The sequence below is a fragment of the Eutrema salsugineum genome, unplaced genomic scaffold, assembly GCF_000478725.1.
Source record: "Eutrema salsugineum unplaced genomic scaffold, Eutsalg1_0 scaffold_1, whole genome shotgun sequence".
In the NCBI taxonomy this organism is placed as follows: domain Eukaryota; kingdom Viridiplantae; phylum Streptophyta; class Magnoliopsida; order Brassicales; family Brassicaceae; genus Eutrema; species Eutrema salsugineum.
Window position 1 is genome coordinate 11,401,204 of NW_006256909.1, and position 138,872 is coordinate 11,540,075.

General features: G+C 34.8%; 13 protein-coding genes, 2 non-coding genes and 2 pseudogenes across 15 annotated transcripts in view; 4 read left to right on the top strand and 13 right to left on the bottom strand.

Moving 5' to 3' along the window:
• The window catches only part of LOC18028448, a 2,455-nt gene extending 543 nt beyond the window's left edge, over window positions 1–1,912 (bottom strand). Inside the window, exons 1-7 of the mRNA XM_024149025.1 lie at window positions 1,778–1,912; window positions 1,412–1,679; window positions 1,226–1,322; window positions 646–781; window positions 359–561; window positions 146–266; window positions 1–58 (exon numbers count right to left, since the gene is read on the bottom strand). The exon at window positions 1–58 is cut by the window's left edge and continues 119 nt beyond it. Coding sequence (XP_024004793.1) covers window positions 1–58; window positions 146–266; window positions 359–561; window positions 646–781; window positions 1,226–1,322; window positions 1,412–1,679; window positions 1,778–1,912 — 1,018 coding nt within the window. The remainder of the gene's footprint in view (window positions 59–145; window positions 267–358; window positions 562–645; window positions 782–1,225; window positions 1,323–1,411; window positions 1,680–1,777) is intronic.
• A 15,991-nt stretch (window positions 1,913–17,903) lies between these two features.
• LOC112081953 (ATP-dependent DNA helicase PIF6-like) lies at window positions 17,904–18,299 on the bottom strand. Its single transcript, XM_024149026.1, has one exon. The coding sequence runs from the start codon at window positions 18,297–18,299 to the stop codon at window positions 17,904–17,906; it is 396 nt and encodes a 131-aa protein (XP_024004794.1).
• Window positions 18,300–31,809: 13,510 nt separating this feature from the next.
• LOC112082496 lies at window positions 31,810–31,916 on the bottom strand. The gene has a single exon (XR_002897169.1). It is a non-coding gene; the product is annotated as a small nucleolar RNA R71 (small nucleolar RNA).
• Window positions 31,917–32,258: 342 nt separating this feature from the next.
• Window positions 32,259–33,671, top strand: LOC112081954. The gene is made up of 2 exons (XM_024149027.1): window positions 32,259–32,675; window positions 32,784–33,671. The coding sequence occupies exons 1-2, from the start codon at window positions 32,259–32,261 to the stop codon at window positions 33,669–33,671; spliced, it is 1,305 nt and encodes a 434-aa protein (XP_024004795.1).
• An 8,455-nt stretch (window positions 33,672–42,126) lies between these two features.
• LOC112081955 (ATP-dependent DNA helicase PIF1-like) lies at window positions 42,127–43,802 on the bottom strand. Its single transcript, XM_024149028.1, has 3 exons — window positions 43,208–43,802; window positions 42,792–43,025; window positions 42,127–42,674 (listed from the first exon to the last, which is right to left on the bottom strand). The coding sequence occupies exons 1-3, from the start codon at window positions 43,800–43,802 to the stop codon at window positions 42,127–42,129; spliced, it is 1,377 nt and encodes a 458-aa protein (XP_024004796.1).
• Window positions 43,803–51,911: 8,109 nt separating this feature from the next.
• On the top strand, window positions 51,912–52,018 carry LOC112082569. Its single transcript, XR_002897237.1, has one exon. It is a non-coding gene; the product is annotated as a small nucleolar RNA R71 (small nucleolar RNA).
• Window positions 52,019–66,015: 13,997 nt separating this feature from the next.
• On the bottom strand, window positions 66,016–66,804 carry LOC18028450. The gene is made up of 3 exons (XM_006414406.2): window positions 66,578–66,804; window positions 66,321–66,467; window positions 66,016–66,231 (listed from the first exon to the last, which is right to left on the bottom strand). Exons 1-3 carry the CDS (start codon window positions 66,779–66,781, stop codon window positions 66,016–66,018), a joined length of 567 nt encoding a protein of 188 aa, XP_006414469.2. The 5' UTR covers window positions 66,782–66,804.
• Window positions 66,805–72,410: 5,606 nt separating this feature from the next.
• Window positions 72,411–73,115, bottom strand: LOC112082206 (monothiol glutaredoxin-S4-like). Its single transcript, XM_024149567.1, has one exon. The coding sequence runs from the start codon at window positions 72,942–72,944 to the stop codon at window positions 72,636–72,638; it is 309 nt and encodes a 102-aa protein (XP_024005335.1). The 5' UTR covers window positions 72,945–73,115; the 3' UTR covers window positions 72,411–72,635.
• A 3,423-nt stretch (window positions 73,116–76,538) lies between these two features.
• On the bottom strand, window positions 76,539–77,190 carry LOC18028452 (monothiol glutaredoxin-S4). Its single transcript, XM_006414408.2, has one exon. The coding sequence runs from the start codon at window positions 77,018–77,020 to the stop codon at window positions 76,712–76,714; it is 309 nt and encodes a 102-aa protein (XP_006414471.1). The 5' UTR covers window positions 77,021–77,190; the 3' UTR covers window positions 76,539–76,711.
• A 7,332-nt stretch (window positions 77,191–84,522) lies between these two features.
• Window positions 84,523–85,114, bottom strand: LOC18028453 (monothiol glutaredoxin-S4). Its single transcript, XM_006414409.2, has one exon. It carries the CDS (start codon window positions 84,971–84,973, stop codon window positions 84,665–84,667), a length of 309 nt encoding a protein of 102 aa, XP_006414472.1. The 5' UTR covers window positions 84,974–85,114; the 3' UTR covers window positions 84,523–84,664.
• A 1,990-nt stretch (window positions 85,115–87,104) lies between these two features.
• LOC18028454 lies at window positions 87,105–87,599 on the bottom strand (annotated as a pseudogene).
• A 13,777-nt stretch (window positions 87,600–101,376) lies between these two features.
• On the bottom strand, window positions 101,377–102,056 carry LOC18028457 (monothiol glutaredoxin-S4). The gene has a single exon (XM_006414413.2). It carries the CDS (start codon window positions 101,885–101,887, stop codon window positions 101,579–101,581), a length of 309 nt encoding a protein of 102 aa, XP_006414476.1. The 5' UTR covers window positions 101,888–102,056; the 3' UTR covers window positions 101,377–101,578.
• An 8,385-nt stretch (window positions 102,057–110,441) lies between these two features.
• On the top strand, window positions 110,442–112,550 carry LOC112082236 (annotated as a pseudogene).
• A 1,156-nt stretch (window positions 112,551–113,706) lies between these two features.
• LOC18028458 (phosphatidylinositol transfer protein sfh5) lies at window positions 113,707–114,838 on the bottom strand. The gene is made up of 3 exons (XM_006414414.1): window positions 114,481–114,838; window positions 114,024–114,280; window positions 113,707–113,748 (listed from the first exon to the last, which is right to left on the bottom strand). The coding sequence occupies exons 1-3, from the start codon at window positions 114,836–114,838 to the stop codon at window positions 113,707–113,709; spliced, it is 657 nt and encodes a 218-aa protein (XP_006414477.1).
• Window positions 114,839–115,828: 990 nt separating this feature from the next.
• On the top strand, window positions 115,829–118,718 carry LOC18028459. The gene is made up of 11 exons (XM_006414415.2): window positions 115,829–116,067; window positions 116,420–116,527; window positions 116,609–116,763; window positions 116,861–116,954; window positions 117,044–117,114; window positions 117,197–117,303; window positions 117,433–117,554; window positions 117,789–117,877; window positions 117,961–118,020; window positions 118,133–118,237; window positions 118,322–118,718. Exons 1-11 carry the CDS (start codon window positions 115,911–115,913, stop codon window positions 118,439–118,441), a joined length of 1,188 nt encoding a protein of 395 aa, XP_006414478.1. The 5' UTR covers window positions 115,829–115,910; the 3' UTR covers window positions 118,442–118,718.
• Window positions 118,719–118,809: 91 nt separating this feature from the next.
• Window positions 118,810–120,905, bottom strand: LOC18028122 (CASP-like protein 1E1). Its single transcript, XM_006414416.2, has 2 exons — window positions 120,566–120,905; window positions 118,810–119,261 (listed from the first exon to the last, which is right to left on the bottom strand). Exons 1-2 carry the CDS (start codon window positions 120,781–120,783, stop codon window positions 118,931–118,933), a joined length of 549 nt encoding a protein of 182 aa, XP_006414479.1. The 5' UTR covers window positions 120,784–120,905; the 3' UTR covers window positions 118,810–118,930.
• Window positions 120,906–127,861: 6,956 nt separating this feature from the next.
• Window positions 127,862–129,786, bottom strand: LOC18028123 (CASP-like protein 1D1). Its single transcript, XM_006414417.2, has 3 exons — window positions 129,485–129,786; window positions 128,662–128,791; window positions 127,862–128,334 (listed from the first exon to the last, which is right to left on the bottom strand). The coding sequence occupies exons 1-3, from the start codon at window positions 129,715–129,717 to the stop codon at window positions 128,113–128,115; spliced, it is 585 nt and encodes a 194-aa protein (XP_006414480.1). The 5' UTR covers window positions 129,718–129,786; the 3' UTR covers window positions 127,862–128,112.
• Between the last annotated feature and the right edge of the window lie 9,086 nt (window positions 129,787–138,872).

The following is a 138,872-nucleotide window of genomic DNA, read 5'->3' on the forward strand; positions in this document are numbered from 1 at the left end:
GATAAGTTTTCCCACAAATGTTACTAATTGGAAGAGGTAGTACATCAGGATCTTGGATCTGCAAGCAGTTTAGCAAACATATAAGTTTTCTAATATATATAGTAAGATTGACTATAATAGAGTTGATAGTAAACTGCATAACTACCTCTTCCACAGATTCAGTCAATTGTGCAGCTGTTTGATTTACAACTTTCATGGCAAGCTTATCAAAGATTAAGAACTTTGTTTCGCCAGTGTTGTCCATTACACGGAAAGTCAGCATAAACCTATGTTAGCATAGAACAATATATGAATATAAATATTATAAATAAAAATTACTAATATTATTTTTGCTCTAAAAATTGCATCCAAGACTTACGCTGGTACGACACTTTCAACATCATCCTTACATTTGCCACATTTCCATAACTGTTTACGAAATGGCCTACCAGGATATTGCTCCTTCAACAAATCCATATCAAGAGGAAGCACCTTTTTAGAGCACACTTTGCATGACATATAGTACCATCCAAACTCAGTGTCAATAGACATGATGGTAGCCATAGTCACACATTTTTCAACCTAATAATTGAAGCATTACTTTCTTTTAAAAACCCAATCGCCATATATTGTTTAAGAAATATGTGTACCACGCAAACTAAATACCTCAGATGCACCAAGTATTTCACTTATTGTCCGGCGAGGGGTATGTAAGAAGAAACCATCTCTTACAGAAACAGAATTGACAATGGTCAATTGGTTAGGGTGTGTGTATGACAAAGTCACATCATCTTTTGGTAAGCTGTAAAGGAAAAAAAAATCGGTTATTTTAGTGACATGAAAGTTAACTAAATGGAAAATTGATAAAAGTTATAGATATAAATATACCGGTTTCTAAAAGATTTTATTTCAGGGAGATCAGGATCTGTCATCACAATGGAAGAACTGTAACAATTGCCAATGCTCCATACACCTAAATAATGAAATGTCTTGAAAGTTATATATATTTTTTAAAAACGATATTTTGTTTTTTATCAAAAAACATTTGTTTCGTACCTTGATACAATTTTAACTTTCCAAATCTTAACACGAAGCAAATGGTAGCATTGGTTGCATGTGTAGCAACACTCTCCAAACTTTCGGCGTAATTCCCCCATAGAACACAATTCAGGCGCACATCACTAAAAAACAAAATACATTAGACGTCTTATTAACAATATTTAGGTGTCAAAGGGAATTAAAAAACCTTGTGTCACGAAGTGTCATTGTTAGACGTTTGGTCTGTTTTTTGTTAACGTTGAGAATCTCAACCTCACCAATACTAACAATTTGTCCAACAATATCTGCAAAATAAAAACATAAACCAATAATTAGATGTAATATGCTTTGGTTCATATTAATAATGTATGCGAAATATAAATATACCATTTACCTATTAGAAAATAAGGATTCAACTTGCCATCGTGAATATCAGTGAAGTTCACAAACTTCAACCCAAGAATTGTGGCATCCAGATCTTCAGAAGGTCTGACAGACGTTGTGGCAGCAAACTGGATCTTGTAAACATGAGAGGTAGTTCTGAACTTACCACCGTTGTGAGTGACTTGAAAATTAGTGATGATCTTAGTAGTTCCTTCCTCTAGAAGATTTTCAAATTTTTTGATGAATTGCTTCTTCATACTAACATGCATAGTTTGATTCTGCATGGCAATATAATAATAAGCAAAACGTTAAAAAATATATATATGATGAAAATGGATCAGTATGAATAACGAACAAACAAAGTACAAAACAATACCAGTTCATCGACAACGACCATCTCCATCGTCTCGATCCCATTCAAATACTGTTTCCACAACTTCAGTATCTTGACACGGATCCTCGATTGGGTTTTGAATGGCTTTAGGGCAGTGAGGGATGTGAAGGTCGACATCGCAAACTTTGCAAGAGGGAGTATGTAAGCTAAATATTGGTTAGCTGGAGTGATGAATTCGATATCAACAGTGGTAACTATATATAGCGAAATAACGAATGTGGTGAGTCCAGGGTAAATCTTCGATGCAATCTTTAGAAGAGGGAAAATATTGTAGGCGGTAAATTATGAATTTGAATTTGAAATGACTTTGGAATATGATAGATTTAGGCAATTTTGATATATTTAATTTGCAATATTGTTCGTTGTCCATAAAGGGTCTATTTTTTTTAATTACTCCTACAAATACGGAATACGGAATATTTTGATTTAGGTAGGTAAAGTGCATCTAAAATATATCAAAAATATAGGAATTGTTTAGACTATCCAAACAATGATTTAAAATTCGGTTATATAATTTCAGATTGATACGGTTACGATAATATAGGAAGGTAATATAATCATTAACTGATAAATTTGGAATATGCATACATTGATTCCATTTATGCTTAATCATTTAATTGTGTCGAGAAATTCGGAGGAAAGTTTAAGGTGGAGTTATGATTTCTTGAATATTACGGTAATTAAATTTTAAAACTAAATGAACCGAGATTATGGGATCACGTATATTGACACATTAATGTAAACAATATTGTAGCTAAGATTTGAAACTTATGAAGCGGGAATATGGAATCATATATATTGGACTGAATATAATTATAATTATAAATTGTATAAATACATACCTCATTTTTATAATAGTAATTATGTAGAATAATAAAATTTGTACTTCTCAGAATGTTGATTTATGATAGGAATTATCAATTGTATAAATACATACCTCATTTTTATAATAGCAATTATGTAGAATAATAAAATTTGTACTTCTCAGAATGTTGATTTATGATAGGAATAAAGAAAATAAAGAAAATAAAGATAGTAATAATTTGACTGATTTTTTTTTTAATCAATCGATTGCTTTGACAATTTAAATTAGTATATACTTATTTTGTGTTGAAAATAAGGTAGATGAGATGAAAATGATGCTTGTATAAATAATTTTTTTTAAAAGAAGTCAGTTGAACTAAATAAGGAAAACGAATAAAAAATTAGTAAATAATAAATTAAATTCTAATTGGCGGAGGGAGGTAAATAAGGAAATAATAATAGGTGAAATATAATAAATTATTTAAATGAAAAATGCTGAGAAAAATTGTGGGAGCGACACCTCAGCAAAATGACCTCCAAATTCTTCCTGTTTAATGTATAGAGGATGAGAGTCGGGAGAGTTTTCTCTCCTCTTAGGGTATCCACATCAACACCATTAAAAATAAACATATATTAAATGTTTATTTATTTAATACGTAATTATATTTATTACTATATTTTAAGTTTAAATAAAGTAAAATTTAATACTAATCCCATAAATTTAGAATATAATGTGATTGAATTAATGAATATAATAAATGTTTTGATGTAAACAAGATTAAAAATTATATTTTTTTATTGACGATATATTATTGAAAAATGATAAATATAAAAAGAAGTTAGAAAAACAACAATGACAAAAAATCAAAAAATAATGAAAAATAAAAAATAGGAGGAATAAGAAAAATTAAAATATATATAAAGATGAAAATAGATAAAGAAGATAAAGAAAAATTGAAAAAAAGAAGAAGAAAAAGGAGAAGTCGAAGACGATAAAAAAGAAGATGAAAAAAGGGATAAAAACAAAAAAAAAAAGTACACAAAACTATTAAATAAAAATTTTAGAAAATACAAAGACTAAGATATTGAAGATGAAAAAAGAGAGGAAGATGAAGATAACAAACTATGAGAATATGAAAATGAATTAAGAGAATAGAAAATTAATCAAAAAAGATAAATAGTTGTTCAACAATTCATAATAATAGCTGTTACTTCATTTTTTTTTGTTAGATTTAACATCAACATATAACTCCGCGCGAAAAGCGGAATAAATACCTAGTTTAATTAATAATTAAGAGAAACAAAAAATGCAAGAGTCAAATCTTAGTTTGTCAACAAAAGAGACTTAAATCGTCGTATTCCAAAGTTTCCATATTTCATGATTTTCATATTTTGTTAATGACCAAAAAGTCCCCATCGTCAAGTTGATAATGAAAGCCACGTCCCATAAATAGATAGAATAATAGAAGATATCGAACAATTAAATTCTAAGAAGCAAGAAAAGATGGAAGAGGGTGTTATTCTTTATTTCTTTAACGAATTGGTTTGGAAATCTATAAAAGGTTTATATATTCTTGTAAAATTTACTGATTTTAAAATTTACTATTCTCTACAGAAACACAAATGGATCGGTTCGAAAAAATCTCAAATGTACAACTTACAGCTTACAAGCCTACAAGGCTACAACATAACCATTTTGAATATATATTTTCTTTTGAAAAGCATAGAGTTGTTACAAGTAATAGAGCCGGTCTATCCAGTTATATCTATCACTACAACGGACTGCAATCATACTTTTTAGGTAGTTTACTCCTTAAGTTTATAGACATCGCTTCAAGCACTACTTTTCAAATGCATGGGTTTAACAATCCACCGTGATACAAATCACCAAATACAAATAAGCTCCGATCCAATGTTTATTGTTTTATATACTAAGAAAAGAAATTATGATGAACGATTTGAATAATTTTAAAAGTTGCCGGAGAGCATCATAGAGACAAGTGGCAAGCCATCTTTGTCATCAAACGAGCCAGAAATCTACAGACCAGGACCAATAAGGTTTGTACGGGCTTTGATATAGTTACACGGACCACGGTTTTAATGGTTGGCCCATTGCGGTCTAAAAAGTTATATATGTCACTATCTGGGCCAAATGGACGCGGGCTAAGGAGTTACCGGATCAACGTCTTTTATTTTTTGGTCGACTTTTGCATTATAAGCCCAAAAGAGCAATTACAAGGAGTGGAGTTAAACCCAAGAGATACAAACTTAAGCCCATAAAGATAACTACGTGTTATAAGCAAGGCAATAAAGAGACACGTGTATAAACACGTGTTTGCAAACAAGTTGGGTTGGAAATACATCCGACTCAAGCACAGCAAGCTTCACCGGAATCTGGGAAATTCATTATCCGCCGGCAACAACATCCAGCAAAGACAGCGCTTGATTCACGATCACACCACCTCATCCTTCTGCGTAAATTACCAAGTGTTTAGAACAAAGACTCGCAAGCTATCCGATTTTTGAAGTACGAGAAGTCACGGCAAGGCTAGAGATTAGAGCAGTCGCAGAACTTTGCTCTCCTGTTCTGTTCTAAACCCATCAACGATCTTCATAAATACGATTCTTTTGCATGCGAAGAAACCTTCATCCAAAGCCGATTTTACGGCCCTAATAGGGGGTATGAAGGAATTTACTCTCCTGATACTAAGAATCGAGCAGATCGGCGAAAGCAGAGTCTCCGAGCAACACATGGCGTTTATCTCCTCCGATGGAAGAAGATGAAAGAGCTGCAAAAGGATTGATACAAACTAAACTAAACTAACTAGAAAAAATCCGAACACAGTCGGAGATGAAATCCAAAAGGACCAACGTCTACTCTAAAATTTTCATAAAATAACAAATATGAAATGAAATTTTCTTATTTTATTCGACAAAATTAACCAGGTGAAATTTTTTATTTATTTCATATTTGTTATACTTATAAGTTGAGAGATATATGCATAAAAAACTTATAAGTTGAGAGATATATGCATAACAAATATGAAATGAAATTTTCTTCGACAAAATTAAACATGAACTAAAAAAAATTTCTTTTTTTTCTTCTTCTTGAGGCCTTCTCCAAGCTTTGAACAAAAAACCAAATTTCAAATTCTAAAATTTATATTGTATCATATATTCATATGTATATTTCATGTTTTTTTTTATATATATTGAAATACAATACTTTTTATAATCCTATATATTAAATGAGAATATAGTTTAATGAAAAAAATTGATTTGTTATAATTTGATTGGCTTAGAAAAGCTTCCTTGCCAACGTCAATGATGACATTTATTCCACGTCAAATGTGACATGGCAAAAGAGCTAGCTCTGTGCAATTTCATTGGATGTTGATGCTGATGTATAATTTCTGTCCAAGTTTTCTGATTTAATAAAAAAAACAAAAAAAAAATCATAAACGGATAAACACGTGGATCTTTATACCCGATCCGGCCCAATTATCTGTATTTTAAAAACACCATTTGGCCCTATACGTCATACAAGCCCATTTATAAAATTTTTGATATTGTGGTTTTAAAAAACTATTTATCGCTTATATAGAATATTTCGATATTAAATTCAATTGATTCAGTAAGATTTTGTGGATAAATTACCGCTCATCTATGGCAATTCATTTCATTTGAATATTTGAATTTAAAAACATTCCCCGAAATATAGGTACTTCTTCTAACTACAATACGAATATTCTCTAATTTGAATTTAATAGTTTAGGGTTTCTTCAGCTCAATTGTTTTCCATATATATAGCATCATACCAAAAGGCCGAAACAATACTATCCTCTTCTCAAAATGTCTATAGTACGCCTATATGGAGCTCCTACTGTTCCTTTTGCTAAATTAGATCCTACTACCATTCAGCAAGTTAGGGCTAAGATATGTTACATTTGGAAAGTGATTAACAAACATTCACGTTTTAGAGTCGAAATGATTTTAATTGATGAGGAGGTATGTCATTTATTAACTCTTGAATTTTTATGTCATCTTGATTTTATATTTGAACTACATAGTGATAAAAACTTCGACATAACATGGATCAAGGATTCACGCTGTCAGCGATGAAGAAATGTTCGAAAAACACAAGGGCCTTCTTATTGAAGGGAAAACTATTTCTTTTACTTGCTTTTTATTAAGAAAGTACCACGGTGTTTTTAGGACTACTTTTTTGCCATTGAAGATTTATTTCTGCCGGACAATCGTTGCATGCGTATGAGATTTATGATTTGTCAGCAATAGTGCCTGAAAAATATTTGACTGATTTCAAGCGTATCAAGGACGGCAAGGTGGACATAAATCTTCTTTTCGATATGTTTTTTTATTGGTTAATTCTGTTAAACGTTCATGTTTTACTTTATTATTAATTTCTTGATGTTGTTATTGAAGATGTTATTGGACAAATTGTCACGGTGGGGAGTATTGAATTTGTTCAAATTAAAGGCAAAAGAACCGGCAAATTGTGGATTACACTACGTGATACCAAGTAAGTTTTAATATTTTTCTTATATTTTAAAAATTTTTTTAACATGCGTCACTGATTTTCTTAATGCTCAAGCGATGTTCACCTTAAGTGTACACTATGGGGAGAATATGCATTGATGACCGTTGAGTACATTAAACAGCATATGGAGTCTGTCGTTGTCTGTCTGATGCGCTTTGTCCGTATTCAAGAGTTCAAACGTGAGTTCTCAATATCTTATAGTCCACAAAGTTGTCAGTAACTCTTAACAAGTTATGCGAAATCTTTTAATTTGATTGTTTTTAGGTGTTATTTCAATATCAAACTCTTTCAACTCCACAAAAATTATGTTTGATACTGACAACAAGAACGTCAAAGACTTCAAAGATAAGTATGTTTTCGGTAATATATACACTTATCAAATCGTGAAACAATATTGTATTAACCATATATTTTTTTTAATTATAGGTTGCCTAAAAACAACCAAGTAGTTGTTCACGCTGATCAGAGTTATTCGGATTTAACCATTACCGAGTGGGATTCTAGATCAGAGGTAATATGTCCTCCGTAATTGTACGGCTTCGTTAACAACAATTTTGAAGTTGTGCTAAATTTAAAATTGTTTTTCAATTAATCTTTGATGTTTTCAGAACATTTGTAATACTTCCTTTGGATCGTCACACCATGCAAACAATCAGCTGAATAGTCACGGCATTTGTGAAGACGCCTCCGAGAAATGCATGAATAACAAGCGTCCTAGGAAGTAATTCCATTAGAACTTAAAATTTCTGAAAGATCGAACAACATGTCTCTGCCTGTAGTTTGGTTTAGAAATATCTTATTATCTTCTACATGATGTTCATGAATATTTGTATTTCTGCTTCAAATAATTATCCTCATATGTTATCTTCTACATGATGCTCAAAGTTGCAACTTTTCTTGATAATCCCCTTTTATTGCCAATACGAACCTAACAATGTAATGTAGATTTTGAATCAACAAATCATGTACAGCGAAACGCAGAGCTATTAATATTAAATGTAAATTTATAAGTTTCGTAACTATTGGAGAAAAGTATGTCAAATGGAAATTTAATCTGGCTCAGTCATATTCATTAATATATTTGAATAAGGAAATATATGTATTTTATTAAGATATGTACGTCTGTATGAGATATCTCATATTATTAGCAAATAAGTATTTATTATACCAAGGTAGTAAAATGGGGATAACAATAAATATTTTGATTTAATGACTTTTTCTAGAAATATACATTTATTCCTAAATTCACAGAATATTTTATTTTTCTCCATAAAAGGAAGGTAGATTCGTTTTGAAATATTAAATAATTTTACACAACCGTAATTTGAATTAACAATACATAATCTTAGGAAACCAATTAATGTAAACAAGATCTTTTTTATTGAAAAATAATTACATAGATTTCTAGGTGACTGTTTTCAAAATTCAAATAGTCATACGCAGGTGAAGTTTAAAAATGGCTTCTGGACATAATTCATCTAATAAGGAGAACTAACCTCCACTCTTGAAACGTTAGTTAACATTTAATCATATGGCTGTTTATATGATCGTTAGATCTTAACTATTGCATGTCCAATCAGGTGGGAGACGTAGGTGTTCAAGTATTGGACAATTTCCTAATGAAACGCAAAGTGACAATGGAAAAAGTCAATGCGTTCAACATGAAAATGATTTCCCACCCCTCCGAAAACGTAAGTACTATGCCTGGTACTAAACTTTTTGTATACATATTAACAAAACCTCTAATGTTTAATACTTAATCATTTTTTGGAAAATAAATATACTTATTACGTATCTTGTTCTGTAGGTGGCCGACCTAAGATTTCTCAAACCTCACCACCCTTACAAAAGTGTAATGTGTTATCAAGCTGAGTAGTTTTCTACATATATAACCAATATTTACTCATTTCTAAAATTATTTTGAACATATTAAAACCATGATTTACCGTATATATTGTTCAGGCGGTAGACGAAGGCAATTTCAAGACTCATCATCTGCTGATAACTCATCTACGATCACCCACACAAATCAACAAAATACCGATACATTATTCGATATAACAAACCAATCAGGTAGATGTCGTAATGGTTTTTTGTTAATTTGTATGTGTGATCTCATATGAATATCAATTTCTAAGCGTGTGTTCATAATTTCTGTTGTTTTAGATAACTTAGATGATTCTAGAAATCCTTTGTCTGACGTCACAAATTCTCAAGGTTTATTATCAACTCTATGTACATTACAAAAGCTTTCAGCACAAGTTAGCTAATATTATACTTTTCTTATCTTTTTCATTAACAGTTACAAGAAGCCGAACAAGACCTCAAACAACAACTCAAAAAAATAAGGGTTTACAAACGTATGGAAATGAGCCTAATAATTCCAGATTACGACCACATAACTTTAGATCGAATGTTATTTAAGAGCATCCTCAAGGTATTAGTATGATGTTGTGTACTTTTTAGAAATTCTTGAACATATCCACTACATAAAACTGACCGTTATTGTTTCTATCTTATAGCTTATCAAAATAGATATGAGGCTCACAGCGATGATGAAAATGATGACTATGATGAAAATATTAATCCTAATTATGACGAAGGCGAAACTTCAGGAATTGGAATGGAAGTTGATAACGTTGGATCAACCTCAAGATTTCAATTTGGAGATAAACCAAATAGTAAGTACCAATAATGTATATTTTCTTATTAACTTATTTTCATATATAACACTATAATGTGAATTATTTGTTGGTAGAATATTATGATGATGGAGATCCCTCATTCGAATGTGGACACTGTGGAGCTTATTTTTGGTATGGAGAGCGGATTTGTAAATCCAGAAGACAATTGATACCCATATTCACGCTTTACTGTAAGCAGGGGAAAATTGTCCTTCCTAAACTTAGAAATCCTTCGATGGAGTTAATAGAATTGTTATGCAAAGGGGATACATTGAGTAAACATTTTTGTGAGTTTATTAGAGCATACAATATGATGTTTTCTTTCACGTCATTAGGCGGAATAATAGATTACCATTAACAATGGTCGTGGTCCGTATGTCTTCAAAATGAATGGGGAGAATTATCATCAAATTGGTGATATGGTGCCAGACGTCGGCGAGATGCCCAAATTTTTGCAACTTTACATCCATGACACTCTTAATGAGCTATACAATAGAACAGCTGCTTATGGGTACGTCTTATATTCATTTCCCAATACTTTTTTATTATCTAATTAAAGACATAATAAGTGCATACACTTTTTTTTTACATATATTTGTAATATTCTTAGGACTATGGGCGCGGAGACAGATAATTTCAAGTATACTGTCTTGGAAATATTGAAGAAGATGCTTGACAAAGTCAATCCATACGTCAGGGTATTTAGACAAGCTAGAGATAGATATTAGGCTGATGGAGGGGTGACATTAAAATTGAGGTTGATAGAAGGAAGATCTGCTGATGGAAGAACTCATAATATTCCTACTTCGGAGGAAGTTGCAGCTTTGATACCAGGTGACTTTGTTTTTAATATGGAAACTAGAGACATCATTATTGAGTCCAGTACTGACGGAGGATTTCAAAGAATTAGTGAATTACATCCTGCATACCTTCCTTTCCAATATCTGTTATTGTTCTTATATGGAGAGGATGGTTTCCACCTAAAGATTCCAATTGCGTATGACGAATCCAAGGCTAGGAAACATAAATCAGTAACAATGCGAGAGTTTTTTGCATTCCGAATTTGTGAGAGACGTGGTGAGGCTCCTACAATCAATCGATCAGGTAGAATTTTTCAACAGTTTCTTGTGGATGCGTATACCATGATAGAATCCAGTAGACTACGTTATCTGTGGCTCAACCAGAAAAAGATTCGTTGTAACAACTATACAACTATAAAGAACGCATTTGAAGCGGGTGCAGAAAATCTTAGTTCAGAAGATCCAAGAATTTATATGCCGGCGAGTTTTATCAATGGACCACGGTATATGAATCAGCACTTCCTAGACGCTATGGCCATATGCAAATATTTTTGGTTTTCCGGATTTGTTCATAACATTTACGTGCAATCCAAAATGGCCCGATATTACACGGTATCTACAGAAATATAATCTAATAACAGAGGATAGGCCAGACATTATGTGCCGTGTTTTCAAGATGAAGCTGGATAATCTGATGACTGATCTAACGAAGAAAAAATGCGCTATATTTGGTCCAACAGCTGCCAGCATGTTTTATTGTTATAGTAATCCATTGGTGAAATTATGTTATTTAATGTCTTCAAACAGTATTACCATGTTTTAACTTTACTATAATGTCTTTCAGCTATGTACACGATAGAGTTCCAGAATAGGGGTTTGCCACACGCTCATATTTTGTTATTCTTGAAAGATAAGAATAAATTACGAACTACCGATGATATTGACAAGTACATCAGCGCTGAGATTCCTGACAAGACAACAGATTTAGACCTTTATAATATTGTTGGGGAAAATATGATGCATGGACCATGTGGAGCCGCTAAACCTGACAATGTTTGCATGGTGAGTGGGAAGTGTTCAAAGAGTTTTCCAAGACCTTTCAATGATGAAACTTTGATGGATCCCTACGGCTTTCCATCATACCGACGGCGCAGGGATAATAGGTTTTTCACCAAAAATGGTATAAATCTTGACAATGGATATGTTGTGCCATACAACAGGGATCTTATGCTACGTTATCGTGCACATATAAATGTTGAGTGGTGCACTCAAATGCGAGCTGTGAAATATATTCATAAGGGTCCTGACTATGTCTCTACGGCTTTAGACAAAGATGAGGATGGAGTTGTGGATGAATTTAAGAATTATTATAACTGCAGGTATATTTGAAATAATTTTATATATTATATGTCCTATATGATTATAATATTTTTGAGACATTTTAAACTTTTTTCTCCCTAAAATGTAGATACGTCTCTGCTTGCGAAGCAACATGGAGAATTTTAGGTTTTCCAATTCATTATAGGAGTGTTTCGGTGGAAAAACTTTGCTTCCATCTCCCGAACCGTGAAGTTTATGTCCATGATGAAGATGAACCTCTTGAATCTATTCTGAAACGGGTTGGTGTTAGTGTTTCAATGTTTCTAGGTTGGTTTGAAGCATGTAAAAAATATCCAGATGAGTGTAAGCTAACTTATGCAGAGCTACCAACACAATTTGTTTGGCATCTAAAAGATAAAGAGTGGAAACCTTGAAAACGAAGCTTTGCTATATTGGAAGGATTGCTCATATCCATCCAAACGGCGACGAGACGTATTATCTCAGAATGTTAATTAATATAGTCAAAGGTCCAACATGTTATGATGATATTAAAACAGTTGACGGCGTTGTCTTTAAAAATTTCAAAGAAGCGTGTGATGCGTTAGGATTGTTGGATGATGACAAAGAATATATTGAAGGCATCAAAGAAGCTAGCATCTGGGCTTCAGGATGGTATCTCAGGATTTTTTCAGTATAATGTTCTAGGTGATTGTTTAACACAACTTGGCGTAGTTTGGGAAGCAACTTGGGAGCATTTGACGGATGATATACTTTACAGACATCGTCTTAAAAGCGGATATGAAGGTATTCAACAGTTGTAATTATTGAATACATGAAACTTGCTATACAAGATACAATTGCCAACTTGGTCATCATGCTTAACTATATATTTGTGTGTTGTTATTGTTTTAGGTTTGAATCTATTGACCGAGTAGATTAAAAATATAGCATTGCAAGAGATTCATGATTTCATTTGGAAATTGTGATAAATCAGTCAAATGTTATTTAATATGTTTTAATTATAAACAACTTTTGGGGAATATGAAACACAGGAAATAAAAATAAGGAGTCACTCTCTAAGAATTCTATAAATACACACCATAAGAGAATTTTGATCAATTAACCAAGCAAATAATTACTCACTCAAACACAAGCCATACTACAATTATTCTTCTGATGTGATCCTCAGACAGACGTACAAAAAATATGTTTACATGAAAGAAAAATACACGTTTTCCAATATAATATTTCTTGTGCATATGTGGAGAATCACATCAGAATAAGTTGTTTTATTCATTGTGTCGACATAGAGTTATTGTAATTATATTACTTATGAATGCTCACTTTCGACAGGAAGTATACTGTTAGTACTTTATACCAAATTCTGGATAGAGTATTGATAGTATACTTCTTGTAGAGTGAGATACAAGTAATTTTGCTCAGTAGGTAATGAGAAATGTATATCGTTTTCCATAAGTTTTTGCTATTGTTGATTTTGTATTATTCACTGGAATTTTTAGAAAAAAGTCTAATTATGTAGATATTTGTTATTTACCTCGAATGAGATCGAAAATTGTGTAAAAAATACAAACCTTTTAATTGGGATTTTTTAATTTCAACTATAAAGATTTTCCAAATTTGTAGGATTGTTAGATTTATTATTTCTCATCGCAGCAATTATCTAAAATAACCAAAAATCGCAGATAAATATAAGATGTACTTTAGTTAAATTTGAAATTTAAAAAGTTGTTCAATTTTATCAGAGCTCCAAAATTTGAGATATAATTTATCATATTAACAACTAAGTTACGATTAATCCGCATCAACAATACTTTACACTTACAATGATAATAGTTTATTCACTAAATTATAAATTATAAGTTACAGTATATTTAATGAAATATTAATTGGTTGACTGTTGTATTAATTATGTAATATGTAACGGTTGCAAATGTAGTATTTAGTAGATGATTTACCTTAGTATTTCATATATTCAACATAAAAAGTATTGTAAAAAATGAAGACGATTAAAAACAACAAAATAAAAATAAGTTATTGAAATAAAGATTCAGCATGCATTTGCGGGCTTGAACGTTTTATAAAATTTTAATGTTATTGGATATAGTGTTAATTGTATTGGGTTGAATTGTACAATATTGATAGTTTATAGTGTGTGGTATGATGGGCCTAAATTTTATGCTCAGTGTTGTATATATCCTATTTCTGTTTTATACAGAAAGAAAAAATGAAGATCGCATATACTACCGAAAGAACCCATAATTGTGACGATGTATCTTGTTTGAGAAATTGTGATAATTCGGTATAAAGAACATGTCGTAGTTCTTGTAATCATTAAGTCAATTAACTGAGAATCGAGAAATGACATTAATAAAGAAATTTATTGTTGGTTTAGAAAGGAAAAATCAAAGATGCAAATAAATTTAAAACACGAAATTATTATGTATAATAACATGAATTATTCGTATGAGCATCGTAATCCATTAATTGCTGTTCTGGTAACTGCAAAAAAATGTATAATAAAATTTAATACCAAATATGTATTTCTTTATAATCGATATAAATAATACAAATAACAAACCTTCAACAGATGGAATTTTCTTGACGGATGTGGATATTATAAATTGGATTAAAAAAACATTTTGAATCTCTGCTTTCATTTCTGCATAACCTCTTGACAACAAAATCTTCAATATCAAACCATGAACCTTCGGTTAGCAGAGGTTCAAATAAATCATGATATTGTCGTCTAACCCGAGCATGTATTGTATGGTCCTTTACAAATGAAAGAATTTGAATATTTTGGTAGACGTCAGAATATATGTGAATTAATGTAGTTTATTAGTGATACCATAAAAGATAAATTTTACCTTCGCATCAGCAAGAACCAATTCTAATGTTACGCCCTGATGTGGTATATATTCAAACCACTTTCTCACGAGTTTCACACGGATGCACCATTCAGTTGAGCTGTTCTTCAAGTCTTCAATGTAATCAAATGGTTCCATTTTCCGATAAAATGTGAAAACTAAATAAGTTGTTAGTGTTTGTATATATATTGGAAACATATCAAGAGGGCAATAATTTAGGGTTTCAAAGATTTCCAGCCATAAATACTAAATAAAACGTCTGCCGCTTTTTGGTGTTGCCTGGTGTTTACCTGGTGATTACAATGGGCATAATATATACAATATATCAACTTCTATAATTGCATTTCTGTTCATGGTAACAATAGGTTTGATATAAGATATAGTAATCTTCCTTTAACACTCATTATAATTTATACTATTATTATCTTTCTAAACCAAAAATTAAGAACCTAAATTAAAAGTACATGTTTACACAAATTTTAGAAATTGATATAACACCATTAATAGCAAATAGTCAGCGTATGTTAATAAATATTAGGAGAAGTTTAAAAAGCATAATTATAAGTAATGTTCACAAAAATAAGATAAAAACCATAAACCGACCAAACCTCTGAAGATTCAGCAAAAAAAAAGTAAAAGGTTCAACATTATCCCCAAATATATGAGAATTGAAACAGATATAGTAGAGTTTAAGATGAAATAAAATCGGAGTTGATGTAGGATTTCACGGCCAGCTTGGATCTCTATGGATATCAGTAAATTGTAACCTGAAAAATTGAACCAATACAATTAACTAAACCACAAATACAATGTAAAATGAATAGAGGTATACTGAGAATAGTGTTATACTAATCTAGAAAATCGGAAAACTTCTTTAATATGTGGATTAAAAAGTACTTCAGACTGGTCACCAGCATTTCTGATGAAGAAGCCGCCTATAACAAAATATAATCCTATATATTAATCATTTTTTCATATGAGGATCATTAAAACATTAGGTATCATTGATGTTAATTCAGCAAAGTAAATATGACTAACCTTGAGAATCATAGAAAACGCAAAACATACTAAGAGTCAACACCGTTTCATATGTTCCAATTTCTTCCCACTTTCTCCAAAACTCCACTGCTGTTTTTCCAGTCAGCTCAACTGTAAGTTCCGTAAAGCTGTTTGAAAATATAATATACATATCATCAGTGACTGATATTCCTTAGGTCATATTGCTAATAACTTAACTACTTACTTCACGTCCCTTATTTCAATTTCCAAATTGCTCCATGGTCCATGTACCAAAGCATCAGGATCATCTTCTAAACTCTTCAAGTCACCAACAAAGATAATAACACCTATCAAGTCTGCAATAATACGTTCTATTACATAAAGTACATGGGATAACATTATACTCTAACAAATCATGATGGTTCAGAATACAAACCGACAGAGTACAGAGAGTATATCTTCTGGTTGATGATATTTTCGAAGGGGATGAAATCCATCATATGCTTAGGGTTGCGGGCCGAGATTTTGGTTACAACGGTGTGTTCATGCATGATGATGAAATGGTTGTTGATAGTATTCCTGAATGAGCCAGACGCATGGACGATTTGAAATAAGGAAACACAATTCCACTCTCCTTCCTTAAAATTTTGAGTGAGGACGGGCATGAGATCCAAATCGATTGCCGCCTCAACCTTATAACCCTAACAATAGATACCAACGATATCATAATTTTAAAAGTATAAACCTAGACTGACTAAAATAATTTGTATTAATAAAAGTTATGGTAAACTATACTTACATTCTCATCGCCAAGAATCAAGTGTGTTTCAAAGCGGCCTTTGACGACGTTGAATTCCTGCCATCGTCGAATAAATTTAACTATGATCATTGGGAGAGGAGCATTGAGGGAAAGTTTATAAATTTTGAGAAAGGCTGCCATTAATTTTTTGAAACAGGGATTTGTTTTCGCAGTTGTTGCTTTGTAGTTTAGTGTTCGACAAAAAGAGGAGATCTCTGTTGTTGGATAGAAAGAGTGGAATAAACTTAGAGTTGTTAATTTGAAAGATTGCGATTTTTGGTAATTAGTAAAGGGTAAATAACTGTTGCGTTAGTTGGGTAAGTGAGAAATAAATGCTGATTGGAAAAGCAAAGAGGTAAGTCGTATAAATGAGAATAAAGTTTTACGGTGCAGTATTTAATAGAGGATATATATGTCAACTCAAGAACTCCCAGTTTTGAGAAAGGCAATCAGAGTTATGAGCATGGAAATATATTTATATTGAGTGAAAAATTCTACATAAACAAATTCACATTATCATATTTAATATTACCCAAATAGATGAAAATTATATAAACTTCTCACTGCGAAATATATTGTTATCAGTCTTGTTTATACGATTCCAACCCTTGAACGTTATAAATGGGAAACAAAATAAAGGGAGGATCAATAAATATATACTTATTGACATTTGTTCTTCATTACAGAGTTCAAATATACATAATAAATAAGGCAAATGTAACATGACAAAGAAAATAGAATCATAAACAATACATATCAATGAAAAATTGACATAATAATTAAATTCATGTATTTGTAGCTTTAACATTGAATAAGATATAAGTCAACCATCATATTCATACCCATCGTGAAAATAGGGAAGTTCTTTGCAGAAGAAAGTCTAACACCGAAACATAAAACAGGGAAAAAAATATGTTAATTAATAACTGACGTAAATTCCCTAATAAGAACAGTATAATAGATGAAGGAAATAATTACATAAACTGAACTATCTCCGCTTCTAGCAATAGACGTGGTCCTCGAGAATGTCGGATATATAACTTTCAAATTCCACTATCCATTATAACCTCTTAATTATCTCAAAGCATGCTTGACTATATCTCAAAAAATCACATTACAAAAATACTGTATAAAACAATAGAAAGCGTTAAGGCTGGTTCAGAATGACATTGGGCCACAATAAACATGCTAATTTGATAATGTTTAGATATTGCATAAAAACCTAAAGCGTCTAAAAATCTTACTGAACACATCTCTTACACAACATTAGTTGTCTTCTTCTGCACGTTATCACTCTTATCAACAATCAAAATCTTCAAATCAGACCTAGACTTCACCCTTGATAATGCAACATATAGCTGTCCATGTGAGAATACTGGTCTAGGTAGGAATAAATCAACATTTTGAAGGGATTGAGCTTGACTTTTGTTGATTGCAAAAGCCAATGTCACAAGAAATTGTCTTCGACGCATTCTAAAAGGAAAACTCGTTTCCGGAGGTGTAACGAACATTCTAGGAATGAGAACCTTATCTCCAACCTTATCGGTTCCTGTTATGATTCTACCCTCTATAACATGGCGAGCTAAATGTGTAGGAATAGACCTAGTGCCGTTACATAGACCTCCCTTAGGATCAATGTTACGCAAACACATAACTGGTGCACCTATCTTAAGTTTCAAACAATGTTTGGGCAATCCATAAACTTTGATTCCATTCAAAAACTCTGTAGGATATGTTACCTTATTAGATGGGTCTTTGTCGCTGGGTGCAATGCTGTCAGCGCTCAGGTAGGTATGTAATTCACCTGTAAATATACATTATAGGAAAATAAGTACTTTGAGCAATGTAGTGGGATTCAATAATATATAAATAAATAAATATATATATATTAAAACCATAATTTGTATAAATAATGTGTTACATGGCAGCAATGACAACATATAATCGTTAATTTGATCAACATCTTCGTTTGTAGGACTCAAAATAGCACGATGTTGATAAAAGTCTTCAGCATGTTGACTACTTATTAAGTTTCTATACACTTCTTTAACTATAGTTTTCGTTGGATCGCCACAATCTTTGATCAATAAATCTTCTGGAATGTCAATATCCACAACGCCATTATTTGAAGTATTGACTTTACCATCACCAACATCTAATATCCATTAGAGAATGCCTTAAGTTCAGCGGCAGCGACATCACTTAGTCCAGCAAGCAACCTCATATTCTTTGTAAGTTGTAAAACTTTGCAATCATCCCATAGTGCTGAAGAATTGGTTGTTTCCATAACTGTTTCTGATCGGCCAGCATAAGAAGTTACCGGAAGTATCTGACGGAAGTCACCTCCAAAAACAACCACATTCCCACCAAATGGTTTTCTCACAGGTAATCTGATGATATCATTTAGACTTCTATCTAAGTTTTCGAAACAATACTTGCTCATCATCGGAGCCTCTTCCCAAACAATAAGGCCAGCCCTTTTCATCAAATTGGCAAGATCTGATCCAGGAGGCATATTGCATTGTGTAAAATCATCTGGATTTATTGGGATTCCGAACCTCGAATGTGCTGTTCTACCACCTTCTAACAACAGAGCAGCAATCTCACTCGATGCAGTGTTGATTACTATCTTACCTCTAGATCAAATAGCGATTGAAAGGCAACTCCAAAGAAATGTTTTACTAGTACCTCCAAAACCATATACAAAGAAAACACCACCTTTTTAGTTCATAACAGCATCCAAAATCTCTTCATAAACACATTTCTGCTCATCTTTTATCATGGCTAAAAGTCTCTCATTCTCTTTTCTTTGCTCCTCAGCATTGTAATTGAGTTCATCATGAATCAATCGGTTGCCGTTTTACTCCATGAAATTATCTGGTTTTGGCATACAGTTCCATTTCTTTAGGGAACGTCCTCTGCTTTCTATAAGATACATTTCAAAATAAATGAATACATTTTCGCATATAATCTATAAAATATGTTCATATATGTCACATTTCGATGAATAACTTACGAACATAAAATTAATGTATGTATTCATAATTACATGTATTCTTTATCTACACTTTCTTCATTATACATACCTAATTATAATTACTTAGAATTTATAACTGCAAATATGAGCCAATTGTAAGACACAATCTAATTCTTATACTAATAGCATATCATTCGGCCCAAATTTAGTAACACTGTATCCATACACTCTGTCAATCACTACAAGAAAAACATCATTTTACAACGGGCAAAATGGTCGTTATTTCGTCGTAATAGCCCTATTACGACGGACTACCGACGATTTCAAAATTATCGTAAACTCATCTTCGTAATAGACAAATCGTCGTAAAATCGTCGTATAATTTACGACGGTTACGTTTCGTCGTAACATCGAGGGAAAAATATCGTCGTAAATGCGTCGTACAATTTACGACGATTTTATATCGAATTGCGTCGACTTGGTCTTCGCCTGGACCGTCGTTAAGTGGTCGTTAATAATCGACGTAAGATCGTCGTAAAATATACGACGCAAAAATCGTCGTAAATCAATCGTAAATTATTTAATCATTTCGTCGTAAAAACGTCGTAAAACACGGACGTATAATCGTCGTATTTGTGGTCATACATTTTGGTCGTAACTTCGTCGTACTATTTACGACAAATGTACGACGCTTTTATAAAATAATAATAATTATATTACGACGATTATACGACGTTTAATATAATTGAAAATTAAAAAAAAAAATTAATTCGAATTAAAATTTAAATTAAAAAAATAATTTACAATTTAAAATTTAATTAAAATTAAAATTAAAATTAATTGTAGTATTTACAAAAAAACCCTACAGCTCTAAATCTAAATCTACATCAATATCGTCGATCCCGTCACCGGCCTGCTCCCCATCGTCCTCAACGTGTTCTTTGCCGGGTCTTCGGTTAAATGCTTCCGCCGGCGCAAGATCTCCGGTTCTAGGAGGATCAACCCCGAGAGACCGGAACATCTCCTAGTCCGTCTGCACCGGTGGTTGCCTCCTAGAAGATGACCCGATAGACGATCCGACAACCCCATCATCCCGCAGCCTGTCCAACTGCGCCATCAACACCGGGTTGTCGGCTCCCATGATCTCGAAGAGACCGTACAGCTGGTCGATCTTCGTCTCGTAGTGGGTCCGCATCTGGTCGATCTCCTGGCGGATAACCGGATCCGGGGCCCGGACGTGACCTGTCGCCGTAGCTCTCGGGGTATCACGGATGGATCCCATCCCTAATACCCGCCCCTTTTTCTTTGGGGCAACCTAAAAATTATTAAAAACATTAAGGTTAGAAATTCAATTTAAAATTAAAATTACATTAATTAAATATATTAATTGAAATTACCTCTTCGAAAATCTGGTCCATCTCCGCCACCGTCAGCGCCGGGGTCGATTGGACCGAAGATCTCCGGGAGACGTTGGACGCGCCTGCTGAGTCAGTTGCGTCTGCCGCTCCTCGATCGCCGCACAGGCGGCGTTGTAGATTTCCTCCGCCCGAGGATCCGTGAATTCGCCGTTCCGCTTCTTATGCGTCTCGGCGAAAACCTTCGTCATCGGAGGAAGTTCTCCTCCGTTTTCTTCGACCTACAAAATCAAAATGAGCAAATTTATAAGACAAATAAGGGTTAATTATTTAAAAACAAAAAAAATCAATAATTTTAATTTACTTACCATCATAAGGCGTCTTCCGGCAAAAGGAATCTGGCCGGAAGTGTGCAGGACGTTCTTCCGATTTCCCGCATCGTCAGTAGCGTTCCTGAAAAATATTTTCATTAGAATATATTATAAGAATGAAAACAGATAATGTAATTATTAAGGGAATTAACTTACCTAGATCCGGAACACTTGGCGGCAGTAGTCTGGTTGTGCGGATCCAACCAGTACTGGACAAGGACCCCCAGACTGAATTGGCCATAGGCGCCGGCTTGGCCTTGTCGCCGTCAACCTCCCACTTCCGTTTCCAGTCGGAAACGGTGTTGTTGAGGCGAAATTTGACCTTCTCCTTGAAGGCCGTCTCTACACGTCCGCGTGCGGATGTTTCCCAATGCCAGTTTTGCTAGGAACAAAAATGTTAGTAATTATTGTAAAAAGTTAAAAATTAAAATTAAAATAAAACGAAATTGTAAATTACTTACCGCAAAACACTTGAACCAAGTGTCAAGTGTGGCCTGATCCAGCTTCTTCCAGCTGGTATGGGGTTGTACGAAAAACCCCTTGATGATATCCGCAACGTTACGACCGACTGCATTGTCGTTATACAAAGAGAAAAGTAAATTAATTTCAAATAAGAATAAATATTAATTATTTTAAAAATATTTTAGAAAAAAATTTTCGTACCAAAATGTTGGGCTCGATCCGGATCGAGTTTGTTCATACTCTCACGACCCGGCTGTGCCAGAAGATCCTGTACCGTAAACTGGGCATACGGTACAGGCTGGATCGGATCAGCTGCAGGATCGGCCGGTGCGGGAGCCGCTGGTTCGGCTGGTGGTGGTGGAGGCGGTGCCGGCTGTGGAACAACGACCGGTTGGGAAACCGTCCGTTGTGTTCCCAAGGACTCCGAGATGACTGATCCGGTCGCCGTGATAGATGGGGCCGTAACCGTCAGAATCTACCAGCTGTCGGTAGTGAAACCTCTTAGCCCGAGGAGCCATACCAACGTAATCTACAAAATTTAAAAACATTTGTTACTAATTTTTCAAATATTTATTTATAAAATCTGAGCCTATCTAAATTCCGAAACCTAAATCTAAATTTCGTACCTAAATCTAAATTCCGAACCTAAATCTAAAAGAATATGTAATGAAATTATTTTTTTAAAAAAAACTTACAAGAGTATTTGGCTGGGATGGAGGGAGAGGTTTAGGAGAGTAGGGAGTTAGAGAGAGAAAGTTTACTAGAGAGAGAAGGGAGAAGAGAGGAATGAGCGACGAAAGGGAGAAAACACGCGTCCCTTATATAGATTTTGTGATCGTCGTAAAATCGTTGTAAAGTTACGACGATTTTACGACGATTCGGTTGTATATCAGTCGGTCCACTGCATGACATGACACGTGTCATGATGAGAGCGTTTGACCGTTACGACGGTTTTACGATGATTTTACCCAAAACCGTCGTAAACCCGTCGTAACGTCTAAACATTTATAACCTCGTACCTCAGATCAAGAGCCTATCCGGTGCAAACGTTACGACGGTTCCACGACGGTTTTAGAGAACTTAGTCGTAAAACCGTCGTAAAGTTACGATTATATTACGACGGTTTTACGATGTGTTTTTAAAAAGTTATTAAACCCTAAATCTTAGAAAAGGGATATTGCATAAAGAACAATGCAAAGGTTATTGTATCCTAACATATAACAAAAGGTTTACAACTTTGCATGTATGATGGATTTATGACATGAGATAGTAAATATTGAAATTCCATAATCTAATATATAACCTTTCACTTAACATTTACGAAAACATGCATGAACTTGTAAATATGTATGTTTTTTTCAAATTTTTGATTTTGATCAGATTGATAGCATTTCATATAAAATAAGATAACCAATCAAAAACATTTGTGAATACCTTACAACCAATAAGATATAAAAGATTCAAATTCTTGGATTTCAACATTACGACGATTTTACAACGAAATAGTGTACTCGTCGTAAAATCGTCGTAATATTACGACGATATTACGACTGATCGTCGTAAAGACGTCGTAATGCTTAAACCCTATTCATTCAGGGCTTAAAAGCTAGACTTAGGGTTTAGGGTTTAGAAAAACCGCCGTAAAATTCAAACAAACAAAGTTACAAATTACATAATAACAAACATTCACTAAATACAATGCATGAAACTCAATCAGATTCATCTTCCTCTATTACTTCATCACCATCACCGTCGTCTTCCGCCAAATCGTTATCATCGGTTTCAGCAAACTCATCATCACCTTCTTCTTCTGTATCATCGGGAAGATCTTCAACTTGCCTGTTCCGAGGGTCTATTAAGAAAATCTCCTCATCAACATCTGGTTCAGACAGATCCTACGCAAGTGTCCTGTTGAAGTGGAACATCCTCAACCCCTACAATCTTGCCCCTCGGAGCCACTTTAACTACAGCTAACTATGAAATTCCTGTTGATCGAACTCGAGGGTATGTCAGAAACGTTATGTGTTCTGCTTGAGAAGCTAATGTAAATGGCTCAAACCTGTTGTACCGTCGTGATTTGTTCACGTCAACAACTCCAAACTTGTTTAGACGTACCCCTTTCCAATAGTTGGATCAAACCAATCACATTTGAAGAGAACAGTTTTCAGCCTTAACAATCCAGGATACTCTACTTCAATTATTTCTTGCAGAACTCCATAAAAATCTATTTCACCCCTCACACAAACTCCATAGTTAGTTGTCGCCCGCTTTGCACCGTGACGGTATGTGGGAAGAACATAGCCCCGAGTGAAATATATGGAGGCTGTAGTTATTTTTGCCATCGGACCTAGTAGTAACTCATGGAACCATGTTGGAAATTCATCCGGATCATTCGGGTCCACCTAATAAGAAAAAAATTCCGTTTTAATTTCTTGATTTGGATATATAGCAAATTAAAGTAGTCTTTTAATTAAAATTTTATACGTACTTGCCCTTTTAACCACTGGGCATAGTGTTGATCTTTACGATTATTGATTTCAGTTTCAGAAACTCCAGATATGCATTCTTTAACCTCATCAACAAATGTGCTGAGAAAAACAACAAATAGTTATTAATACTGACAACTCATATAAAGATATTATTAATTAAAAAATACCTTTCATACGATGACATCTCTTCATAATTTAACAGGATATACGTATGTGCACTGTGATAATCTTTTTCATTGAACCACCAAACTTCTTTTAGTTTTCCACTATGACGTCCGATCGCCGAGAATATGTCAGGTACACCTTCAACGGCATATGTATGGCCAACTCCTCCATCATCATATCGACGAGTAGCTCTTTTGCGTGTTCGTACTTTCGGTGCAAAATAGTATGAAGTGAAGTGTGAAGTCTCTTGCGATAAGCTTCCCGCCACAATTGAGCCTTCCACTTTAGCTAGGTTTTTGGCTTTACCCTTAAGATGCTTCATGAAACGCTCGAACGGATACATCCACCTGTACTGAACGGGTCCACCGAGCTCTGCTTCGTGTGGGAGATGAACAGGAAGATGTTCCATAACATCAAAATATGATGGTGGGAAGATCTTTTCCAAATTGCACAACAAGATTGGAATATTCAATGCCAGTTGTGATATTACATCAACTGATAATGTTCGTGTACTAAGATCCCGAAAAAAAGCACCAATGCCTCCAATAGCTTCATGGACATTTTTGGGCAAGAGTTCAGCAAATGCAAATGGAAATAATCGTTGCATAAACACATGGCAGTCATGGCTTTTCATCCCAGCAAAGTTTACCCCCTTCTCAACAGATTTGGAAAGATAAGAGACATACCCATCAAGAAATTTAACGTCAGAAGAAACCCATCGGAACAATGCTGACTTTTGATCTGCACTCAACCGAAATACAGGAACTGGTGCTTTCCCGTTTCTCAGTAGATGCAACTCACTTCTGTTGCATAAATCAGGCAAGTATAATCTTGACTTACCATTGTCTTTTGTTCTTCCCGCTACGTTCATAACAGTATGCATGATGTTATCAAAAAAGTTTTTTTCAATGTGCATGACATCAAGATTGTGTCTGAGCAGATGATCTTTCCAATAAGATAGTTGCCAAAAAGATACTTTTCTTGTGCCAATTATGATGAACTCCATAACCTTCAGGCATATTTGCAGGAGTGTGCCAGTTTCTCCCACGCATTACTGTTTCCTCTACCCTCCAATGATCGATTTGCGCCTGTATATCAGCTCCTATTAAATTAACGGGTGGAGGGACATGTACACTTTTGTTCTTCATAAATAACCTCTTGTTCCTCCGATATGGATGGTTATCTGGTAAAAACCTCCGGTGACAATCAAACTAACAAGTTTTTCTTCCATGTTTTAGCTGAAACGCATCAGTTCGATGAAGACAATAAGGACAAGATAGCCTCCCATGTGTAGTCCATCCTGATAGCATACCATAAGCGGGGAAATCGCTTATTGTCCACATAAGCACAGCCCGCATAGTAAAATTTTTCCTCGTAGAACAGTCATATGTACGAACGCCAGTATACCATAACTGATTCAACTCATGTATGAGTGGCTGCAGAAATACATCGAGAGCTCGCTTCGGATGATTTGGACCTGGAACCAAAATACTTAGGAAAAGAAATTCCCTTTGCATGCACAAATATGGAAGAAGGTTATAAGGAGTTAGGATTACTGGCCATAATGAATATTGTCTACCAGACATACCAAATGGACTGAAACTATCAGTGCACAGACCAAGATAGACATTCCGTTTGAACTTAGCAAAATCTGGGTATACCATATTGAAGTGTTTCCATGCCTTTGCATCTGATGGATGAACAACTTCTCCATCTACTTGTGTATGTTCCGCATGCCATCTCATTGATGCAGCTGTCCTTTCAGATTGATAAAGCCGTTTTAACCTATCAGTTATAGGGAGATACCACATACGTTGGTACGGTATCCTTTTACGCCCACCAGTTTGCGGCCTGTATCTTGGTTTTTGGCAAAATCGACATTCCTCCAGCTGATTATCATCTTTCCAAAAAATCATACAGTTGTCAACACATACATCTATCATCTCAGAAGGTAGACCAAGACTAAAAATCAACTTCTGAATTTCATAGTATGTTCCCGCTGCCAAGTTATCCTTTGGTAGATACTCTTTCAGAAGATCAGCCCAATCATCCATGCAAACCTCAGCCAGGTTATGATCTGTTTTAATTGACATCATCCTAGCTGCCAACGATAATTTAGACAAGCCTTCTCTACATCCTTCGTAGATTGGCTGATTAGCATTGTCTAACAAATCATAAAATCGTTTGGCATCTACATTAGGTTCCTCAACAGCATTACCAGTATACGTTTCATGAAATGCATCAGTCACCATTTCGTGCATCCTATCATGATCTACACTTTGATCATATTGATACTGATTAGGCTGATGACCATAATTCGATTCATCAATATCAACATGAATTTGATAATTACTACTACTACCAGCATTCCCATGAGTATTACTGCCATATCCTTCTTCATGTAGATACCAAACAAAATATTGCGGCATAAACCCTCTATTTAATAAATGCGTCCACACGGTTTTGGTTAGTGTATACCTCGTATTCTTGCATTTCAAACAAGGACAAAACATCTTCCCACTATCTTTCGTTCTCTCCATATTTGTAGCCTGAAACATAAATATTTCTAACCCGTTCTTGAACTCTTCAGTTAACGCCCCATCTGAATCTTTACGCATATACATTCAACTTCTTAGCTCGTATATAGACATCTTGAAAATAAACTCAAAATACTATCTCTTTTTATTGATTATACAATAAAAGAGGTGGTCTCTTGTGTCACGTCTAGCCACGTGAATGGTAACCTTATAATATTATTACTTCTTTTTTTCAAAGTAATATAACTCCTAATTCGGGTTTCCAGCAATGGACAACCCAATATATAAAGATTTACAACACTATACTAAAATTTAAGAGACCTACAATGGGTCTCCAAGATGAAGATGCTCTTATGTATGAATGATGATGTGTTGTGATTGAAAGAAGGAATGAAGATCTGTTTATAGGAAAATTTCAGGCTTTACAACGCTTTTACGATGACTTTTTACGACGGTTTTACATTCAACAATAATATTACGACGAGTTTACGACGATTATGCGATAAAATCTTTCATCTACAATTGTTAGGTAAACATGTTTTAAATGTTTTTCACCTAACTTCTTTTTCGACGTAAGATCGTCGTAATATGTACATCGAAATGCAGTCGTCGTATATTCGTCGTAATTTTGCATCGAACTTACGACGATTTTACATTTACTAGCAAATCTCTCGTTATCGATGTATATTCGTCGTAAATTGTACGTCGAGTTTACGACGATTTTATTATACGACGGTGTTACGACGGTTTTTAAATTAGACGTAACATCGTCGTAAAATCGTTATAAGTTTGCGATGATTTTAAAACCGTCGTAATGGACCGTTGGAAAACGATTGTTTTCTTGTAGTGAATTATCAATATTATAAAATTCGACCCAATAAACTTAACAATATACCCAATAAAATTAAAATTTTAAAAAATATTCAAAGCCTACATATGCGTGTAGGGCCAGTATCCTAGTTACAATTATAATTCGATACTACCACACTCAATTTTGGCTATTCTCTTTCTTTCTCTCGATGACAAATTTACTCAGCGTTTACAATATACCTGTTAAATTTTTCTAAGTTTTTTTTTCCATTTTCATTTCTTTTTCTTCTTCAAATCTTCTATATACATGAGAATTATAAATAACATACTCGAACAAGGAGACAAGTTTATGTTCTATATTGATTAATTTATATATACTATTATTTTTTTGTTTAATAATGTTATTCTTTGAGCAGCACGTTACGATGTTCATTACCAATCGGATCCTGATGTACCAATAGGTACCAGAAGAGATCACTATGTATAGTGATTTTTTGGGCAATTGCTTTTATAAGAGTTATTACAGCACTTTTAACATTAATGAAAGACTGGAACAATAACACTAAAAAAACACCACTGTTGATGAGGTAAGACTTGCAAAGCTTGTCTGGAATTTAAGTTCATAGTGACATGTGAATGCATTTAAGTACAATTCATTGAGATATCTACAATTTTAAGTACAGTTTTGTCGATGTAAATATCATAGTGTGAAGTTTTAGAGCAGCTTTGTTAAAATCGGTTCCTTGATTATTGTTTGACAAGCACTGTATTTATCATCTATCCAGCTCAAAATGAACAATCCCTATACCATGCTATTCTCATTTTGGGTTTTGGAATGGATGATTGTGGAATGTATTATTGGATAATCCAAAATAGTTTTGAAATAAGTTTAGACAAATAAGGATTTGGTCGACTTCACCGAGAAATACTTTAGGGTGACACTTATTGTTTATCAAACTATATTATGGAAAGAAGATTGAGTATTCTGAGAAGACAAAACTAAAAGATTGAATTTTTATTTTTATGAAACAAAAGGTACACCTATATGTTTATGGCTCTTGGTTTTAGATTTTATCATTGGAATATACTATTATGATCATCATAATTGTTCATGCTTTGAAAAGATTACATAGATATTGCAAATTAAATGGAAAGCAAGTAAATCATGTTGAGAATTTTGCAACTAAAATCGGAATGGAAATGTTTGTGGATTGTTGTCTGTCGAAAATTTTTATATGTAATGTTGTACAAATTTGATATTGTTTTAACGATTTTGATTTCACTGTGCTGTCTACTTTGCATATCTAAGATTCTAAACTGAAGTTTTAAAATGACATATTTGTGTTTCTTTTCTTAATTTTAAAAGTATAAAAAATGCATTTTATGTTTATCAAACAAAAATTTCATTTTTTTGTTTATGGTTATTTAATGCTTCGATTAAATCAAAAATTATTGTTGACAAATCACAAAATTTGGAATTGACAATTCTAATGTTACGCCCTGATGTGGTATATATTCAAACCACTTTCTCACGAGTTTCACACGGATGCACCATTCAGTTGAGCTGTTTTTCAAGTCTTCAATGTAATCAAATGGTTCCATTTTCCGATAAGATGTGAAAACTAAATAAGTTGTTAGTGTTTGTATATATATTGGAAACTTATCAAGAGGGCAATAATTTAGGGTTTCAAAGATTTCCAGCCATAAATACTAAATAAAACATATATTGGGTTATTATATCATCAAATATCGGGTTCGGTAAATTACAATGGGCATAATATATACAATATATCAACTTCTATAATTGCATTTCTGTTCATGATAACAATAGGTTTGATATAAGATATAGTAATCTTCCATTTAACACTCATTATAATTTATACTATTATTATCTTTCTAAACCAAAAATTAAGAACCTAAATTAAAAGTACATGTTTACACAAATTTTAGAAATTGATATAACACCATTAATAACAAATAGTCAGCGTATGTTAATAAATATTAGGAGAAGTTTAAAAAGCATAATTATAAGCAATGTTCATAAAAATAAGATAAAAACCATAAACCGACCAAACCTCTGAAGATTCAGCAAAAAAAAGTAAAAGGTTCAACATTATCCCCAAATATATGGGAATTGAAACAGTGATGAGTAGATATTTTGACTCCTTCTAACCTGTGTTTACTAATTGTTTTAGGAGTTTTTGGAGTCTTTTCAGGAAGTTTCAGGTGACTTAGGGTCTTATCAGAGGATTGGAGTGTTTAGGAGGCATTGGAACAAAAAGAGATGAATTTGAGCAATAAGGAGCTATTTCATTCGCTTTTGGAGAAATCATCCGCGGAGCACCTGCTCCCGGTTTGGACCCTTCGTGGAGCACCTGCTCCAGCCGGGAGAAAAATAAGGAAAACACCTTTACCTAATTCCAAGTCACGTGAAATGAATAAAAAGAGTCCAGAGCCGCCTATCTTTGCTTCTACGCTTTCTTTTTACAATTTCCTGAACCATAGAGTTTTTACTTGTAAGCTTTTGGGAGAAGAAATCTGCTACACTTTGAGAAGAATTTTGAACCCTATTATCTCTTCTGCGATTTTAATCCATGAATTTCTTTTCATCTGTTGCTGTGTTTCTTTTCTCCATGTCTGAGTAGATCTCTTAGCTAGATTAAAGGGTTTTTAAGGATTTCATGAGTTAAAGAATTAGATGCAAATAGGGCTTGATATCTATTGTCTTCACCATTGTTAGACTTAATGCTTAGGTTGAATTGATCACTCAATCTGCGATTTTAGGTTAATCTATTCATCAAAAGTGTAATAGGTTGCTAGAATAAACATTGGTGAGCGATTTGTCCTTAGCCAACGACAGTTGAAGTTAAGGCAAATCGTGAACAGATCGAACCTGCAAGCTAATGCTTGTCTGCAATTTTCTAGATTCAAACGACAGTTTAGGATTTAGGTTGTTAGACAAAGTTATCGAGATCACGACAGTGGATCGATAAGCTTTTCTGTTTTAGTTCGAAACTTTCTTTACACTTGTGCCCTGAATAGTCATATGGTTCTTATCTCTGAAATTCCTGCGAATTGCTTTGGTCTAGTGCTTGTTTTAATTTGAATTTAAATCGTTGTTTGCCATTCTGTTTACTTTTTAGTTTTCGCAACAAACCATCTTTCGTCTTAGCTTTAATTCAATCCTCGCAAAGTCATAGAGTAACACTGGTCCTCTGGATTCCGAATCCATTATATTACAACTACATCATTGTTCTATTGCAGTAGAAACTAGGAGTACATCCAGTGTGAATCAAAATTTTGGCGCCGTTGCCGGGGGACCAATTCGTTACCTTTGATTTTTGGTTTGAAATTCAGACTAAGAATTTACTAATCTTTCTCTCTTGTTCTCTTGTTTGCGTGTGTTTCAGGTGTATGTCAAACATATCCACAAAGAGCAACTGCACCGATCTTGTTTCTTTGTCGAACACCGAGCTAGCAAGAGTCGAACGAGAAAACAGACGTCAAAGGCCTATTCAAGCCAACATGGGCGATCAAGGCAACAATGACAACATGGCTGTCGAGCTACAACAGTTTCGACAGCAATTGGAGCAGCTGCAAAAGGCGCAGCAAGACAGGGAGCAGCCACAACCTGCTATTGGAGACAAGGACAGTCCGCATGCTTACTATCACAACAGGGCTGCGATTGCTCCTCCAACCATTCAAAGGCAAGACTTTGAGATCAAACCTTAGCTGATCTCATTGGTGAAGCAGCACCTCTTTCATGGGCTTCCTGCTGAGATTCCGATGGACCACATCGAGAATTTTGAGGAGATTTGCAGCACGACTGGATCAAATGGGATACCAGCCGATTTCTTGAAGTGCAAGCTTTTTCCATTCTCACTTGCGGACAAAGCTTTGCGCTGGCTGAAGTCATTACCACCTGGGTCATTGACTACATGGGAAGAGTGCAGATCAGCATTTTTGGACCATTTCTACACTAAGGCCAAAACTGCAGCTCTGAAGAACAAGATCTCGTCGTTTAAACAGCAACCTGGTGAAGCTTTCTGCGAAGCTTGGGAGAGGTACAAGGAGTACCAAAGAGAGTGCCCTCACCATGGGTTCTCTGATGAGCAGATTCTGTCAACCTTATATGATGGTGTCAACTGGGATTACAGGAATGCTTTGAATGCAGCTAGCAATGGTGATTTCATGACTAAGTCCAAAGAAGCTGCTTATGAGTTGATTGAGAACTTAGCTGCAAGCTCCAGCAACAAATCCCAAGAGTATGACAGATCTAGCAAAGCAGTTCATAGTCTGGATAGATGAGCTTACAGCAAAGGTGAATCTGCTGTTGAGAGAGAACCAGAGATCTGTGCATTTTGCTGATGAGGTTGGTGATGCACCTCTTGCTCGATAGTTTGTAGATGCAGAGAATGATGATCAGATGGAGGTAAATTTCGTGAATGGACAAGGGTATGTGCAGAATCGAAGCTTCAACAACTTCCAAAAACCACCCAAATTTATCCTACAGAAGCAACAATGTTGAGAACCCTCAAGATCAGGTCTATCCGCAGCAAGGAGTGCAGAATCAGTCAGGATTTCAGAAGAACTTCTCCAGCAACTTCCAAGGAAAGCAGTTCATCACCAATCAAAATCGATTTCATGGTGGAAATCAGCAGAAGTTGCCTTTCACAAGTCTACAGCCTTCTTCGAGTTCCTTAAATAACTCGCAGGATGAGCTGAAAAACTTGATGCAACAGCTGCTGGTTAATCAGCAAAAGTCTTCCATGGAGATGAATGCCAAAATGGACACCATGTACAACGACTTGAATGGCAAGTATGAAGCAGTGTGGACTCATGTGAAGAAGCTGGATGTTCAGGTAGCTCAGACTGCATAAGCTGTGAAGAGATCACCTGGAACTCTCCCTGGAAAAGGTGAAAACCCCAGGAATGAGTTTGTGAATGCTATTGAGCTTAGAAGTGGGCAGACTCTACATTCTGCACCAACAAGCTCTGTCTCAGAAAAGAGGATGGAAAAGGACGTGGAGCACCTGCTCCAAGAAAAGGAACCAGCTCATGACGTAAAAAAGACAAAGGAGCACTCTTCCCCCATCGGAGCACCTGCTCCAAATTTGGGAGCACCTGCTCCAGACGTAGATTTGACGATGGAGCACCCTGAGCCAACGAGGGAGCACCTGCTTCAGCCACCTGCTCCAGCAAACATTCCTGCAAGAGTTTACACGCCTAAGGTACCTTACCCAGTACCACCAAAGAAGTCTCGCAAGGATTTAAAGGAGGCAAAGTGCAGGGAGATGCTGAAGGACTTGACTGTAAAACTCCCTCTAGCTGATGCTGTTCAGATGATACCAGCCCTTAAAAGATACATGAAGGGGTTAGTGTCTGGGAAAGCTGTTGAGGAAGAAAGTGTCATGATGGTTTCGAAGGAGTGCAGTGCTGTGCTTCAGAACAAAGTGCTGAAGAAGAGAAGTGATCCAGGAAGGTTTGTTTTCTCAGTCAGGATTGGGAATGTGCTGTTTGCAAGGTCTCTATGCGATCTGGGTTCAAGTGTGAATCTGATGCCTTATTCTGTAGGCAAGCGATTGGGTTACACCAGATTCAAATCGACGAAAATCTCATTGGTGCTCGCTGATAGATCAACCAAATTCTCTGTTGGTATACTTGAGGATCTGCATGTTCAGATAGGCGATACACTCATTCCAGCAGATTTTGTGGTTCTGGAGGTCGATGAAGAACCCAAGGATCCTTTGATATTGGGTCGATCCTTCTTATGCACAGCTGGTGCAATCATAGATGTGAAAGGAGGAGTGATAGATCTCCAGCTGGGAGATATGTCGGTGCGATTTGAGATGAATTAGCTCCTTAAGAAACCAATGCTGGACGGACAGACATTTGTCATAGATGATGGTTCAGGCATTGCTGAAGAGGTTGCTGAAGAGGTTTTGGCCATCGATCCTTTGGAAGTTGCACTCACAAAAGCCGAAGGAGAACATGGGTATTTGAGTGAGGAAGCTGATGGGTTTGCAAGGATGTTGAATGCAAGCACAAGGATGCAAAGGCTGGTGGTGTACATGAGCTTAGAAGGCAAGGAGAGCTCACCTGCAGAAAAAGCCGACGGAGCACCTGCTCCGAACCCTGGAGCACCTGCTCCCAACGGCTTGATTGATGGACCTTGGAGCGAATTGAGAGCTCCAAAGCTTGAGCTCAAACCCCTTCCTGTGGGGCTCAGGTACGCGTTTCTAGGACCCAATTCGACATACCCTATGATAGTGAACTCTGAATTGAACAATGTAGAGATTGCCTTGCTTCTTTGTGAACTTAGAAAGTATAGGAAAGCTTTAGGATATTCACTAGATGACATTCCAGGGATTTCCCCTGATCTTTGCATGCATAGAATACATCTAGAAGATGAATCGATGACTTCTGTAGAACATCAGAGGAGGTTAAACCCGAATCTACAAGATGTTGTTAAGAAAGAGATAATGAAACTTCTAGAAGCTGGTGTAATCTATGCGATTTCAGACAGTAATTGGGTTAGTCCGGTTCATGTAGTTCCTAAGAAAGGTGACATCACTGTGATAAAAAATGATAGGAATGAATTGATACCAACTAGAACTGTTACTGGGCATCGAATGTGCATAGATTACAGGAAATTGAATGCTGCAACTCGCAAAGATCATTTTCCTTTACCATTTATCGATCAGATGCTTGAACGTTTGGCTAACCATCCTTACTACTGTTTCTTAGATGGTTATTCAGGTTTCTTTCAGATCCCAATCCACTCGGACGACCAGGAGAAGACGACATTCACATGTCCTTATGGCACCTTTGCGTATCGCAGAATGCCATTCGGCTTGTGTAATGCTCCAGGAACATTCCAACGCTGCATGATGTCGATTTTCACTGACCTGATTGAAGACATAATGGAAGTTTTCATGGACGATTTTTCTGTCTATGGAAGCTCATTTTCTGTCTGTTTGTCTAATCTGTGCAGGGTCTTGCAGCGGTGTGAGGAGAAGCATCTGGTGCTTAACTGGAAGAAATGCCATTTCATGGTGAGAGATGGGATCGTGCTGGGACACAAAATCTCAGAGAAAGAGATCGAGGTGGACAGGGCAAAGATCGAGGTGATGATGAGTCTGCAGCCACCAACATCAGTCAAGGGGCTTCGCAGTTTTCTGGATCATGCAGGTTTTTACAGACGCTTCATCAAAGATTTCTCGAAGATTGCCAGACCTCTGACGCAGCTGCTGTGCAAGGATGTGAAATTTGAGTTTGATGATGCATGTTTGGAGGCATTTCATACTATCAAAGGAGCTCTAGTCAGCGCTCCTATTGTCCAGCCACCAGATTGGGAACTTCCTTTTGAGGTGATGACCGATGCTAGTGATTATGCAGTGGGAGCAGTGCTGGGACAGAGGAAAGAAAAGAGGCTCCATGTCATCTATTATGCCAGCCAAACACTCGACGAAGCTCAGTGCATATATGCCACAACTGAAAAGGAGCTTCTTGCAGTGGTTTATGCCTTTGAGAAGTTCAGGTCTTACCTTGTTGGGTCGAAAGTTGTTGTTCACACAGACCATGCAGCGCTGAAATACCTGTTGACGAAGAAGGATGCCAAGCCAAGGCTCCTTAGATGGATCCTTTTGCTGCAGGAGTTTGATTTGGAGATTAAAGACAAAAAGGGATTGATAATGGTGTTGCAGACCACTTGTCGAGGCTGAAGATTGATGATGACATTCCACTAGATGACAGCCTTCCTGATGAACAAGTTTATGCCATAGATGTTTCTGGGTTCGACGAGCACCTGCTCCCCACCGGAGCACCTGCTCCGACGAGTTTTTGCAACCAAGTTGACATAGATCGGCATTCTGGTTTCCCATGGTTTGGAGAGATTGCAAATTACCTTGCTGCAGAGCAGGAACCTGCAGGTTTTATGGGAAACAAAAAGAAGAAGTTTCTGAAGGATGTGAGACACTACTTTTGGGATGAGCCTTATTTATACAGGCATTGCTCTGATGGAATCTTCAGAAGATGTCTAGCTGATGAGGAGATACCAGGAGTGTTGTTTCATTGCCATGGATCCTCTTATGCAGGCCACTTCGCCACTTTCAAGACTGTGTCGAAAATTCTCCAAGCTGGATATTGGTGGCCAACGATGTTCCGAAATGCAGCGAGTTTTATCTCCAGATGTGACACATGTCAGAGACAGCGAAACATTAGCAGGAGGAATGAGATGCCTCAGAATTTCATCTTGGAAGTGGAGATTTTCGATGTGTGGGGTATAGACTTCATGGGACCTTTTCCATCATCTTATGGGAATAAGTATATCCTGGTGGCAGTTGACTATGTGTCAAAGTGGGTGGAAGCTCTGGCTAGTCCCACGAATGACGCAAAGGTGGTTGTAAAAATGTTCAAATCTGTCATTTTTCCTAAGTTTGGTGTGCCGCGAGTGGTGATTAGCGATGGAGGCTCTCACTTCATCAACAAAGTCTTTGAAAACTTGTTGAAGAAGAATGGTGTAAAGCATAAGGTGGCGACCCCATACCATCCTCAGACCAGTGGGCAAGTTGAGGTTTCCAACAGGGAAATCAAGAACATTCTGCAGAAGACTGTGAGCACCACAAGGAAGGATTGGACAATGAAGATTGATGATGCTCTTTGGGCATACATAACAGCTTACAAAACACCTTTGGGGACTACACCATTCCACTTGGTGTATGGAAAAACATGTCATCTTCCAGTTGAACTTGAGTACAAAGCTGCTTGGGCAGTGAAGCTGCTGAATTTCGATGCAAAGAGTGTTCAGGAGAGGGGAGTAATGCAGTTGCATGAGCTGGAGGAACTTAGGCACCTGGCCTATGAAAACTCGAGGATTTACAAAGAGAGGACAAAAGCTTTCCATGACAAGAGGATCCTCAACAGAAGCTTTGCACCAAATGATCAGGTATTGCTCTTTAACTCTAGATTGAAATTGTTTCCAGGGAAGCTGAGATCGAGATGGTCTGGACCATTCACCATCAAGGAGATTTGACCATATGGAGCTGTAGTGTTGCTGGACACTAAAGGAGGCGAGTTTGTTGTCAATGGACAAAGGTTGAAACCATACCTTGCTGGTCCAAATATCGCAGAGGGTGAATCAGTCACCTTAAGTGATCTTCCTCAACCCTAAATGGCTTTCCAAGTTAAGCTAATGACTTAAAACAAGCGCTTGGTGGGAGGCAACCCACCGGTAAGAGTCTCTAACTTTGTGTCTTTCAATTCTTAGCTACTAACTTTGTTTTTAGGTTCTTTGTTTTCAAAAAAAAAAAAAAAAACAGGTAAGAAGTTGTTCAACGTGGAAGAGAAGATGTGAGGAAAAAGAAGGAAGAGCACCCAACCGGAGCACCTGCTCCATCTGCTGGGTTGGTTGCTCAAAGCGTAAAAACTGACGAAAGAGCACCCCTTCCCCAGTCGGAGCACCTGCTCCACAGGGTGCTCACCACATAAAAAGTGACAAAGGAGCAACCCAAGGGAAACCGGAGCACCTGCTCCGGCACCTGCTCCAGACGAACAAAAGACGAGGGAGCACCCAGCTCTGTTCCGGAGCATCTGCTCCGCCAGGGTGCTCTACATGTGCAAACCAGGTAAGTTTTCTGGACACTTCTCTAGCTTATTTTTACACCGGGGACGGTGTGAAGTAAGTCCGAGGGAGGGTCGTGTCCCTTGTACTTCTTTCTTTTGCTTTCTTCCTTTTAGTACTTTCTTTGAGTCAGTTTTTAGTTTGTTTGTTTGAGTCATTTAGTTTCTTTGAGTCAGTTGGTTATATGAGTCAAGTCAAAGCTTGTGGGAATGAGGACCAATTCTATGATGATTTCAGACCATTTGTGAATCTTGACCATCTTCTTTTAGTGATTGTTGCTGCAGAATCATCTAGATCGACTAATGGAAAATCCAAAGACAAAGCAGTAGACTAGAGGAGCCCAAAATTCTTGACTAGTCCATTGAACCTGAGATAATTTCTCAGCTCTTCATTTTTCCTCATCGATCAGGTTAGTGCTCATAGGGCTTGACTCCTCATTCTTACCTGACAAATAAAGACCTGTGTGATAGATTTGATATTCTTCTCTCATGTTCTAAGCATTGCTTTAGGCTGTTTCTTAAAAAAAAAATGATAAAAGGCAGAAAAGATTGAAATGATTTTCTTTTAGAAGTAAAGGGTTAGGAAAATTTCCAAGGATCCCATTATTTTACTTCTAAAGTGGAATGATCACACAAGGGATGGAAGCGAGGGGTAGGAAAATTTCCTGTGACCCCATTATTCGCCTACACCTTTGATATATAATGAGGGGACAAACCGGGGATTCGGTGGCAATCACCATCAATACTCGCGTCTTTGAACCTTGTTATATGTGCCGAAAAATTAAAAAAAAAAACGAAACAGCTTGAAAAGTGAATAAGTTCGGGGGAGAGGAAAGGTACTTTTGTGTAGTATGGTCAATTTGTTAAGGTATAAGTATGGGAACGAGTCTAGAAGGTCCTTAGCACTGGTTTTATCGATGAGACTCAGCGATGATGGGACATGGATGATGTTATGAAATTGAGGGACTAATCTGGAAAGCTGCAGCGTCTACGGAGAAGTACATGGAGGTTAGATTTTTGATTCATTTTGCAGCAGATTGACACATGCCTTGGTCAGGTTTACGGTCTTTTGAGTTTTGCGAGTTCCCAACTTTATCCAGTCATTGTTTTGGAATTGAATTTGAGTTTGTTTGAGGACAAAGAAGGATCCAAGTTCGGGGGAGTTGATGAGTGGATATTTTGACTCATTCTAACCTGTGTTTACTAATTGTTTTAGGAGTTTTTGGAGTCTTTTCAGAAAGTTTCAGGTGACTTAGAGGCCTTATCAGAGGATTGGAGTGTTTAGGAGGCATTGGAACAAAGGAGATGAATTTGAGCAATAAGGAGCTATTTCATTCGCTTTTGGAGAAATCATCCGCGGAGCACCTGCTCCCGGTTTGGACCCTTCGTGGAGCACCTGCTCTAGCCGGGAGAAAAATAAGGAAAACATCTTTATCTAATTCCAAGTCACGTGAAATGAATAAAAAGAGTCCAGAGCCGCCTATCTTTGCTTCTACGCTTTCTTTTTACAATTTCCTGAACCATAGAGTTTTTACTTGTAAGCTTTTGGGAGAAGAAATCTGCTACACTTTGAGAAGAATTCTGAACCCTATTATCTCTTCTGCGATTTTAATCCATGAATTTCTTTTCATCTGTTGCTGTGTTTCTTTTCTCCATGTCTGAGTAGATCTCTTAGCTAGATTAAAGCGTTCAAAAGATTTCATGAGTTAAAGAATTAGATGCAAATAGGGCTTGATATCTATTGTCTTCACCATTGTTAGACTTAATGCTTAGGTTGAATTGATCACTCAATCTGCGATTTTAGGTTAATCTATTCATCAAAAGTGTAATAGGTTGCTAGAATAAACATTGGTGAGCGATTTGTCCTTAGCCAACGACAGTTGAAGTTAAGGCAAATCGTGAACAGATCGAACTTGCTAGTTAATGCTTGTCTGCAATTTTCTAGGTTCAAACGACAGTTTAGGATTTAGGTTGTTAGACAAAGTTATCGAGATCACGACAGTGGATCGATAAGCTTTTCTGTTTGAGTTCGAGACTTGCTTTACACTTGTGCCCTGAATAGTCATCTGGTTCTTATCTCTGAAATTCCTGCGAATTGCTTTGGTCTAGTGCTTGTTTTAATTTGAATTTAAATCGTTGTTTGCCATTCTGTTTACTTTTTAGTTTTCGCAACAAACCATCTTTCGTCTTAGCTTTAATTCAATCCTCGCAAAGTCATAGAGTAACACTGGTCCTCTGGATTCCGAATCATTTATATTACAACTACATCACTGTTCTATTGCAGTAGAAACTAGGAGTACATCCAGTGTGAATCAAACAGATATAGTAGAGTTTAAGATGAAATAAAATCGGAGTTGATGTAGGATTTCACGGCCAGCTTGGATCTCTATGGATATCAGTAAATGGTAACCTGAAAAATTGAACCAATACAATTACCTAAACCACAAATACAATGTAAAATGAATAGAGGTATACTGAGAATAGTGTTATACTAATCTAGAAAATCGGAAACTTCTTTAATATGTGGATTTAAAAGTACTTCAGATTGGTCACCAGCATTTCTGATGAAGAAGCCGCTTATAACAAAATATAATCCTATATATTAATCATTTTTTCATATGAGGATCATTAAAACATTAGGTATCACTGATGTTAATTCAGCAAAGTAAATATGACTAACCTTGAGAATCATAGAAAACGCAAAACATCCTAAGAGTCAACACCGTTTCATATGTTCCAATTTCTTCCCACTTTCTCCAAAACTCCACTGCTGTTATTCCAGTCAGCTCAACTGTAAGTTCCCTGAAGCTGTTTGAAAATATAATATACATATCATCAGTGACTGATATTCCTTAGGTCATATTGCTAATAACTTAACTACTTCATGTCCCTTATTTCAATTTCCAAATTGCTCCATGGTCCATGTACCAAAGCATCAGGATCATCTTCTAAACTCTTCAAGTCACCAACAAAGATAATAACACCTATCAAGTCTGCAATAATACGTTCTATTAAATAAAGTATACGGGATAACATTATACTCTAACAAATCATGATGGTTCAGAATACAAACCGACAGAGTACAGAGAGTATATCTTCTGGTTGATGATATTTTCGAAGGGGATGAAATCCATCATATGCTTAGGGTTGCGGGCCGAGATTTTGGTTACAACAGTGTGTTCATGCATGATGATGAAATGGTTGTTGATAGTATTCCTGAATGAGCCAGACGCATGGACGATTTGAAATAAAGAAACACAATTCCACTCTCCTTCCTTAAAATTTTGAGTGAGGACGGGCATGAGATCCAAATCGATTGCCGCCTCAACCTTATAACCCTAACAATAGATACCAACGATATCATAATTTTAAAAGTATAAACCTAGACTGACTAAAATAATTTGTATTAATAAAAGTTATGGTAAACTATACTTACATTCTCATCGCCAAGAATCAAGAGTGTTTCAAAGCGGCCTTTGACGACGTTGAATTCCTGCCATTGTCGAATAACTTTAACGATGATCATTGGGAGAGGAGCATTGAGGGAAAGTTTATAAAGTTTGAGAAAGGCTGCCATTAATTTTTTGAAACAGGGATTTGTTTTCGCAGTTGTTGCTTTGTAGTTTAGTGTTCGACAAAAAGAGGAGATCTCTGTTGTTGGATAGAAAGAGTGGAATAAACTTAGAGTTGTTAATTTGAAAGATTGCGATTTTTGGTAATTAGGAAAGGGTAAATAACTGTTGCGTTAGTTGGGTAAGTGAGAAATAAATGCTGATTGGAAAAGCAAAGAGGTAAGTCGTATAAATGAGAATAAAGTTTTACGGTGCAGTATTTAATAGAGGAGATATATGTCAACTCAAGAACTCCCAGTATTTGAGAAAGGCAATCAGAGTTATGAGCATGGAAATATATTTATATTGAGTGAAAAATTCTACATAAACAAATTCACATTATCATATTTAATATTACCAAAATAGATGAAAATTATATAAACTTCTCACTGCGAAATATACTGTTATCAGTCTTGTTTATACGATTCCAACCCTTGAACGTTATAAATGGGAAACAAAATAAAGGGAGGATCAATAAATATATACTTATTGACATTTGTTCTTCATTACAGAGTTCAAGTATACATAATAAATAAGGCAAATGTAACATGACAAAGAAAATAGAATCATAAACAATACATATCAATGAAAAATTGACATAATAATTAAATTCATATATTTGTAGCTTTAACATTGAATAAGATATAAGTCAACCATCATATTCATACCCATCGTGACAATAGGGAAGTTCTTTGCAGAAGAAAATCTAACACCAAAACATAAAATAAGGAAAAAAATATGTTAATTAATAACTGACGTAAATTTCCTGACAAGATCAGTATAATAGATGAAGGAAATAATTACATAAACTGAACTATCTCCGCTTCTAGCAATAGACGTGGTCCTCGAGAATGTCGGATATATAACTTTCAAATTCCATTATCCATTATAACCTCTTAATTATCTCAAGCATGCTTGACTATATCTCAAAAAATCACATTACAAAAATACTGTATAAAACAATAGAAAGCGTTAAGGCTGGTTCAGAATGACATTGAGCCACAATAAACAGGCTAATTTGATAATGTTTAGATATCGCATAAAAACCTAAAGCGTCTAAAAATCTTACTGAACACATCTTTTACACAACATTATTTATCTTCTTCTGCACGTTATCACTCTTATCAGCAATCAAAATCTTCAAATCAGACCTAGACTTCACCCTTGATAATGCAACATATAGCTGTCCATGTGAGAATACTGGTCTAGGTAGGAATAAACCAACATTTTGAAGGGATTGACCTTGACTTTTGTTGATTGCAAAAGCCAATGTCACAAGAAATTGTCTTCGACGCATTCTAAAAGGAAAACTCGTTTCCGGAGGTGTAACAAACATTCTAGGAATGAGAACCTTATCTCCAACCTTATCGGTTCCTGTTATGATTCTACCCTCTATAACATGGCGAGCTAAATGTGTAGGAATCAACCTAGTGCCGTTACATAGACCTCCCTTAGGATCAATGTTACGCAAACACATAACTGGTGCACCTATCTTAAGTTTCAAACAATGTTTGGGCAATCCATAAACTTTGATTCCATTCAAAAACTCTGTAGGATATGTTACCTTATTAGATGGGTCTTTGTCGCTGGGTGCAATGCTGTCAGCGCTCAGGTAGGTATGTAATTCACCTGTAAATATACATTATAGGAAAATAAGTACTTTGAGCAATGTAGTGGGATTCAATAATATATAAATAAATAAATATATATATATTAAAACCATAATTTGTATAAATAATGTGTTACATGGCAGCAATGACAACATATAATCGTTAATTTGATCAACATCTTCGTTTGTAGGACTCAAAATAGCACGATGTTGATAAAAGTCTTCAGCATGTTGACTACTTATTAAGTTTCTATACACTTCTTTAACTATAGTTTTCGTTGGATCGCCACAATCTTTGATCAATAAATCTTCTGGAATGTCAATATCCACAACACCATTATTTGGAGTATTGACTTTACCATCACCAACAGCTAATATCCATTAGAGAATGCCTTAAGTTCAGCGGCATCACTTAGTCCAGCAAGCAACCTCATATTCTTAGTAACTTGTAAAACTTTGCAATCATCTCATAGTGCTGAAGAATTGATTGTTGCCATAACTGTTTCTGATCGGCCAGCATAAGAAGTTACCGGAAGTATCTAACGGAAGTCACCTCCAAAAACAACCACCTTCCCACCAAATGGTTTTCTCACAGGTAATCTGATGATATCATTTAGACTTCTATCTAAGTTTTCGAAACAATACTTGCTCATCATCGGAGCCTCTTCCCAAACAATAAGGCCAGCCCTTTTCATCAAATTGGCAAGATCTGATCCAGGAGGCATATTGCATTGTGTAAAATCATCTGGATTTATTGGGATTCCAAACCTCGAATGTGCTGTTCTACCACCTTCTAACAACAGAGCAGCAATTCCACTCGATGCAGTGTTGATTACTATCTTACCTCTAGATCGAATAGCGATTGAAAGGCAACTCCAAAGAAATGTTTTACCAGTACCTCCAAAACTATATACAAAGAAAACACCACCTTTGTAGTTCATAACAGCATCCAAAATCTCTTCATAAACACCTTTCTGCTCATCTTTTATCATGGCTAAAAGTCTCTCATTCTCTTTTCTTTGCTCCTCAGCATTGTAATTGAGTTCATCATGAATCAATCGGTTGCCGTTATACTCCATGAAATTATCTGGTTTTGGCATACAGTTCCATTTCTTTAGGGAACGTCCTCTGCTTTCTATAAGATACATTTCAAAATAAATGAATACATTTTCGCATATAATCTATAAAATATGTTCATATATGTCACATTTCGATGAATAACTTACGAACATAAAAATAATGTATGTATTCATAATTACATGTATTCTTTATCTACAATGTCTTCATTATTCATAGCTAATTATAATTACTTAGAATTTATAACTGCAAATATGAACCAATTGTAAGACACAATCCAATTCTTATACTAATAGCATATCATTCGGCCCAAATTTAGTAACACTGTATCCATACACTCTGTGAATTGTCAATATTATAAAATTCGACTCAATAAACTTAACAATATACCCAATAAAATTAAAATTTTAAAAAAATATTCAAAGCCTGCATATGCGTACGGGGCCAGTATTCTAGTTACAATTATAATTCGATACTACCACACTCAATTTTGGCTATTCTCTTTCTTTCTCTCGATGACAAATTTACTCAGCGTTTACAATATACCTGTTAAATTTTTCTAAGTTTTTTTTTCCATTTTCATTTCTTTTTCTTCTTCAAATCTTCTATATACATGAGAATTATAAATAACATACTCGAACAAGGAGACAAGTTTATGTTCTATATTGATTAATTTATATATACTATTATTTTTGTGTTTAATAATGTTATTCTTTGAGAAGCACGTTACGATGTTCATTACCAATCGGATCCTGATGTACCAATAGGTACCAGAAGAGATCACTATGTATAGTGATTTGTTGGGCAATTGCTTTTATAAGAGTTATTACAGCACTTTTAACATTAATGAAAGACTGGAACAATAACACTAAAAAAACACCACTGTTGATGAGGTAAGACTTGCAAAGCTTGTATGGAATTTAAGTTCATAGTGACATGTGAATGCATTTAAGTACAATTCATTGAGATATCTACAATTTTAAGTACAGTTTTGTCGATGTAAATATCATAGTGTGAAGTTTTAGAGCAGCTTTGTCAAAATCGGTTCCTTGATTATTGTTTGACAAGCACTGTATTTATCATCTATCCAGCTCAAAATGAACAATCCCTATACCATGCTATTCTCATTTTGGGTTTTGGAATGGATGATTGTGGAATGTATTATTGGATAATCCAAAATAGTTTTGAAATAAGTTTAGACAAATAAGGATTTGGTCGACTTCACCGAGAAATACTTTAGGGTGACACTTATTGTTTATCAAACTATATTATGGAAAGAAGATTGAGTATTTTGAGAAGACAAAACTAGAAGATTGAATTTTTATTTTTATGAAACAAAAGGTACACCTATATATTTATGGCTCTTGGTTTTAGATTTTATCATTGGAATATACTATTATGATCATCATAATTGTTCATGCTTTGAAAAGATTACATAGATATTGCAAATTAAATGGAAAGCAAGTAAATCATGTTGAGAATTTTGCAACTAAAATCGGAATGGAAATGTTTTTGTGGATTGATGTCTGTCGAAAATTTTTATATGTAATGTTGTACAAATTTGATATTGTTTTAACGATTTTGATTTCACTGTGCTGTCTACTTTGCATATCTAAGATTCTAAACTGAAGTTTTAAAATGACATATTTGTGTTTCTTTTCTTAATTTTAAAAGTATAAAAAATGCATTTTATGTTTATCAAACAAAAATTTCATTTTTTTTGTTTATGGTTATTTAATGCTTCGATTAAATCAAAAATTATTGTTGACAAGTCACAAAATTTGGAATTGACAATAATTATTTTACATTTGCAGTCTTTTATTCGGGTGGTAAACGATGAGTATATCAATCATTCATGTCGAGAATTCCTATGCAACTCAAAAAGGAGTTGATAATATATTTAATGATTATAATTTATTTGGTTATTTTTATAAAAAACATTTATCTAAATTTTGCGTACTGTAATATTTTGACATTTTTTAGTTCAAATATATATCATGCTTAGCTTTTTCTGCCTTGTTTGATACGCTTGATTTAACCATATTTTTATAATTAAACCATATAAATTTGCTGTTTGATCCGTTTGATCTGCATTTATATCATTTAATCTACATTTATTATGTCTGATCTGATTAATCTGCAATCATAAACCGTTTTCACAATTGGAGGTACGTATTATTACATGTGGTTTTTATTTTAATTCATATATTTGTTCTACTAATTAAATAATCACCTTTTAATATTTTTTTTTATGAAATATATATTTTTATATTATTATTTGAGTAGACATTTACATAAATGAAATTTTCTTTGTAAGATATTTCAAAATATTTTAAATAAATAAACATTTATTTATAAGATATTCCATAAATAAACATTTACTTAGAAGATATTACATAAATAAACTTTACAAATATAAAAAACTCAATTAAATATTACTCCGTAAGAGATAGTTCAATATAGAGCTCACAGATTTGTTTTGAATATGTATAAATATAAATTAAAAGTGTATTTAGTTTTATTACCTATTAAAATATTAAAATATATTCTAATTATTTTAAATAATAATCAATCTATTTGTATTTTCATAATTAATTAGTATCATTTTCGAAAATTAGTTCAATTATTTTTATTAAAAAAACTGAAATATGTTTTCAAATCTTAAATTATATTTTTTACGGATTGGCCAAAAACTTATTTTAGTAAATTACAAAATAGATTAAATAGACGGGTGTCTCCACTTTGATAATCGTATATATAATCATTATTAACATATATTATATAATTCATTAACTAAAAATGATAGTTTGATCTTTAATAAAATATTTATAATTAAATTCTTATTTTATGGATATATGTAGATATAGATTCTAATCCATGTTGGTATGTATATAAGTATATATAAATATTATATCACTTTCACATTGAAAAACTACGAATAATTAAACCGCATAACAAAACTAGTTTAAAGTCCTATTCGATGATATATATAGTATATAAGTAAATATCAGATTATCAGTTGTGTGATATTTATATATATATATATATATATGTATATATATATATTGTTATCTAATTGCCATCAATTTTATTTATTTACATATTTTTTAAAGGATTTTGGCCACTAATTTTAATTTAACAAAAAATATTAAATTTAAAAATTATTTAAAAAACATTACTCTCCACAATGTGCGGGTTAATTCCTAGTATATTATTATTTTTCTAACACATTAACAGACTGTCTGCTATTCCTTCGTTCTTCCGTTTAAACCCATATAATTGTAAGATCAGTGTAAAGAGAATGAACTAAACTCTTCTAAACATAACAGCAAAGTAAAAAGATCATGTAGACATCAGCATATCTTGAAAACTTAGAATTAAACACAATAACTTTGTAAAATTTCAACTTCACGTAGTTACTTATTGTCATTAAATAAAGTAGATATCAATATGGCTATAGAGAGTAAAACAAAGACACCCAAATTAAGTGTAAGGAAACATGAAGTTTGTTAACTTTAATTTACTACTACTTTTTTTTCTAATATGATTTTTGTAAACATTGAAGCTTGTTTTTTTTTTACTAGATCTATGATCCGCTGATCTGCTCAAAGTTTAATCCCTAGAGCTACTCTGCAAGAGCACAGATGTGTAGTTGTAGTATGCAGGGGTCGAACCACAGAGACGAGAGATTCACTCAATAAACCTATTATGAATTGAATTACGCTAAGCAGATTAATGAGAATCAAATAGCGATGCAAATAAAGATAAACGAATGCAGTAAAAACGTTTGTAAAGTTTAGATGGGTGGAGATTAGGTCTAGGGTGTTTCTCAGGAAATCAATGAATGCAGAACAATCGATTAATCAGGGCTCAGGTTTAAGCACGGTTCTTAAACTCAAATCACGAAATTATAACTAACCAACTTCCGTTGCGAGAATTATCTAAGTCTAAATCTCAAATTCCAAATTCCTTTGCAAATCCTAAAGACATAAACCAGCTTTAACCACAAGTTTGATATGTTCACAAAGCAGCTAAACCAAATTCCTTTGCGAATAGCTACTTTGCTCACTCTAGGTTCTTTCCAGTTATTCAATTACACTTCCGTATCAATCAATTAACCTAAGATCTAAGTTCTAGGTGGTCAGTCCAGAATTAGCTTTAAGAACAACCTATGGTGAAGAACTAAATAGATTATGAACCCTAACTAAATCAATTAATCAAACATCCAGAGAAAATCTTTATGAGAACCCTAAACCTAACAAGCAAACTACTCAGACATGGAGATTGAAGCAATAAACATGAATGAATAGATTGCAGTAAGCAGTAAATAGATTAATAAACAGGGGTTCGAAATCTTCTCTCTCCGGAACAGAGTTTCAGACTTGTCTCCCCAAAAGCTCTCAAAAACAAAAGTTCTCTCTCAGAAAATCTAAGGTATCGATATAAGGTGGCTAAAAACCCTATTTATAACTTAAAAACACGTTTTGGGCTTCCTTGTAACTATTGGAGACTTTTGGGTCCAACTCCTTCTTCAAACAGGAAACAAAATCACGTTTTCCTTATTTCTGCAACAAGTGTCGAGCGTCACTCTCCATGGTGTCAAGCGACACTAAAGCACATGATTCATCCTTGACGAATTTGATCCTGATTAAGCTCCAAAGTGCTCCAAAGTCTCCAGTTAAGCTCCAAACGTACTTATGACCTGTAAAGACTCCAAAAGACTCGAGAAACACTAGAAAGACTCTATAAATAAGACATATACCATGGTTAAAAACCATAAAAACCATGATATATCAACTCCCCCAGACTTAGCATTTGCTTGCCCTCAAGCAAACAGAACACCAAATAAGAGAAAGAGGTTTGAAAACACAAAGACTCAACCTTTCATTGGAACATCGCTTTTGACCAATCATCCTGCAACTCAACTACTGCTTCATCACTCCAAATCGAACCACCATGTACTTCTCCGCAGACATTCACTGCTTCCCAGATTGAGTCCAAAATTTCACAACATTGTCCATAAACCCTCATCGCTGGGTCTCACTGATGATTCAGATGCCAAGAACCTTCTAGATTCTTTCCCGTACTATACTCAAACAAATCAGCCATACACCCGTTGGTACTTTTCTCTCCCCCAGACTTATTCTTTTCACACACTCATCATCTTTTTTTTAATGGCATATACTCGATAAGGGTAAAGCTGCGAGTACTGATGGTGTTTGCCATCGAGTCCCCGAGTTGTCCCCTTATCTTGTATCAAAGGTTTTCAGCGAATAGTGGGGTCATGAGAAACTTTCCTACCCCTCACTTCCTTCCTTTGTGTGATCATTCCAACTTAGAAGTGAAATAATGAGATCATTGGAAACATTCCTAACCCTTCACTCCTAAGCGAAAATCATCTCAATCTTTTCGCCCTTTTCTTTTTTCCTTTCTTCTTCTTAGCTCATTACAGGGAGAGAAACACCAACATTAAATTTCACACAGGCTTTCATTGATCAAGTACGAACGAGGAATCAAGCTCTAAGGCATCAGTCACATCAACGAGGTAAAAGAAAGAGTTCAGAAATTAGCTCAGGTTAATGGATTCTGTTGGAAACATGGACGCCTCTAGTCAACTGGTCAGCCTTTGGATTTTTCATTAGTCGGATCTAAACTGAATCTGCAGCAGTGGTCACTTAGATGAAAGGTCAGCACAATGATTCCAAGAAAAACATCATAATCTCCAACAGGTTTTGACTCAAAAACGTTTTGACACGACTGACTCTTAAGAAAAACAAACACAATGTCAGCAACTACCTCCCCCAGACTTAAACAACACTGTCCCCAGTGTTATCTAGTCCGAAGTTGGTGAAACAAAAGAAATGAAACAGAGAAACGCAGGAAAAACAGAGAATTTACCTGGCCGCAATGATGGTGTCGAGCGACACTGATGATAGTGTCGTGCGACACTTGTTCTCTTCGTACCAAATTGCAGCAGATTCATCCGAATTTCTGGTTTGACTCCGGTTTCCTGATTTCCTAATTTTTGTTTTTTTTGACTGGTGTCGACTGACACTGATGGTGGTGTCGCTCGACACCAACCACTTCGTATCTATTACACCTAAAACACAAAACCAAAAAACGAAAATCAAAAGAAACAAAAAGACTTATGTACAGACTTACCAGTGGATTTCCTTCCACCAAGCGCTTGTTTTAAGTCATTAGTTTGACTATGGATAGACTATGCATCTGGTGGTTCAGACAGTGGCAAAGAATGCCTCTGTGAAAGTCGTCTCATCCATGGTGGTGTGTAAGCATTGTGCGCATGAGGTCGTCCAAGGAATACGGGAATAACAACAAGGTGGGATCTGTGTTTGTGTGGCCTTGACCTTTGCTTTGGTGGAGATGAATAGAGTGAGATGTTTTGAACTCCCTGATCAACAGCAGTCACTGGTTCTGTAGACGTTTTCTTCAACTCAGGTTGATCTCTCACCTTCTCAGCATCAAACACGTTCTGATCTCCAACTATCACTTCAGGTATTGCACTGACTTGGAATGTCTGACCATCTATGGTTGAATCCTTCAGCCTCTCCATCTTGAAAGTCATGATGGTATCTCCCAAGTGGAGATCAAGGTTACCATGCTTGACATCAATTACCGCTCCAGCTGTAGCTAAAAACGATCTTCCCAGGATAAGAAGATCTTTGGGTTCCTCTCCATATTCCAGAACCACGAAATCTGTAGAATTTATGCAATCACCAACTTTAATCGGAACATCTTCCAAGACACCTTTTGGGATTCTTTTAGATCGATCTGCTAGGATCAAAGAGATCTTAGTTGGCTTGAAATCAGTCATTCCAAGGTTAACAGCTACTGAATAAGGCATGAGGTTAACACTTGAACCAAGATCACACAGCGATCTCTTGAACCTCTCTGAGAAGATAGAGCAGTCCAAAACAAAGCTTCATGGGTCTGAGAGCTTCTCTGGAATCTTATTCTGAATTACAGCACTGACCTGTTCAGAGATCATCATCACTCCTTCCTCATGACTCAGATTATTAGTCACCATCTTCTTCACATAGTGTCTGAGAGTGGGAGCAATCTTCACAGCATCAACCAAAGGAATCTCAATCACAAGTTTCTCCATCAAAGCCTTGCATCTGGCATCATCTATCTCCTACTTGGACTTCCTAGGAATCCTTGGGTAAGGAACCTTAGGTTTGTAAACCTTTTCCTCAGCAGATTTCGGACTTTGAGCAATATCAGCTTCGCTCTGCAATTGGTGACGCGCGACACTGGTTATGGTGTCGCTCGACACCGGCTCTGCAACTTCGAAATTTTCTGCAGATTCGTCCAACTCCACGATTTCATCCTTAGAAACACCCTTTTTAAGCACATGAGTCAACTTTTTATCACTCCTTGACGAGATGGCACTGCAGTAATGCCTAGGATTGGTGTCAGTCTTCCCAGGAAGGAATCCTTCTTGCCTTTTTACAGATTCTGCAGTTTGAGCAACCTGAGTATCAAGCTTCTTGACATGAGTGTTCAGAACTTCAATTTTTCCATTCAGATCAAGGTAGAGAGCATCCATCTTTCCATTAAAGTCCACGGTGAGCTTCTGCTGACCTTCCAAAATTTGTTCCAGCATAGACTTCATCTCATTGTCAGGATTTTGAGGTTGAGATGAAGGAGTGCTGTAATTTCTAGAGAAACTGTTGTTGGAAAAGGGTGTCTGGTACTGAGGTTTGGAGCTGTAACCAAAAGAGTTCTGATTACCTGTGAAGGTACTCCTCTGATTATTTCCACTGTAATTCGTGTTTCCTGGCTGAGTACCAAATCTCTGACCCTGAAATCCAGCTCCATTGATGAAGTTAACATCCTCTTCCTCAAGTGCTTCATCTGGTTCGAAATTCTTAACCTCTGCAGCATATCGGACGGACTTCTTACCCACTAGAAGGCTATGCACAGAGTCAAGCTTAGCCTTCACCTCAGCAATCTGCGATCCATCCATGTTTCCACCCTGCTTCTTTCACTGATAGTCTGCATTCTTGGTACTATTGCTAGATGCCAAGTTCTCAATAAGCACAACAGCGTCTTCAGGGTATCTGGTGTTGAAGTTCCCATTGCTTGCTGCATCAACACCCATCTGATATCTCCAATCAACACCTCTGAAGAAAATACCCAACAGCTGAACATCACTGAAACCATGATGTGGACAATCTCTTTGATATGACTTGAATCTCACCCAAGCAGCCTTGAATGCTTCAGTTAGTCCTTGAGAAAACGTTGAGATTTTGAGTCTCAGTTCCTCAGACCTCGCATCATCATAGAAATTGTGCAGAAAGGCGTTCCTGGTCTTCTCCCAAGTAGTTAGTGATCCTGGCTCCAACTGCTTCAACTAGTTAGCTGCTTCTCCAGCAAAAGAGTAAGGAAACAGCTTGCAGAAGGGGAAATCATTGGACACTCCATTGTACTTGATGCTGGTGACTAAGTCCTCAAACCTCTCAATATGATCCATCGGGTGATCATGAGAAAGACCATGGAAAGGATGCTGACCCACAAGAGTGTAGTACACAGGCTTCAGCTCAAAGTCATTCGTCTGAAACGCAGGGGCGCGAATCGCGGACCGATTTGCATAGAATTGCTCAGGCCTGTTGTAGTCACCCAGCGTCCTGATGATGTTACCCTCTCCATCAAGTCGCTGGCCTCTCTCATTACACACATGACCATCTTGGTCTCTCCAGACTCCAGCATCATCACGAACCAATACCAATCTGTTCTCCATCTTTGCTAATTTCTGAGACAAAGAGAAAGAGCAATGTAAGTAACAAAGTAATAATAAAATTAAACGAAAACGACTGGTGTCGCTCGACACTAAGAAAAACTTAGTCGAAACTCAAGAACTAAAGTTTAATGGCGAAAATCAAGTCCCCGGCAACGGCGCCAAAACTTGATCTGCTCAAAGTTTAATCCCTAGATCTACTCTGCAAGAGCACAGACGTGCAGTTGTAGTATGTAGGGGTCGAACCACAGAGACGAGAGATTCACTCAATAAACATATTAGGAATTGAATTACGCTAAGCAGATTAATGAGAATCAAATAGCGATGCAAATAAAGATAAACGAATGCAGTAAAAACGTTTGTAAAGTTCAGATGGGTGGAGATTAGGTCTAGGATGTTTCTCAGGAAATCAATGAATGCAGAACAATCGATTAATCAGGGCTCAGGTTTAAGCACGGTTCTTAAACTCAAATCACGAAATTATAACTAACAAACTTCCATTACGAGAATTATCTAAGTTTAAATATCAGAATTCCAAATTTCTTTGCAAATCCTAAAGACATAAACTATCTTTAAGCACAAGTTTGATATGTTCACAAAGCAGCTAAACCAAATTCCTTTGCGAATAGCTACTTTGCTCACCCTAGGTTCTTTCCAGTTATTCAATTACACTTCCGTGTCATTCAATTAACCTAAGATCTAAGTTCTAGGTGGCCAGTCCATAATTAGCTTTAAGAACAACCTATGGTGAAGAACTAAATAGATTATGAACCCTAACTAAATCAATTAATCAAACATCCAGAGAAAACTTTTATGAGAACCCTAAACCTAACAAGCAAACTACTCAGACATAGAGATTGAAGCAATAAACATGAATTAATAGATTGCAGTAAGCAGTAAATAGATTAATAAACAGGGGTTCGAAATCTTCTCTCTCCGGAACAGAGTTTCAGACTTGTCTCCCCAAAAGCTCTCAAAAACAAAAGTTCTCTCTCAGAAAATCTAAGGTATCGATATAAGGTGGCTAAAAACCCTATTTATAACTTAAAAACACGTTTTGGCTTCCTTCTAATTATTGGAGACTTTTGGGCCCAACTCCTTCTTCAAACAGGAAACAAAATCACGTTTTCCTTATTTCTGCAACAAGTGTCGAGCGTCACTCTTCATGGTGTCGAGCGACACTAAAGCACATGATTCATCCTTGACGAATTTGATCCTGATTAAGCTCCAAAGTGCTCCAAAGTCTCCAGTTAAGCTCCAAACGTACCTATGACCTGTAAAGACCCCAAAAGACTCGAGAAACACTAGAAAGACTCTATAAATAAGACATATACCATGGTTAAAAACCATAAAAACCATGATATATCATCCGCGCGTTGCGCAGAATTTATTTTTTAACCACCTAATTCATCATATTCATTTTCTTATTTTCTTGATTTTATTAAACTCATTTTCCATCTTCTTTTTTTTTTTGAATATGATGTTAAATTATACTCAAAAGAAACACAACTGGTTTTTTTACATCTTTTGACTTTTTAGGGTCGAAACAGAAAACTTTGAAACTTTGGTTTTTATGTTGAGCGAGTTGCGAACCAAGTTGTCAAACCTTCTTCATACTTTCGTCTCCCCAGCTCTCTTAGCGAGCTGGTTCTGTTCTTCACCATCACTTCAATCGACTTTTCCAGTCTCCAATACTTCTTCGGTATTTCGTTGTGCCTCCTACAGTTTCTCTCTTGCCAAATGTGGTAGATCGCTGCTTGGAGAGCGTATCAGACCAAGAATGCCATGATCCTGTTGTGTGGAGGTTATATCACCATGGCCATAATCTCCTCCCAAACAACAGTAAAATCTCTGTTTCAGTATTTCTCCCATCAGTTTCTTCCATATTTTGCTCGAAAATGGACATGAGAAAAAAAGATGGTCTCGGGTCTCTCTTGGCTCATTACAGAAGGAACAGCCAGCGTGTGCATTGGTGTTCCAACATTCTGTCACCTGTAGAAAGACGGTTTCGGGCTGCAAGCCAAGTAACAAAGGTTAACTTTGGAGTATACCAAATCCTTGGGTGATAGTCCCATATCGTATTTTGGATTCTGATTTTCTCCATAGTTTCCTTTGAGCTGAATTCTGCTTTGTATTCCCCATTTTTACCTATCCATAGCTGGATATCCCTTTCCTCTTGGACTCTGTTTTGCCTCTTTTCTGCTATTTCCTCTGCAACCTGAGTGAGGAGCTGATTTCTGTGTCTTCTCCTTCGTTCTTTGCTTATAACTTCAGCTAGAGACGCATTCTTCTTGACACCAAAGTCGATAAAACCCCAAGCTCTGAACACATCATATAGGCACCCTAGATTGCTCCAATTATCAAACCAGAAGGAGACCAATTTACCATTCTTAACTTCAAGTCTGCAGTAGCGTTTAGCGATCTCTCTATATTTCAACATCTTCTTCCAAATCCAAAAACCCAAAGAAGAAGTATCACAAACAGCCCAGAAAGAACTTTTCTTGATTAAATATCTCTGAATCCAGCTTACCCACAGCAAATCTCTTGCGGATAGCAGTCTCCATATCAGCTTTAATACGCAGACTTTGTTCACCTCCTCCAAACATTTCAGTCCAAGACCTCCTTCTTTCTTGGGAGTACAAACAACTTTCCATGAAAATTTTGCCTTTTTTGAGTTCAGATCTGGTCCAGACCATAAAAAGCTGCACATAGTTTATCTATTTCTTGGATGCAAGCTTTTGGAAGTCAGAAGACCGCCATCCAGAAATTTGTCAAGCTGAAAATAACCGATTGAAGCAATTGCAGCCGACCTGCAAAAGAGATATGTCGAGTGGTCCATGAAGTAATTTTCTTACGAATCTGCTCGAGGAGCATAGTCTGATGCTGTCATCTTCCTGGTTAGAAGAGGTAGACCCAAATATCTTACAAGGGGAGTTCCGTAATCGAAATGAAATTGGTTCATCATCTCCATCCTTCTGTCTTCAGTTACTCCGGCCATGTAAATAGTAGATTTTTCTATACTTACATGGAGCCCAGAATGGATTCCAAAATCATCAAAAACCTCCAGCACTCCTTCAATAGATCGTTTGTTTCCCTCAACAAATACCATAAGGTCGTCTGCGAAACATAAATGGGTAAGGTTCAGATCCTTACACTTCCGGTGGAAACCAATTTTTCCTTCCTTCGTTGTTTTGTCCAAGTTCTTTGATAAAATGTTCATACAGATAACGAACAAATAAGGAGAGAGAGAGAGCATCCCTGCCTTAAACCTCTAGCGCTTCCAAAATAACCTGCCAGCTCTCCATTTACTTGTACCGAGAAAGAAGCAGAGGATATGCATAGAGAGATCCAATGTACATAAATTTCCGGGAACTTCATAGCTTTCAGAGTGTTTATCAAGGACTCCCACTGGAATGAGTCAAATTCTTTGAAGATATCTATCTTCATAGCACACCTAGGCTTTGTGTTATCTTTGTGGTAGTCATTTACTAGCGTAGTAGCTAAAAGGAGGTTCTCCATCAGCAATCTGTCTTTAACAAAAGCAGATTGGTTGGGAGCAATGAACTTGGGAAGGATTATTTTCAGTCGGTTTGCAAGGATCTTAGATATGATATTGTAGATCACATTGCAACATGATATTGGCCTGTAATTCTTCATTGTTTGTGCCTCTGTTTTCTTTGGAATCAGCGCGAGAATAGTCGAATTAATCCCCTTCGGGAGGAAACCAAATCTGAAGAAGGATGTGATCGACTCGACGAGGTCCTTACCCACTATCTCCCATGTGTCTCTATAAAACTCCACTGTAAACCCATGTGGTCCTGAGAATTTTTCCTTGGGCATGGAAAATAGGACCCGTCTTATTTCTGCTTCGGTAACTTCGTGTGCCAGAAATTGAGCATCAGCTTGGTCACACCGATAATCAATGATGTGCTCCAGCTCCTCAACTGACCAAGCTTCGTAGTCATTTGGTTTCTGGTTTAGAAATTCACTAAAATAACAGCTTCAGTTTTGATTCCCATAGCATCTACTACTTTCGAACCATCTGGGCATGTTATTTTACTGATACTGTTTCTGCTTGCTCTCAATTTCACTCGCATTGAAAAAGCTTTTTTATTCTGATCCCCAGATTTTAGCCAAAACATTTTAGCTTTTTGTCTCAAGTATCTTTCTTCTATTTGTGCAAGTCTGTTCCACTGATCATATGCCGCTTATTCTGCTTCAGTTGCCTGGGTATTTGGGGTGATCATTGTTATATTCTGCTTCTCACAAAGCGTACTATATGCATCAGCTGTTCTCTTGGTGAGGTTGCTCATCATCTCTCTCCCCATGCTTCGTAAAATTGGCTTTAATCCTTTTAACTTCTTTGATAAGCGAAACAAGGCTGAAGTGGATTGAAAAATATCATCTGAGAGATTCCAATACTCCTTGATCTTGTCTTTGAAATTCCAACTTGCAGCTATGGTATTTGTGTATTTGAAAGGCCCCTTTTTCTTTGGCTCCTCTTCCTTGATGTAAAACTTGCATCTCAAGTGATCAGAACATCCCCCGGCGTCAAAACTGCAATAAGATTGGCCATCCTGAATTATCCATTCTCAGTTAACAAGAACTCTGTTCAGTTTCTTGTTAATTAGCCCCTCCTTCCTTTTATTACACCAATTGTACTTGGGACCATGATAACTTAAATCAGTTAACTCACAATAGTTAACCACCTCTTGGAAATCTTTCATACCCGCTGGGACAGTTGGGTTTGTAGCATGCTCTGAATGTTCATCTAACTCCAATATTTCATTAAAATCACCACATATCAACCATGCCTTCCCATGAAACATGCGAGCTTCATGATGATTTCTCAAATCTTCCCACAAGTCTTTTCTATCCTCCAGAAAATTTGATGCGTATATAAACGAGTACAGAAGCTCCTCTGTTTTTCCTTCAACCAAGACCGAACAAGTAATCATCTGCGATGATTTATACATCGGTGTGACTTTGACATTCTGATTCCAGATAACTCACAATCTTCCGAGCCGATGATGTTCATAGTTGGATAAACATGACCAGCCTGGGAGAAATCTCGATAATGTCTTATCTGCCTTCCTTTCTTTAACTTTTGTCTCAATAATGCAACCAAAATCCAAACCACATTTCTGATTCCAACTCCTGACAACTTTATGCTTGCTGTTTTTGTTAAATCCTCTAATATTTCAGAAAAAACCTGACATATTATAGATTTTTTCGAGGAGGGATTCGGTGCTGTGTTCCAATGAAGTCAACCTTAGAAGTCGTTCTCATTTTCCATCTTCATATTATCATAGTTTATTATTTTAAATTTCAATCTCCTTTTTCATCTTTAACATTTTGTCCTCGTATTTTTTAAAATTCATCTTCATCAGCTTTGTATCTTTCTTCCTCTTCTTCTTCCTCTTTCTTTTTCTTCATCTTTCTCTGATCTTTTTTTACTTCTATTTCTTTGTTTTGTTTTTTGGTTTTTCTTCGTCTTCTTTTTCTGATTTTGTTTGTCTCTTATTTTTAATTATCTTGTGTATATATTATTTCTCTTCTATTTAATCTTATATTTCATCTTCATCTGCATGCTTTTCTTTATATTTTGATTTTTTTCTTTTACCTCCTATTTTTTTATTCTTTTTTATCGTCTTGATTTTTATTTTCATCATCGTTGTTTTCTTTAAATACTTCTTCTTATTATTTTTCCCGTTTTTACTTGTCTTTTTTTTTATAAAAAATAATGACTATCTATTTTTTTGAATGAATGTTAAATTTATTCAAACCAAAAAAATCGTTTCTACATCAAAGATGCGAGCTTTTTTAGTGAACTACATCAAAAAATTTCTTTAAAAACAGCAGATACCATAATAATCAAATCCTGGTTGTTAACCAGGTTTGTAGCCCATCTTCATACTTGGTGTCACCTAGCAATCGGATTGAGCTGAAGCAGTTTTTCATTCCTTTATCGATGAGCTTGATCATTGCCGCTGCTGTTTTTGGAATCGATCCATGTCTTCTGTCATTTCGTTCTCGCCATAGTGCATGAATACTCATCTGGAATAAAATATCGCAGAGCAAAGGTGGTTATGCGATTGCTCCTTGGACTTGAGATGATCAAAACCAGGTCTGTCCAGACAGTTGTGTAGTCACGAGCTAGGAGTCCTTTAGCCAAATTTTCCCAAATCTGCGACGAAAATGGGCAGGAGAAGAAAAGATGGGCACATGTTTCGTATGGGTCCTGGCACAACACACAGGCTGTTGATGCGTTCGGTGCCCATCGCTGAACTCAGTCAGCAGTCGATAGCCGGTCATGAATAGCAAGCCACGTTATAAAAGCATACCGTGGGCAATTATGTGTGAACCAAATAGTTTTCGACCAATGAACCTTCGGATATTTTTGCCTGATCTGTTCTCTGGTAGACTTTGTATCAAAACATGATCGAAAATTATTTGCCTTCCTCCTCCAAAGAAATTTATCCGGCTCGGTTACTCTGTGATGAAGCTTAGCAGATTCAATAGCTTCTTCAATAGTGTTGAGGCTTTGAACTCTATGCCGACGACGCCTATGAGAACTCAAAACCTCACTGACTGTTGCCTCCTCTCTGATGCCCATATCCACTATACCCCTAGCACCAGTTAGTTTGAGAAGTTGCCCCTGAGCTGACCAGTTTTCATACCAGAACAAAGTCGACCGTCCATTCCCTATCTCAACGCGAAGAAACTCGGAAGCTTTTTCACGCATTTGCAGAATCTGTTTCCACATCCATGATCCCGGCGAGCTAGATGTGGGATCTGGTGTTGTCCATAGCTAGATGTGTTAATAATGACTATTAACAATGTGTAAATTAATGAAGTCATTAACTTTAGTGTTAATATTTTTCTTTTATTTTTAAATAAAAAATAATATTATTTTAAAGTGTGTGAATTACTTGAATCATTAATTTTAATTTTTTCATATGCTGATGTCGACATCTTGAGAAAACTCTCCTATTATATAATAGATTCTGATAGACATATTATTTAATAAAAAATTCCAAATCCAACCGACAATGAAAAATGCATGTTTTGGTAGGTCTTTTAATGCTAAAGAATACATGGATCCTTTATAAATTCCCTGCAGTTAAAAAAACAACAGAATTAAGTAGTTATCTTTTATTATGAATATGTTATGATTTGATATCAGTTGTTATTTTTGGTTTATGTTCCCTGAAAGAATCACTGGATGCTAAAATCTATCATTGGTTTTCTTCTTCAAACCATTTTCGCAAGCATTGTATAATCAATGTTAGAATGACAAACAAGTTCATCTATCATTACTCTCTCTATCTAAAAAATAGAATAAATTTCATATTTGGTAATTGTAAATATAAAAATACATGTATAAAAATATTTGCATTATCTAATAAACAACCTACATTATCATTGTGTTGTCATGTAATTTTGCTACGAGCATAAGAGCTCTGTGCCTCATCTAGCACTCCATTGTTTTTTATTTTGTCTGTGTAGAAAGCATGAGCTGCTCTATCATCTAATAATCTATTGTTCTCATGTGATTCTTGATTTCTCAAGTGTTGTCTTGACAATGTCTCAAAAAGACCAGACCTGATCCTAAGTAGTGGGTCTCTTAAAGAAATTTATTATGTGATCCATTAGCATAAAAAATGACTAATTAAATTGCTTGAGAATTTAAATTATTGACATATTATCCAATTAAATCTATAAATATCACAGCACTACAACATATACTTGCACAAATAATGTTCTAATGTTTTTTATATAAAGATGATCCTGCAAAAGACTCAAATCAAGTGTAAGAAAACATGAAGTTCATGTTAGCCTTACTTTAACACTACCTTTTCTTTGCTTTATTCTATTTTGGATAGCTCTTCTAGTATGAAATATGTTCTTTGTGAATATTGAACATTGTTCTTTCTTTGGATTTTGATAAACATATACAAATTCTCCCTCTTCTATTTTTTTTCCAACTACTATGTACAATTCAATAAACATTTCCATATTTATCAATTCTGAAGCCGACAATGAGATCTGAATGTGTTGGTATGTATTTTAATGCCCATTTATAGAGGGGGAAAAAAGGTTGAAGGAGATGTAAAGATAAAGGATATGGGTGGTGGTATTTTGAATTTGGAGAGAAAAGAAAAATATAGTTACGGTTAATAGGATTTTGTTTGTTTATTACGTCACGTATAAAAAATGAAAAAAGGTAAAATATTATTATACATGTTATCGTATGCGGAAAAAAATATATTCATAACTATGTATAATATACAGTTACCATAGGCAGAAAAAATACACTTCAGTATATCATCCAATGTGTTTTTTATTTAATTTTTTTTTCTGTAACTTGAAAGTATTAAGTATTGAAAGCATGAAGGAAAAAAAAAACATAAGTGTATTTATGAACAATTCTTTGGATTATATAAATTGTGAGTAAAATGTTGACAATGTAAATGATTGTTTGACAAAACAATGGGGGATATCTTATCCAGTTGCATGTGGTTCTTATTGTAGGATCATCCAAAACAACGACTCTATTGAGAATATAGACGAAGAAACAGTCATTGTTTGTGGAAGCTTATTATGGAGAGAAGATAAAGAAGAACTGAAACAGAAAACAACACAATATGATGAACTTTTAAGATGTTGATAGTTGCTGATTTTCAGATCATTCATTAATCATATATAAATATCCACAAAGATAATTGATCACTTTTAGGTTTGTTTTCGTTCGATTTACTTCTTTATCTTCCCAGGATATTATGTAAATCGAGAGAAACACACGGCTGAAGCTCCCTACATCCAAGCAATATTTTTAAAATTAGACCGGATTGGTGGTTGGACCGACTTAAACTCTAGAATGTATGTTTTGCTTTTGCTTTTGCTTTTGGAATCTTAGGATAGTAATTTATTTGTTTTTTCTTCATTCATCAGTCTTAGGCCTCTAATTTTGGTATACATGTTGATTTAACAATCTCACAAGTATGTGAACAACAAATATCATTATCCATATCTTACTGCAACGAAAACATTACAAGGGACACAAAAGCAAATATAACAATACGATTATTAAGTAGAATTTGATTGGCCTTCAAAATAAAAATTTAAAAAAATATAGCATTTTGTATATCATTTTATATTGCCAAACAAGGTTGATTTGGTTCTAGAGCAAATGTTCTCTATGGACTATGGTGCAACATAAATATGTGTTAATCATTACTCAAATTCTTTTGGAATAAAAAGAGGAAAATGCTTTATATTTTATGGGCTTATATTAATGTCAAATGAATGCAACAACAAGAAAACAAATGGATTAACTCTAGAATAGAATCCATTTAATTATATGATGATGTTAAACAGAAAAATATGTTTTAAAAAAAAGTGTACCTCAGTCAGCACTTCAAAAAGTGTTTCCACAAAGAGAGTGCATGTTTATATATGATATAGATGAGGATGATGATATATTAAACTGACCAAAAATCTTTGTGAAGTGGAACATGTATTTTTTCTCCTCTTCCTCTTGTTCAATACTTTCCATGATCATCCTCTCTAATATCCACAATGAGAACAGCATGGTATAAGGATTGTTCATATATTGATAAATATTATGTATGTTCAAAGACATTAACTTTGACAAAACTGCACTAACATAGCCCCAAAAATCATAGTAAAATATCATTAAAGTCTATATGAACTTAAACTGTAAAAAATAACAGAATTACAATTTCAAAACATGAAAATATGAGCAATTGCTGTACCATTCATCCCCAGTATCTTTCAGATTGTTGTTAATTGTTGTTGATTAAAAATCTAAGAACCAAGCTTTTGAAAAATTGTGGTTTGGACGAGAATGGTTTTGTGGGACAACTTGGAAGCTTACAATCGAGATATACTTCATCTTTCCTTTGCAAGACTTTCTTTAAGCGACATTAATTTGCAGTCTATATTTTTCTTATTTGAAACAAAGCATACTTAAAATGAATTGCATTCAGCTGTTTATACTATTTGTCCGAGAGTTTTTTTTATTATTATCAGAATTTTAACATCCAGTTCACGAGGTTTCTCAAACGAACTTATTTCAGGTTTCACAAACGAACTTAGACTAAAATCGTTTGCTAAGTCAGATCTGAATGGCCACCTAACATGTTTAACTCTTTCTTGGAACCGTTTCTAACAATTATATAAAAACAAATATTTGATATTAATGACGGTAACCATTACAAGACCTCTGACACTAGAATCATTCCCTATTATAGAATCGCTCCCTATTATAAATAGAGATCTCACATTTTGGACCAACTCTGAAAATGAGCATAGAGAGGAATCAGCGATATATTATTGAAAGACAGAGTTCATACCAAGTATCTTTAACTCAATTGGGATTGTATCAATGACAAAACCTAAAGATCACATGACTGAGTGAGGCTTGGTATGGGACCATGTAAAATGCTCTAGTCCCAAGATTGGAGGATGTATGGGTCCTAAAATCTCTTAGTTATTGAAAAGATAAAAAAAAAAAAAGTTCATGATGGTCTGTTGCCGATAACTTCATTAAAAAAATAGCAAAATGAGTTCACAATTTTTAGAAGAGAAAGCATACAACATCGGGACTCTTATAACATGACTCTTTGCTCTGCCCTTTGTTATCGTTATTGATCTCCATTGATCTCGTCACCCAAGCTAGCTAGTCGTTGATCGATATCCTGAAGATATTTTCTTTCGTACGTGTTTAATTATAACTTTCGCTCATCATTAGCTGATATAAGAGAAAACACATTCCTGTGAAAACAAGACAGCACCAAAGCGCATCTAAAAACCTCCTGCAACCGAAATATTATCATCATTCACCAACTTCAGTTGTTTAGTTGGTGATAATCTTTAGAGATGAGATGCAAAGCTTTTTCAGGCCGTATTTGCACACAAACGACCGCAGCCTCGGTTTTTGTTCGGGTGATCTATGGTCTAGTTCTTTGGCTCAGTAATCTCCACCTTCGTAGCGGTATTAATTACAGGATCTTTTGGTCATTATGAGATTTTTGTGGTCAATAGCAATACTGACCTTTGCAGATATTTTTTTCGTGGCAAATAATAGTCTTTTTAAAAACGATTTTGCGGTAAATAGTAATTTTGTTTTCATGTTTTGATTAATTATTATAGTTATCAAAGTACACTTCTTTTGGAATTTGATTTTTAGTTTTAGTATTTTATGTTTTCATGTTTTGATTAGTATAAGTATACTGATTTTGAAATTTGTTCAAGTAATGGTCCAAGTACATACAAGTCTAAAATACGTTATTGGACAAGGGCAATAGATTAGGTTACTTAAGGACTAAAATGTTTCCAGATAAAAAATATGTGCACAGGAAGCTCAAAAAGTTGAAGACTTCAAGATTAAAAGTGTACTCAGGTGCTGAATCGTCGGATAACATTATGATTTAACTCAAGAAGAAGAAGAACAAATTAGAAGAAGATGAAGCCGTTTATGTTTAGGATAAAAAAAAAAATATATGTAGTATCTCATACAAATGGTTCTTGTTTAGCCTGAACTCACGAACCAAGATCTCATCCATAAACGTCCTCACCTTTGCTTGGTAGAGTTTTGGCTCCAGATTTGGTGAGGACACATCTTTGGCCCAAAATGTTATATAAAACAGAAAACCTTGTACTCCCAGTACACTTGCACTCACATACTTGACAAACTCAAGATTTGTTCCCTACGAGAAGCAAAAGTAGGATTAAGAAAAGAAGAACCACTAAAATAGAAAGCAGAGAGAAATACGGAAGATCAAAGCTCTCACAGATTCTTCGTTCTCTTCTTCGATGGCAGTCTCTATGAGCAGTTTCATGAATTCCTTATTGCTAACTTCATCATGGAAACGTGTTGCATATTCGAATCTGAGGGCAGGAAAGTATTAGTCCAAATTATCCCAGCACACATTGTAACCCTAAAACCATAAAAAGAGGATGCATGTAAACACATGAGATATACAATACATAAACACTAAATGAAAAAGAATAGATATTACCTCGCTCTTTTCATACTGCTCCTCATACATCTTTCGCTGTCTCACATATTCTGGATCTTTCGACTCTCCTATGCGGAGAATTCGTAATTCTGAATAGACCTCTGCTTCCGGTTCCGTACCTGTTCTAGGCATCTTTAGCGGAGGAGAAAACTCCATCGAATCTCCAGACTTGGTGAAATCGGCATCAGCGGTCTTTGTTGGAACCCTAGACAGATTCTCTCGTGTAGCTTTTTTTTTTTTCCAGGAAGATCCAAAAAGACGAGAGAAAGTTGTGATGTTGTCAGGCCGTATTGGCACACAACCTTGCCTATATCCGCAGCCTCGGTTTTTGTTTAGGTGATCTATGGTCTGGTTCTTTGCGTCCCGTACTTGGATGCATCACGCTGTGATTAGTGTAATGACTCACTTACATGCACCGTCGTGACGATATTACAGGATCTTTTTGGTCATTATGAAAATGTTGGTGGTGACTCTATGGGACCTTTCTGGTCAATAGGGAACTTTGGTGGTCAATATGAGATCTTTGTGGCAATTAGTAATTTTATCTTTTAAACTTTTGTGGTAATTTTTAACATTTAACCAAAAAAACAATTGCGGTAAATAGTTGTTATGTTTTGTGTTTTTATTAGTATAGTTATCAAAGTACACTTATCATAAAATTTGGTTTTACTTTTTTTAGATGAAAACACTTAATAGACCATATTATGATATGGTTCACTGCTAATTTCAATTCAGATTCTGCATTCTTTTGGTTTATATGGATAAAATACCATTATATAAAATTCTATAACAATTATCTATATATCAAAATTAAAGAGAAGTATAAATTCAATTCAAGCTGATTTTATTAATTATCGATACCCTCATGTTACGAAAATAGGTACTCACATAATCTACCCCCTAAAAACTGAGATAGACTAGCTTAGAAAATATGTGTAGATGATCTATTTTTTCTGTAGTTTCATCTTGTTCTTAAAAAGCATACGTACTTGCACTACGTACGAAACTTGATGGTATTTTTGTTTGTTTAGTTTTTAATTTAATTTAATAATCAAACCTATAACGCTCCAACGTGCTTAAGAATTGGGACGAGGTTGACAAAAAAAAAAAAAAAAAAAAGAATTGGGACGATTGAGATGAAGATTCATGACTTGACTGTCTCCACCTACGAGCTGACCTCCTATGAACATGATTTTAAACGAACAAGAGATAACTCTAAAAGAGAATCAAATTAAGATGAAGATGATGTTAAACAAACAAGAGATAACAAAGTGTACCTCAGTGAGGCCGATCAGAAATTTTTTATAGATGAGGACATATAATATTAGAAATATGGGAAAAACTTATAAATAGGACACCTTTTTTTTTCTACCACTACTATGAACATGATGTTAAACAAACAAGAGATAACTTTAAAAAAGAATGAAATTAAGATGAAGATAGATGTTAAACAAACAAGAGATAACAAAGTGTACCTCAGTCATCAGTTAATAGTACATCATATTGTGTTGGCCTTAGCTTGAATTCGACAACATGGAACTCACCACGAAACTTGCGCACCAATGTCCAGTATAGTTTTGGCTCAGGATCTGATGACGAAAGATCTCTTGCCCAAAGTGTTATGTAGAAACAAAAACCTTGTGCACCTCTTACATTTGCACACACATACTTGACAAACTCTAGATTTGTTCCCTGCAAGAAAAGAAGAGTAGAATTAGAAACAGAGGAAGCCAATTAATCAGATTGATGAGGGAAGAGCAAGCTATATCTCTGGGACATACATTGTCTTCGTTTTCTGCGTCGATGGCTGCCTTTATGAGCAGTTTCATCAATTCGTCTTTGCTAAGTTCCGGATCGAATTTGAGTCCCCATTCGAATTTGGCTGGAGCGAAGCAGTAGTCATATTTATCCAAATCCAGATCGTAAAACTAAAAACCATACATAACACACAGGATAGAGAGATACAGATTAAACACCAAACACATGAAGGGAATTCTATACTATACATAAACCCTAAATCAAAAGGGAAATTACTTACGTCGTTCTTTTCACATTCCTCCAAAAACATATCTCGCTGTCTCCAATATTCCGGATCCTCCCAATCCACTTTGCGGAAAGTTCGTAGTGGTGGAAGGACCTCTTTCTCCGCCTTTTGATCTGTCTTCGCCTTCTTCAGCGGCGGAGATAACATCGTCGAATCTGTGATTTCGGCATCAGCGGCGGAGGAGTTAGCCCTAGACATATCCTTTCGATTAGCTTTTTTTTCTTCCCAGAGAACGAAGAGTCTGTAAACCACAGGGTGTTAAAATAAATTAACATAAAATAAAAAGGGATAATTATTAAAAAAAAATCCAAAAATTCTGAATTAATAAAAACAAAACAAAAAAACTAATTTACAAAAAGTGTAAATAAGTCAGAATAACCATACTTTAATTATCTTAACATAAAATAAAAAGGGATAATTATTAAAAAAAATCCAAAAGTTTTTTGTTTTCACTTTAAAGAGAAAATTATATAGAACTTTATTAAATTTAATGAAAAAAATTATTCAAACAAAAAAACGTTTTTATAATAAATGCTTTGTTTCTTAAATTGAGAAAAAACATCGTCAATCATATTTTTCTTCAAGACTTCAATGATAGAGATTTTGATGGTGATATATATACGCTACAGAGCGTAGATCTTAAGGCAAACGACATGGTGAGACTCATGGTACGTCGCTTGTTCTTAATACATTCTACTTGCATTACATGGTGAGACTCATGGTAATGTTTAGGTTACAGTATAAGACATACACAATGACAACCGCTTCTTCTATTTGCTGTTTCAGATTCTTTTATGAGCTTGTTGCCTCCATCAGTATAACATGACCAGAGGCTTAAAATTAAACAGCTTTGAATGAAGGAAAAAGGTAATAATGAACCAAAAAAAATACTGAATTTAAGCAACCTGAATTTTATTTAGTTGAAGCTTGTTGTATTACTCGTCGTAGTTGCTTTATTTGTTTTTTTTTTTTGTCACAAACACACTTCAACTATCGATTAAATAAATACATTTTCTGTATCATTAAACCAATAAGGAACTGAAGTGCCGATATAAGAGAAGACAGTCTTTCGAGCCCTAGCATTCTTTGCTAGCATATCAGTTTTTATGTTCTTATCTTTTGAACGATGACGCAAGACAAACTCTGGGAAGTCTTGTCGAATTGTTGCGAGCTCGCTTAACTCTGATGAAAAGGCTGGCCATGCTTCTGGGCTAGCTACCATCTTAATCAAATCTGTGGAATCTGTCACAAACAAAGAGCAGTATCCATTCTTCGTCTTCAGACTAGTCATGGCCCATACTAGGCTCCGTAGCTCCATATGTAAGAGGGATATGCCTCGGCAGCTGCCCTGAAGCCCCAGAAGGTCTACCGTACCATCCTGAAGTTCCAGAATCCAGCCGACACCACTAGTTACATCATCTGATTTCCATGATCCATCCACAGAACATATAAATGGTGTTGAAGTCATTAACCCTGGGTCCACAGATTCTGCCAAAATATTGGCCTTAGACCAAGCTACAACTTCTCTATTATCACTATCCATTATCTCTAATGGTGGACGGTCTATTCCATTGAAAAGTTTGTCATTACGAGCCTTCCAAATAAACCACAGAATCCAGGGATAAGCATCAGCTGAATCATTATGGATATTCTGATGTGGCCTTCTCGAGAAAAAATAATCAAAGTTTCCCAACAGATTTTCAGTTGGAAAAATATTTGGCGCTGATGGTAAATTTGAAATGGCCCAGCACTGAAGAGCAGGCGGGCACATGAAAAGTGCATGGTTAATTGTTTCCTCTGAAGACCCGCATCGTGGACAACAAGGATCCACTCGCAAATGTCTATGTGGTAGGCGTTCATTTACTGCTAACGCACCCGAGAGGCGAGAGGGCTTGCCATATGAAATGACGGAGTTTACTTGGCACCTGCACTTTCCAAACATACTCTTTGAGGGAATTAAAAGATGGATTCTGTAGTTGGAAACGTATGTCCTCGTCCAACTTCCAACAAGATACCTCATAACCAGATTTGACTGTGTAATTACCAGATTTAGTGTAATGCCAACAATATCCGTCACTTCTGAACTTAGAAGAGGGTTTTAGACTTAAGATTAACGGTATATCTGGAGGTGCGACAACTGCTTTAAGCAGAGGTATATTCCAGGAGTTGGAATTTGTAATAAGCTTTGAGACTGTCATCGATGGATTAAACGTTGGAGAGATGCTTGTAGCCGGTTTTGCATTAACTCCAGGTAACCAATTGCCAGACCAGACAAGGGTTTCGTGTCCAGAACCTATAGTACGACGAACTCCTTTTTTTTTTTTTGCTAAACTGTAAATATCATTAAAATGAAAGTTATAATTTACAAAAAGCAAACCTAGGATCTGTGCTACCTTGGCAAAAAAGAATAAAAAACAAGGGAGCAACACATTTTGAACTTATAAGAATCTTTTGCCGACCAAATACTTCTCCATCCGTATGAGGGTCGATTAGGCTTTTTTGCATGGAAAGGGTGTGAGTTACGGAAGTACCGTCCTTTAAACACTCTTGAAAAAAGAGAGTTTGGGAACTGATTTAACCGCCAGAGTTGTTTAGACAAAAAAGCCTGATTAAACTCTTCAAACAACTTAAATCCGAGACCTCCATCTTTTTTAGGTAAACATAGTTTTTTCCATGCCACCCAATGCATCCCCCTTGAATGCGGCCCTGAACTCCACCAAAAGTTGGCCACCGCATTTGACACAAATTTTTAGGGAGAAGGAAACATGACATCACAAATGTCGGTATTGCTTGGGCGACGGATTTAATCATAACTTCCTTTCCACCTTTGGATAGTAATTTAGCCGACCAGCCTTTTACACGATTATTTAGCCTATCACGAACATATGTAAAAATCTCCGCTTTTGATCCTTGTAGTTGCTCTGGTATACCCAGGTATTTTCCTGTTCCTCCATCTTTGGAGATTCCTAAAAGTTGTTTAACTTCTGCCCGAACACTATCGGAGATACGCTTACCAAATGTAATTGCAGACTTCTCAAAATTAATCCTCTGGCCTGATGCATTTCCGTACAAGGTAAGAATACGAAGAATCTCGTCACATTATTCTTTTGAGGCTTTACAAAAGAAAAGACTGTCGTCCGCAAACAAAAGATGCGAGATAGCCGGACTTGCCTGAGCCACTTTAAGTCCAGTTATTCGATTTATCTCCTCAGCTACTCTGATATTGGAAATCAGTACTTCCGTAAACAGGATGAATAATTATGGTGATAACGGGTCCCCTTGTCTTAAGCCTCTAGATGGAAAGATATTACCTTTCGGGGTGCCATTGATCAGGACCCTATAAGACACAAAATTCACACATCTCATAATCCATGAGATCCATGAATCCGCGAAAGCCATTTTTGTCATGAGAGCCTCCAAAAAATTCCATTCAACTCGATCATAAGATTTACTCATGTCAGTCTTGATCGTAAACTCTGTTTTATCTGATATTACTCTCCCTGCTACGAATGCAGATTGAGTCTCAGAGACCAAGGAGGGAAGGATTCGTTTTAGTCTTTGACAAAGCACTTTTGATATAATTTTATAGCACACATTACAAAGACTAATTGGACGAAATTCCTTCATTTCTCTGGAACGTTCCGTTTTTGGAATCAGACAGATATTTACTTCATTGATTCTAGGGTCAATAGTTCCCGACCGCAGAAAGTCTTGGACCATATCTACCACTTGAGGGCCAATAATGTTCCAGAACTTCTGATAAAAAAGAACTGACATACCATCTGGTCCTGGGGCCTTTTCAGGATTTATCATAAACAGAGCTTCCTTTACCTCCGACGGAGATATGTCCCTAGTCAGTAGGTCATTTATCTCTGGAGTCATTTTCCTAGGCAAATGCTCAAGGGAAAATTCAAGATCAGAGACGTTCGAGGAGGCGAACACATCTTGGAAGTATGAAATAGCTTTATGTTCTATTTCTGCTTCCTTTTCTGTCCAAATGCCAGTGGCGGTAAGAATCCCTACAATCCGATTACGAGCCCTCCATTGCCTCGTCGTTGCATGATAGAATTTTGTATTCTGATCACCCTCCTGATACCAAAGCGTTCTGCTTCAAGCTTTATTTGCACAAAACTAGTCATGCTTCAAGCAATAACTATGCATCGATAATTTCCTAAACATATCCATCATATCACAAGAACATAATGTAAACCACTCATCTGTCAGTGCCGGACCGATCAATTTGGATGCTCGCGTCTAATTTTTTAAAATATGTCCTTTTATATTTTTTTTCAAAATTAAAATAATAAAAAATGAAATAAAAATTCATAAAACAATCAAACTCCATAAACGGTTTATAAGAAAAGAAAAAAATCCAATAAAACATATAGTGTTTTGCTGAAAGATAGATCTTCTTGCATTTTTTTCGTGTAAAATTGTTTATTAAACTGTCGTAATCGAATTTTTCAAATAGCTATCTCAATTGATAATAAGCTAACCCATTTTGTTGTTTCGGTGACAAAGATAACTAAAGATACCCTGCTACAGCGAACTGAAGAATGTAACGGACCATAGATGGACGTGGATTCACTTGGGGGGGGGTGTGATGGGCGAAGCCCCCCACGGTACGGTTTCCGTATTGGGCTAGATTTATGTTTTCTTTTATCTAGTGAGTTTGGAAGTCGGGTTTTTGGGACTATAAATACAATACATCTTATGGATCAAAAGTTTGTTTATAAAGGGGCATAGATAAAAAATATGCCCATTTATAATAGATGCCACAAAAAATATGCCCCTTTTAGAATGGATGCCTGCGGCAGTCGCCACCTTCACCTGCCCTCGAGGCCGGGCATACATTAAGTATTCATTGTTAAGTTGATCATCATCAAGATCTCATGCCCAGTTGAATTTGACGGAGCAAAGTCGTACTCCACATTAATATTCCTGTCCATATCAAACCCCGATATTATAATTATACATAGATGCACATATATAAATACAAGGGAATACGATTAACGACCAAACAATAAATCGGAGGTCATGGAATAATTAATACGTATAAGAGAAAGCACGTTCCTACAAAAACAAGATGACACCAACAGGAGCGCATCTAAAAACCTCTAGTAACCGAAAAATTATCATCAAAACATCTTAGTTGGTGATAACCTTTAGAGACTAAGAGTTGTGATGCAAAAAGCTTTGTCTGGCCAAATTCGCACACAACCTTGTCTATATATAACCGCAGCCTTGGTTTTTGTTCGTGTGATCTATGGTCTGGTTCTTCGCGGCCCGTACTTGGATGCATCACGCTATGAGCCTGTGACTAGTTGAATGACTCACTTACATGCACCGTATTACATGACCTTTTTGATCATTATGAGAATTTTGGTGGTCCATATCGTAACTACGGACCTTTGCAGTCAATATAGGACCTTCTGTTTTAACATGGGATCCCTCGTGAATTGTGATTGTCTATATGACTATATGGGACTTTTCTGGTCAATAGGGGACTTTGGTGGTAGTAATTTTATTTTTTACACTTTAATTTTGTGGTACTTTTTAACATTTAACCACAAAGAAAATTGTGGTAAATAGTATTTATGTTTAATGTTTTCATGTTTTTATTAGTATAGTTATCAAAGTACACTTATCATAAAATTTAGATGAAAAGAGTTAATATAGTTAGTCCATATATGATATGGTTCACTGCTAATTTCAATACAGATTCTGCATTCTTTTAGTTTATATGGATTAAATACCATTATATAAAATTCTTAAAAAAAAAATTATATCAAAATTTAAGAGAAGGATAAATTCAATTCAAGCTGATTTTATTAATTACGATACCCTCATGTTACAAAAATAGGTACACTCTCATAATCTATCCCCTAAAAACTGAGATAGACTTGCTTACAAAGTATGTATAGATGATATTTTTTTTCTTAAGTTTCATCTTATTCTTAAAAAGCATTAGAATAATTAGTACGGTACGTACTTACGCTACGTACGGAAATGGGTTTTTTTGGGTTTAGTTTTTAATTTATTTAAATAATAATCAAACCCATAACGCTCCAACGTGCTTAAGCATTGGGACAAGAGAGCGATTGAGATGGAGACTCATGACTTGATTCGCTCCACCAATGAGCTGACCTCCTATGAACACCACCGGCACGGTAGGGCTGCAGCCAAGCTGAGCCAATGCTTGCTCTATCTCCTTTCCTCTGTTGATCTCGTCGAGCTCGTAGATCGTTGGGTTCACACCAAAGTCGATGAAGAGAGTCTTGATCGTGTGAGACATGCAGCACGAGTTCTTGCTGAATATCACGACAGGCTTCTCGGAGATCATCTTTTGTATCTTCTCCATATTGAGGGTTCTAAAAGAATTTATCTTTTGTGATATTTAGAGTTTTCAACTTAGGGGAAATGATGTGGATTCTTTATATTGGAGTGAGAGATCAGGAGAGTAAATTGGAAAGGTTTTGGAATTTTGGGAACAAGACGACTTAGACGAGAAGTGACTTTGAGTTCTAGTGTTTGATGTGTTAAGATCGACTATAAGGGTTCCTATATATAGCTTCTTCACGAATGCATGTAGACAAATGATAGTGAAGATTCTAGATGCTATTGTCGAATTCTTGGTTCTATCATCTTGTGGCCTTATAATATTATACGTGTCTAGTTTTTAAGACTAACCATTTAATTTTGACCCAAAAAAGACTAACTATCTAATATAATAAAAAATAGAAAAAATGGTTATGTATGTATTTATATATAGAAACACGAAAAGCGAAGTAATAAGATAATAGTAAATGCAAAATCCAAAAGTATTAGAATCTTCAGCTAATAATAGATAAAAAAATATCAATACAAATTCGATGAAAGATAAAAAATTTCAACCAAACCACTTATGCCATATAATTCTTTTTAATTTATAACAAAAAGTTATATTTTTCATAAGAAAAGATTAACATTATGATTTGACATATATGTTTGTAAATTTTATTTATTTTAATGATAATTATTCTAACTCCATAATCAGTTTATTTTTTTGTTTGCTTTAATTGAAGTCAAATGTGTGTATATGTTCTAGAGAAAAACCTTTTTTTTTAATTATCGACTCATACGATAAACCCAATTATTGGACTATACAACTTTTGATGAATGTTTTACCTAACTGTAAATACGTACGATTAATTCTGAATATCTATATATCAAATCTTACTGATTTGAAAAAGGAGCAGTTTCCCACAGTTTTTAAAATAGCAAAAGAATGTTACGATAGTGGGAATATACGTAAGAATTTGGAGTTAGGAGTTCCTCTTGGCTCTTACTGTTTACAGACCAAGGATCAAAAGAGGTTATCAATTCGGAAAGGGACAAAACAGTGTTTAAGTATTCTTCTTTAGAAAAAAAAAAGATAGCAAAATCTTAGCTGTGAAGAATATATGATACGGACGAATCATGTGTTGTCTCTAGAGTACGGCCTTTCATATCTCTTGAGCTGTAATAAAAATACCTGCAATATCACATTGAAAATATGGATATATAGTGTGTTATATCACAGTAAATATATAGTGATAACTACCTACCTTATTAATTCTTGAGCTGCCAAAAAAACAAAATTTGTTACAAATCATTTACCAAAAATAATGCAAAGACTTCTTCTAACAATAATTTAGAGTTTAATAAAAAAAATTAATAAGATAATTATATGTTTTGAAAAAAATAGTGACTAAAAATCTGCCCTTTTTTTGTTTCCTTGATTTTATTTTACTGTTGTGATTATTTTTTTTAGCGGACATTTGCGAAAACTCGAGATCGTGTGATATTATCTCAAGAATTAGAATATTATTCGTATGACCACTTGAGAGAAAAAAAGGCAAACTATGTGGTTCTGTTTTAGCCTTATCTTCATGCATGCAATCGAATCTTGCAATGTCAAGAATCAAGAATCAAACCAAGTTAAGCTTTATTCCCAATTCGATGAATAAGATTTGTGTTAAGTCAAGCTCATGGCCAAGAAGATGGATTTGATTGTGAAACAGGCACGTAGTATCATGAAGGCCCTTTAACAAACAAAAAAAAAGGCACGTAGTATCCCAAAATAAAACAACTGAAATGTAAAGTGATAGTTTTGCTTATTTCTTCTTGAATTTATTTATAAAGGTGGCCCAATTTTGATCTCAAGAGTCGTTATTCTTATATCACAATACAAGGTTATCATCATTCAATGTACGTGATTCACGTACCGACACATATATATGTACGTAATATTCCAATTGCAAAATCACATCTAATTCCGCAACTGGCCCGTACCGTCCTACAACATGGAATATGTATATGTAACATGCAACGAAGTTCCTTACATGGCAGAATACAATTCTTTTCTAACTTTGTTGTTTTAATGGTATGAAACGTCATTTTCTATATCATGAGGTTGAAGTTGAACAATCACTTCCACAGTTTTTGTAGATGGATAGTGAAGAATTTTAATGATTACTATCCCAATTCAATAAATTAAAATTTTCTTTTAATTTATGAAAGATCAGAAATTTATACAATCTGCATCGAATGTATCAAATTTACACAATTTGAAATAAAAAATGTACTTGTAACTAGTTAATTAACAACCACGGGCGCCTAACATACTAGTGACCAAAAAAGATTTTTGCATGTTAGTGAAAGAATTATTTAAAAACATTTATGCATCTATAAAGGTTCCATTATATGGACATTACTAGTTTGAACTACTTCACATAATCGCATAGTTAAGGTTTGATAGATGTTAAAGAAAAGGTTTAAGGGTTGATATTAATTTCCCAATGAATTAAAACCAGATGAATTCTAGAGTAACTATTTTTCGCCTTACAAAAAAAAAAATTTAAGTCCCAAATCCCAATGTCTATATGCAAATTGAAAGTTATTGCAATTTTCAATCATGAAACAAATGTTAAACTATGCGTACCATCTACTATATGATGTTATTATCTATAGTTGATTAAATATTTACCATTAAATAACAGCTAAAGCATCTATGATTATTTAAGATATCCGATCCTCATTAGTAATTTGTCATATTGCACCAACTCGTTATCACTCTACTCCAATTTTTTTTTCCACATATATTCATTTTTTGATATGATAAAGCCAAATGCAAAACCGGAATTTTAATTTTATAATACACCTCTGCTTCATAAAAATATTTTATCTGGTGTGTCGTCAGTCGATCCGCATCTTTCTTATGAATATTTACTTAAAAGAAGTGTTGAAGAGCTAACAATGCCGCTATATCTCCTTTCCGGTTATTCTCTAGAAAATAAGTCAGCTTATCCAAACACGTCATCGTTTTAACATAACTAAGAGAAAATCCGTACTAACATGCAGATTTTTTTTTCAAATATTTCAAATTGATATATTTTTGTGTTTTCATTAAAAAAACATAATCATCATTTATATATGTTAATATATATTAAAAAAATTAAGAGTTTATACAAAAAAATTATCAATATTTTAATTAATAATAATTTTTTTTTAATATTTACTTAAATGTTATTTAAGAATCAATTAATAAAAAAATTTTCATTTTTTTGAATAGTTGGAAATTTAATACCAAATTCATTAATTATTTTTTAAAAAAAAATAAAACTTTAAATTAAAAATTGACACATATTATCTCTATATTAATTTAAAATGCTGATGAAGAGAGTTGGTCATCTTTTATATATAAGATATATATATATAATATTATTTATCTCTAAAATATTTCATTATCAATTTATTATTATCCGGTCATAAGTAATATTATATTCTCAATTATTTTTCCTTACACCATTAAAGAATACTTATTTTTCATTGCACAGGTGTACATTTCTTAGATGCATTGCTGCATGTATATGAAAATATGTGAAATATAAACATGGGAAAAGGATAATCCAACGGTTGCTGAGTATTTGTTTGTGTTATAACGGTTACTGATTTTATTAAAAATACACTCATAGATTACACAATATGTATCCGAAAAATCTATCTCTTCCAAAACTTAGATAGACATAGCAATAACTCATACATACTTTCATGTGTAAACTTTTGTTTTGGTCACTTTGAATTAGTATCATCATGATCATTACGTTATTAAAGCCATAAAGCCCCAACGCGCTTAAGCATTGGGACGAGAGAACGATTGAGATGAAGACTCATGACTTGACTGGCTCCACCTACGAGCTGACCTCCTATGAACACCACCGGCACGGTCGGGCTGCAGCCAAGCTGAGCCAATGCTTGCTCTATCTCCTGTCCTCTGTTGATCTCGTCTAGCTCATAGATTGTTGGGTTCACGCCAAAGTCGACGAAAAGGGTCTTGACTGTGTGAGACATGCAGCACGAGTTCTTGCTGAAGATCACTACTGACTTCTCAGAAATCAACTTCTGTAGCTTCTCCATTGGTGTTATGATGTGAAAAAGTGTTTCAAAAGGGATTCTCAGGGGATGAAAGTGTCTATATTTCTTTTGATAGAAATGAGAGATATTAGGGATGAAAATAAGAAAAGCAAGAGAACTTATAGAGATATCTGTTTATGGGTGAAGATGAGAAGTGACTTTAAGTTTCTGTGTTTGATGATGTAAATGGTCTATAAGGGTCCTTTATATATAGCTTTCAAGGGTACGTAAAGCTCATATTATGGGTTTTAAATTTAATGTTGCATATTTCTAAGAGAATCAATCTTTTTAGCACACAAAAAATATCTCAAATAAATAAAGAAATTAAAACCCTTAAGAAAAAAACAAGATAGTGGGAGTATCTGAAAGAATAACTTCGATCAAAATTTCGAAACTATTGAAAGAGATAATGTACAAATTTTCAGATTTAGATAATATCTTCTTTTTTTTTGTCATATTAGTTTTGTTTTTAGTTATCTCTAATTTTGTATAAAAGGCATTGCGTATGCGGATGAATAAAGCATACGCAAACGCAATAAAACTTTTTATATGCCTCTAGTTTCAGGGTATCAGAATTATAATTAAAATTATCAATCCTCAGCCTCTTCTTTGAACTCGCTTTTTCTTCTCTCTTTCTTTGAAATAATTTGTACGATTATTCATCGATGCACTCTTCTGAATCGTGGCCCCCGAGAACATCCGATAGATCTTTTTTTTTTTTTTCGAAATTAAAGAAGGAGACAACTAGTCGAACTATCCAACGTATCAATTTTTACAATCTCACTCCAAGATGAGAAAGAAATTCGCCGTGTTGATGGTTAGATACCTCAACATGTTGAATACTCGAAATGAGACTGATAGACAAATAATGCTATGTTGATCTCTTCGTTGTTACACCAGGATCTTTGGACATATGTTCAGCATCAGTTCTCCGTTTGGAAAAGCAAACGAATTCAAAATCTTAAGACTCAGTGCGCCAATTGCCGATGGAAATTAGGGCTCGACAAACAATATATCTGTGGAAAAAAATTAGTTTCACAAAACATGGCATCACTATACAGTATGCAATACCAATAATAATATATATCGGTCAACATGTTATTGTCCTATAGATAATCAATTTAATTTTTTTTTTTTTGTAAAATCAAAGAAGTTAAAAAAAGAAATCTGAGTTGATTGTATCTTCACGTCAAAATTGTCTAGGGAGTAGGGAGGCAAAACTAGTCGTATGGTGGCAAAATTTGGTATGATTCACATAAGCGATTCTCCTACAAGCCTCCATCTTTTGGCTAGCTATCCATGAAAAACTGGCAACAGGTTCTCGTATAAGGTAATAGGGAATAGTTCAGCCATGTCATGACTTCTTTGCAGTGAAGTGAACGAGACAAGGGAGCACTTATTCTTCGCTTGCCCTTACTCATTTATGATATGGGATTGACTTTGTAATGATCTTTTTAGGTGGTAGAACAAACTCTGATTGTTACATCACCATAAGATCTATATCAAGTAATCTAAGAAGCAAATTGGACTAGCTATTGGCTCGGTGTATGGAGTAAGGAAGGAGAGTAATGGAATACGCCATCACCGGCCTTGCCGTTCTGCTCTTCTCCTCGCTCACTGTTGAAGTATAATCATATCTCGTATAAGATAAAGTTACATGTACATAAGTTAGTTATTACTCCAAGAGTCACGAGTTGTCATTTTCTTAAAGTTGTGTTTTTCAATTAAGAGTCATGTTTGTTTTAAGAGTTATGTTGTTTCAATTTTCATTTTGTTTAAGTAGAGATCGAGTCTGTGTTTGTAACAGAGTGTGATACAATAAAGTTGGTTACATTCATACTCTGTTTTTCTCTTTTCTTCATAACCTTAAAACACCAAGCACAAAAACACCAACATGGTATCAGAGACCTACTGATTCTGAAGGCCAATTCAAGTACAAAGTTGAAGCCAAAAAAAAAAAAAAACAAAGAGTATTGGAGACGATGTCACATATTCTGACTCCGATCTTCAATGGTGAGAATTATGGGTTTTGGCGCATCAAGATGAAAACAATTTTTTAGACAAAGAAACTGTGGGAAATTGTTAAAGGAGGAGTTCAAAATCCACCCGCACAAGGAGATCATAGCTCCAAAGTCGTGCAACAAAAGACTCTGTGTGATGAAGCATCTTTAAAGAATTTGACGGCATTGCAAATTCTTCAAAGTGCTGTCTCGGATTAAATATTTCCGAGAATCGCCCCTGCATAAAGCGCAAGAGAAACTTGGAACGCTTTGAAATTGGAATTCCAAGGATCACTACAAGTAAGGATGATAAAACTTCAGTCTCTTAGAAGGGAGTATGAGAATTTGAAGATGAATGAAAGTGACAGTATCAACACTTTCACGACAAAGTTGATTGAGATGGGAAATCAACTTAGAGTTCATGGATAAGAGAAATCAGACTATCAAATAGTCCAAAAATTCTGATTTCACTTCCCTAAAGGTTTGATAGTATTGTAGCATGTTGGAACAAACTAAAGATTTAACCATGCTATCAGTTACAGACTTGATGGGCACGTTGAAAGCACACGAGAAGCGTGCATCACTTCTTGAAGAACAATCAACGGAAGGAGCATTCTATGGAGAAAACAAACGTGAAGAAAAAAAGCCGAGAAATATTGTGGCGTTTGCAAACGTAAGAATCACAACGAGAGTAATTGTTGGAATAAGGAGAACAAATGGGTTCTTTCGCAAAAAGTGGCGAACAATGAGAGAAAAATGTTTCGTATGTAACAAAACGGGATATTTAGCAAAAAACTTCAAGCTTAGAAAAGCCGAGGGAGCGGATTTAAGTCTAAAAGAAACATATGATGAGGGTCATATGATGTTTAGTGTGGTTGAAGAAGAAGTATCAGTAAAAGTAAATGATGAAACATGGTTAGTTACGTTGACAGCGGGTGCACTAACCATATGACCAAGGAAGTTAAATACTTCATCACTTTTGATGAAAGTATAAAGGTTCCGATCAAAGTGGGAATGGTCAACGTGTAATGATGGCAGAAAAAGGAAACATCAAAGTGATGACAAGCCAAAGGAGAGAAGATTATCAAAGAGGAGTTTCTAGTGCCGGGTTTAGCAGGAAATCTATTGAGTGTCTCAAATGATATCAAAAGGATACAGAGTCCTATTTGAAGACAATAAATGCCTCATCAACGACCTTCAAGGGAGAAGGATTCTGAACATTAAGATGAAGCATAAGAGTTTTCCATTTAGATAGAGTAACTCCGACGCAAGTGCCTTGAAGAAGAACCAAGGATGAAGCTTGAAGTAAAACAGAAATATGATTAAGGGGGAGTGTTGAAGTATAGTCATATCTCTTATAAGATAAAATTACATTTACATAAGTTAGTTATTACTCCAAGAGTCATGAGTTGTCATTTTCTTAAAGTTGTGTTTTTTCAATTAAAAGTCATGTTTGTTTTAAGAGTCATGTTGTTTCAAAACAATGTTTCATTTTGTATAAGTAGAGATGGAGTCTGTTTGTCTGTATTTGTAATACAAGTCAGAGTGTAATACAATAAAGTTGATTACATTCATACTCTGTTTTTTCTCTTTTCTTCATAACAGTAAAACACCAAACACAAAAACACCAACACTCACGACATTGACAAGCAACTTCTCTCTCTTCCCAAGCCAAGAAGATGCAAACATTGGCACGCTCAGCCGGTGGACGAATGTTTCTCGTCTTTCTGGTCTATAGAGCTCAACACTGGCTTTGTTTTTGAGATTCTTTCTAAAGCTCTGTTTCTTCTTAGTATTATGCATTAATCAACTTTTTGAACTTTTCTCAAACATTTTGTAGGTATTTTTTTATTGATTAATAAATTTTACATTTTAACAAGAAAGTAATTTTGTTCATGTATATTTACTTTATTCATTCACATTAATGTTTGCCATGTACATATATGGTTTCAACTTTTCATATGAACGTGTATAATCATATTCATATATAACAACAGTATGAGCTATTTCCATGTAGTGTGTTCAATTATCAAACTGTTTTAAAATATATTATTTTATATTAAAATATAGTACCCAATTAATTTCTTTTTGCGAAAACTAGAGATCGTGTGCATGCTATTATCTTAAGAATAACAAAAAAAAAAAGTTTGTGTGGCCACTTGAGAGAAAAGGGAAACTATGTGGTTCCGTTTTAGCCTTATCGAGTTATCGTCATACATGAAATCGAATCTTACGATGTCAAGAAGCAAACAAAATTTCCCTTTATTCCCAATTCGACGAATAAGATTCTTGAAAAGTCAAGCTTGTGGCCAAGAAGATGGGTTTTATAGTAGAGTAGTCACGTGGTATATCCCAAAAAAAGATCTAAAACCAAAAAAAAAACCAAAACTGAAAGTCATAATTTTTGCTTTTTCTTCTTGCGAAGTTATTGGTGCATGGCCCTATTTTGATCTCAAGAGTCGTTATTCTTATATCACGATACAAGGTCATTATCAATTTCAATGTACGTGATTCACGTACCCACACATACTGACATACACACACACATATTATATATATATATATATAAGTATTTTTGTTAAAGACGTACCGACACATATATATGTACGTGATATGCTAAATCACATCTAATTCCGCAACATGCCCGTACTATCCTTTAACATGGAATATATATGTAACAATCCAACGAAGGTCATTATATGGTAGAATCAAATTCTTTACACACTCTGTTGTTTTAATGGTTAGAAACGTCAATTTTCTATCATGAGTTGATAAATCACTACCACAATTTTTTGTAGAGGAATGGTGAATAATTTAATGATGCATTTATCCTGTTTTAAATTTTTATTTAAATTGTTAATTGATTTTTCATAAGATCCATATCATAAATTTACACAATTTGTAGCAAATATTTTCATTTTTACTAACTAATTAAATCACACCTAACTTTATTACTGACAAATAAGCCTTGTTAGCTAGTAACAGCCGCATATTAGTGTAAGAATTTCTACAAAAATGTTATACGCATATTTTTTTTTTTCTTGACATCAACATTCTAAAAATTATACGCATCTATCGAGGTCTTAGAGCATCATTATCCCTGATACCTCAAATGGGTTTCTTAACAATATTTTATTACTAAATTTAGATTAGGAAACATTCTTAAGAAATTTAATGGTTTTAATGGTGCATTGCTAAAACTTTATTGGGTTTCTTATAAAAAAAATGGTTTTGAATAAATATGTTTTATTTATGACAAATATAATTATTTGATAACAACATTCATAACATTAACACAATTGATACATAAATTTGATTATTAAATAAAACATTAACATATTCATACTTATTGCACAGGTTTTCATAAGTTTGATCAAAAACATTTTGGAAAGTTTGATTAAAAGAATCATAGAAATATTGATTAAAAGCATCATCAAGTGATCCTTCATTATTGTTATTGGATGATGAAGCCATAATAACAATGGAAATAGAAGAAGAAGAATAGAAGAAGAACAAGAATAGAAACGATTAAGAAAATAAGAGAAATATTTTGGAGAAGATGATATAGAGAACAACAATAGAAGAAGAAGACTGAGATATGTTTGTTTCCTCAAACCGTTTATTGCCAATATACATGGTGTAACAGCTGTATCACCTTCTTCCCTCATTAAGTGAATACCATGTAGTAAAGTCATTATCTTCAAGACCAACATGAAGAAAACGCTGTGCACCTGAAAAAACAGAGTCTTCAAGTTAGAAAACAACAAAAAGGCAAAGACAAACACAATCAAGATCAGATAGAGACCCAGGAAAAATGATGAAATAAAGAAAAAAACAAACCTTATTAAAATGTTCATAATGTCTGTTTCCTAATCCAAAAACTACATACTTCAGGTTCTTGTGCCACTCTCCTCTATCGTTGCCCTGTAAATACAAGTAACAACATCAGAAACAAGAAAAGAGAACCCACAAGTTACAATAAAAAAAATGGAGCCAAGCAAAGCAAAAAGATTAACCTCGGTGAACCATTTCTAAAATCTCACCGCATTAACTGTTACCTTACGTTCTACATATCTGTTAGTCAAGCAAAACACATCGGTTAAGCTTCAAAAAAACACACATCAACTCACAAATCAGCACATCGGTTAAGCTTGATCAAATCAGCACTTTGGTTAAACATATCGTATCCAATCAGCAAATCAGCACTTTGATTACACTTATACAGCACATACAACAATCTAAATCAAGCTTGATAAAAAAAAAAAAACAAAGATTAATAATAGAATTGGATATGATTTACCGTAGAAATCATTTTGGAAATCCTCAACCTCTGATGCATCCACCGAGGCTTTGAGGGAAGGAGGAGAAGAGGATTGGAAGTGGAGAGGGATCGAAACAGCTGCCGTCAGAGATACATGCAACCGCGGCGGAGAATCCAAATAGACGGAGATACATGCGGTGGGAGTTTCCGATGCCTCCACCGAAGCGATGATTTCATCATCGGGGTCTCGCAAATCGAACGGTTGCGCCGGAGATTTGACGGAGGAGCAGAGTCTGGTTCTTCGTCGGAGGAGAAGAACATTGATGTTTGAAATTTCGAGAATGTGTAAAACAAAGAGAAATAAACCAATACTCTTATGCCACATTGCAATAAGGAACGCTCTTTCTTGATCCTAAATAAGGATCGACTTCTGCTCTTTACACTCATTTTCTTAATTTTTTGTTTTTTTAATTGCTTAAGAAACCAACATCGAAACCGCGATATTGATGCTCTTAAGGCTTGACATTCCGTATGAATTAAATACAGATCAAATAAATTTTTTTTTTTTTGAGTTTTCAGATCAAATAAATTGTAACCATTTCTTCCTTTCGTAGCTATAATTATATGATAATAACGTCTACATGCAAGCTAAACGATTTTGAATTTTTAGTATAGTAAGTTTTGCGTTTCGTCATCTGCTATGTGAAGTATTCTCTATAGTTCATCTAATAGTTTGAACCGACCATTATTGAATGAGTGCGTAAGACATCTGGTTATAAGTGAAATTGCATCAACTCCAAAAAACTATAATTTTTTTTTTAAATGTATATATTAACTTTTTTGTCTCCAAAAAACAGTCGATCCACAGCTTTCTTATAAGGGAATTCAACTGGCAGTAGTTTTGATAGCAAACGCAACCGCTATTTCTTCCCAGTTATTTTCTATCAAAGAGTGTAAGTTTATTGGTCGTTCTTGTCCTAAAATGTGGTCAAAATTGATTTAGAATACTTGTCAGCGACTCATCGTAATTAACTTAAAAGTATATATAATATTCCTCCCCTATAATATATTTCGTCCAATTTTTAAACTATTATGTATTAGAGCATGTTATGATTAAATTAATTAATATACTCTATTCCTTATTTCAAGAAGTAAAAGTAATCACGTTTCAGTCACATACTCACATGTGTACATTTCGGAGATGCATGCCTGCGTGATATAAAAAATATATAACTAACTATAAACATAGCAAAAATCAAACGGTTGCTGATTTTATTATAATAAATTATTCCCAAAGTTTACAAAATAAGTACCCGCATAATCTATCTGTTTAAAACTTAGATAGACATAGCATTAACTCATACATAGTTTCAGATTATTACATAATTAAAGCCATAATGCACCAACGCGCTTAAGCATTGGAAGGAGAGAGCGATTAAGGTGAAGACTCATGACTTGATTGGCTCCACCAACGAGCTGTCCTCCTATGAACACCACCGGTACGGTTGGGCTGCAGCCAAGCTGAGCCAAAGCTTGCTCTATCTCTTTTCCTCTGTTGATCTCGTCGAGCTCATAGATTGTTGGATTCACGCCAAAGTCTAAGAAGAGAGTCTTGATTGTGTGAGACATGCAGCAAGAGTTCTTGCTAAAGATCACTACCGACTTCTCGGAGATCATCTTCTGTAGCTTATCCATTGGTGTTATAATGTCAAAGATTGTTCGAAAAGCAACTCGTGGAGGATGAAAGTAGTTGTGTTTTGATTGAAATTTAAATTCCAGAGAACTTAAAGAGATCGGAGATATTTGGGTAAAGATGCGAGGTGACTTTGAGTTAATGTGTTTGATGTAGTGAATGGTCTAGAAGTGTCCTTTATATAGCCTTCTGAGGTACGTAAGCTTTCATATTTTGCCAGTTTAAATTTAATGAAACCTTTTTCTAAGAGAATCAACTTTAGCACATATAAAGTATCCAAATATATAAAAATATATTGAAAAGAAAAATATAGAGTATTTGAAAGAAAAGAATTAGGAGGTTCATTCTTCTTGCCTTTGTGCCTCTTACAGCTAGAGAATAAAAAAAGTGTAACTATCAATTAATTGAGTAAAACGTACAGATACATAATCTAATCGATCAGATGTGACTTGGTGGAATATTTGATACGGACGAACCATGTCATGTCTTGATGCCTTCTATTTAATTTTTCAGTGTCAAAAGACATATTTATCGCATTAATGCATATTTATCTTTTAAATTTCCCCAAAATTTGGGGTTGGGATTTTTGAATTGTTATATATACAATCAACTTTAGGGGTGTTAGCTTTGGATAAACTAAACTAATTTGGTATAGAAAGAAAAAAAAAAGCGATAATAAAACTGAAAATGATTTTGATTTCAGTTGAAAAAATTAGCTTTTAATTAACCAAAAAAAAATCATAGTTTAAACGAAATCCAACTCTCTTTTTCCCAAAACGAAATCAAATAAAAAAAATAGAAAAGTTTAATCAAAATTAGTTCTTTTGAAATTAAAAGGATAAAAAATTAGTTCTTTTGAAATTAAAAAGAAGCAGTTAGATATTGTGAGTGCTGCTAATTAAGTAAATGAATAATTTTTGTTTTGGAAAAAATATTTAACTGGAATGATATGTTTTTTATAACTTACATGCTATTTAATGTTATTTAATGTAATAGCATGTTATTATAAGAAAACATAGTGCTATTCTATAAAACATCATCTTACTCAGAAAAATAACACCAATCGTTTGTGTGTTTTTGTTTTTTTGTATTTTTTTGTTTTTTGATTAAAAGAACATAGTGACCTCCGTCCTCTGCGAAGACTCGAGATCGTATGGTATATCTCCAGAATAATCTTCTTCTTCTTTTTCTCTATATCGTGCTATACGTGGCTCTAGCCTCACTTACAATTACAACGTTTTTTTTTTCATAAAATTTCGTCATAATCATTTTGGGAATAAAGCTAAATTTTGTATGATTCTTGACATCGTAGAGATTCGATCTCACTCCACGAGGATAAGGCTCACCACTGGAACAAAAGTCAATTCTTTTTTTTTCTCTCTCTATATCTTGACGTAAGGTGGCTTTAACTGTGATCCGGAGAGTCGTTATTCGCATATACAAATTACAATGTGTTTCTTACGTAAAACACATATATTATCGCAGAGCATCCAATTCCAGAGCTAATTTGTACCCTTGATTGTATAAACATTGCTTCAACAATCTTAGTTTTATTTTTATCTCGCTCACTTATTGGACGTGTACATTCTCAATTCTTTGAACTGCATGCAACATAATGGTTTATGGATTCAAAAAAAAATAAAAATAAAAATAAAAAAGGTCATGGGCTTATAAACATAAGGCAAATTTCATGAGTAAAACATGAAGCTTTAGATTGGTTTAAATTTAACCAGAAATGTTAAAAGCGGATCGATTAAGTGAATGGCGAAGATCTTATGATATAGTTAATTAGTCATCACATTCTTTTATGAAAATTGTTTCAATTTGAAAGCAATTATTTACACTTGATACAATTAATACCGTCAATAAAAAAAAAATTGAAGTAAAAATTTAACCTCTGGCATGACTTATAGCAAAATATTTCACCTCTGATTTTAATTTCGTATGTATTGGAGCATGATATGCATTAACCGTACATAAGGGCTGAAAAATATTATTCAATGCATGTTTAAACAGTTTCTTTACCCGTACATACAATATTTTTCAGTATTTATAAAAGTATGTAGATATAATCATCGGAAAGGAGACGTCGTCCAACATTAGCTGATATGATTGTAAAATGTTCCCACACGTTACAAAATATTTCAAAACTTATAATCTATCCTCTACAAAATTAGCTCTCAAGTCTCAATCTACCCTTTCAAAACTTAATAGAAAAAGTCACAAAACATTCGAACATTAGATATATAATTTTTCTTTTTTAGTCTTTGATTTATAATAATATTTATGAAACCTACGTTTTACGTATGTATCTCTCTGAATCAAAGCCATAACGCCCCAACGCGCTTAAGCATTGGAACGAGAGAGCGATTGAGATGAAGACTCATGACTTGGTTGGCTCCACCTACGAGCTGCCCTCCTATGAAAACCACCGGAACAGTTGGGCTGCAGCCGAGTTGAGCCAATGCTTGCTCTATCTCCTGTCCTCTGTTGGTTTCGTCGAGCTCATAGATCGTGGGGTTTACGCCAAAGTCTAAGAAGAGAGTCTTGATTGTATGAGACATGCAGCACAAGTTCTTGCTAAAGATCACTACCGACTTCTCGGATCATCTTCTGTAGCTTATCCATTAGTGTTATAATGTGAAAGTTTGTTCCAAAAGCGGCTTGCAAATGATGAAAAGTGGTGCCTTTAGATCAAAATTGTAGATTAGGGGTGAAAATTCCAAGCTAGAGAACGTATAGAGAGATGGCTATATCTTTGGTGAAGATGAGAAGTAACTCTGAATTTGATGTTTTTGATGAAGTAAATGGTCAATAAGGGTCCATTATATATAGCTCTCTTAGGTACGTAAGGTTTCATACAATGGATTAAATGTAATGAAAATCTTTTTTTAAAGAGAATCAACTTTAGCTTTTGTGCCTCTTGCAGCTAGAGAATAAAAAGCGTAACTATCAATTAATTGGGTAAAACGTACAGATAACAAAATCTCTTAGGTCGGATGTGAGGAATATTTATTACTGACGAACCAAGTCATATCTTGGTACATATACTTTCTTCTATCACATAAATGCATACATATAGTACTTATCACATAAACCAGAGTGGACAATTAAAAAATTATTTATATAATAGTTTAAAACTTAATAAGTTACACAAATGATAAAGTACATATAGTTTTCAATTTTTTTTTTTATAAAACCAAACTAAAATGAAAGAGTATATTGCCAAGAAAAAAAATTAGTAGTGACAAATGTGGATACTTATAAATTGTTATCATGTAAACTATTATGATCTGAGAAATGGAAAATTTTGTTTTGTAGGATTCGATTATTTTAAGCCTGGACCCCAATTTCGGATGGATGATCCAGATTTTGGATAGATTACTCGAATAAGACTGGCTGGATTGGTAAATTACAAAATATTTTAAGGGTGTAAATGTATTTGAACTTTTTTTCGACTTAGAAAAAATCATATGCACTTCACTTTCTTTTTAAACGGGTTATTGAGAATTTAGGTCATCAGAATCCGAGAACTTAATTCGCAATGTTCTTCTGCAGAAAGCTCTGATCCAGAATTAGAAAGCCCTGAGGATCGAGGGACAAATCGACAAACTAATTATAAGTCTCTTATCTTGGTCAATATTTACCATTTTGTTTTGTATGTGGTTGTCTTTGTTGTGGGATTCTTTAACTTTCCGTAGATTTAATGGTTTTTTGTAGAGTTCTCTCTATATTTGAAGTTAGATTTTGTTGTAATGGAATTTTGATTGGCATTGTGAATTTTTTGTGCAGAAAGCTCGGATCACGATTTAGCTTTCACGAATTTAGATCGAAGAACAAATGTAAGTTTCTTCATCTTTGGTCAATCTTTCTCAAAATCGAAGATCTGCTCCATATTTGGTTTACTTTATTCTGGTTTTCTTGGGTTTTTCTCTGTTTTACGAGTTCCACATATTTAACAATAGTAGATTCTGGTTACAATTGATGTTGAGTTAAATAACTTGCAAAGTTTTTTCTCTGAATTTAGTAGTTTTTTTTTTGCTATTGTTATGTATCTCTTTAGATTTGGAGTCAAACAATAAAAAAATTTCTGGTTGTTCTGATTAGTGTTGTGGTTTTGTTCTGTGCAATTGTTACTGTAATTATCGGTGAAATATGGTTTTGAACAACAATCATAGTTTGGGAGTTGCAGCTCTCATCAATTATATACAGGCAAACAACAAAGCAACTGTCGATGTAGTTGGTAACTCAAGTAACCCAGAAGCTAAACTCAATGGTTCGCATATCAGTATGGCTGTGGAGGCTATGAGGTTTGATTTCACGCGTGAGGGAACTGCCCACTTGTTGGAAGAACATTCTAAAGATAAGGATGTAATCGGGACAGACCCACTTCTACGAATGCAAAGGATAAGACACAAGATTAGTTGATCATAACAAACACAGAAGCCCAACAAGAAGAAGGTGCTATGGGCCGTCCAAGTGTGAAGCCTACTACGATGACAAACTCTTCCTAGCTGAAACTATCCAGCTGTTACCACTAATGTGCAGCGGTAACTGAGAAAAAATGACAAAACGCGAATCCAGTCAAGCTGAACTTCGTACGGGAAATACACCTCACTGAATCTTGTTATGTAACAGATTTGATGTCTCGGATTGTGAGCTCTCATGTGACAGACATGATGCTTGTCACTCCGATCCTCACCTTTTGCTTTTCTGCTTTTCTCATTTCTTCTCCGTATAACCATTGTAATGCGCTGGGTTTAAGTTTAAGTAATAAGGTTGAATAAAGTTATTTTCTTCCTTTTGTTTTTCAAACGCTTCCATGGTATCAGAGTCTCACGGTTCAAAGAATTCACAATGCCAATCAAAATTCCACCTATACTAAATTCGTGAATGGTGAATTTCCCGTACGAAGACCAGCTTGAATTCCTGTGACTGGAGATGAAACAGGGGGTGATTGTGGTGTTGGGTCATCACCCATACTAAATTCGTGAATGGTGATTTTTTTCCGATCACTCATGTTGGTTCAGCAGTTCTTCCGAGTTTACAAGGTAATTTACCACTTGAGGATATTTTAGTATGTTCAGGAATTGCAAAATCTCTCTTATCTCCTTCAAAACTCACTGCTGACTACCTTTGTGCCTTTGAATTTGATGATAATAGTGTATATGTGAAGGACAAGCAGACAAGGAAGCTGTTGACCAAGGGAAATAGACATAAAAACCTCTATGTGTTGGAGAATCCTCATTTCCTTGCCTTCTACTCAAATAGGAAGCAAGCTACTAGTGGTGCGGCTTGATCATCTTCACAAGTACGTTCTCAACGTCTCTCAAAGACTGAAGCCATAGTTATCAATAAAGTAGATCCTCAGTTTTGTGATGCTTGCCAAGGGCAAAATAAGTATACTTCTCTTTTCTAGTTCGGATTTTGTTTCTTCAAGGCCCCATGAACGCATTCTATGTGATTTATGGGGTCCAGCAGCTATAGTTTCAACTCAAAGATTTTGTGATTATATCATCTTTGTTGATAAATTATCCACATTCTCTTGATTTTATCCTTTAAAGTTGAAGTCAGAATTTTTCTCAGTGTTTTTTTCTCTTCCAAAAGTTAGTGGAAACTCAATTACAAACCAATACTTCTATGTTTCAATGCCATGTTCGAAAACATGGTCGTCTCAGCTGATTAATCGTGATTAAATGCTCGACGGCCCTTCGGCAAAATCGGTTACAAAATCAGAGAAAAAAATATCGATTTTTTGTGTGTTTCAATATTAGAATTAGGATATTACATGGTAGATCTTTCGTATTCATGCTGAAACCAGAAAAACAAATATTATTAAAATAGAGTTTTGATGTCTAAAAAGAGAGTGGCTGTCATTTTTAGGCTCTGTAAACTCGTGAAACATTAGATTAGAGATGAATTGAAAATTATCAGTTTACCCTTAGTTTATAATAAATGAGAAAAAGACAAACAAACCATATGAGGGTTCAAACTATCTTGTCAATCTTCTTCCGCGGATGTCTTCTTCTATTCAGACTAGTCCATATGAAATTCTTGTTGGTCGGACACTGGTCTACACTTCTCTTTATGTGTTTGGTTGCAGTTGTTATCTCTATTTACGCTTATGCTCGCAATAAGTTTGATCCAAAGTCCTTATTGTGAGTTTTTCTTGGCTATAATGAGAAGTATAAGAGGCACTACTGTCTTCATCCTCCAACTGGTAAAGTTTTTATCTCTCGCAATGTACTCTTTCATGAGCATACTTTTTCCTTCTCTGATGAGTACTTAAGGTTCTTACCCTCTGCTACTACTCCACTTTTGTTTGCATGGTTTTTTGGTTATCGTTTTTCTCCCTCTGCGGATGCAAATGCAAAGATCACTCCAGTCTCGGATGATGTTACTGATGTGGTCATAACTTTGTTCAGTCTATACATGTTTTACCTACCACAGTTCCTTCACAAATGCCAGAAGTGTCTACTGAGACTCCAAAGAGGAATTCTGAGTGTACGGCTGGATTTGATCCGTTTCTATACGCAACAGCTCCTCTCCAGTTCTCTTCGGACAGATACTTGTGAGCACCAATCGTCATCTTCTTCTGCAACAGATTCTCCCCAGTTTAATATCTTCACTGACTAGGAATTTTCTCCTCTCAATCCATCTACAGCTACTTTCAGTACTTCTACAGCTGCTTCCTTAAGCTTGTCTTCTGCGGAGTCTACTCCAGTACATGCTCTTGCATACTCGATGCAGACTCGAGAAAAATCAAGTATCTTTAAGCCTAACCCACGCTATGCTTTTTTCACCGTGAAACCCAACTATCCTGAATCCCATATTTTGAAGTCTGCTCTGAAAGATGAGGGCTGGTATAACGCTATGGATAAAGAAGTTGTCTCATTTCACTAAACTGATACATTTGATCTTGTTTCACCACATCCTGTAAATAAATTTTTAAGTTGTAAGTGAGTTTTTAAGACTAAACTGCATTCAGATGGCTCTCCTGATCGTCTTAAAGCCTGTTTAATCGCTAAAGGGTATGAACAAGAAGAATGAATTGATTACTTAGAAATCTATAGTCGGTTGTACAAACTGCAACTGTTCGTTTGGTATTGGATGTGGTTACTGCAAAACAATGGAGTGTCAAACAACTAGATGTTAAAGATGCATTTTTACATGGTGATTTAAAAAAAACTATTTACATGGTGCAACCTCCAGGATTTGAAGATCCTACAAACCCTAACTACATCTGTAAACTAAAGAACACTATCTATGGCCTTAAATAGGCACCTAGAGCTTGGTTTGATAAGTTCAGCTCATTCCTCCTTATATTTGGTTTCAAGTGCACCATGGGGGATCCTTCACTCTTTGTGTATCTCAATAGCTCAGACATTATATACCTTTTGCTCTATGTCGATAACATGCTCCTCACGGGTAGTAATGATTCTCAAATCAAGAAATTACTTGATGAACTGTCTTCTACTTCCAGGATGAAAAACATGGGTCTTGTCCACTACTTTCTTGGCATTCGGGCTCATTTTCATGAAGGAGATCTCTTTCTCAGCCAAGAAAAGTACTCTTCAAATCTCCTAATTGCTGCAGGAATGCAGGATTGTGCACCGATGCCGACGCCTCTTCCCCTGTAATTGGAAAAAGTTGCAGGTCAGACTGAGCTTTTTCCAGATCCTACTTATTTCAGGAGTCTGACAGGAAAATTACAGCTGTGAACTACATCTGTCATAAGATGCATCAGCCCACAGTTGCAGCATTCTCCAGCCTCAAACGCATTCTTCGGTATCTCAAGGACACATTGCACATGGGATTTTATCTCTACAATGACACTGACTTTACATTGAGGGCCTACAGCAACAGCGAATGGGCAGGTTGCAAGAGCACAAGACGTTCCACATGAGATTTTTTCACTTTCTTTGGCTCCAAAATTATCTATTGGTCCGCCAAAAGATACTCCACTGTGTCACGGTCTTCAACTGAAGCCGAATACAAGATGGTGTCTCTTGCTGCTACAGAACTTAAGTGGATCTCTTATTTACTTGGTGAAATAGGCATTCCTCAACCAGTAGTTCCTGAACTCTATTGTGACAACCTTTCAGTCGTCTATCTCACTGCCAATCCTGCAATGCATAATCAGACTAAGCATTTTGACACAGATTTTTATCATGTCAGAGAGAGAGTTGCACTTGGTGTTCTGGTTGTCAAGCAGATTCCGAGTACTAAACAGCGTGCTGATGTCTTCACTAGGTCACTACCTAACCAACCTTTTTTTATCTGCATTTCAAACTTGGTGTAGACCTTCTCCCAAGTTTGAAGGGGTGTAATAGTGACAGACCTACTTCTGCGGATGCAAAGGATAAGGCCTAAGATCATTTGAACACGAAAAATACAGAAGTCCAATAAAAAGAAGGTGATATAGGTCGTCCAAGTGTTAAGCCCACTACGGTGACAAAATTTTCTCACCTGAAACTATCCACATTCTGCAACGGTAACAGAGTAACGACAAAATGCGAATCCATTCAAGCTGGTCTTCGTACGGGAAATACAGCACACCAAATCTTGTTATGCAACAGATTTAACATCCTCAGATTGTGAGCTCTCACGTGACAGACCTGACACGTGTCACTCCGATCCTCACCTTTTGCTTTTCTGCTTTTCTCCTTTCTTCTCTATATAACTATTGTAATGCATTGGATGTAAGGTTAAACAATAAAGGTTTAATAAAGTTATTTTATTTTCTTTCGTTTTTCAAACGCTTTTAGGATGGTCTGATTTCTTGCGAAAATTTCGTGAAACTCCTCACCTCCAGCTATTGTGACTACACTCGACATGATTTCAACTCTGACGGTTTAAAAAGATCCACTTGTATGGATGCCAAGAGTTTTCATAGAGCTCTCATATGTCTAGGGCTTGTTTTCTCTGAGGTACAGGCATATCAGATTGGAAGATGATTCATTATGGCTAACCATCCCATAGGGTTTGGATGTTTGGAGCTGGTACCTGAAACCTTTTGCAAGCTTGTTGCCCCGACATGCATTTTCATGCACTGGAAGAAAGCCAGACGGTGGCTAAATGGGACGACATTGTTTCATTCTCCATGCAATTTTTGGCGCTATTTGATTGGCCAGTGTTTTACCCAAGCCTACATTTCTCATTCAAGAAAAAGAGTTCAGGATACTCTAATTCACGGAGCTGCATCTATTGTTAGCCTTCTACTGTGGGCAGGTACTCTCGTTGCTTGTCTTTTTCTCTTTGATGTGGGTTTATGATGCTGCATCTCCACTATTCATAAGTATTTACAGCGTTCTTATTCGCTGTTTGCTAAGTTTTCTTTGTTCTGTCTCATTGCAAAAAAAAACCATTTTACAAGGGCAGATGTTTGACTGCTTGACTCTTTGCTCAGTGGTGTTAGCAGTAAGCCTTTTTGTGGTCTTCAATGTTGTTGTTATGTTGTCGATATTTCTCTTTCTCGTCTTCATTTTTGGAGTGGCCTTATTTAATATGAAAAGCTGATTAGATTCATATTGATCCACGTTTTAGTCTAATGTGAGTCATGTGACCGATAGTTTCAGATTAGACACTTGTCAAACATGAATTCATGTTGACTCCTTTCTTTTTTTCAACATTTAGTCTTTGTATTGATGTTACAGGATCCATAAAATGACACTTGTCATCTGTTACACTCACTTAACTATTTGTTATTTTTTAATTCATCTTAAATATTATATGACAGATTTTGATTAGTTATAATAGAAAAGGATGAATAAAGAAATTTATCCTTAGAAATGAACCCAAAATTTTTTCTTGTTTTTTCTTTTTAAACACTCTTACACCCGTAATCTTACTTTTTTTTTATACAACTATACACACATTTCTAGTAACATTCATTGAGTTCACATGATCTAGCATCAACCATAAATACCAATTCACAAATAAAAATCATTTTTTTAATATGAGGATTTATATTGGTTTAAATTTAACCAGAAATAGTAAAACCGGATCAATTAAATGAATGGCGAAAATCTTATGATATAGTTAATTAGTCATCACATTCATTTGTGAAAATTGTTCTGATTTGAAAGCAATTATTTACACTTGATACAATTATAGCGTCAATTAAAAAACTGAAGTAGAAATTTAACATCATTTAGTATAACCACAACAAATACTAGCATTAATTATATCAACTGATAAAAAACCTGAACATATAATTTTGGTATCAACATATATTTACATTTCTTACAACAATCTCGATTAATTAAATTGACAGAAAATATTTGTGAATTCGTCAGATATCTAAAGTTTTGGAATGGAAGGAATTGGTTACAGTTGGATTTCAATTCCAGAACTAATTTCTTATTAATAGAAACATAGAAAGTAGTTAAAGATTGGTATACGATGATTTTTTTTTTTGTGGTATGACTTATAGCAAAATATTTCACCTTTGATTTTCGTATGGTATTGGACCATGATATGCATTAACCGTACATAAGGACTGAAATATACTATTCAATGCATGATTAAACAGTTTCTTTACCCGTATATACAATATTCTTCAATATTTATAAAAGTTCACAGATATGATCATCGGAAAGGAGAAGTCTTCCAACATTAGCTGATTTGATTGTAAAATGTTCCCACACGTTACAAAATATTTCAAAACTTATAATCTATCCTCTACATCATTAGCTCACAATCTATCCTTTCAAAACTTTGATAGAAAAAGTCACAAAACATTCAAACATTAGATATATAATTTTTTTTGTTAGTCTTTGATTTATAATAATATGTTTAAAAGCTACGTTTTACGTAAATATCTCTCTGAATTTAATCAAAGCCATAAAGCCCCAACGCGTTTAAGCATCGGAACGAGAGAACGATTGAGATGAAGACTCGTGACTTGGGTATCTCTAAAATATTTCATTTTAATTTCAATTAATTATTATCCGGCCATAAGTAATATTATATTCTCAATTATTTTTCCTTACACCATTAAAGAATACTTATTTTTCATTGCACAGGTGTACATTTCTTAGATGCATTGCTGCATGTATATAAAAATATGTTAAATATAAACATGGGAAAGGATAATCCAACGGTTGCTGAGTATTTGTTTGTGTTATAACGGTTACTGATTTTATTAGAAATACACTCATAGATTACACAATATGTATCCGAAAAATCTCTCTCTTCAAAACTTAGATAGACACATAACGGTTACTGATTTTATTAAAAATACACTCATAGATTACACAATATGTATCCGAAAAATCTCTCTCTTCAAAACCTAGATAGACATAGCAATAACTCATACATACTTTCATGCAGGCCGATCTTGAGGGCAGGCGAGGGAGGCGATCGCCGCGGGCATCTACTCTAAATAGAGCATATTTTTTGCAGCATCCACTATAAAGGAGCATATTTTTTATTTATGCCTCTTTATAAACAAACTTTTGATCCATAAGATGTATTGTATTTATAACCCCAAAAATCCGACTCCTAAACCCACTAGATAAAGGAAAACCTAAATCTAATCCAATAAGGAAACCGTACCGTGGGGAGCTTCGTCCCCCACACCCCCCAAATGAATCCACGTCCATTTATGACCCGTTACAATCCTCAGCTCGTTCTAGTAGGTCTTTTTAGTTATCTTTATAACCAGAAACACACAAAATAGATTAGCTTTGTTATCAATTGAAACAGCTATGTTTGAAAAACTCGACTACGACAGTTTAATGAACGATTTTACACGGAAAAAATGCAAGAAAATCTATATTTCAGCAAAAAATTATATGTTTTATTGGATTTTTTTCTTTTCTTACAAACCGTTTATGAAGTATGATTGTTTTATAAAATCTTTGTTTTATTTTATTATTATTTTAATTTTGAAAAAAAAATATAAAAAAACATATTTTTAAAAGTTAGACGCGGGCATCCAAATGGATTGGTCCGGCACTGTAAACTTTTGTTTTGGTCACTTTGAATTAGTATCATCATGATCATTACGTTATTAAGGCCATAAAACCCCAACGCGCTTAAGCATTGGGACGAGAGAGACGATTGAGATGAAGACTCATGACTTGATTGGCTCCAACTACGAGCTGACCTCCTATGAACACCACCGGCACAGTCGGGCTGCAGCCAAGCTGAGCCAATGCCTGCTCTATCTCCTGTCCTCTGTTGATATCATCGAGCTCATAGATCGTCGGGTTGACGCCAAAGTCTAAGAAGAGAGTCTTGATTGTGTGAGACATGCAGCAAGAGTTCTTGCTAAAGATCACTACCGACTTCTCGGAGATCATCTTTTGTAGCTTCTCCATCAGTGTTATTAATTACTTGAAAGTTTGTTCCGAAAGCGGCTTGCAAATGATGAAAAGTGATTCGTTTGAATCAAAATGGTAGATTAGAGATGAACACTGCAAAGCTAGAAAACGTATAGAGAGATGGTGATATCTTTGGTGAAGATGAGAAGTAACTTTGAGTTTAATAATTTAAATGAAGTAAATGAAGTAACCATTAATGGTCTATAAGGGTCCATTATATATAGCTTTCTTAGGTACGTAAGCTTTTCAAACTATGGATTAAATGTAATGAAAACCTTTTTCTAAGAGAATCAACTTTAGCTTTTGTGCCTCTTGCAGCTAGAGAATAAATAGTGTAACTATCAATTAATTGGGTAAAACGTACAGATAACAAAATATCTTAGGTTAGATGTGAGGAGTATTTGATACGGACGAGCCATGTCATATCTTGGTATATATATTTCCTTCTATCACAGTACGTAATGCTAGTGGCGGAGCCACATACGTTGAGTGGGGCGTTCCCCCCAATGAATTATAAAATATTAGTGTAACTTGTTAAAGCTTAGTGTTAATGCCCTTTTCATGAAATCATATATGTGCCCTCAATAAAAAAAACTTCTGGCTCCATCCCTGGTAATGCATGCATATACTTATCACATAAACCGGATTGGTCAATACTCCTAACTAAGTCAATATTATATACAAGTTCACTAAAAATGCTTGTATATAATAAGCAAAAAAATGTTATCGGAAAATTGTCGGTAAATGCTCAAAACATTTCCGAGGAATTTCTGCAGAAATAATATTTTAATACTTTATATAACGTTATATATTATGAAATAAGATGTATAATATAAAATCTTAAAATCCTGGCCTTTGACATGTACACATGATAAAATGTTATGTGTACGGCTTTAAAGCTGCATCTCCATCCTTTGCGAAGACTCGAGATCGTATGGTATATCTTCAATTTTTTATGTGTGAGATAGTATACGTGGCCTCTTCACTTACAGTCAAGATATTTTCTTTATTCTCACGAAAATTTCTTCATAAATCGATTTTAAGATAAAGCTAAGTTTTGTATGATTCTTGACATCGCAAAGATTCGATCTCATTCCACGAGGGTAAGGCTAAAAGGAACAAATTTAAAATGGCCTAACTGTGATCCAGAGAGCCATTATTCATATACTACAACTTGCAACGTGATTGTAAGCCCGTACATATATGCCTTACGTAAAAATACATATTATCTTCTTTTTTTACGAAAAGTACATATTATCGCATCGTAAAACTGAAAGATGCTGCAAATCTCGAATAATTCTGTGTAAATCACGCATTTGAATTGCGAAATGTTATGAACATTAATACACATATTTGCCTATTTTACAAGTTACAATGTGCCCGTGCGGTAAACATCCTATCTTTCAACAAAAAGAGAAATAAATTAACTTTTTATTATTTATCAGAAGAAGAAAGAATATGTTTAGGGCTAACGTCTCCGCCGCTGATGCCGATATCACAAAGTTTGGAGATTTGACGGAGTTTTCTCCGCGGCCATTGAAGAAGCCGAAGGCAGATCCAAAGGTGAAGAAAGAGGTTTTTGATTGTGGATATTGATTGTGGATATTAACTAAGGGGTCAATTCGGTAAATCAGATTGGAAAAGTATCTTATTAACAACTGAAATCGGGATTATATAAGTAAGTTAGATCGGAATGTATTCGACGAGCTAACAATTACAAGATATATGAAATAACCATTAAGGTCTTTGTTTCTCGGTTTGTGGTCCGGTCCCCTTGAACAGTGTCGATTACCTTTTATTTATAGTGTATTAATGACCTCGCTCTCTAATTTTTCCCTTAATTCCACCGATTTTTGGTGTCCGGCCAGAATTGGCAGTGGACTTTCATCAGGCCAAACTCATTCTTTAGTATAAAACATCGTTAACCAATATTTATTGGGCTGATCTCAACTTATACCACTAACAAATATTTATTAGTCCGGGGTGCAATGTATACCACTAACAAAGATTCCACCACAAATACAAATTGTAAAGTGAATTGGAAGGATCCGGAATACTGAGACAGCAATAGATGTTTTTGGAGGAAAATTTAAAAAAAAAAAACGAGGTAATATCCCTTTGATTTAGGGTTTATGTAGATCATTTTAGATCCCCCTGTGTTATTCTATTAATCTGTGTTTGGAATATTCAATTTTTTTGGTGTTTTGATGAAGCTTATTAAAGTGAAGCAAACAAAAACATACAAATGATGTATGTATGAGTTAATGTTATGTCTATGTAAGTTTTGAAAAGATAGATTATGCGGATACCTATTTTGTAATCTGTTGGAGTATTTTACGGTAAAATCAGCTACCGTTGGATTCTTTTTTCCCATGTTTATATTTATATATTGGGAATATTCAATTTTTATGAAGTATTTGTACTCATGCTAGCATGCATCTAAGAAATGTAAACATTTGCACTGAAAATTTTGTATTTTTATGATGTAAATCGAGTGTATATTATTATTAATGCATTACATGCTCCAATACATAATAATTTAAGATGAAATATTTTATAGGAAAAGAATACTGTATATATACAAATGAGGTTAAAAATGATGACGAGTTTGAATCAAGTTGTGGCTCTTTTCTATAGAAAGCCTGCATGCATCTCCTTCCTTCGTGAAGACTCGAGATAATATGGTATATCTCCAGAATACTCTGATTCTTCTTTTTCTGTGTGGTAATTTACGTGGCCTCTTCACATACATAATACATTCAAAACACTTTCTTTATTCTCACGAAATTCTCCTCATAAAACGATTTGGCATAGCTAAATTTGTATGATTCTTGACATCGCAAAAAGATTCCATCTCATTGAAAGAGGATAAGACACAATGGAACAAATAATTGAATGTGGCTCAACTGTGATCCGGAGAGTCGTTATTCATATATTAGAAAACAAGGTCGTTATGTTCATAGCCCGTACAATTCTTACGTAAAAGCACATATTATCGCATCGCATCCAATTCCACTACTACGCCATGCATTTTATCAAAACTTGCATTTTTTAGATTCTTTTTTTTTTAGATTCTCATTCAACTTCCGGATTGTACACTCTTATTTGTGGATGTTCAAAAAAAAAAAAAACTCTCTTATTTGTGATCTGTTTCATCTGTAGCGTAGTGATTTATACTAGCTAGTCTCGATTATGCGTTATCATGAGTTTAAATCGAATATATATTATTGACAGTACGTACCGTGCCTCATGTTGTAAAAAATAGTCATTTTCCTTAGGCCACCAAAATCCTAGTATAATATTAGAGGTCCACATTTTTTTTCTAATTTACCTTATACATGTGTAACATGCATGTAAATGGGCAGTGCCAAATTTACAGTGTATAATGCTGCAGTAGCAGTGCTAATTTCGTCATATTTCATTTTTGCTTCGAGTTCTTACTTAGTCAACTCAAAAATTTTAATTTTCATTACGAACCACTATATATGTTAACAGAAATGGGTTTAAGCAAAAACTCCTACAAACTTATTCACTGATAGATTTTTGTAACAATGTGAGTTAGCTTATCTGGGAGGTAAGGATTTTCACCATGTATGTCAATTTTCTATTTTTAATATATTTGGTAAAACGAAATCTTAAATCTGATATCAATATGTTTAGTTATCTTATAATGCATTGATCTTCTGGCTACTTTGTTAGTCACAAGACTCACAACGACACAACCCTTCCCCTCGTCCCAAGTTATGGCATTTGTCAGTTCGGATATGTTTAACCCACCCAAAATATATAAACGAAATCACTTTTCGAAAACATGAAAATTCGATAAATATTCTAAATGGTTAATAACGAAACAACTACATTTTCAAAATATGATACATTTATCATCTATATCTCATTTCTTTTTTTGGAAAGGTTCATATTTATAATTATAAGATTAACCTTTAACCAAAAAATAAATATGTATCTATACCAAAGTATATGATACATATAACCATGGAAATTCGAAAATTAAAGGGGAAACAAAACTAAAGGGAGTGATCCAACGATCAATTTTATTATAAAATATGCCCACAAACAAAACAGGGAGCTCATAATCTATTCTTTTTCGGAACTAAATTTTTCAAGCTCATAATCTATCCTTTCAAAACTTAGATAGAAAAAACATTCATACAAGTATGTTTTTATTTTTTTGTCATCTTTGATTAGATTCATTAATTACATTATTATTACTAATATCAGCAAGCTACGTTCCATACGTAAGTATGCTTTTTCATTTTATCAAAGCCATAAAGCACCAACGCGTTTAAGCATCGGAACGAGAGAACGATTGAGATGGAGACTCATGACTTGATTGGCTCCACCAACGAGCTGCCCTCCTATGAACACCACCGGCACAGTGGGGCTGCAGCCAAGCTGAGCCAATGCTTGCTCTATTTCCTTTCCTCTGTTGATCTCGTCTAGCTCATAGATCGTTGGGTTCACTCCAAAGTCTAAGAATAGAGTTTTGATTGTGTGAGACATGCAACACGAGTTCTTGCTAAAAATCACTACTGACTTCTCAGAGATCATCTTTTGTAGCTTCTCCATTGGTTTCGTTATGTGAAAAGGTGCTTGTAAAGCGGCTTGCGAATGAGAAAAATGGGCTGTGTTTTAATCAAAATGCGAGATTATGGATGAAAATAGGAAAACTAAAGGACTTTTAAAGTTAGTAGTGAAATTGTTGGGTGGATATGAGAAGTGACTTTGAGTTAATTTATGTGTTTGATCGGTTTGATGTAGAGAAGTGTCTCTAAGACTCCTTTATATAACTTTCTATCATATCATCATGGGTTCGATGTACGTAGCACTTTTTCAGAGAATCAACTTTATTGCAAGGAATAAGGAACACATTTTTCAAATAACAAAAGATTATGATAGTGGGAGTATACGAAATAATTTGAGGCTATGATCGTTCACACATTCTTGACTTTTTAGCTCTTTCAGCTAAAGAATAAAACTAATTCGGTAAAACGTACAGCTAACAAAATCTCTCTTAGATGTGAGGAAGATCTGATACGGACCAATCATGACATGTCTTTATAGTACGGCAATATATTTTTATTAAATTACGTACATATAATCAAGTTGATGCTACATAGTACATAGTTTCCATTAAAAAAATAAATAAATAGATTGGGACCCGTCGATCTTAATCTCTCTAATATCTATGAGATTAGTTGCAGTGGCTTGTATAGAATCGGCCATGTGTTGAAGTTTACATGAAGTAATTGTTTTCAGAATTTCCCTTTATTTATCTTTTTTTTTGCTTACTAATACAACTTAAAAATGTTTAAAACTAGGTTAAATAAAAAATGGCCTATACGTATGCAAGTTATTTTATGATGAAGCTTCTGTGAGACAGACGGGATCTAACATTTGCCATAGGTTCAAAACTAGAGCTCTATTTCTTGGAAGACTCGAGATCGTACGGGTATATCTCCAGAACAATCTTTATTTTTGTTTTGTTGAGGATTACGTGGCCTCTTCACTTGCCATCCCCCCCAAAAAAAAAAAAACAAAATCGATTTGGGAATAAAGGTAAGTTTTGATTGATTCTTGACATCGCTAAAATTCGATCTCATTCTATGACGATAAGGCAATATTGGAACCACATCATTTTTTCTTTTTCTTTAGGTTTGTATTTTTTGGATTAATTGAAGGTGGCCCAACTGTGATCACGGAGAGTCGTTATTCATGCACGGAAAATTACGTACAAGGTCATCATATTCATAGCCCGTACATGTCTTACGTAAAACAACAATATGGCCGGTATGATCGCATCTAATTCCACCCTCGTACCATCTTATCACCTTACACATATTTTGTTTGGTTCAAGTTAGATTTACAAATTTGCTTATAATAAAAATTTAGTTTGATGTAATACTTTTCAATATATATAGTAAGAACGTACATATAGTTTTCAATTTTTTTTATTTAACTTCTGATTATTATTTTTATGAACAAACATAATCAAAGTGAAGAGCATTACATATTACATAAGGTACAAAGGAGTAGTAATAAAAAGAAGCATTTTCTGGGATCTCAGCTTTTGATAAATAAAAAGAAGCATTACATAAGTTATATGTAGTTTTCAATTTTTTTTCGAGAAAACCAAACTAAATGATATTGAAACAAAAGAGTTTATTGCCAAGAAGAAAAATTAGACGTGACAAATATGATGGATATATATAAATTGTTTTCACGTAAAAAAATTCGAACAGAGAAAGGGAAAAAAATAGATTAAAGTTTGATGACAAAAAAAAATTACAACTATAAGTCTATAGTGAAGAAATAATTGAGGAGACAAATAAAAAAAGAAAAAACGATTTCTGAAAAAAATATCATAAATGTTTTAACACATATCATATATGGACTCTTATACCGGCTCATTAGGTCCATCAAGGCATTGTACTTAATCTAGATTCCCTATGTACTCTATATATACATTCTAGTAATTAATAAAGTTTCTAAGTTTTCACAACACGTATTATCAGCACGATAAGACTCTCTGAGCGAAAAACCCTAATAAATCCGGCCACCACCAAAACCCTAAAAGCAAGTCGAAACTTAAAAGACGCATATCTTCCAAACCGTGAGGAACCAGAAGACGATCTACATATCAAATCGAAGCCCTCGACGAGACGAATCTACTGGTGAAAACCGTTTGTCGATCCAACGTCGGACGCGCCCTCACGCACACTTACAGTACACGACGATCAACCGAAAAAAAAACCAGATCCGAGTTTTTCCTTCTTCAACCAGCAGCTTCTCCAGTTTTGGTGATCAATCCTTAGAATTTGTAGCGGCTAACTGAGGTCTATTAGCTCCCAGTTTCATTAGCCTGTCAGAAATCCAAAGGTGGAAAAGGTATCTTCTAAAACTGAGAGCCATAGAACCTGTTGTTTAAACACTTCAAAACCCTATAAAAAAAAAAAAATCGATCTCTAATTGATTGAAAGTGTTTGATACTCTGATGATTGATTGATAACTTGTTGATTGATTGTTTAAATTACAAGTTTATGCATGTTCAAAGGTTTTAAACTCGTTTTATAAAACCCTAATCTACAAAAACCTAACAACCGTTTTTGGCCATGTTCATGGCATAAACCTATTCGATTTTCTTCATGTTTAATAAGCTTGTTGCAGCTTATTTGATTGTTGATTCTCTTGCTTGAAACACTTGATTGAATAAACTAAGAAAATCAACCCTAAATCCTAAGCTTGATTCACGATTTTGTAATCTTCAAAATCGTAAGTCATAATGCTTAAACCCTAGTCCTTTTCACGTGATTTCTTTGTTGTCCTTGTGAAATTATTAAAACCATCGACCACAGATCCTATAGATCTCGAAATCACATCCAAAATATGTTTTCCAAACCGTTAAAACCCTAGATAAAACCCTAATCATATTCGGCTCCCCTAGGGTTCCTCCTAAACCGCCTAAAACCGGCTAAACCTGGTTCTCATTAACCGAAATTATATTCGGCTTTAACCGATTAAATCACAGCTATTAAACCGACATCATGTTCGGGGTAACTAAAACCATACCCTTTAAAATTTACTATTTCCGAGAAAGTTCCCTCTAATAGAAAGTTTCCTCATATAAAAACTTTCCTCATATAGAAATTTTCCCGACATAGAAACTTTCCTCATTTAGAAAATTACCCAAATTAGAAACTTTCCAAATTTAGAAACTTTCCTAAAATAGAAATATTCTCAAAATAGAAAGTTTCATCATCAGCATTCAAAATTTTCTCAAAACAATCCCTAACAAAATCAATCTCATGTTTCAGATGTCAAACATTCAGAAATGTGAATTCGAGGCCCTTTACGTCTCCGGGGATAACTACCTCGAGTGGGCCCTAGACATGCGCTTGTTCCTTGCATCGAAAGAACTCGATGCGTGTATTACCGACGGTAACACCGCATCCCGTAAGGGACAGTCTCAGGCGATATGTCACATACGCCATCATCTGGCCCCGAGTCTTAAGCAGCAATATCTCACTCTTGAGAATCCACTTGAATTGTGGCAAGCGCTGAAAAAGCGATATGACCATCAGAAAATGGTCCAGTTGCCTCAGGCAGATTTCGACTGGAAGAACCTTCGGTTCCAGGACTACAAATCCGTAGATGATTACAACAACGAACTCTTTCGTATTGTTGCCATCCGGAAACTCTGTGGCGAGGATGTGACAGATAATGATCTCCTCGAGAAAACATTATCCACATTCAGCACAGAGAATGTTGTGCTCCAACAACAATACCGTGCAATGAAACATACATTGTACGAAGACTTGTTGTCCTGTCTTCTCCTCGCTGAGAAGAATAACCAGCTGCTTATGAGGAACAGCGCTATGAGGCCCCCGGGATCGGCTCCTGTCCCAGCTTCTCGTCAAGAGTCCTACCATGTTCAACCCGATAGATCCTCAGATCACCGCCGTGGACGTGGTAATGGACGTGGTAATGGCCGAGGACATGGACGTGGAAGACGTGGACGCGGACATGGTCGTGGCAACCGACCTAACCTCAGTTATGGTCCTGGTCGTGGTCGAGGCATCACCAAGCCGACCCGCCACACCAACCCCGATCACTCTGCTTGTACCAGATGTGGGATGTTCAACCACCCAACAAAGCAATGTCGCACCCCCAAGATCCACTGCGATCTATACCAGAAATACGGAAAAGCTCCTGCTGAAGCCAACATGACTCAGCCAGTCGATGCTGCTAACCTGGAAGGTGACGACCTCCTTGATGATGAGAACACCACAAACGAGCAGACCGACCCCATGGACTATGAAACAGCTGATCTCCTCGATTAATTCAATCATCTGAAACTCTGATACAATTTGATTTTGTTCTTTATTTTTTTTTTTCATTTTGGGATTTGTTTCATTTTTTTTTCCATTTGCCTTTATTCTCAGACACTGCTTTACTTTATGATTTATCACATTTTCTGAATTCCTCAATACTGAATTCTATCTTCTATTCATAATGAAGCACACCAGCAAATGGAAACCATAGTCGTAGATAGTGGATCCAGCCACACTATCTTAAGAAACAAAAGTTACTTCATAAACCTAACCTATCAAACCGCAAATATTAGCACCATCGCGGGTCCCTCAAACCTTATCGAAGGATATGACCATGCCTATGTGTTGCTATCAAATGGCACACAACTTGAAATACCAGATGCTCTATATTCTCCTAGTTCGAAGAGAAATTTTCTGAGCTTCAAGGATATAAGACAGAATGGTTTCCACATAGAAACCCAAGGTCAAGGGAACAAAGAATCCCTCCTAGTCACTAAAACCGTAGACGGCCATAAACAAATCCTCGAAACCATACCCGCGCTCTCTACTGGACTTTACCATGCTAAAGTCAATATGATTGAAGCTAATACCACTCTCAAAGCCCGGTTTACTGATTATACTATTTGGCACGACCGGCTCGGTCATCCCGGTGCAAATATGATGCGTAAACTAATTCAAAACTCTCAAGGGCATACCCTCAAAGAAAACCGAGCTTATCCTCAACACCTCATGTGCACAGCTTGTTCTCAAGGCAAATTGATCACTCGGCCTTCACCAGTTAAAATCTCTAAACAAACACTTCATTTCCTAGAAAGAATCCAAGGCGATATCTATGGACCTATACATCCATGTTCCGGACCATTCCGGTACTTCATGGTCCTTATAGACGCATCGACCCGTTGGTCATATGTTTGTCTCTTGTCCTCTCGGAACCAAGCCTTCGCTGGGTTCTTGGCCCAAATCATAAAATTGCGGGCCCATTTCTCTGACTTCCCACTAAAGACTATCCGCCTTGACAATGCTGGTGAATTTACCTCACAAGCGTTTAATGACTACTGTATGGCCATGGGGGTAACCGTGGAACATCCTGTAGCACATGTCCATACTCAAAATGGATTGGCTGAATCATTCATTAAACGCATTCAATGGATAGCCCGACCATTACTCATGAGATCAAAGCTCCCGGCCTCAGCATGGGGACATGCAGTATTACATGCTGCTGAACTCATACGCATCCGGCCATCTAGTGAACACAAATATTCCCCATCCCAACTACTCTCGGGTCATGAGCCAGACATCTCCCATCTCAAAACATTTGGGTGTTCAGTATATGTACCCATTGCTCCACCACATCGAACCAAAATGGGACCTCAAAGAAGGATGGGAATATATGTTGGTTTTGACTCTCTCACCATCATAAGATATCTCGAGCCAACCACTGGAGATCTCTTCAAGGCCAGATATGCGGATTGCCAATTCGATGAATCGGTATATCCCTCTTAAGGTGGTGAGACAAACAAGCTGGTCAAAGATCTTTTATGGAATCAAACATCATTAAATTGGCAAGATCCTCGGACTCTAGAATGTGATTCAGAGATCCAAAAGATTATTCATTATCAAAAGCTAGCTAATCAATTGCCAGATTCCTTTGCTGACCCGACCAAAGTAACCAAATCGTACATCCCAGCTTGTAATGCACCAGTACAAATAGCTGTCCCAACGAGACAGACTCAAGTTGCTACAGAGTCTGCACCACGTCTCAAACGGGGCAGACCTCTCGGTTCCAAAGATAAGAATCCCCGGAAATCAAAGAAAGGTGCAATAACCGAAACCGGGATTTCTGCAATATCAGACATAGCCGCGGCTGAGACTCAATCTAATGAACCCTCAATGGAAGTTCGGGACGCCAAATCTCCAGGTTCAGAAGATAACAATGAGATCTCCATCAATTACAATATGTCCGGAATACAATGGAATCGAAAAGAAGTCGACTTAAATGCACTCTTTGCATACAAAGTAGCACTTGATGTTGCGCTTACGCAAGAGGATCTAGAACCCACGTCAATAACACAGTGTACACATCGAACAGATTGGCTAAAATGGAAAGAAGCCATAAACGTGGAGTTAAAGAGTCTCAAACTCAGAAACGTGTTCGGTCCGATCATCCGGACCCCATCACACATCAAGCCAGTGGGCCACAAATGGGTCTTTGTGCGCAAAAGGAACGAACTCGGTGAAGTCGTTCGATACAAAGCACGGCTTGTAGCACAAGGATTCTCACAGAGACCCGGAATCGATTATGAGGAGACTTATTCTCCAGTGGTGGATGCAACAACATTCCGATTCCTCATAAGTCTGGCCATAAGAGAAAATCTTGATCTGCGGTTAATGGATGTTGTAACCGCATATCTCTATGGGCCCCTGGACAACGAAATATATATGAGACTCCCAGATGGCATTGAACTAAAAGACAAAAATGCATCTCGAGATCAATACTGCATCAGGCTGAACAAATCCTTGTATGGACTGAAACAAAGTGGGCGTATGTGGTACAACCGCCTCAGCGATTACCTCATCAAAGAAGGCTACAAAAATGACCCCATCAGTCCATGCATCTTCATCAAGAAGTACTCAAACAAAGGATTTGTAATCATAGCAGTATACGTGGATGATCTAAACATCCTCGGAACATCTGGTGAGATCTCCCAAACAGTCGACTGCTTAAAAGCAGAATTCGAAATGAAAGACCTAGGCAAAACAAAGTACTGTTTGGGATTACAACTTGAGTACATCAAAGGAGGAATCCTTGTGCATCAATCGGCTTATATCGAAAAGGTACTCAAGCGATTTAATATGGACCAAGCTCACCCATTGACCAGCCCAATGGTAGTTAGAAGCTTAAGTGATGACCCTCTTGGTCCCAAAAAGGATGATGAAGAAATCCTTGGTCCTGAAAAGCCATACCTCAGTGCTGTAAGAGCGTTAATGTACCTGGCTAGTCACACTAGACCAGACATATGTTTCGCCGTGAACCTCCTCGCTCGATATAGTTCATCTCCAACTCAGAGGCACTGGAACGGTATAAAACATCTCCTAAGATACCTTCGAGGTACTCAAGACTTAGGACTCTTCTATACTAACCAAAATAAAGATGGGTTAGTCGGCTTCACCGATGCAGGATATCTATCAGATCCGCACACTGCCAAGTCTCAAACTGGCTACGTTTTTACGCATGGAGGAACAACCATCTCTTGGAGATCAATGAAGCAGACACTCACTGCCACTTCATCAAACCATGCTGAAATCCTAGCCATTCATGAGGCTAGTAGGGAATGCGTCTGGCTGCGCTCCATGACTCAGCACATCCGCAGAGATTGTGGTATGGACGAAGACACACAGCCCACGGTGATGTATGAAGACAACGCGGCATGCATAGCTCAGCTCAAGGAAGGATATATCAAAGGAGATCGGACGAAGCACATTCTACCGAAGTTCTTCTCAACCTCAGACTGGCAGAAGGACGGCACTCTCAGCGTTCAGCAGGTCCGATCCAGTGAGAATTCAGCTGACCTCTTCACCAAATCATTGCCTACTTCAACACACCGGAAGCTCGTCAAACAGATAGGAATGTATAGACTTAGAGATCTGCAGTGATGCTACAATCAGGGGGAGTAATGCGTGTTGTACTTTTTTTCCTTCACCATGGTTTTGTCCCACTGGGTTTTTCCTGGTAAGGTTTTAATGAGGCAACATTCCCCAGCGCATTATCGAGATCCCGATTGAGTAGCTGACCCGGTTCACTCATCCAAGGGGGAGTGTTATAACACATATCATATATGGACTCTTATACCGGCCCATTAGCCCATCAGAGCATTGTACTTAATCTAGATTCCCTATGTACTCTATATATACCTTCTAGTGATTAATAAAGTTTCTAAGTTTTCACAACAATAAACATTTAGAGGAAAAGAGATAAAGCAAAATTTTGAAATACTAAAAAAGGAAGAAAAAAATTCATTTCTTTTTAACTTCAAACATTTATGCAAGGGATTGAAACTTTGAAAAATGATTAAAAAAAAAAAAAAAATTGGGTACTAGTGGGAGAATCGAGCTTGAAGCAGGGAGTGTATTTACCTCTGGTTTCAGAAGTCGTTTGAATAGCCCCGGTTTTTGTAAAACGACGTCGTGTACCTTTCTCCTTCTCTGCTATTTTGGCGATTTTGGCAAAGATTTTCGTTCTTCCTTCTTCCTTGTTCAGCGGTTCTTCCCTGTAAAACCCTAAATTTCTTGTAAGATAGGCTTCCGAAAATCTTACCGACAAAATCATCGTGTTTAGAAAATTCAAAGCAAAATCTGAGAACAAGGTTAGGTATTTTCTCTTGCTTGTGTAATTTTTTTCGTGGGTTTTCTTGTTCTGTGTAATTTGAGGGACTGTTCTAGATTTGGGAGTTGTTCGACTACATTTTCGATAGGGATCAGAATCGTTGATGTCGATTTTTGTTTTGTTGTGCGATTTTATAGGTATGCATCGATTGTAGTGCGAAGAATCCGACATGGGCATCGATCACATACGGGATCTTTCTCTGCATCGATTGTTCAGCCATTCATCGTAGCCTAGGTGTTCATATCAGCTTCGTCAGGTGAAACCTAGGAACAATCTTGATCCAATTCTTGCTTACATTTTTGTTGATTCTGGCTTGAAAGTGTAACATTACGTTGAATTATGTTCCTTGCCTTATTTTCTCTCGATTAACACCAAGTACTAATTGTTTTTTTTTTTTTTGGTATAGATCAACGATTTTAGACTCCTGGACCACTGAGCAGCTCAGGGCAATGATATTTGGTGGCAATAACCGAGCTCAGGTGTTCTTCAAGCAACATGGATGGACAGATGATGGTGGAAAAATCGAGGCTAAGTACACTTCAAGAGCTGCTGATCTGTATAGGCAGATTCTTGCTAAGGAAGTTGCAGAAGCCATTGCATCTAATGGGGTTTCTTCTTCCTATGATGTGAACGAAGACTTACCTCGTAAAGAAAGTTCTTTTGTGAAACATGAAGCTACCAGTGCCACTAAAGCTTCCAATACATCTAACAAACCCATAAGGATAGTAAAAACTGGTGGTCTTGGTGCACGGAAGCTTACTACTAAGGTAGTTCTCGAGTTCTTATCTGGAATATGAACGTTTCTGTTCTCTTGTTTAGATTAAAAGATTATAGATCTTTTAATATGTAGCAAGAGGAAATTCATTATGACCAGAAACCGGAAGAGTCTGCGCCGCTTATTCCTGCTGCATCTTCGACTAATAATTGCGAATCATCAGCTAAATTTGAGTACAACGAAGACTTGCAATCTGGAGGGAAAAGCGAAGAGCTTAGCCATGTTGCTCCACCAAAGCCTTCATCAAGCTTCTTTGCAGATTTTGGCATGGACAGTGCCAAGGAATCAAGCTGCTCCAGCTCTTCGAATGGTCAGGTAAGCCGTGTGTCTTTTAGAGAAGGCAACACATCCAGCTACACAGTCATCTTCTAACTAATATCTTTGATTACTAGGTTGAAGAACCGTACGAAGCAAGAAAGAAGTTCTCAAACGCAAAGTCAATTTCTTCTGCTCAGTTTTTTTGAGATGAGAATACATCTCCTGATCTCGGATCAAAAATTACCCTTGAGGAGGTTAAGTAGATTTTCCTTTTGCCACCATATATTATCATGTCAAAATACCTTGTTGCGATGATCCCTATATATTTAATGATGTCTTCTCTTTGATTTGTTATGTTTTGGTAGGTGAAGAAAGATTTCTAGTCGTTAGTGAACAAAGCCGAGAAAATGAAGGAGAAGCTCGTTGCAAGAGTACTTGGAGTAGATGTTTATGGCCTGCGTAGGCAAGTGACAGAGTTAATGCAGAAATTGCGTGCACCAAATGCTGATGACATCCCTTTTGCCACCCGTCGAGAATGGGTCCACAGAGCGTATCCCGTAGTAAGTTTCTTACCTCTCTCGGTTTTTTTTTTTTTTTTTTTTTTTGGGAGCTTTTAATTAACACTAACTGTTCTGATAAACCTACTTCTTGGTCGGTTGTTTCTAACAGATTTATGATGCTTTCTACGATCTTCGTGAAATTCCCATTTATGGAGCCATACTTGCGAGTGCCCGACAGGATATGTTGGCCTTACTGTTGGAATTACATGGAATTGAACCATTCTCTTATGATGTGGTTCCGATCAATGCAGATTAAGCAAAGCGTAATAAGCGGTAAATGTAAGAAGAATGGTAGCTTATAGATCAGTTGGTCAATTGCTTTCTTCAAGTGATGAAAGTTTGTTTATTTGTATTGTTCTGAAAAGGGCTTATAGGTTAAATAAAAAGACTATGTAAGACCACCTTTGGTTACAAAATCCATGTGAGAAGCCTGAAATCCAACAACTATGTTAAATTTTATGCACATGTCGATGTACTTAAACGTAGGACGAAGTTCATCAACGTTGTGTGTTTTAACTAGGTACGCAAGTTGCAGTATTCAAAAACAACAGAACACATAAAACAACACATTACTTAGCTTAGAGAGCTCAAGACATGGCTAACACCTAAAGTAATCAAAGTGTCTTATGGATAGGAAGTAAATCAGCGTACTGAACATCTTATTAATCAATCAATCATGGAGTGATCTCCTCTCCGGCCTTCTTGGAGACATGGAGAAACTCAGTCTGTTTGATGAGTTCGAATATATAAATGTCACCAATCAATAAAAGATGCTCTCGTTTACCACTTTTAGTCCATCTACTTGAGAAGTGTGCCCGAGTACCCCTCCCCAAGCAAAACAGCTTTCCATCCATGAAAGTTTTTTCTTTCGAGTGATGAACCGTGAACAGAAAACCGAACCAGAATATGATCAAGTGCAACACTGGAGTACATATCTTGGGATATTGAAACTCAATTAGGACTCTCATGAGCTCTTCCACTTACTCTCGGTTCTCAAGAATAGTTTTGATGAACTCTTGGTGCAGATGAACTTGAGACAAATATTCACATGAGGCAATGAGGCTTCAGTTCTACCCATGTTCTCTTTGAAGTTTGAGAAGACTTTCTTTTGAGCCTTGGTAAGAAATCTACCGAGAAATGGAAGTTTAGTTTCAATGTTAGAAGTTTCATTCCCTTTCAAAAACCTTTGTCACTCATCTTTTTCTTTACTTCCTTAAGACACTTTTCAATTTCCATTTTGCTAGAGATCACCAAATCTGTTCTTGGAAAGGGAGATGAAGTGAAAGAGGGAGAGAGATTCGAGAAAGAAATCAATAGTATATAGTGAAATATACACTATATTCTAATCGTTGGTTTTATATGATTATTAGTTTAATATGAGAATCAAATATGGTTATTTGATGTTATTTCCCAATCTGTAAAGATTAAAATTGGAGTGTTTTAAAATCGAAACCAAAAATACAACCATTTGCATTTCAAATTACCTTAATTAGAATACATAAAGAAAAAAAAAGATCATTATTCGGTGGTGCATAAAGTATCGAAGTTGCTGAATACACTAATTTTTTAGCCTCTCTTTTTTATGCCGAGTCAGCTTCCTTTGTTATATCGATCGGCATTTCCTATGCAACACAAAAAAAAAAAAACAAGTTTTGTAAGAGATTTTCTTATATACTACTCTTCATGATAATGAGAACAAACTAACTAACAATAAAGAGTCGTGCAGGCCGCGAGAGCGGTACCAAATATCGAGGCAAACTCTGAGTACTAGATATGACCACAAAAAAAATCAGGGGTCAAGGTAGGCCCTCGTCCACCAAGCGGGACACGATCCTTAACCTTAAGCAATTGCCAATATCACACTGACACATTCTATATGTTAAATGAATTTACATACCTCTTTTGCATCAACTTTATCTTCATCTTTTAAAGCCGGAATTTCATCGTTTTCCACTGTCGTTGATTCGTCGTTTTCTGCGGTCAGGGTTTCTTCAACTTCTAATTCCGTTGTTGTGGGAGTTTCTACATCTGATTTTGGTTCCTCAGCCTCAGGAAGTGGAACTTCAGTAGTGTCAACATCACCATCATTCATACCATCGTTTTGTTCCTCTACTTTTTTCTCTTCCTCTACCACCGTTTGAATATCAGTATTTTCTGTTAATAGACGAACCCAAAAGAAACATATATGTCAATATTTTCTATATAACAAACCTCACAAAAATAGTTAGATATATAACTAAACATCAAATTAACTTCACATTTCCAACGTATTATAATATTATATTGTTAAAAACATCATAAAATTATATAAACATCTCAACCAAATAATTCATTAGATTATATTATTTGCATACCCTTTTGTACATCAACAGGCAAAACATTCTCATCCACATTGTTAACCGTCTCCTCCGTCACAACATTCTCCGGCGTTAACGCTCTCACCGGCGGCGAAATGGTCGTTTCCTTTTCCTCCGTCACAGCATTTTCCGGCACTATCGGTGTCACCGGCGGCAAAGTGATCGGTTCCTTTTCCTCCGGTTTCTTCGTATTATTTTCTACGGCGGAGATGTCGTTACTTTTCTGGCACCGGCAGCTTTCTTGTCTTTTCATTGTCTCGCCTTCTTTGCCTTTCACTGATTCAGCTTCCGAAGGTTTTCTGATCGTCTTGGTGATTCCGGTAACAACATCGTGTTTTGATTTTCCACAACCCATTTTTCTTAGAGATATTCCTCTAATAACAAATTCTTTTGCTACAAGAACGCCCTTTATTTTTTTATTTGTTCTTGTTTGTATTGATTCAATGAACAGAAACAAACAAAAGAGTAAGGATTGATGAAGAAAAGATGTATCTATTGATGAATTTTTATTGAAGGAGAAGAAAGAAAACCATAAACTAATTCCAGTTATTGGTTTTTTTATTTCACTTTTGTTAGAAAAAAGTGAACTTTTGTTTTAGTTATTGTTCGGTGTGACACCATTCTTTCCACCAAATTTTTATTTTTTATTTATTTATTAATAGAATAGAAAGGTTATGTTTAGTTAGAGGGGCTACGAGTACGACAGAGAGGTGCCCTACACTAAAAATATTAACGGAAAAAATAGAACATAATAACTGTTAGAATATATGAATTATTCGTTATTACTACAAAAGAGATTTCAAACTGATTTGAATGAACAAGATGTATAATACATTGAGTGAAAAATGAAAAAAAAAGGGTCGAATTATTGAGTGAACTTGATAGAATTAGCTGGACGAGGAGAGTTTGTATAAAAATGGTTTCTCTTTTCTTTTGTAAAAGACAATATTCACTATATATAAAAATGGTTCAATTGGTGAAATAAATAAATATGTTTAATAATGGCGCCAAGGTGTGGATTTCATCAGGATGGTTTGATGGAGATTAATAATGGCACACATGTTTTTTTTTTTAATTTTGGTCTAATGTTTAGATGTTTTTAAGCGCTTGATTTACCTCTAGTTAGATAAATTATTTTCGCAATAGGATGTTTTTTTTTCTCTTCTAATTTTGGTTTCCGTAGTTTGCTATTGTTCTATTGGCACTATTAAAGAAACAAAAAGTAACATGGTGAATTAGCTAATTATGAAAACATAGGGACTTCTTATTGTAAATAATGTATTGCTAATGGTCAAAAACATAAACCCTAAAAATCGTTGATTCCGGCGTCTAACCCATCGTGCTTCTTCACTCAATCTAGCGACTCGACTCAGTTCGAACAAAAAAAAATAACCGAGCTTGACTCAGAAACCGTGAATCAACGAGATATGCAATTTCTCCAAAACTCTCGTCGAATCTCTAGGCTCGTAAAACCCATTGTAATAACCGAGGCTGATCTGAGATTCTTTTCCTCTGCTTCTCAAATCTCCTCGGGTTCCTTCCAATGGCGGAATCATGCGTCTCCTTCTTCCTCTGTATTACAAGGTACTTTCTTTCTTTCATTTCACATACCTTTTCGAAATTGATTTACCTCTAGCTTTGGAAATGGAACCCTTTTTTGGTCCTCGACGAGAGTACTTAACTCGTTGGTCAGAGATTTAGTAGTGGACTATGCATTTAGATTGTTCTCCAGTGTAATTTGGGACTTCTCTGTATTCGTTTGAAGAAAAATTATAACTTTAAGGTGATGATCCTGAAAAATTCGAACTTGGACCACTTTAATGCCAGAAATGGGATCAAAGTCATAGCTGATGGTTCTTGAGTGTAATTTTCTAGTGATTCCAAAATGGGATATGTAAGTTATGAATGAATTATTGAGGTGACTGAGGTTTTGCAGGGATTGATAGATGCGCTCACTTGCATAGCCGCTCGTCTGCTATGAGCTTGTTGATTCCAAGATCAAGCTTTTCCTCTGAAGCGGAAAAGCTTGCGGGAAATCCTACAGGTTGCTAATATGTCCACTTTGTTTTTTGAATTCCATCTTGAATCCACCCAAAGCAGTTTCTCATTGCATTTCCATGCGCAGTCACTGTCAAGGAATTGCATGATAAGATTCTCAGTTCTGTAAATGTCAAGAGATCAATGCCTCCAAATGCTTTGATGTGGTCGTTGATTGAAAACTGCCAGGGTCAGGATGACATTCATCTTCTCTTTGAAGTTCTTCAGAATCTCCGGAGATTTGTAAGTACTTTGAATGCTCCCTTTTGTACATGCCTTGTTCTGTTCCTGTTGAGATTTCTTATATGTTTGGTTAATTGACGGTGCTTCTTGATTGTAGAGATTATCCAATCTTCGTATTCATGACAACTTCAATAGCAATCTATGCCAACAAGTTGCTAAGACCTGTGTGCGTGTTGGAGCAATTGATTCTGGTACTCCTAATGTTTCATTTTTTATCTAGGTGTTACTTTAGCTTTGATTCTTTATCGGAATTTAATCGAACAAGTCTTTGTGGTTGCAGGAAAGAAGGCATTGTGGAAACATAATGTTCACGGTTTGACACCTAGTGTTGCATCTGCACACCATCTATTGGTATTGCATGTCTATAATATGATTGTCGGCTGTTTTGTTTAGTACTCAGACTTTTTGAGACGTATTTCTGGATTTCATGTAGTCATATGCCCTAGAGCACAAGAATCCTGAACTCATGGAAGAAGTAATGAAACTCCTGAAAACGAATGACCTGCCTCTACAACCCGGTACAGCAGATTTAGTTTTCAGGTACGCAAAATTGTTTTGTTTCTCATCCTTTATGGTTCCGTTGTTGTGGCAAAGTTGAAATACGCATGCGCTTATTTCCATTGCATGTGCTTTCTTATCATGAAATAAACTTTAACTGGATTTTTGCAGGATCTGTCATGATACAGATAAGTGGGATCTACTAGCCAAGTACTCGAAGAAATTCACAAAAGCTGGAGTTAAGTTGAGGAAGACCACATTCGATGTATGGATGGAATTTGCTGCCAAGAGAGGTACTATTGGTTTCCTGTCTTATACTTGCATTGATTTATTCTTCGATAGAATTTTGATCAAAATGATTTCTTTCTTAGCACATCTATCTCCTGATCACAAATGGGATTAGTCATTTAGTCTAGACTAGTGCTAGTAGTGCAAAAGGCAACTCTGGAAATTTCAACAGAATACTAGTCTGCAAAGGATTTTTCCTACTATGATGTCGATTGCTTATTAAGTCCTTCTTGTGTCAGGGGATACTGAGTCACTATGGAAAGTAGATAAACTGAGATCAGAGACATATAGTCAACACACACTTTCTACAGCCTTCTCTTGTGCAAAGGTTAACACAAATGTATCTCGATCCTCATGTTATAATCAAATAGTGTTGAATTATCCACTAAAAAAAAATTGTTCCTTTCACAGGGTTTCTTACTAGAAAGTAAACCTGAAGAAGCTGCTTCTGTCATCCAGGTTATCTGCCAGGTGAGCCCAAGGCCTTACCTTAATACTATCTCTTCTCTTCTGATATAACCCTTACACATTGTAACCTTCGAGAAGTATTTAGTTTGACAAATATGTGTGACTGACTGCGCAGGCTTATCCTGACCACAAAAAGTCAGAAGTCGCGACCGAATTCAACAAACTGGTAAATGAGTGGACTGTGGACGTTATCAGGCGCCAAACAGAAGAAGATAAGAAGGTTAAAAACTCTCTATGCCTGTTATGTTTTTAACCCTGAAACCAAAACTATACTTGATCCTCTCTTTGTAATAATGATGATCAGGCTCTAGCTGCTTCATTGAAATCTGGTATTCCTTCCATGGTTAATGCCTTGCTAAGCTCCGGTTTAAACGTGAGCGTGGATTTGGATGAGCTATACAAGAACGAAGCTTTTCTTAGCTGAATGACTCAATCAACATCTACAGATCGAAGCAACTTCGTAGCTCCACAGGTTTGATGTGATCTTGTCTTTTTCACGGTGGCAACGTAGAGAGAAGGGATATAACATATTGCTGTTCTGTTTTCTTGCAATCTCCGGCAACTCTTTTTATCGTTTATCCTTTAGGTACTTGACGCAGAACAAGAAGAATTGTTGTCCCTCTCTTTGTTAGCCTCAAATAGTAATGACCTTTTGAATATGAAGAAGAAAAAATGAGTCTTAATAAAATGTTCATTGTTTAGTTGCTGAATATTGTTAACGTTGTTATAGTGAGTATAAAAAGAAAATAAGTTTCCGAAATTCGATCGAATAAGTGGACTCACCATAAAAAAGATTGATAAAGAAACAACATCAAAAGCAAATAGACAGTTACATGATTGTTGATAATGACTTTACACAACACAAAACGACAAGAAACAGCAAACAGCAAACGATTTCTTTCTTTTTAAAAATTTAAGGAAGCTTCATAGCATCAAGAACAACAAGAACCATAAACACAACTGCAGAAAGAAAAGTGATGGCAACCGAAGCAGCAGCTTGGTGACAGAACTTTCCAAAAACATTGCAAACTTTCTTCCACATCACATGTTTGTTCCCTTTTAAACCCATTAGCCCAATTGCTCCGGCAGCTCCGGTGCCGGAAAACAGCAAAGCCACCATCACTAAATCTCCTAGCAAAACCGCCATTAACAAGCCTTTGCTTCTTCTGCCTTTACTGATTATCAGAATCACAATCGAGATCGCTGTGTAACCGCAAGCTATAGCGTTTGCAGAAATGTTGTACCTACAACATTTGCAATACTACATTGCTCATTTCTGAATCTTGTACATGCCTATATCAGTTTAGCAATTAATCTATGAATTCATTTGTCTAGTTTTTATAAATTTATTTATATATACATACGGACTCTGCATTGCTGGTCATGCCAGCTAAAACTGTTATACATTAAATGTTAAAGCTAAAATAAGAGCTGAGAAGGGTAGATAAAGATTTTGCTATATGGACCAACATCGCTGTTGTCAAACATTTTGGGTAGTTGGACATTTATTATACGACTAATCATCTACGAAATTTGTATTATTCTATATATATATGCATGTATAGATAATTACCCCAAAGATTAGTTAGTTCAGCAGTCCTCATAATGCGGTTATGCGCATGCAATTAGTGTCTCAAATATACAATATTGTTACATTCTAGATATGTACACGTACACGGCATGTATAATCATTTGCTTATTGTAGTGATGGAACATTTAGTGTGTGTGTGTGTGTGTTTTTTTTTCAAAGTTTTTATATGTGTGTTTAGGTGTTTAACTACTACCTAGTCAACATATTTATGTGAATTTTAAAAATAATATGTTTTTTCTTTTCTGAACCTATTAATAAGATATAATAAGAAATAAATAAAATGTTTTGATAATTTGTTCTTATGAGTTCTAGAAAAATGTAACGCAAACAGGAACGCATTTCATTTCATTTAATTACTAATTTGTTTAGCAATTAGTTTTCTTATCACTTTTGCGATTTCGATGAAAACACTAAAATAATTTGTTTACTTTCATGCAAACACAAGAATTTGACCGTTTAACATGGAAAAAAAAAAGAGTAATCGCGAAGAAAAAAAAAAGCAAAATTTCTAGCCTTATATAGATCTAACGTTTACATAACAAACCCATTCATTATGACATCTTTCTATATATTCACGTTTGTGTTTAGTATATATATTTCAAATTAATCCACAACCAAAGACATTTCGAACAAAAGATTAAATTGCAATTGAAAACTGGAAAAAAATTTTAATTTATTTGTTCGCTGAAAAAAACCAAGATGCACATATGTAACTCGCCTTTAATTATTGCTCTACATGAGAATTTTGTACTTTCAAATTAAAATAAAGTCCAAGATGTTAAAAAATGAAAAACATGTTTCTATTTCATGAATATATAAAAAATCAGTTAAACGTTTCATTTCACAAAAATATTTTATAAGAAAACTAAAATTATATATATTATTAAAACGTGATTTTTTCTGTATTTTTTTTTTACATGTGTATGTGGAAAGGAGAAAGAAAAGAGAGAGGCTTACACAAAGGCAGACAAGTAAGTGGATTTGGCGGTTGTAGAGACATCAAGAGGAGGCAAAGTTGGAATAACCTTAATAGACACAACCTTTGTCTGCTTTGAGACACCAAGTACTGTTGCAGCCACCAATGTTAGAACCAAAGCCAACACTCTCATCGTTAATTCGAGACCTTTCCTCGAACCACTCTCCTTCTTTCCCTTTTCCATTTCCATCCCATTCATATTGTTCTTGCGTTCTTGTTCAATTATCTCTCACTTATAAAAAAAAAAAGGTTAAAAGAGATAAGAGAAAAGAGAAAGAGAGAGAGGAGTAATAAATGGTAGTCTTTTCCCAACTTCTCAAGCTCTCGAGGTGAGAAATGTGTAATATATATATACTATATTGAATACGTATACTTAACACACATCAAACTGTGTGGATACTAATAATGATGTCTACGTGGCTTTTAGTTTATGTGGCGCGAGAGAGATTCTTAAGCTTACGAGAGAAAAAGAGTATTGGATATGTACGTGAAAATAAAGTGTGAACACATTGTGTAAAAGACAAAACAAGAAAAAGCGTGTGAATACTTTCATTGAAAATTTTTGTTTCCAAAATTTGTCCATCATTTTTCATTGAAAGTTGCCGGATAAAAGACAGATTTGTGGATTATTTTGACTTGGGCGTGTTCATTGCAAGTGTCAAATAAGGTAACAACTTTGGTATGTACAAACTCATATTCGAAGTGCAACCAAAGAAATTCGAGTCATGGATATGTAAAATCCCAACATACATCTATGCTTTTCGATCAGGTCAGAATTTCGTATCATTTTAGAGCAGTTTTTAGACTACTGATAGTTTGAGTAAGTCGCTTTCTAATTTTTCGAGCAATATAGAGATATTTTTTCCGTAAATTTACTTGATCATCATATAATGGTATTAAATATTATTATTATTAATTTACAAAGTTCATTATGTATATGTTCCAGTATCCTAGTCACTAGTCAAACAATTAGGGTATGAATAACCTGATCATCTTAATGCTCAATTTTTTTTTACCATGTTGTTTTGTTAAATTGCATCTTAGACTTTATCTACACTCTTAAAACATATATGTTCTATAAAAATAATCGTTTAACTAGAGAAATTAGTATCTTAGTAAAAAGAGAAAAAGCAAAACTTTTTTTAGTTTAATTTTCGAATATAATGGAAGTAAATGTTTTCTTATTTTCAAAGATTATTAAAGAATTCTTTAAATTATTAATTGAATAAATTAGTAAAATACTATATTTTAAATAAACGGCTACCGTAAGTAAAAACTATATTGTGGTAAATTAAGAAAGACTATTGAAGTAAATGTAATTGAGAAAGGAGTAAAGATTGGTAGTTAATTGTGGGAGATCATCAAAGGGACTTTGACACTTAATGCAACCATGGCAGTTGGCAAGTGTAGACAGTAGACACTGACAGCTCGTTTTGAAACTATATAATTTATTAAATATAATTTAAAGGAAATGATTATAATATAAATCTACGTCAGAACTCAGAACCAAGTTATCATACACCATATGATTATATATGTGTACAGCGAGTCGCCGAGACGTATACGATATTGCTAATATACGTCGACACGTACTCGTCCATATATATACAAAAGTTGTAATAACTGTTAAGTATCTACGGATCTACCAACATGGCTTCATACTACAGTTTTTTCTGGGGATCGATCTGTTCAAAATCAACCCATAACCAAAATTAGGTGTTAATCGAGCGTTTTGGGACCATTTATTAATTATGTTTAAATTAAGTACTAACCTTTGTTTTCGTCTTTCAAGAGAATATTTGTTGTTTTAGGTAATTAGATAAACTCACAATCAAGTCGGTTTAGGATAATAATTCCAACAATAATATACTGAAATAACATAAGCACTTTAGGGCTAAGAGAGTGGTTTAATCTCGCGGCTAGCTGGTCACTTGTCGTGGGGGGTGACTGGTGAGACACCTAGCTAGTTCTTTTTTTTTTTGTGGAGTTGAAAGTATATGAGCCAATGTGCTAAAATTTATATACTGAACCATTCCTAGTTAAAACCAAATGGCATCAGTTTAACAAAAAAAAACAAAAAGACAAAATATCTACTCATGGCATCTATTATTTCTAATTTATAATTTGAATTTCTTGGCGGTAGGGTTAGGGATGTGACTACCCTATCAATTCGATTTTAGAATAATATCTATATATAGTATCAATAGAAAAACTTATGAAGAAAATTAGATCAGAGGCCCATGACCAGATTTGTGATTGTACTAGCTTTAATTGATTATTTGAAAGCAGATACGATTGTGTCCCAGTATTGTTGATATAAATTTTAGTCAAGTAATATACACTACAGAGATAAGTTTCAAAATACCACTTTTTCAGTTTTGAATTATAAAATGACCATACCACAATTTCTAAGACGCTTAATTGTTTTAAAATAAAATATTTTTGTGTTATTTATTTTAACGTTTTGCTAATTTTGTCAAATTACCAAATCTTTTTTATTTTCAACGAATATTCAGTTATACGATTTTTTGTTTGTTTTTCGTATCCTGAAACAAAACAACATCATAAAAAATTTGATCTCTTAAAAATTACTAAATATGTTTATAAAATAATAATAAATAGAAAGCGGGTACTAGAGCATATAATATATAGCACCAAACATCAAATAATATTATAATAATATAATTTTAAACAATATATTAGATTTTATTCTATGTTAGCATAGAAAATTTATCAAATTTTTTAATGTAATTTATGTTTTTTTTGTAAATATAATTTTTTTAATAAATGACAAATATTCATTTTTTGTCTATATATAATTTATATTTATTTTTTTGTATTTATTACGATCATGATCATAAAAACATAATTATAACCCGATCATTCTATTAATCAGAAAAATAGTTATTATAAAAACGTAATTCTAACTCGTTTATTATATTAATCCCAAAAGGAACAAAAATATAATTCTAACCCGTCTGTTTATATTATTATATAATATAAATATTTTTTAATTTTGAAATAATTTTAGGTTAATATCTTGCATGTTTTGATAGCTTAACCCACATATAATCATAATTATAAAAAAACTAACACGTTCCATCAAATTACAATAAATTATAAATATATATCAATGTTCAATATGTAAAATTTTAGAGTGATTGATTATGATTAAAAAATACAATAACATATTCGTTAACTGTATGTGTTATTATGAAAATATTATTTAAATTTCAAATTTTAAATTAAATCTAAACTATATTTAAAGAAGTTTAAGTAATTTAACTTATATCTAACTTTTTAGATTTAAATTTAATTGCAATTTTTTAAAAAAATATTTAAATATTAAATTAAATATAATCTATATTAAGAAAATCTTTAATTATCTAAATCGATATCTAATTTTCGGAATTAGTTTTATATATAAAAGAAAATGTATTTAAAAAAAATAATATCGCAACAAAATAGCATAATCTTAAAACAGTTTTCAAGTATTTTTTTAAAAAATTTTTTGGAAGTGTTTAGATGCAAACAATAAAAGTGTTTCTGTTTTAATATAATAGATATAACCAAATATCAAATAATTTATTTGTTTTAAAACATATTAAACATCAAGTATAACTCCACTTCCTTCTATTTCAGGCATAGGATAGGAGGGGTGACAAAATGATGAGAGTAAAGAATGCAAAAGTGTTTTGGGAAGAATTATATTAAACTCTCAAGAAAATCAAGTTTAACAATACATTAGCTTATACAAGAAACGATAAACCTAAAATCCTAAACTAATAAAGAATTAATATATTAGAGATAAATGGTAAACTTCTTAATCTAGATATTGACAATATTGTAGATCGTTTTTGAATCTTCCACAAACCTTATATTCATCTCAATCGTTGGATTTCGATCGGTCTTTGGTTCTTGATTCGGTTTGGGTCGATTTCTTCGATCTCCCAATACCCCTGTCAAGCTCATACATGGTAACACCTATGAGATTAAACAATTCTCCAAAATGGCGTTATACTCGGCCATCGAGTCATCTTTGCGGCGTTATACTGACCGTCTGAGTCATCTTCACGACATTATACTCAGCCGTCGAGTTTTGCAGCGTTATACTCGCCCGTCGAGTTATCTTCGTGGTGTTATACTCGACTGTCGAGTCAAATCGAGTGGAAAATACAAATCATTGTATGTCCACCAAAGCATAACCATCTGAGTATACCATCATTAGCATTAACTTGGTAAAACTCACGGTTACAAAATAAATGGATAAGATCATAGATCCGTCTCCAAAAAATAATTTCCATCAATACCGTAGAAGTATCGTGATAAGCCATTATTAGCTTAAGGTTCACCGAATGAACTTATCATAATAGTTCATGTTCACATGCACTATAGCATCGATCATCAATCTTCATTTTTTTTTTAGCAAAAAAATCTTAGTACAGGCCAAAGGGAGACTCTGATACCATGACAAATTGATGAGAGTAAAAAATACAAAGTGTTTTGAGAAGAATTATATTAGACTCTCATGAAAATAAAGGTTAACAATACATCAGCTTATATATGAAACGATAGACCTAAACTTCCTAAATTAATATAGAATTAATATATTAGAGATAAATGGTAAACTTCTTAATCTAGATATTGTAGATCGTTCTTGAATCTTCCATAATTTTGATATTCATCTCAATCGTTTGATCTCGATTGATCTTTGGTTCTTATTCGGTTTGGGTCGGTCTCTTTGATCTCCTAATAATGGACCATTAAAAGAATGGCTGCAATCAGCCCCACAATACACCACTTAATTAAAGCAGAATCTGAGGTTCTATGAATGGCATTGTTTTCATTTGAAGAGGCTGGAGTATATGCAGGTTACTTTCTGTGGTGATGCACCCACTCTCTATACCAACCTTGCTACGGAATGTACTCAAGAACTACGATGGATACACTCAGCTTTATAAACTTATCTACATGATATCAAGACTCTTACTGATGGAAACTGCCAGCTTAAAATTTTGAAAATCCCTACATAAATTCTGTAGCTGATCAACTAGCAAAGGGAGCTAGATCTAAGCTTTCAAATCCTGTAATATCATGGAACAGTGTAACATAAACCTTTCTATTTTATTAATGAAATTGGCCAATTCCCACCCGAACTCTCCTAAATACTGCAGATTCATGTTTTGAGAATATTAAATGTTCAATTCATACCCAAATTCTTAATTATATGAAAATTCATATCCAAACTCTTTTGTTTTTGGCCGATTCCAACATTGACTTTTATCTCGATAGTTTACATGTATATGCTGTTAATGGAGATGAGTTATGTGCCACGTTTATTGTCTAGTTGTCACAGATTATGGAAGAGCTTTCTTAATGTTAAAAAATGCTTCATGCCAATGAGGCAACAAACGTGGCACATGACTTATCTCTGTTAATGACATATGAAAAAGACTCCATGACAACGGATCATGGCCACTTAAAATTTCAGGCATGAATCCGCATCAGCCACAATGGTTGTTTATTAAAGATATTTTTTTCCTGTTTTATTAGTTAAATGGATGACAAAAAAAAAACTTAAAGATAAAATTCTATCATCAAAGTCAAAGTAAAGTTTGAACCAATATTTTTATTTTATTTTCATTAGCTTGATTAAACACAATCTTGCGTATAATAATCTATAACAAGGTGAAGAATTAGAAATACTTTTTTAATCTATGTTCAATGAGATAAGATAAACTAAAAGTAACGATTAATATTCTTTCATAGACATATTAGACTTTTTAAATTAAATGAAAAAACAAAATATATGTTTAAACTTTCAAAAGCTACAAATCTCTTATATATCTTATCACATTCTAATTGTAATCATAACGCTTCCAAAATGGGGTCGACGTTTTCAAACTTAAGTAATCACCAAGTGTACAAAAATAGTTCAATCAGTGTATTCAAATATCCCATAGAGAAGACAAAATCCTTAAGATCAAGTAATAAAAAGATCAATTTAACTTACTTTGGTCTCCATCCAAAAACATGTGGACTAGCTATAGAGAGTAAATACATTTTTTTTTTTGCTAATGGAGTAAATACAATTTAAAAGGTAGCTTCAAATAATGCCACTATGCGAATCTGTGATCTCTTGCATCTAATGCATCGGCCACCATTCTAAGTTATAGAATTGTAAATATTGATAAAATACGATACAAGTCAGACAGCATACACAAATGATTTGTCATCGTTTGTCGAAGTATTTTTATTTTGAGTTATATAATTTCTGTCCGATTAGTTGCTTGAGACAGAAGTATAACGGTACAATAATTTATTGGGACAGCCATGAAAACCAATAAGAAAAGAAGAAAAGATCGTGTACCGATTTTCCATCACATTTACATTCTTTTTCTGAGCAATTTCAATCAAAGTCATAGTCAACCTTTCAAATTTCCAGTCTTGTTCATATAAAACAAAATGATTCGTCGTCGTAATTTTGTATGAGCTGTCAATCTGTTCCAAACAAGTGGGGATACTTTAAGTAGTTGGTTAATTCTTATCGTGATTTCAATAACTCAGAAGCTATTAGGGGTTCTTAAACGCACTCATAAGGTAAATGTTTTTTTTTTTTGGTTTTGTTAACGCATTCATCAATCATATATAAGCTTAAACAAAAAAAAAATTGACCAAAATATAAGCTTAAATGTTATCATTGATCTTGTGCGTTATGGACTTATGGGTCATGATAGTCTGTCGTTGACGGTTTAGACTCAAAGATCCGTACGTAAGTTAAGATATGATCGGATTGGATATATAGTTTTAAAATAAGATCTTTCTCAACCTATAATCAAGACCATTTCAAACTATATATTGGAAGGTCATGTGGAAATTTTCAATTAATTTTTTTTGCATGGCTTGTATTAAGAAGTCAATGGTCAACAGATCATTCTTTTATCTGAACTTATATTAAAAAAAATTTACAAAAATGCAGTAGCTAGGATTTGAGATGATGAATGAATTTAAACCGCTGTAGTTGAAAATCATCTATTTTGGAGATTATTAATCGATCAAAGAGCTATGTTTTAACGATTCAGGAACGTTATCTGATAAACTAAAGGTCCATATAACAAAATAATATACGAAAAATGTAATTTCTTTCCCTTACATGTAACTTTGTATTATACTGTTATTTTCAAGTTATTTCACCGTCTCTTATCGTATCATTTTACTCCTAACTACTAATACACATTAACCACAATTGCGTTAAACTTGGTCATCAGTTGGATCAATACAAGGAAAACAACAATTAAGTCTGAAGGAAATAATAATCGATACAAAACATAAAGAACATATAAAGATTAACTAAAAACATCGGTTTAGAAATAAACTAACCACACAATTAATTATACAAAATCAATGAAAACAAAACAATACTACAAAATTAAGAACACAAAGATCAACTTCGACAGATCCACCAAAGCAAAAACAAGAATATATAAACTGATTGACTTAGGACAGACTCAAAGAAAGAAAGAGTGAATCAACGGATTCTCTTGTAGAGGGAGAAGACAGAGATGATGGAGAGGAGGAGGAGGATAACCGAGGCGACCAACGAGACGGCGATTGCGCCACCGACGTGACGGCAAAACGTGTCGTAGACATGACAAATTTTTCCCCATCTCACGTTTTTGTTTCCTTTCAGACCAATGTAAGCTACTCCACCTCCTGCTCCGGTCGCTGACGCCACTATCCCTACCATCACCTGTCAAAACGTTATCGTTTTATGTTAGTAAGAAAATGTTATATTATAGCGATTTAGTACTATTGTAATTCATGACATCCATTCAGTGATCTTTGTCTCTTATACAAAAGTTATATAGTTAAACTAATGGAGATGCTTAAAAACAAAAATAAAAGGATATAAAGTATACGCTTAACTTTTGTAGAAAAAAGGCATTTATTTTTTCTTTAACTTTTGTTGTAGTTTTTAACCATTTTTTTGTTACTAAGTAATAGCAAATTACGCGATTTGGTTTCTGCATGGTTTTAAGATTTATATTTACGGTTCATTAAAAGATGAATTACCCACCGCATCCATAATGGCAAGATTTAGTAAGAGAATCGCAGAGCAAGAGGAAGGCTTCTTGAGAGCAGATACGGTGGCAAGTGTAGATAGAATGCTGTAAAAGCAAGCCACCGATAATGCTACCACAAAGTATCTGCACATTAACGAAAAATAAATTGAGTTATTACATGTATAAAGAGGTACATATAAAAAGCTTATAATAATAAAACATGCTTTTAATCTCAGGATTGGACATTTAATATTTTGAGTCCTTTTTCGTTAAATAACTTTAGGCCAACTTATTTTTGACTTTCCAAAAAGTTTGTTTCGAAATCCCAACTACTCCCACACGCAAATGTTTTTGAAAAATATTACATATAATAACGGCCATTTGTATATAGAATATTTTGTTAAATATATGCTTTCGCCTTTACTCAATACTCTTTGTTAAACATATATGATGGATTCTCTTAATTTCTCAAAGCTATACATAACAATCATACGCCTTGACCAGCTTTTAATTCCACTAGTGTTTCTTTATCATTGTATTACACCATCCAAATTTGACATGACTTTCTTCTAGCTGGGATTAGAATATGGTTTACTAATTAAGACCCATGCTTGAAAAATTAACCTCTATCCTAAATCAAATTTTGGTCCTTGCCAAGTTATATTTATACATGATTCCAAATAAGCTATGGCTTGTACTTTATTTGACTATGACTATGAGATATACAAATCATATATGAACTCCGCCACTTACTTTAATAAGATAACTAAATACTTTCAACGATAATAATAGGAAATATATAGTCGATCAATTAATGAATAATTAGGATGAACTTACATGAAAGCCGGTGAATGTGTGAACTTGGCATCAGGCATACGAATTGGGGTTCCAGGAATAGTCTTGCTCTGGTTACTCGTGACCATTACCACAATTGATGTCAAAGTAGCTGCAAATAGAAATAATCTTAGCACAACTTGAGTTATCCAACAACTCTTCGTCGTGGTGCTGCTTCCTGCAGGCACGGTCGATTTCTCCGTGTCCAATGTTGATTTGGTTTCATCAGAACCCATCGGTGGCTAAATCTTGAATTTGTTAGAGAAGGTGATGAGTTTTTTGTGTTATTAGGTACGTTGAGAGCGGAGTTTTATAGTGTCTTTTGAAGAAGCAAACATAATTAAATTGTTGTTTTATATTAGTGTTAATTAGTATTATATAATATAAGGTCGTGGGATTAAGATGGTGGGTGTTTCGGACACGGCAGAGATATTTGAATTTGTTAAGAGTCAATATGTTCATATATATCCATATTGATCTCATCGATCCTTCTGGCATTTTCATCTTTATTGGTGATCTTATTGTATTTATTAATGTGAAACTACCCTAAATCGTATGTATGTATATAATTGCATGTTGTTTATATACTAATTAGACAATATATAAAAGGGACGTAACCTTTTACGTAGAGTTGACATTTTTAAATATTATTCCTTCCTTTATATTGAGATATATTTTTACAATTAATAATCATATGCCATTTCATAAATCGCCTAGGATTTTTACAAGAAAATTAATTACATGCACTATTAATTTGTCTAAAGTTGTGGATATGTTTTCGTATTATGGGGCTTTCTGCGTACGCACATTAAATGAATATGCATGCATATGTTTATAATTTAATAATAATATATCATTTTCACCTTGTACATCACCCAGATATTTCAATAATTTTACATTTTAATCCGAATTAAACTACATAAATAAACTAATTTAACCTTGAACTTCCGAGAACCCGAGAGGTACGTAGTGCGTTCATCATTGTAATAATTGATATAGAAACTAATAATGCCATAAAAATATGAAGAAAAAAAAATCAACTTTGAGTCTGGAGAAAATAAAATAACAATTGTGACAGAGCTTCCGGGTGTCGATACTTTGACTGGCTAATTACGCTTAGCACTTGATGTAAAAATGAAGCTATTAATAAATTATGAAGCAACTCATTTTCTTCAAATTGTGTGTGAATACTGAATAATTATATTCTAGTGTTTTGACCGTGTGAGGATAATGAGGAAGGCTTCCAAAACAATTCCATCATCACATCTTTGTCTTTACCCGTTTCCTGGATAAACGTTAAAGAGTAAATTGACCATGTTTTCACACGCACAGGGTAATAAAATCTATATATGGAAAAAAACAACCAAAGCTAAATATAAACTCAGTAAAAAATGAATTATGGTCTAGGCTTAGCAAAACACCAGAACTTAACGGTGAGCTTATTGATACAAATTAGTTGAATTATATAAAACGAATGTTTTAGCCCACCAAAACTTAAACCAGATAAATTAATGGAACACGTACCGTTTAACTAGATTTTTGATATTTTATTTATAGAAATAATTAAATCTATGAATCAATACACCATATTCTATGATATACAAATTATCTGTGGTCAATATATAACAGATTATCGAAAAACACGAGTTAAAACTTTGTTGGACGAAATATTCAACCTTCGATCCGAACTTCTTGGTCTCAAGTAATGCAATCATAACTATAATATTAGTTTTACAACTCATAGTTTTAATGTTAATGATTCGTTACACATACCAGATTATAGGTTAACCGATTCTAGAATAAATAAGATAACTGAGCCTTCAATAATTGATGAGCACTTTTATGCATGAAGATAATTGACAACTAAAGATACGTATTTATTTTATATTAAGATAGGGAAAAAAGAAAAATAATAATATAATTAAGGCAAGCTGTCTGGAATAAACGAAGATCGTTTGCCTTGAAAGTTTGAAAGTGTATATGATAAGGTAGAGATCACGACAGCGAAGATATATATATCTTGGATTAAATTATCTTGACCGCAATTTTTTGGTCCAAAAAAATCAATCGGTGTTTCTACGCCTATGTGATTATCTTCTTTCTATACACGTTATTTACTTTTCAATTTGTTGATATATACAGGTTAATTCATTTTCCATCAGTCAAACTTTTGAAGACAATAATACTTTCATATTGCAAACATCTGAAAGCAGCAGCAGCCGCCTAATGATAATATAACAAGTTTCTCGTCACATTTTCAGTGTCATAATTAAAAACATTCATTTTTTTTTTGTGGAATCTAATATGATCCAGATATCTACAGATATTGCCAGATTCATACTCGGATAACCATTTTTAAGATCTGAACCCGGATATCTGGTGAAGTGTCCGATCCGTGCCTACTCTAACTAAGATTATTTATGCATGTGGTTAAAAAATTGGGATTTGCAACTCATTCTAACAAAAAAAAATATTCTCCAATAATATGTACATTTCCAACTTTCGATCTTTATATAATTTGTTTTTCTTTATTATTATAGATAAGTAAAGAGAATTTCACGGTTTACAAAACTTAATTTTCTAAAAAGGAAAAGCACATCTTAACCTACATTAATACGGGTAAACTTAACTTTATCTGTATCATATCATGCAAATTCTAATGAGGTATAAATATAAATTAACTACTCTTTAACCAAAAAAAAATCTAAACCAATCTGCCTTGGTCCAGTTGGTAAAGGAATGTCTATGTGGAAAAAAAAAAAAAAATTAACGGACAACACGAGTTGAGGGTCCGGAGAAGAGCATCAACATGACAATAACACAATCTTACGAGTTATTATGGACCGAAACTACAGGCCCAATACTAAAGGCCCGTTGGTAAACCTAAACACGACGAGTTCGATCGGTTTATTCCCAGGAGGATCTTCTTCGTTTCCTTGATTTCCAAGCTTTAGATCTCCAAGTCGTTCCTTGTTCACGACGTCACGGCGGTGTAAGTCTTATTTAATTTTTCGATCTCTTTCCAGGCATGCGTTTATACTATGAAAAATATTCATGTGGTCTCAGAATTTATCTCCGACGTAATAACCTGTTTTTAGTAGATTTGATAGTTTCTTTTGGCGATTTTTGTAAACCAATGATAATCTAGATCTTAATTTTCATCTTCTGCATGGTTGTAGCAAAAAAGAAATGTCTAGTTCAACCCAAAATGAAGCTCCAATAATTGTGGAGAAAACGGCCCGTTTCGCTTCCAAAAACGGGTTAGAGATTGAGAAGATGATCATCGCATCGTCTCCAGAAGATGCAAGATTCAACTTTTTGAGGAGCACAGAAGATCCCTTTCACGAAATTTACCAGCAGAAGCTTGAAGAATACCTTGCTCAGGATGGTTCTCAAGATATTCAAGAAACAGAAACTAATGATCACAGTATCCAAATCATTGAGCCACCTCCAGGTCGTTTTAGAAAAATTGTCGAGACTACGGCACTTTTAGTCTCCAAAAAGGGTATTAAGGCTGAGAGGAGTATTGAGAGGACACTCATGTACACTGATGTAATCAATCCAAGTTACAACTTCAACTTTGTGAAGACATCAGATCCTTATCACCCATTTTACCAGTAGAAGCTTAACGAATACCTTGCTCAGGGTCAGAAGGATTCAGATGATGAGATTGAGTGTAATCCTCTTCCTCGGTCTCACATCAAGCGTCTGCCTGATCTTCTAGACTGTAGGCTTCCTAAAGGTATGACCCTCGAGGAGTTTTATGCTATCAAGCTCACAGCACAGTTTGGTATGGAGGTCGTTTTTATACAAATTTGGCGAAAAGAGCCCTTCCTCAGTTAGAGTTTATGAAGCAAGATAGTAGATGGTTCACACGTTTCAGTCAAATCCTTGTTGGGTATGCGAAAATAATAAGGCCTCCCACAGATTTTGGATCAAAGCTGAGCCAGAGTAAGGCTTATATGGAGGCCATTACTGATGGTTTTCTCCTCTGTCTTCAATGGGATGCTTACCAAAAGTTTTATTGGCAGACCAAGGGAGTGGAGAAGGCTATGACTGATTGGCATGCTTCTTTGGAGAAGGATTTTGCTAACAAGGAGGCTGATCAAGACCTGACACCACCTGGAACTGAGGATGAAACAGAGCCAAAGAGACAACAGTTTGACGTGCCAGGCCTTGTTCCAGAAGACCAGTTTCTTGCTCAACACTCGGTGATGTTTTCTTTGTGGCTCTTACAAGTCTTTGTTTTTTTTTTGGGGGGGGGGTCATCTTGAGAGTTGTGTCTAATTAGTAGTTTTATACATTTTCAGGGTCCGACTACAATCAGGGTGTCTGTTGCCAATGTCATTGAGATCACAGTGGAGTCTTTATCAGAAGACGTGGCAAGTTTGAAGGAGAAAATAGCTGGAGATATCCAAATTCCTGCAGAGAGGCTGAAGTTAAGTGGAAAATCAGGGGTTTTAGAGGACGACAACATGTCACTTGCACATTACAATGTGGGAGCAGGAGAAAACCTAACTCTGTCTCTGTGAGAGAGAAGATATGGAGGAGGCTTGTGGATGCTCCAGGGAAATGCTTTTCAAAATGTCTTAGTTCTATCTCTTAATTGATGTTTAAAACTATCTCTAATGGTGGAATGATGTTGATTGCTTAACTTAAGTTTGGCAGCTAGTTCCTGAGCCAACGTTTTAGCTTTGGAATCCTAAAACATCTCATGATGGTATGCAGTTTGGTTAGTAAAACCTCTATAAATTAATAATATTGGGACCATGATATTTTATTAGTTTATCGTGATATTAATTTATCTATAAATTAATAATTATTAATTAAAATTATTTTTCGCCCATCTTCTTCTTAAATTTATTCTCAAATAAAGTTATATTTAAGAACCTAAACTTATATGCTTATAAAATGACATGCACAAACTTAAAATTATAGTTACAAATCATAGCAATCGCAATAGAATAGTTGTTTCTACTTGTTAATTGTAGACTGAATTATCTATGTAAAAATATAAATGTTCATTAGTACAAAATTTATAAAAAAATATGGTTACTATCCTTAATGTTGGTGCTGAAATTGAAGACAATACCATAATATATTTTGAAATATTTACGCATAAGAAACTCAATTATCACATGTTAATTTTTTCATAAATTTGAATGGAGTTAAAAAAAAACCAACATTAAAAGTTTTGATATAAATAAGTAATGAGATGGTTTTCAATTAAATTTCAAACTTAAATAAAAACAAACAACATATTAATCATATTTTAGTATATTATATCTTACATATATATATATATATACATAAATTCTTATAATTATTAATTTATGTTTATGTTGGGACCATATATTTACATAGGAGTTTGAAAAAAAAATTATTATCTTATTATCTTATCGATTTTGATGAATTTTTACACTGGCCCAACTTGGACCGGAGAAATTTATCAATTTATAGTGATTACTAATTTATCGAGTATTAATTTATTGAGGTTCTATTGTATATGTGAAACCAAGTTAGAATTGTATAGAAACTTAAAGTAATAAAAACAGATTTCCTTGGAAGATACCAAAACAGATAGAATCAGAGATATAAGATGAGAAATTTGAAATATCTCGGTTATCTAATTGTGTCTGCTGGTACAGACTGTGCACCATGAAATACCCCACTGTAACCAAAATGTAAAATGAACTATCAAGTTATGACTAAAGAACGACATGGTGAATGAATTCTTATCACACATAGAAAAGAAAAGGAAATGGTGGGGATTACCAAATATAAAATACCAACAATATTGAATATAAAGTCAAATTTTGAGAATAACTAGATGTTTTAAATTATATATGTCGAGATTTGATAAACTGTATAGAAGGACATTTAGTCGACTATTGCGTTTGAATTACTTTGATCAATAAATTCTTCTACTTAGGTGGTTAGATAATAAGTTAATCATTTTTTCCTTTCAGATATTCTTCTTTATATATTCTTTTACTTCCCCTCTCGGTGGGAGACAGTTTGTGAGTTCACAATTTTAGTAAAGAATCTCACACATGAGGTAATTGCAATAAAAGTTGTAAACATAACCAAATAAGATCATACTATATTAAAGCATAATCATCTGAAAAAATAAGATAAATGGATAAAACCAAACTATGTAGATAAAAAAATCATATTTAATTGATATTAAAGACGAATAAAACAAGAAAATTGTGAAGTTAGAGAGGAAAAAAAACGAAGGCGATGAAAAATAAGAAGTAAAAGAGAAAGACGATTAAAAAAATATAAACGCAAAGAAGAAGAAGACGTTACAAAGAAAAAATATATAAGAAAAAGTAAGAGATGATGCGGACATCAAATCACTAAGACGACTCATGGTGATCTCAACACTTGGAAGAACTAGATGCAACAGACATGAGAGTCTAGCCAAGGGTAAAGGAGAAACGATCTCCCTTGTTGAACAAGTTAATGGCAAAGGGGAGACGACTGTCATTAATTTGTTCTCTCTAGACTCCTATCTCATCACCAAAAAGCCACCAGAATGTTTGGGACCAGTTAATTCAACTCTTATTCTATCCAGAACAAAAGTTACCCGACACATTCTTTTCAAGCCACCCGAGGAGAAGACGTATGAACATTGTTCAACACAACCAAAGTCCACAATCAACCGGTCAAGCCCGAAGACCATTTGTAGTGCATTCCTAACTCATCTAGAGCATGCCTCGAAGTGGAAGCAGTTCAATCAGAGTTCAGATGAAGGAGTAATTCAGTTTTCAAGTCAGGCAAACCCGAGTTTACTCGATTTGGACATAGGCGCGACCAAAGGAGGATTCCGAGCATACGACGAAGAAACAAGCTGTGAAACTACTTTCTGTGGAATCTTGGTTCTTCACAGAACCATGGGGAGTTGGAATCAGACCAAGATCTCGTTTGGTTTAGGAGATATTCGATTTCTAAACCGATGGGTCCTCCACTTGTCTTATTTGGAACCTTGCGGGTTTATGAGGCTCCAAACATATACGTGACGCCCGAGAGACTATGAGTTACTTCTAGAAGCTTTCCACAATATCCTAAGGTGCACTAACACGCATTGGATCAGGCGGATCCAATTATGTTCTCAATTAAGCAAACCAGAGCCGTTTATGGAAAGTATGAAGACTGACCGGTTCAATCTCTTACAAACCCGAGTTTGGTGACTAGGGGAGTTTCTTAGACATTTAGAAGAGTATTAAAATGTCTTACCATGCTCCAGAAACCACAAGATCAGGCGGATCCTCATATTTGTAAACTTTCCTTTTCCGGATGCATTCACACTTGGAGGAATAACTCACCAACGACTCTTTTCTCTTGAATGCTACGACTTGGACGTGTTTTATGAAGACAATAATGTGCCAGAGAAACTCACATATTCCCTCAAACCGTCCAAATACAAAGGCGACATCACTTCCTCTACTTTGGCCGATTCTCGTCATAATAGCTCCAACGGCTATATTCTTTCAATGCTAAAATTACTTTTCTTCTTTGTACACTTTAGAACGTTGTAAGAGTTCTATATAAAGCTCATTGTATCATTTGTACAAATCACCTTTCAATCAAAATCAATACAGAAATCTCTTATTTTTATTTCAAAGTGTGTTCTTTAGAGAATTGTCTTTTCTTTTGAATAAAAGTGTGAGATTCACTTCTATTCTTTAGAAGCCACGAATTTAGTTGTTTGTGACTCAAATAACTGGTTCGTTCACCGATTGAAAAAGTCATTCAACCCACCGATTGAGAGACTCAATCACTTCCACCACCTTCCATCTCACTGTCATCGCCACTTTCACGCAAAGCTTGTAACCTTTTGATTATCAGGAGATCACTAAACATCGGTGTGATTTCGTGCCTACATCAAGAGAAGACACAGATAATATAGAGGAGAAGGAAAAAATATAAAATTAAAAAATGAAAGAAAACGTAAAAGATGATGAGAGAAGAATGAAAGATAAATGTGGAAGACGATGTAAGAAAATAAGGAAAAGACAATAAGTAAATAAAATTAAAAGAAAAAATAAGAGAAAAAAAAAGATGAAAAAAATTATGTGGAGATGAAAAACTATCATTTGTCTTAATTGAGTTGGTTTATGAGTTTCATACATTTATTTAGTAAGCTGGATTTTTAATTTTGGATGATGTTTTCTTTTTTTGGATTTTCTTTAATTTTTCCATGGAAGTCTCAAATGATTGTTTTCTTTTTTTCGTTTGATGAATTTCTCATACATTCTCTTCAAAACTTACATATCAACTTACGTACTTCTTACCCGCTAATTATGAATTCTAAAAATTTAGATGTCTCAATACCACGTAATTTTTTCAATTACGTTCTAAAAACTTACGTAATTTTCTCGACCAGATGTCTCAAATCTAGATGTAGTTTTTACCTTATGTTAATCATGTTAAGTTAATGAATAGAGTGATTATTTTGATATTAATGTAGTTATGTAAATTAGTTATGTTTTAATTATTGTAAACTAGGATAGAACCCATGCTATGCACAGATCTTGTTTTACTTATGTTTTTAATTTTCTAGTTCAACTATTAATTTTTTTTTGTTTTCCTTAATATTTGTTATGACCCTAATAGTTTTTTCTATCCATCTCAATCTATCAATCATTTTGAAATCTCAATCTAGCAATCTCAAAACTTGTTCTTCAATTGTTTGAAATTCTTAACCTTTCTTTTTTATTTTTTATTTCATAACTTGTTTTTTTCGATCATTTTTACTTTTTGCAGTTTAACATATTCATGTTTTGTTTTCACATATTTTATTAATTCTGTCTCCATTACCCATGTCTCTATAAATTGTATATTTATTTGTTATCATATTCTTTTTCTTTTCTATTTTGTCATTTTTTTTATTTTTGAAAATTTGTTATCTTTACAATTGTTTAATGAATGTTCTTTTGTGTTTTGTGGTTTTCTAACTCTAAAAAACTTGTTTTTCAGTTGTTTTGGTATTTTCTTAATCTGTTATTCTCATTTTTGGTTTCATTACTTATCTTTTTCTTTAGTTTTTTTTATAAATAAATTATCTTTATTAGTTAATAATATGAATAAAACACATAGAAAAAAAAGTAGACAAAGTTAAAATCTTAATTTTTTTTATACATTGTGATATTTAATTTAAATTTAAATTTAGTTTATATTATTCTGATGATTTAATATTTTTAACATAATGAAAATTAAATTAATATTTTTTATGCATTAATAATGAAGATAAGTTTTTGGGACAAGTGTCACTCTCTCCAGTGTTGATGTGTCACTCAGCTGGAGAGAGTTGAACAAATTTTCTATATACTAGCATGGATGATAACACCTGATTTTGACCACTTTTCATCATTGATTTTAAATG

Coding starts and splice junctions, on each gene's coding strand:
- LOC112081953 (XM_024149026.1), bottom strand. CDS start 18,299: ATGTGTTTGCGTAACATTGATCCTAAGGGAGGTCTATGTAACGGCACT.
- LOC112081954 (XM_024149027.1), top strand. CDS start 32,259: ATGGACAAGGGTATGTGCAGAATCGAAGCTTCAACAACTTCCAAAAAC. Junction 32,676..32,783: donor TGAAGAAGCTGGATGTTCAG/GTAGCTCAGACT, acceptor AGAAGTGGGCAG/ACTCTACATTCTGCACCAAC.
- LOC112081955 (XM_024149028.1), bottom strand. CDS start 43,802: ATGTATCTTATAGAAAGCAGAGGACGTTCCCTAAAGAAATGGAACTGT. Junction 43,026..43,207: donor GAAGGTGGTTGTTTTTGGAG/GTGACTTCCGTT, acceptor AATGGATATTAG/CTGTTGGTGATGGTAAAGTC. Junction 42,675..42,791: donor TATGTTGTCATTGCTGCCAT/GTAACACATTAT, acceptor GTATATTTACAG/GTGAATTACATACCTACCTG.
- LOC18028450 (XM_006414406.2), bottom strand. CDS start 66,781: ATGTCTAGGGCTAACTCCTCCGCCGCTGATGCCGAAATCACAGATTCG. Junction 66,468..66,577: donor AGGAATGTGAAAAGAACGAC/GTAAGTAATTTC, acceptor TATGGTTTTTAG/TTTTACGATCTGGATTTGGA. Junction 66,232..66,320: donor ACGCAGAAAACGAAGACAAT/GTATGTCCCAGA, acceptor CTTTTCTTGCAG/GGAACAAATCTAGAGTTTGT.
- LOC112082206 (XM_024149567.1), bottom strand. CDS start 72,944: ATGGAGAAGATACAAAAGATGATCTCCGAGAAGCCTGTCGTGATATTC.
- LOC18028452 (XM_006414408.2), bottom strand. CDS start 77,020: ATGGAGAAGCTACAGAAGTTGATTTCTGAGAAGTCAGTAGTGATCTTC.
- LOC18028453 (XM_006414409.2), bottom strand. CDS start 84,973: ATGGATAAGCTACAGAAGATGATCTCCGAGAAGTCGGTAGTGATCTTT.
- LOC18028457 (XM_006414413.2), bottom strand. CDS start 101,887: ATGGAGAAGCTACAAAAGATGATCTCTGAGAAGTCAGTAGTGATTTTT.
- LOC18028458 (XM_006414414.1), bottom strand. CDS start 114,838: ATGGGTTGTGGAAAATCAAAACACGATGTTGTTACCGGAATCACCAAG. Junction 114,281..114,480: donor GCCTGTTGATGTACAAAAGG/GTATGCAAATAA, acceptor GTCTATTAACAG/AAAATACTGATATTCAAACG. Junction 113,749..114,023: donor ATAAAGTTGATGCAAAAGAG/GTATGTAAATTC, acceptor TGTGTTGCATAG/GAAATGCCGATCGATATAAC.
- LOC18028459 (XM_006414415.2), top strand. CDS start 115,911: ATGCAATTTCTCCAAAACTCTCGTCGAATCTCTAGGCTCGTAAAACCC. Junction 117,304..117,432: donor ACAGCAGATTTAGTTTTCAG/GTACGCAAAATT, acceptor GGATTTTTGCAG/GATCTGTCATGATACAGATA. Junction 117,555..117,788: donor GGAATTTGCTGCCAAGAGAG/GTACTATTGGTT, acceptor TTCTTGTGTCAG/GGGATACTGAGTCACTATGG.
- LOC18028122 (XM_006414416.2), bottom strand. CDS start 120,783: ATGAATGGGATGGAAATGGAAAAGGGAAAGAAGGAGAGTGGTTCGAGG. Junction 119,262..120,565: donor ACTTACTTGTCTGCCTTTGT/GTAAGCCTCTCT, acceptor CAAATGTTGTAG/GTACAACATTTCTGCAAACG.
- LOC18028123 (XM_006414417.2), bottom strand. CDS start 129,717: ATGGGTTCTGATGAAACCAAATCAACATTGGACACGGAGAAATCGACC. Junction 128,792..129,484: donor ACACATTCACCGGCTTTCAT/GTAAGTTCATCC, acceptor GTTAATGTGCAG/ATACTTTGTGGTAGCATTAT. Junction 128,335..128,661: donor ATCTTGCCATTATGGATGCG/GTGGGTAATTCA, acceptor ACGTTTTGACAG/GTGATGGTAGGGATAGTGGC.